This window comes from Phascolarctos cinereus, unplaced genomic scaffold, assembly GCF_003287225.1.
Source record: "Phascolarctos cinereus isolate Bilbo 61053 unplaced genomic scaffold, phaCin_HiC Scaffold_2;HRSCAF=192, whole genome shotgun sequence".
Taxonomy (NCBI): Eukaryota; Metazoa; Chordata; class Mammalia; order Diprotodontia; family Phascolarctidae; genus Phascolarctos; species Phascolarctos cinereus.
Window position 1 is genome coordinate 53947282 of NW_027555625.1, and position 101831 is coordinate 54049112.

The 101831-nt window shown below is 44.7% G+C and overlaps 1 protein-coding gene across 6 annotated transcripts; it reads left to right on the forward strand.

The window, feature by feature from the left end:
- The first annotated feature begins 2434 nt into the window (after positions 1-2434).
- On the forward strand, positions 2435-93011 carry KLHDC4 (kelch domain containing 4). 6 transcript variants are annotated; one of them, XM_020989204.2, is made up of 12 exons: positions 3517-3802; positions 9073-9164; positions 15091-15169; positions 18609-18707; positions 31226-31362; positions 57472-57564; positions 61405-61564; positions 77109-77187; positions 83956-84164; positions 88053-88455; positions 90882-91001; positions 92348-93011. In XM_020989204.2, exons 1-12 carry the CDS (start codon positions 3704-3706, stop codon positions 92518-92520), a joined length of 1743 nt encoding a protein of 580 aa, XP_020844863.1. In that variant the 5' UTR covers positions 3517-3703; the 3' UTR covers positions 92521-93011. The 6 variants fall into 6 exon arrangements, with proteins under 6 accessions (XP_078005523.1, XP_020844863.1, XP_020844864.1 ...); XM_020989205.2 differs by having other exon boundaries at positions 77109-77175; positions 92345-93011; XM_020989203.2 differs by having other exon boundaries at positions 3518-3802; positions 92345-93011.
- Positions 93012-101831: the final 8820 nt, after the last annotated feature.

Consider the following 101831-nt stretch of genomic DNA (forward strand, 5'->3'; position numbering starts at 1 on the left):
CATTTATATATCAATCTAAGGTTTGTTAAGCACTTTCCATATTAGGGTTATGAGCCTATTCAATTTTTACAAATCTGTAAAGTAGATGTTATTGTCTCCATCATGGGAGTGAGGAAACTGAGGCTGAGAGGAGTTAAATGCCTTGCCCATGGTCACCCAACTATTAGTGTGGGAAGCAGAATTTGAACTCAGGTCTCTCTTAGTCCAGCACTCAGTTGCCCAAGAATTTGTAAGAAAATGCTTTCCAGGGAGATTCCAAACAAACCCTGTGGTGCTCTAGTGTTCAGGCCAGCTCAGACTGATAAGCAGAAGAATTAACAAGCAGAGAGAGATTAAGAAACCAATGAGAATGGAGGAAATTGACTGACAAGGTGGCAGAGTGAAGAGAAACGATACAGAATAGCTTTCTTAGTAACCACTTCAGCCACGATGGTGGAAGAGCGCCGTGCTGATAGGAAAATCCATGAAGAAACTGCCCGGAAAGGTTGGTAAAGGGAGGTAGACGGGGGGCACTGGGTAGGGGGAGTCTATCCAGGCAGGTCGGTGCAGAAACCTTCCAGTTTAGAGACTGAGGCTTGGATTTGCAGCCCTACGTGCAGGGCAGGGATTTCTGACCAGAGGCAAGCCACCCAGACCAAGGTGGCAGAGCCTTCCTGGACTGATACCAAGTAAACAGCTGAGTACTGGGGAGCAAGCACAGACCAGGAACCAACCTAATGCTAATAGTACCTTCCTCCCAGGCTTGTTGGGAGATCACATGAGACAGGGCAGCCAGATAGCACAGTAGATAGAGTGCTGGGCCTGACCTCAGACACCTATTAGCCATGTCACCCTAGACAAGTCACTTAACCTTGTTTACCTCAGTTTCCTCATCTGTCAAATGAGCTAGAGAAACAAATGGCAAGCTACTCTAGTATCATTGCCAAGAAAACCCCAAAATGGGGTCGTGAAGAGTTAGTAATGATTGAACAACTACATGTTTGGTAAGGCTTTGCAAACGTTGAAGTGCTATGTTATTAATACTAGTTATCAGAGGTAGTGAGATGGTATGGTGGATAGAGTGTTGGACCTGGAGTCAGGAAGACCTGAGTTCAGATTCAGCTTCAGCACTAGATAAATGCTAGCCATCATTATTATTTACCTAGTCTCGCGATAGTCAGAAAACAGACAAGCGGCCATGCCTAGGATCCCTTTTAAAGATGTACCAACCTAAGGTCTCACAGAGTGATGAGGCATTGGAGTAGAGCATATTATATAGCCTCCATTTACTATAATATTATGAACAATACAGTGCTGATAAGACGAAAGAGTCTTACTTCTCTCCTCTTCATTTTATCCTGTTCATTTAGCCTCCACCTCTGACTTAAGACAGCTAGCTTTTATAGAATGCTTTAAGGTCTGTGAAGCACTTTACAAACCTTACCTCATTTGATCTTTACAACAACCCTGGGAGAGAGGCATTGTTGTTATCCCCATCATTATTATTAAATTTTCCCATTTTACAGTTGAGAAAACTGAGATAGACAGAGGTAAAGTGACTTCCCTCTGCTAATGATTTCTTATTTATCCTATATAGAGTTTGCTTTGTATATATCTATTTTCCTGTTGTCTCTCCCATTGGATTGTAAGCTCCTTGAGGGCAAGGATTGTTTTCTGCCTCTTTTTGTATCCCGAGCACTTAGAGCAGAGCCTGGCACACAGTAGGCACTTAATAAATGTTTCTTCATTGATTGACTTCCCTGGGCAAGTCACTTAACCTCAGTCTCCTTATCTGCAAAATGGGGATAATAATAGCACCTACCTCCATGGGTTTTTGTGATGATAAAAATGAGACAATATTTGTAAAGGGCTTTGTAAACTTGAAATTGCTATGTAAATGGTAGTTATTATTATTTGTTCCACATAATCCTGTGTGGCAGTTAGGAAAATATTGCTTAGCAATGGTTAGGTTGAACAGGAGCCGGGGGTAACTTCCTATTTATATAGCATATTTGCATGAGGTTAATACAGTTGCTGACAATCTACTTCCTTCCAATTCCAGTAATTAGCAACGGATTTCTCCCCCATCTCCTGGACTTTGGCTCAGATTCAGCAGATCTGACCACACAAATGTTCACAAACTTGGGCAATGATAGATTAGAGCTAAGATAATTCACCAGGTTTTAAAATGTGAGTTTCACCAAAGTAAGACTGGGTAGTTAATCTTTCTTCTATTTTTGGTCTCTGGTCTCATTGTTAATGTTCTATTCTCTCTCTTCCCGGTAATGAGAATCACACCCTGGCGTAAATCACTGTGACATACTTTATAGTCCAAAAGCCTTCCAATCGACTTCTGAGAGCCTCTGTCGGCAGAATCCTTCAGGAGTTTTGGTGTGGAATGAAATAAACTCCAAGGTTCCATATGGACATTCTGATGTTTTCCTATGTCACAGATTAAGATGGAAACACCAGCGAGAAGTGGCAATGAAGAGTAGTACAATGAAGAGCGTAGGTAGTTTTCTCAGAAAAATATAAAGTTCATCTCAGTGGTCTGAGTTGGACTAATTCAGATTGCCCTGCGGTAAGAGTGGGGGAGGATGAGTTGTTTTCTCCTCCTTTTTAAAAGGGCACAGTGAACGGAAGTGACAAATTAGAACTCTTTCCCCCCCATTCATTGAGTGATGAGGAGGTAAGTACCTCTGTAATTTCCCAATAATTCTAGGTAGGTTTTTTTTTTAAATTTTGGGCCTCATCTCACATTCTTTCTCCCTCTTTTTTTGGCAATGCCTGATGGAGGGAGAGTGGGGGAATGGTCAGCATTCCCATTTCCCCCTAATTTAAGTGATCATTTTAAGGTTTACAAAGTGCTTTTATTTTTTTTCACAAAAATTCTAGTTTAAGTTGCTTATCACTTTTTGCCATTTTACAGATGAAATTGAAAGTCAGCAAGGTGATGCAGTGGACCTGGAGTGGGGGAAGACCTGAGTTCAAATCCAGCCTCAGACACTTACTAGCTAGCTGGGTGATACTGGGTTTCACTCTTCAAAACCTCAGTTTCCCCACCTGTAAAATGGGGATAACAATAGCACCTATCTCTCAGGGTTGCGGTGAGGATCAAAGGAGATAACATTTGTAAAGCTCTCCACATATGAGGGCTGTTACTGAGCTCTTACTATGTGCTGGGAATTATACAGAGTGCTGAGAGATACAAAGAAAGGTGAATCAGTCCCTGCCCGCAAGGAGCTTCCAGTCTAATGGGGAAGACAAGTTTTTGAGAATTTTCATTCTGTATGTAACTTTGGGCAAATCTCCTAGCCTCTGTGGGCCTCCATTCTCTCCTCCGTAAAAATGAGGCTGTTAGGGCAGGCGGTCTTTCAGCTCTAAACCCTAGGATGCTATTGGGAAGGGGAGGAGGAGGATGTGACGACTGAGAGACCTCCCCGCCCTTAGGGGGCGCTCGTCCCAACTCTCCCCTCTCGAAGACTTTCCTCCGTAAGTTTCTCTCCTCAGCTCGCCTCTTCCAAGGCGGAAGTGACCTCACGGAGGGCCCGGTGACGGGAAGTGACGCAGGTCCTGTGAGTTGTTGCCATGTGAGTTTCAGGTCTCCCTTCCTGGTGTCCCGCGTGGAGCCCGCGAGGCTGCGGGAGCCGCTGCGAGGGGGCGTGGCGCCGGCTGTTCCCCCGCGCTTTCCCGGTCACGCGCAGCCGCCTGCGGGGCCGCCAAGATGGGCAAGAAGAACAAGAAAGAGAAGAAGGTGAAGGGGGCCGAGAAGACCGCCGCCAAGATGGAGAGGAAAGTGTCCAAGCGCTCCAGGAAGGAGGAGGTAACGGGGCCTGCCGGGATCCGGGATCCGGGCCTGCCCTGGGCCTTCGAGCCTCAGCCGTCCCGGGCCTGGGGCCACCCCCCGAGCGGCCGGCTGGAGTATGAGGATGGTGGTGGCGATAAAAAGCACGTGTGAGGGGCTCGCCACAGGCTTGTGGGGCGCCTTGTGCCCATTTTACAGAGGGAAAACCGAGGCCGAGAGCGTGAAGCCACACAGTTAGTGTCGGAGGCAGCATTTGAACCCCAGGCTTCCCGACTCCAAGTCACTCGTGTCGTCCAACTGCCTTAGCTTGGAGAGGGTGGTACTGGGAGCCAGAATCCTGGGTTCTAATCCTGCCCCAGCGTGGCCATCCCTTTCTCTGAAGGATCTTGGTTGCTTCACCTGAGAACTAGGGGGGAGTGCAATCCCCTTGCACTCTCTACGTTGCTGTCAACCTGAAAATTCTCTATACGTGGGAATTATTGTTATTGTTGGAGAAACAGCCTGGCCTGAGTTGGCTCTGGATCCGGGAAGGCCTGGGTTCAAGACCTGCCCCTGAGGCTTCGTGGTTGTGTGATCCTGGGCAAGTCATTTGACCTCTTAGTACCTTTTGGGTCTTGGTCCGTCTCCCCTAGACCATTTTAAATGTCTCCTAATTATTTTTCCAGGTTTTAGTCTTTTCCCTTTCTAATCTGTCCTCCCTCCAGCTTCAGTTCAATTAGTTCAGGAAACATTGGGGATACAAAAAGAGGCAAAAAACACTCTTTGCCCTCAAGGAGCTGACAGTCTAATTGGGTAGAGAACATGCAAACAAAGCACATTATATACAGGATTAATAGGAAATAATTACCTGTCACTTAACCTCTATTTGCCTCAGTTTCCTCAACTGTAAAAAGGGAATAACATCCCCCTCCATGGGTTGAGGGACACTGTTGAGTATACAAGGGAAAGCCAAATAAAAAATCCAAACGCAGTCTCAACAACATGCAAACAACTACGTGTAAACTCTGTACATACACACATGTATGTATACATACCTGGAAACCGATGCACGTCTAAACACATGTGCACATATACTTATATAGACATACACATACTTCCACATGTATATGTACATATGCATTTATACTTATATGTGTGTATGTACATATACACCCATATATACGTGTATGTGTGTATGTGTGTAAATGTACACACACATATATCAGAGTGTGTGGTAGGAGAGTAAGGTAGGAAGGGGCCAGGTTATGAAGGTCTTTGAATACCACATAGCAGTGATGTGAAACCACTAGAGTTTATTTCATGGGGCGGAGGGGGTTGGTAGGGTTAGACCTGCACTTTAGGAAGGAATTAATATGACAGCTAAGGGGAGATAGACTGCAGTGGGTGGGGATATGCAGGAGGCCAGCCAGCCACCATATTGGCATACTAGGGCCTGCACCAGGGTGGTGGCAGTGTCAGAGGAGAGATGTTAGGAAGGTGGCATTGGAAGGATTTGGCAGCTGATTGGGTATGGGTTGGGAGGAGTGAGGGATTGAGGATGACCTCAGGTGCCTGGGAGGGTGGTGGTGCCCTTGGCAGTAATAGGGAGGTTAGGAGGAGAGGAGGGTTTGGGACAGGAGGACAGCTGGAGATGGGAGGTCAGGAGAGTTTAGGACTAGATCAGCAGAAAAATGATGATTGAATGGGAGCTGATGGGATCAAGCAAAACAGAGTCTATCAAGAGAAGCGAAGGGGCTTGGAGCCCCCCAAGAGGCTTAGCAGGTGTGACGTGGAAGGTGATCCGTCCAAGGAGACTGAGGAGTCTGATTAGAGCCAGGAAAGAGCAGGGTCACAAAAGCCCAGGGAGAAGAGAGTCCTCCACAGTGTCAGGATGCCTAGAGGTTGAGAAGGATGGGGACTGAGGACGGGCCGTTGGATTTGGTGATTGAGTGGTCACTTTGAGGAGAGCAGTTTGGGTTGAATGATGAGGTGGGAAGCCAGAGGCAGAGTTAAGAGAGTAAGAGGGAAGAAAGTGGAGGCACTGATTATAGACAGGCTGTGAACGTTTATTAAGTGCCCACTGTGTGCCAGGCCCTGTGCTAAGAGCTTGAGAAAGCCTTCTTTAGGAGTTTAGTGATGAGAAGGAAGAGGGACAAAGATGACCACTAGCTGGGTGATGGGGGAGATATAGGCATTTGTGTAGGTGGACGGGAAGTGGCTGGTGGGAGTTAAGGAAGAGGAGGGGTCTGAGGTGGGGAGCCCTGGGCAGTGATTGCTGTAGTCTGGGAGAGTGGTGATGACACCTCCTCCTGGGGTGGTGGCAGTGGGCCTAGAGAGGAGGGGGAGCTAAGACAGGTGGGTGTGGGAGATGAGGGGAGAGAAGGGTCAAAGAGAACCACCCCAAGGTTTTGGTCCTGGGTGGCCATGAAGAGAGCAGGTTTAGGGCGAGAGCCAGGAGAGACCAGGAAGAGGGGGAACTTGGAGAGGTTGGGGGTGAACTCGTGGAATGTGGTGTCCGGAGCCAAAGGAGTGGACCCCCAATAGGAGAGGTGACCCTGGAGTGGATCCCTGTGGTGAGAGGCCTGAAAAGAGGCTGCTGATCTCTGAGAGGGGGGAATGGCAGCCAGATTCTAGGGTTTGTTGAGAGTGGAGTGGGCAGTGAGGAGGCAGAGGGAGGTGACAGGTAGGGACAGCTTTTTCAAGAAGGATAGCGGTGCAAAAGAGGAAGGGGGGAGTTCAGTGCAATGGGCATTAAGCAGGACCTAGACTGTGCAAGGCACTGCCAGGTGCCAGGCACTGGACAGAGTTTGGGCCTGTGATTTCACTGTTGTAGGGACCTCCCAGGTGAAGACACACCCTCTCCCAGCGCTGGCTGGTGCCTTCTCTGAAATCCCCCAGCCAGTCTGTGTCTGAGGCCTATCAGGCTCTGAGGCTAGCTTTCTCTCCACTCTGCTCTGCTGCTTGGAGCTGGTGAACAAATAGCCAGAGATACAGCACAGAGCGTGGGTGGAGTAGTGGGCCTGAGGGAAGGCCTGTAGGATGGGACTGAGGGATCAGTTTTTGGGAGTAGGTAGGGACTCAACTTGTGGGGCCAATGGGATGGAGGCGAGGAGAGGGATGGTGCTGAGAGGTGTGGAGAGAATGTGGGAAGGTGAGATCAGAGGAATCGTTGGGGTTTGCCATCCTTGTCTTTGGAAGAAGGCCAGCCCTTCTATGCTGGTCATCCCTGTTGTCTTAAGTGAAGCTCTGACCACAGTGCTTCCTGCCTTTGTCCGCTCCAGCATCTCCCTCTTTCCTCTAAGATAACACATAGACTTCTAGCTTTTAAAGCCCTTCACAGCCTACCTCCCTAGCTGCATCGATCAATTAATAATCAAACATTTATGAAACTCCTACTGTGTGCCAGGCACTGTGCTAAGCTCTGAGGTTACAGAAAGAGGCAGAAGACAGTCTCTGCCCTCCAGGAGCTCCCAGCCCACTGGATTATCCAGCACTTCCCTTCCTGCCTAGTGCAGTCCGGCCAGACTGGCCTTCTTTCCGCTCCTCTCACAGGACCCTCATCTGCCTGTCTCTGAGCCTTGATGCTGGCCATGCCCTCCCTCATCACCTGCGCCTCATGGCCAAAGCGCCATCTTCTGGACCCTGCCTCCCTTGTATTTGGCTTGGTTCTTCTTTCTTTTTCTTTTCTTTTCTTTTTTTTGTGGCCTGGCCACCTAGCTAAGAACCTAGCACTTAGCACTTAATAAATACTTTTTGTTAACTGATTGTTGATTGACCGGCAATGAAAGTCCAGTATAGGTTTTTTGTGCCATAAATTTGTAGGGGGTAAAATTCATTTGTTTTGGGGCAGAAGCAGAGAATTTAGGGTGGTGGATGACTCAGGCACGTGGTCTTATAGACAGGTAGCAGGTGATTCTAGGGCCAACCAGACGTGCTGGTAGCAAATCTACGGGTCAGGGCTGAGTCTGGAGCCAGGGAGATGGCCAGGCAAACAGAACGAGAAGGAGACTGGAGGTCATAGGAAGGGCTAAGAGCAGCTTTGGGATGAAGGCTAGAGTGCTGGAGAGGCTGAAGAAGAGGCGTCTGGGATCCAGGCTTGAAATTTTCAAATGGGGTGAGGAGTGGATAGCACAAATTTTGCTTCTAAAATCCACAGCCTGGAATGTAGGCTGCATCTGGTATTCTACTGATTGTGTACTGGAGGAGCCATAGTTCTTGACTGCCTGCCCTATGTGTAAGTGGGGAAGAACTCAGGAAATTCAAACATTTATGTTGCATAATCGAGGCATGCAGACAAACACGTGTCTGTATATTTACAAATAGGCAGCATTTTTTGAAGTAGCATTCAGACTTGGAGAAAAATCACTGTTCCACTTGCTTAAGGATTTTGATTAACTCAATTCGGCTATTTTATCTTTTGAGCAATTAAGTAGTTTTTTTTTCTTTTTTTCTTTTTCTTTTTGGTGAGGCAATGGGGTTAAGTGACTTGCCCAAGGTCACACAGCTAGTAAGTGTTAAGTATCTGAGGCTGGATTTGAACTCAGGTCCTTCTGACTCCAAGGCCAGAGCACTATTCACTGCGCCACCTAGCTGCCCCCAATTAAGTAGTTTTTTAAAAAATAAATTTTTGTTGATCTTTTGTTTGTACATTACTTAAATATCCCTCATCTGTCTCCTTTCTCCTCCCTGAGAGCCATCCCATATAACAAAGAATTTCTTTTAAAGATAGAGAAGAAAAAAAAAATCAACAAATCTGACATTCTACGCAGTATTCCCTACCCATGGACTCCCTCTCCCCAGCAGCTTAGCAGAATTTATTAAAGTACCTACTCTGTATCACTAAATAATAGGCCCATCAAGTGGTTATTCCTTCTTTTTTTCTGAAGATGTGTCCAAAATTTCAATATTTTAAATGGATAAAAAAAAATGTGATTATTTATCTGTGTGTTTACATGTTTCCCCTAGGCATGGGATAGGGACAGAGAGAGGCCCAGTGATTTCATTGGTATAGGGAACTTGAAAGTGAGGAAGCTCCCTCTCCTTGTGAGGTTAGTATCTGCTCTGCAGCTGATGGTCGGCCCCCAGGAGCTGCCCAGGGTCCCACAGCTGGGATGTGGTAGAGATGGGGATTCAGCCCCGGTCTCGTTGGCTTTAAGGCCAGCTGTGGCCAATGTACCTTGCTGCCTGTCACGCCTTTCTTAATAAAGTTACACTTTATTAAAATCAGAAAGGAGGATTAGGCAAAAGTGGAGAATACTCCCTTATGATTAAGGGGAAAAAATGCTTACCTTTGACTTCTTCCTTCTTAGGAGGACCTGGAAGCTCTAATAGCACAATTTCAGACCTTAGATGCCAAAAAGACCCAGATCATAGAGACACCATGCTCTCCACCTTCCCCGAGGTAAGAAAGCAGGGCAGCTTTTGTCTTTACGGGGCTCATCAGAGATTGCAACACTTTACTTCCATTGCAGGGATTGGAATCATATGTCGACTGTTGACATGAGGTTTTCCTGAATGACCAAGCAACTTAGATATTACAATCAAAGAAGCTGCTATGCAGAATCACCCACAGTGGGCTTACTTGCATTCCCTTCTGCACCACCAGAGAGTGAGGAGATTTAGCTACGTGGAAATACTGAACCTCCCAGTACAGATGCTCAACGGGAGGGAAATCGTGCCGATTCTTGAAAACACCTGTCTCATAACATTTGGAGGAAAGAATGATGGGGCTGCCAGGCCCTCCTCTCACCCCGTCAGAGGCATTTTAGAGACGTATAATAATGTGGAAAACTGAAAATCAAGGAGGGTTTTTTCCTGTGCTTGTTCCAAAATGCTTTAAACTTTAGGTGAAAGGGGCAATTATAATTAAAAAAATGCATTGTGTGTAAGCCGTCTTAAATGGATGTGTCTACTGGCTGGCAGTAATCCAAAGCCTTTTATAGAGTTTCCGAGTATTTTGTGGCAAAGTATGCAGTATTGAACAGACTGGGTCATAGCATCACTAATTTCTGAATCTTGGTTATTTTTTGTAATTTGAATCTTTGGGAGTTGAGGAAAATGGAAGACTTCTGTTTGCCACCAACAGATTAGAAAACAAGATGGCACACCTATGGTTGGCTGCAGCAAAACAGCGAAATTCACATTTCCACGAGATTTGACAGTTTATGGAATGTTTTCCTCCCACCACTTTTGTGTGGGTAGGAATGTGAGTGTTTTTATCCCTTTGTTGCGGATGAGGAAGTGGGGTGAAGGGAAAGGACTCGCCCACAGTCACTCCACTAGTGTTGGAGTCAGGCTTGGGAGGCTGTTTCTCTCCTGAGTTGTAGATCCTGTGTGCATTGAACTGCCCCCTCTACTCTCTCCCTCTGTTAGAGGCAGGTGAAACTGCTTGGTTTACTTCCCAGAACTGTTGTTTTCTTCTAAAAGACTTAGGAAGACCTAGGAGTCACTGGATGACACTGTCACAAATCTGAATGCAAAGCTGGGACCGAGGCCCTTGAGGCCTTCCCTGTGTGAGGAGTGAGAAGTGGTTCCCTCTTGTTTCTGTTCCACGAGTCTCAGGTCGAGTGGATTTAATTATCACCTAATCAGAGGCTCGGTGTGAAGTGACAGAGGGGCTGAGCTGAAGGCGGTAACGCCCCAAACAGGTTCCCTGGCAGTTTTCCTAAAGTTGTAGGCCTTCATTCTGCATTTCAGAATTTGGGTTAGGGTGCGAGGTGGCACCATGTGGATGCTTTCTCTTCCTCCTCCCTTAGCACACGCTCTCATGGGAAGAGCCCTGGGTTCTGAAACAGACCATTGGCTCCCCTGGGCAGAACTGGGAGGTCTGCATCGGCTGACCAGTGACCAGTGGAGAACAAGGAAGGGAAGGGACTTTGCCAAGGTCTCAGCGATGGTGTAGTGGAGGCGGCCTTGGAGTCTATGTCCTTTCCTTGCTTTTCCAGACCCCTTGACGGCGAACTCCCTTGCAGAGAGTGGAGTCCGGACTGATGTAGCTTTGTGACTGTGGGCAAGTCATTTCCATTGCATTCCAGGCACGTGAGACAGCCCCTGCCAAGGCACTGAAGGAGGAAGTCAAGTCAACAAGCATTTATTAAGGACTTATAATATGCTCTGCCAGGAACAGTGATAAGCACTTGGATATAAATCCAAGCAAAGAGGACAGTCCCTGCTCTCAAGGAGCTGACATTCCCTGGGGGGAGACAGCACATGAAAGGGACCGAGCAGTGTGAGGGGACAAGTGTACGGGCTGGAGGAGAGGCTCCAGGAGGAATGGCTGCCTGGGAGGGACTGACCGGCCAGAGGAAGGGGCTGCAGGGGCAGAGGCCTCTCCAGGGTGAGGAGGCCACGCCTTCAGTAACCCAAATTCTGAAATGCAGAATGAAGGCCTCCAGCTTTAAGAAAACTGCCAGGGAATCTGTTCTGGGGTCACGCCTTTAGCATCAGCACTGTCAGTCACTTCACTCCAGGTGTTTCAGTATTGGTTTCCTCTGTAATTTATACATTTTACTTAATCACTTACAAACATTGTGGAAGGGTGGGTAGGTACAGGATGGTCTGTGAGCTTCCCAGACTGTCAGGGAGATCCATGTAACAAGAAAAGGGAAACTCCTGCTTTCCAGGGTGGAGGCCGCTGCCTAAAGAGCCCCAGCTTGGCCAGCTGCTGCTGCTGCTGTTCTGTTTTTTAATAAAAGCTTTGAGCAGTCTTGCTTCGCTGAAGCAAAGCAAATGACTTTATTCCATGATATTCCATGTGCCAGTGCTGTGTGACATGCTGGGAACAGGGAGCCTGGTGGAGCTAAGACCACATCAGCACTGGGAAGGAAGAGTGGAGCCAGACCGGGAAGGACTTCCCATGCATGCCACGCAGTGCAGGGCTGTGGTCAGCCTTAGAGTGGGGAGCATGGGTTTGACAGGGGAGAGCCTGGAGACGGGAAGAGGCACTTAGGAGAGGTGATGAAGGCCTGGATGAGGTTGGGGCCTGTAAGAATGGGCAGAAGGAGGTTGGGGAGAGATTGTGGAGGAAGAACCAGCAGGACTTGGGGAGCTTTTGGGTGTGGAGGGTCAGGGAAATGGAAGGGTCGTGACCGAGTGGAGAAGTGAGGGAAAGGGGAAGGTGTGAGAAGAAAGACATGTGGAGTTGTAGAGGCCTGTGGGACATCTGGGTGGAAATAATCCAGTAGGTGGGAGATAATGTTGGGCTGGGATGTGTCAGAGAGTCTAGGGCTGTGTAGATTTGGGGATCATCTACATAGAGATTGCTGAACTTTTGGGAGTTGATGAAATCAATGAGGGAGAGTAGAGAGAGGAAAGGTCTAGGACAGCCTTGTGGTGTATTCTCGCAAAGGGGGTGGGATGTGGGTGAGAAATAGAAGAGAAGGGGCCCACCTTCCTCCTCATCGCCAGCAACAACTGTTGACCAGCTGCCGCCGAGGGAGGGAAAGCGAGGGGCCGTCTCCCCCCCCCCCCGCCCCAGACCACTGGTCCTGTTTCCAGCCCAGTGCTCATAGCTGTCATCCAGGGAAGCAGCTCTTGTGCCAGGCAGCCACCCATAGGGCAGGCAGGCCAGCCCAGCTAAAGCAGCAAGCAGGGAACCCCGAGGGAAAGACAGAAGGCAGCACGTGCCACTCGTTCTCCCCTGAGATCCTGAGGAAGGTGGCCAGGGACCTTGAGTCCGAGAGCCTAGGGAATAAGCCCTGGGCCGTCCTCCTGGGAAGCGTCTGGGGAGGGGCAGGGGCCACAGCCACCGGAGACCTGGAGAGAAGTCTTGTTGTTGCCAAAGCCCTTGGCACCATCCAGTGGTTCCGTATCAGAAGCTGATCTGATTTTATCAGTGGATATGACATGAAAGAAGCATGATTGCTGCTTTGCTAGGTCAAGGGGCTTTTCATCTGATTTGCAGCTGAAACCTCTTGGGTGTGCCACCTCCCCCGTTAGAATGGGCATTGCTTGAGACCAGACGCTGGCTTAATGGTCTTCCCAGCCCATAGCACAGTGCTCTGCACGTGGTTAGTTCTCAATACATGCTTTACTCAGGCATGGTCATCTGGCAGATGTTACTGAGCAGGGCCGAGATAGGTGGAGCCGAGCCAGGAAAGAGCACTGCCCTGCAAACCCAGGAGGAGAGCGGTAAAGGAGGTGGCGCTCATCATTTCCTGTGACTCACTGACAGAGAAGTGATTTTCTCTTCTTCAGTTATGACCACAGTTGTAAGCATGTTGAAATAGTGAACGAGAAGGGAACACAGCATTAGATCAAAGCAGACTGTAATTGATTAAACTCTCACGTACCGGAGAAGATGCCCGCTGTGATGAGAGTTTTTTCCGATGGTGGTGCAGTCAGTGCTCCTCAGATCCATTTCTGTTAATGTGGGCCATTTGGACCAGTCACTTCTCAGTCAACTTCAGTTTTTCTCTTGGTAGTAGTGAAATGAGATTCTTTTATTTCTTACTTTTTATTGACATTGTAAGAAGTAACTCTCTGCCTCGACAGCATCTGATCACTCATCCAATTTTATTCTTCAAACATTTGCTTGCTGGCTGCCTATGTACAAAGCCCAGTTCATGCTTACAGTTCATCGGGGGAAGCGAAAGGCACAAAACTGACCAAGGACAAGGCTGCCTTTGATGGGAGCCTCATGATGACGTTTGTTTGAGGCTAGGATCAGTGAGGGTATCAGAGCCAGGACCTGAGTCCACTTCCCGACTAGCTAGATAATTATGGGTAAGTCAGGTCACCATTACGGTCTCCAGTTTCCTCATCTGTCCAGTGAATAGGTAAGACTAGATGACCTCGAGAGCTATTTATAGACTGCAGAATATTTACTCTCACCCAGGCGGTGCTTTTCTTGCAATCCACTGGTCCTGGGCTCCAGCTAAAAGTATGACTCATTAAGCTCACTTGGCAGTTTGCAGACCACTCTCTTCCCAGCTCCCCTTCCAGGGAGACAATTCCAATATATATCCAGTATTAAAAATAATTAAGTTTTGTATGAGGGGAAGGAAGAAGTAGTGGCTTTCTCTTTTAGCCGCTGACCTGCCCATCTCCTTCCCTGCTCTTATCCTCTGCTGATCCCAGGAGCCCCGGGCCAGATGGTGCAGGGGGGCTTTTGAAGGCAGCCTTGGGAAGGGGTCAGGAAGGCTGCTGGGCCATTTGATGGTGGGGAGGAAATGGTGCCCACTGTGTCACTGGCCGAATTGTCCCCTGGTGATAGTGACGATGATGATGATGATGGTAATGATAACAATTGGTAGCATTTCTATTGTGCCTGCTGCGTGCCAGGCAGTGTGCTAAGCGCTTTCCAAATGTTGCCTCATTTGATCCCCATAACAACCTTGGGAGTTGGTTATATAATTATCCCCATTTTATCCCCAGTTGAGAAAACTGAAGCAAACAGAAGTTAAGTGACTTGTTCAGAGTCACAGTTATTTCGGTGTCTGAGGTTGGATTTGAACTTGGGTCTTACTGACTCCAGGTGTGGCGCTGCACCCGCTTTGCCACCGAGCTAGAGGAATAAGACCCCATTTTGCAGTGCACAGAACAGGACTTGATTACTCAGACCTAGGAAGAGCTGACCTGTTAACCTCTTTCAGTGGGCGTCTTGTTGTCTCCTACAGTTCTCTGCCCTTTTCATTCATGGATGCTTGCTTGTGTTCTTGGGATGAGCTTTTCCTTGTGACTTGTGTTCATTAAGAAGGTAGATGGAGCAGAGGACTCTGGTAGGAAATATCATTTTTGATCAAGTACCTTGGGATCTGTGGTAGATTTCATTCAATTGATTATCTTTAATTTATTTCTAATAATTGTTTACATGTTTTCTCTTCCGTTAGATTGTGAGCACTTTGAAGGCAGGGACCATCTTTTGTCTTGACATCCCCAGTGCTTGCTCAGTGCCTGCCTGGCATGTAGTAGCTACTTAATAAATGCTTACTGACTGACCAAGAGGAAGGACTTGAGTAATATGCATCCATTGAGCTACATTTTGGGAGGTGAGGGGAGATATATCCATAAAGACTTCATACGTCCTTAGCGCTGTCTGTGAGTCAAACTCAGACGCTTCCCAGTGGACTAGCTAAGCAGCTGGTGGGGACTTTCTGCTGTGGTGCTCAAGATGTTTTACATTCAGTCATTTTTTTTCTCTTATCTGAGTTTAAAAGTGATGGCGTTCATTGGTGGTGACGTCCAAGCTTGTGCTGAAGAAGGGGAGAAAGCGAAAGGGCGAGGGTGGGAGCCGGTGCTGGTCCTACACAGGAGTCATGTCTCCAGGATGAGGTGTCTTCGTCGGGGTCTTTCTGTGGAGGTGATGCTTATCTTTGTCTCTCTTACAGGTTGAATGCTTCCCTGTCTCCTCATCCTGAGAAAGATGAATTAATCCTTTTTGGAGGTGAATATTTCAATGGCCAAAAAGTAAAGTATACTTTTTTTCTCTTTTTTTCCCCCTCACTGTCATTTTCATGGGTCTCATTTTAGTAAAAATGAATCTCTGATACAGTGATCATGAAATATGCATTTGTCCTAGAATGAGAGAAAAATAATTTTAATTCCCTTCTCATATTGTCTTGCCATCTGAGCTGTCAGAAGAAATGTGAACCATTGTCCTTGACAAGTCGAACTGGGCTCCATGAAGGGAATGGAGTGACTGTGTTGGCATCAATATTGCAGGAGTTCATCATTTCTTTGGGCTGTCATAGACTCTGTCTGTCCTTTGTCTTCCGCTTGCCTGGCACCAGTTTTCTCCCTGCCCAGCTGCGTCACAACTTTTTGTTTCTGGGACTCAAAGGGACCAGTGCACATCTTCATCTGTAACTGATGGGTGTTCTCCCTGAAGGTGGAGAGTGGTTTGTTTTTAAGGAAAATGCGTTGTCAGTGCTGGCCCCCCAAATGCTGTGAATAAGGACATTTCTAATAAACCAACGTCCGCTTTTTGATTTTTCATCAGGCTAAGGTGTTTTGTGGGTGCTCCAGTGAAAGCAGTATGCCTCCCACTCAGTCTGCTCTCCTGGAATCTGACCCCAGTCCTCCTGGACACAGCAGTGCCCCACTGACTTTTCCTTTTCCTGGATGTCAGAACAAAGTGAGCCTGGAAAATCTAGCTCCCCCAGATCCTATTGGGAGGTTAAAGATAAAGAGTTTCCGAGCATGGTCATTAGCAAAGTCATGCTCTTTCCCCCAGTATCTCCATTCCTATTTCATTTGAAATCAAATTGAGTTCAAAAGAGATCTGTGTCTGACTCTTCTGCTCATCTTTCTTAGTGGAGGCAAATGTGGTGGTTTCTACTTTCAGTGTAATCCATGTCTAATCTCATGCTGTTTTTTTTTTTAGTAGTAGACCTAAAGATAAATTTTGTTTCACACTAGCACATTGTTGTTTGCCCTTGCACACTTTTATTTACTCTTTATTGAGTGGTTTTGACCCGTTAGACACACTCAGACCAGGAGCAGGCCCCTGAGGCTCTATTGAGCCTCCTAGAACCCTTGAGATGGAGGGGCATCAGCATCAGCACCGTGATTCCCACTTGTTACTGTTCTTTAGAGGCAGACCGTACAAAGTTATTTTCTCTCATCTCTCCTTTGGACTGTAGTTCCACTTCTTTGTGCCCGGTCCTCCGCTGTTAGAGCTCATGCATTTATAAATTTGATGCCTTTACTGCTGCTGCCAATTCTAGTGGCCTAGTGCAGAGAGCCAGATGGACCTGGGTTCAGTTTCTTCTCTGACACATAACTTGCTCATGTGTCTGGGCAAGCACTTCAATCCTCAATGCTCTAGGCAATTCCCTAAGAATATCAGGTACAGAAATGGTGCCTGTCTGCCCTGGGAGAGGGGCTTTCCTCACTGGAGAATTCCTTGTATCTTTGAAATCAACAGGTCCTTGACTTAACTGCTAGCCGAAATTCATACGCTGCTTTAAGGTTTGCCAAGTGCTATGTGTTCTCTCATCTGCTCGACTTAAATTGTTATTCCTTCAGTTTTATCTCTTAGTTTTTTGAAAGGCAACATGGTCTAGGACTTAGAGGCAGGAAGGGCATAGCTTAGGATCCTGCTTTTATATTCTCTGCCTCTTATTTTCTGCATTTGTAAAATGGTTTAGGAACCGTCTAGTACCTGTTTTTAGTCAATTCATAAGCATTTATCCAGCACTAGCTACATGGCAGGAGTGCTCAGGGGGATTTGGAAGGAGATCAACGTTTATACACGTAAGAAAGAACATAAGGAATTATTACAAGGTAACTTCTAGGGGGAGATTCTAGCCATTGTGGGGGTTAGGTAAGGCATCTTGTAGGAGCTGGCGTTTGACCTAGAAGAAATCACAGAGCTCCAAGAGGAAATGGGGAGGAGGTGCATGCCATGACCCAGAGGCAGGGGGTTGGGAGGGTGAAATGAAATGGGATTGGTAAAGCACTGTTCTCATTGTTGTTGTTGGCCTTTATAATGTTGCAGCATTCGTTTTTTATAGTTTTGTGGTTTTCTTTCCATTTACATTGTTGTAATCTTTATGTTTTCCTAACTGCTCACTCTGAAGGTTTAAATGCTGAAAGAGCTAAATGCTAAAAAAGAGAAATTTGCCACCTAGACGTAGCCTCTCAGTTTAGTGAGCCGGAGAGCGCTATGGTCAGACCTGTGCTTTTCGGGAGGCGGATTGGAGAGGTTGTGACTGGGCTCCCATGAATCAGTGTAGAGGCCTTGTAAATCTTAAAGTGCTCTATGAATACCAGCTGTTGCTGTTATTAGTATTTATAGTACAGTTATTTTGTCTTTAAGTGGAAAGGAAGCTTTGTGGCATCTTCTAGCAAGGTCAAGTGTAGATGCCCCTACATCTGTCTTCCATCTATTTCTGATGGCTTGGCTGTGGTTGCTTCCTCTTCCTGTGTGCTTACCTTTTTCATCTTTTATGATGGCCTTCACCATTGATAAAGCTGTCTACCAGGAGCCCTGATACATGAGAAAGTGAGCCATCATTTCCCTAAGTTCTGTGCCTGGCAGGCCCACCTTATTCCCATATTTGACTTTTGCTCTGAAATACCATGGAGCCTTTGGGGTGGGGTACACTGTGGAAAGAACATCTTTACCTTAGTTTTGGTGGGAAACATTTTCACATTCCTGTATGTTCAGAGCAGAATTTTAAACTGAAAGAGGTTGAATTTCTCCTGCGTAGGAAGGCTCTGGAGAATAGGGTTCTAGTATAATGGTTTTAGGGAAGCTGTCCTTGCTTCTGTCTGTGCTCTTCCTTTTTTAGAAGATAAAGAATATTTTAGTATTACAGCTTAGACAATATTTTGCTATATTCAGAATGGCACCTGTCACTTCTGCGGCCCTGAATGTAGATTCATTTAGACAACATAGTGCAATAGGGAGCAAGCCAGGCCAGATTTGGAGGCAGAGGACCCGAGTGGAAATCCCAGTTCCGCTGCTTGTTCAGTGGGCGACCAAGGGCAAGTGGCTGGACATTGAGGCTTTATTGTCCTTCCTTGTAAAAGGGGGCTTAGGATCCTTCTAAAGGATCTAAATCCTCTGACCCTGTGCTAGTAAAGGACATCACAGAGGGCCCTTGAGAGTGGATAGGAACAATCGGTTTACCCCGGGAGCAGCTGGATTGTAGTATTAACTGAATACAATTTCTGTTTTAGATTTGTGAAGTATGCCTTATGCTTTGTTAGGATTAAAAGTAGACTATGATTTTTGCTGGCTTACTCCAGTTCCTCCTTTTTGGGATATTTCCCTGTTGTTTGTTTTAGGAGAAAATTTGTTAAGTGTAATTTGATATTTGAAATTTTGTTTTTTCATTTAACTGTCGCTTGTCTCATGAAGAAAATTGTTTATAACAAATCATTTGCTTCCTTTCTGCAGACTTTTTTATACAATGAACTATATTTCTACAGTATTAGAAAGAATACCTGGACAAAAGTTGAAATCCCCAATCCACCTCCAAGGCGCTGTGCTCATCAGGTAATGTAATTCAGTATTTACCAAGTAATCCCACCTAGATTTCTAAAAATTGCCTCACACTGGGACCCTACATGTATGGATCCTGTACAGTAATTGGAATTTGTAATTAGGTAATACCCCTAGTAGCTTTGGGGATTGTACTGATTGGGAAGGGTGTTGCTGAAGCTCAAGATCGGATAGATTTTGAGGTTTTTATTAAACATCAGAAGCCCATTTAAACCAACATGAGAAAAGAGAATCAGCAAAGGCGTGGACCAGTAAGCAAATAGGGACTGGCACCAGGAGTCAACATCATGGCTGTGCTCCTGGGAGATAGAGAAGTGCAGGAGAGAGAAACAGGTGTGATGGTCCCACCAGCACTGGCCAGCAAGAATGTATTCTGTAAAAAAAAAAATTAATATAGTGTGACCCTTTATACATGCTGCTGGGAACATGCTTCCATTTTAGAAGGCAGGCTTCCAGGTGTTTTTATACATGTGCAGTTTGATGAAAACGTCCTTGGAGAATACACCACTTGTCTTTTGTTCCCCTGCTCACCAGGAGGCAGGCATCCTCATCTGTGACTTGACCTCCTGAGCAAGTAATAGCCAGCATTTGTGCTAGGCCCTGTGCCAAGCACTTTATAAATATTGTCTCATTTGATCCTCACAGAAAGCCTGGCAAGAAGGGGCTATTATTATCCCCACTTTACAGATGAGGAAACTGAGGCAAACAGAGGTTAAGTGACCTACCCAGGGTCACATAGTAAGTGTTGGAGGCTAGCTTTGGACTCAAGTCTGCAGGCCAAGCAGCTCCCTCCTCTTCTCTCTGCTCCCCTTTTTACCTGCCCTGCCAGGAACACTTGGGTTCGGGTGCTACCCCTGACACGTCCTGGCTGTGTGACCCTGGGTAAGTCACTGGGCCTCTCGGTGCTCCTGACAGCTCCTCCATGACATTCCAGGGAAGGTTCTGACCTGCTTTTGGGAGCAGGAGCTGCCTCACTGGGGAGTTCCCCAGGTCAATCCCTATCCCTTCCTTTAGCTAAAGGAATTCTTTTCATCTTTGCCACCTCTAAACAGGCCTAGTGTTCGCCCTCTAATTAAAAATGACTTAAAATGCCACGATTTCTCATAAAACACAAATACTTAGGTGGATCTGTGATCTCATTGCTCTGGGTACTATAACTTCCCTGCTGCAGATGTAAAACACACAAACCAGCACATTTTCTCTCTCTCTCTTTCTCTCTCCCTCTCTCATCCAACGTGTTCTGCCCATGTCTTTCTGTAAGATCTCCAAGCAATTTCTTGTGCTTAATTTGCAAGAAGGTTTCTTTGGCCCTTTCTATAGGCTTTCCACCAATGCCCTGCTTGGATTCTGTTTTGTGACTTGGAGGTGGGGCTTGGTGGCAGAGCCCTGCTTCTCCCACGCCCAGAAGGCTGGGGATGAGCCTCATCTGCTCTTAAAGCATCAGAGTAAATGGTGATGGGTTGGGGGCCACAGAGACCCACAGAACAGTCAGATTTCTGTATTCATCTTTGGAGTTGGATTTTCTGTGTAGTCTTGTGAAGATGAGTAACCTGTGACCTTTCACTGTCTTGACACTTCATATAAAGCTTAGGAAAACAAGAATCTGGACAGATCAGTTTGCTTCATTTCTCACTTTGGGAATCATGCTGACCAGGGTCTTAGAATTGTATGAAATTATTAGAATTGAAAAAGACTTTAGCAGCTGCCTTGTCCGAACAGCTCTTTTTGTAGATGCCTGTCGAGATGAAGTCTTAAGAGGATATGTCTGCCATCAGCCTCTTTATAGCTGTGGACCAAAAGACCTCAGGGTGAATTTCTTTACCAGCAAAAATTCACCTCTTCTCAAGCTACATTTGGAGTCAAGTGATGGGGAACATGTTTTGTCTTTGATTCTATTTTGTGTTTTTGCTCATTAAAAAAAAATTGTGACAGAGCAGTTTCTCCCAGCTTGCCCAGAGATGGGGCCTTGTGAAAGGAACAGTCTGACTTCAGATGTCTTGTGCTCTCTCTGTTGCACATTCTTGGGGGCACTTCTGTTGGTTTCACAACTGCCCAAACTTAACTGTGTACATCACTGCACAGTCTCTGTTTTAGTTAGTGTATAGACATACTTTTGTGTAATTACAATCAGTGTACATCCTATTTTCTGCTTTACTTTTTTCACTTAACATTGGTTCACACATTCATTTCTGTGATTCAGCAGCCACCTTCTTGATATTCAAAATAACTATAAAATTTTCCCTTATGCTAATATGTCTTAGTTGGCTATTTATTCTTGTGTTGTTGAACATTTGTGCTGTTTTCCTATTTTCTAAAATGTAAATATTTTGCTCTCGTTTTTGATAAATTTAGGAATTTACTTTCAGGAAAGAATGAATGTCAATTAAAAAACAGACCTGTTTTCTTCATTATTAGCTTGTTTATCTAACTGACGGTAGAATGAAAAGCTCTTTTCCTGACTGTCTTCTACTTTTCTTTTATCAGCTAGAAAAAATTACTGTGGTAAAGGTATTCAATACTTCTCCTTGTTCAATATCTATGCTATTACTGTTGATAACATATATTATCTAATATTTTATATATTTAAGCAACAGGTGAAAAGTTGGCCCAGTCATGTGCCAAACCTGAAGGGTTAGAGAAATACCAGATTGTGGCAACTGAACTCTATGATTTCGGAGGTGATATGTCACAGTAGCAGAGCCCTGGCTTTGCTGTTGGATCTGTGTGATCTTGGGAAAGTTATTTAACTTCTCTAGGCCTCAGTTTCCTCAGCTGTACAGTATTGTACAAAGAAGCTCGGACTAGGGCACCTTCTGTGGGTCTGTCTTCAGGGCTTGAGTGGGGTGACTGTCAGACCCAGAGTTCGTGTGTGTCTCAGGAGGCACCAGCACTGTGACCTCTAGCTAGCTCAGGACCTCATAAATCCCCACTGTTGATTAGCTTTGGGAAGCAGTGAACAATCTGACCTCATTTCCCCTGCCCCTAAAATTTGGAAAGATTGGAACATCTATTGTCTGCAGAAGTACATTTAAAGATGGAATCAGAAGCCCATGCGCCTGGTGATCTGGAAGCTTAGCGAGCAGATAAAAGCAGCAGTGCTTGCATTACAGTGAAGAGGATTTCACCCCAGAGTTTGGAGAATAGAAACCAGTAGGTTGTGATGGAAGGAAGGTCTGGGATTGGTTATTGCTTAGACACACGGCAGCTAAGCTCATTGCGCAGTCTGTATACGTGGGCTATGCCACAGGACCGAGTCGTGTTCAGTTCAGGGTCTCTGTGTAGTTTCAGTCTCATTCTGTGTACTTTGTACATTTTTTAGGAGGGGGAGCTAGTGTGTTTTGCAATTAGGTTTTTAAAAGTCACCCAGTCAATAAAGATTGAGTCCTTCCTTTATTTCTTAAGAAGTTTGCATAACAGTGATGTGTGGGAGTGGTGGACTGGGTTATGTTTTCAGTTCTTACAGGGAACTTGACCCAGGGTCAGGGAGTCCTGATCTGGCCACACTTCCCGGATGGGTGACTCTATCAAGTCACAACCTCTGTCTGCCTTAGTTTCCTCATCTGTAAAATGGGAGTAATAATAGCACCCACTTCTCAGGGTTGTCATGAAGATAAAATGAGGTTATAGTTGTATTATTGTTATTTTTACAAACCTTAAAGTGCTACATAAATACTACTTAAATAGCTACATAGCTGTTCATTGCCATTCTTTCTGGAAGCTGATTTCTTTTAAACAAAGAACTTGTTAGATTTACTGATTAATACGTCTTGTTAAAGAATCTGAGGAGGTCGTTTTGACCTTTATTAAACTTCCAGATTATTTTTAAATAATTTTAAAAGATTTTCTTTTTTTCCAAGTCAAAATTGGTGTTGAGACTCCCCACAGAAAAATTTACTTTTTGCACAAGTTTCAGACAAGTGTAAAGCAAGGGTTTAGAATGGAAAATGAGCTCGTAGCTTAACTGTCACACTGCTGTGGTGATCCTGTGATTAGCCCTAAGGAAAGGCAGTGTCTTCAGTGACCCAGTGGTGTGAGCTGAGCTTCATTGTGCCCTAAGCTTCTGCCCATGTTGGCCTCAGAGAGTGCCTAGGGCCAAGAGCTTTCAGACTACTGTCCCTCGCCTGGCCATCTCAGGGCTGCTCCTCGTGGCTCATTCAGAGTCATTCATTTCACAGACGTCTAAGCACCCTTTAAATTTGAGAGGTGCCTTTGTTCAGCTGAACTTGCCATTCGTGTCCTGAGCTAGAGAACATCATGGTTTTTATGGGTTTGAAAGCAGAAACATTCCCCTGAAACCACAAAGCTTCCTTGGGAGCTGATAGAGAAATGTGACCTATACAGGTGCCCTCAGTAGAAAAGCCATGATTTAAAGTGAGACCTCAGGGAGGGAAGTGAGCCCTGTTGGCCTCAGTTTTCCTCATCTGTAAAATGAAGAATTTGGACTACAGGACTTGAGTGGTGCTTTCCAACTTTGAATTCCTGTGGTCCGATGAGATAGGGGTGTTTGCTTTGTTTGGGACTGCCTACCTACCTTTATTGATGGGAAGTAGAGAAATGCTTCTTAGATGCACAGTCCTGGATGCAGTCCACTTGAATGGGGGGTTCTGTGGTTTGCAGTGTCTGGGTCAGAGCAGTCTGTGCCCTGCTGCTGGCCAGACGGCCCTGAGAGCTACTGATTTAGAAGTGCCTGGGTAGCCCATTAGTCAGTTAATTTATTATGGCCTAAGAGCTGCACTAGGCAGAATGAATTAAGAGCAAAATCAGACTTTTCATGAGTTGCTCATTGCAAAGTTAGTAAGAAGAGAGGAAGAAAAGTGAAGAAAAGAAGATGGAAGAGCCTTGGGTTTGGCATGGAAATATCTGGGTTAAAGTCTCAGCTCTGTGTTTACACTGGTGTGACTGTACTCGAACTGGGTCCAGTTTCCTCATCTTTTAAAATGAGGGAAATGCACCAGATGATCCCCCAGGTCCCTCTCAGCTTCCAATCTTATGAGAAAATAAGAACCGTGGATAAAAAGGTCTCCTGTAGAGGCTTGAGGCTTCAAATAGCAGCAGCACCCATCTTGGTTTTTAAATTTAAGAGGGAACAGAAAATTTTGCTTTACTAACACACAACCAGAAAAGTGCGGAACAAACAAACAAAAAACAACCCCACAAACTTCATGTGAGAACACTATCAGGATATTACCTGGTCAGTCTCTCATTGGAGTCAACTAAGTCTGGAGCTCATTGGAATCTCAGGAGAGGATCTTCATCACTAACCCTTCCCATTCCTGGAGGCCAGGGTAGTTCTTACCTGGGCCTTCTTCATCCCCATTCTGAAGAATCTTGGGGAGAAAAAAAAAGATCTAAGGCCTGTGGTTGTTGTTTGGTTCAGGACCCCTTCATACCGTCTTGCTATCTGGGTCTGCTTCCCAACAGTTAGGGGCTTAGAAGGCTGGACTATACGATTATCAGCAGGGGGAGGGAGATCTTTGCTTTTCATAATCTCTTCTTTGTAACCTAGCCCTACAAGAGTGAAATTACTGCACTATGCTGGGCCCTTGGATTTTCCAACAGTTATTCAGTCAGTAACACGAATATTTTGCAATGCTTTTCCGCAGTCTATATAGTAATATAGAAAATCATAACAGTAGTTGCATCTTCAGCCATCACCGTTTGGGAAATGTGCCATGCAAAGTTCAGAAAACCTACTGTTTTGTACATAGGGTGAATTGCTGTTGTCTTTGCAGATCGTAGCAGACCTGTTTGTTACTGACCTGGCAAGGGAGGTGCCGTCCTTGAAGTATCCAGACTTAGAACCACTTGTGATCTCAGAGAATCAGTCTCAAGTGTTTACTAGCCCTTATTGGCTGCTTGAATGTCTGAGATGGTGGTGGCCGACTCCCATTTATCTGGAATGTTTGGGAATGGGCCAGGGGATGCAGCAGTTAATGGAATATTCTTTTTAACAGAGAATTACAGAATAGGCCGTATGTGAATTAGCAGTTTTCAAAGAGTTGTTTGGATGGTAATGACGTCTACTTAATATTAATTCTGCCAGATTTAATTTTCTTAAGGTTCTTTTAAATTTAATGTTAGGATGCGTTATCTTAGTGTGGTAGGGTGTTTATTCTCATCTCTAAAATGAGGAGAACAGTAGCACCTCCTACCCAGGGTAATTGTGAGAATCTTTGTGAGGTTCTTCACAGACCTTGGAGAGCTCTACAGAGGCTGGTTGTTGTTGTCGTTGTTAGCTGGGCCCACAGTGAAAGAGGATGGCGAACTGGACTGTGTATGGAATCCTAGGGGTGCTTCCAGTGACCCCAGGCTGTTCTCTGCCCCCCTTTTTAACATTGCCTCCTTCTGGGGCTGTACTGTGGTCTTCAAAGACTCAGAATGATGGGTGAAAATGGAAAAATGCCTCAGGAGTGGGGTGGGGTGCGATGTAACCAAATAGCTCCATGTTCCAAGGATGTCTCACATGGAAGAAGTTCTGTAAAAGACAGTATTCATGGTGCATGTAAACTAAAAAGGAGCCCAGATGGTCATGTAGCAAGGACAAGGGATAACAGGCACTTAAGCCCAAGTATGAGACCAAATGTGTTTTTTTAATTAATTTTTTTTCAATTAACAAGCAATTATTTCTTCTCCCTGCATATAACATGTTAAGAGGTTCAGAGGAAAGCTTCCAGCACATCGAGTCAGACGCTGTAGAAGATGAGACAAGGATTGCACGGGAACAGAAGTCATAACATGGCGTGATTTTTCCTGGTTCTTGGTGTCAGTTTAATTAGCCCTCATTTCTCTTTGAGAGATTATGTACAACATGAAATAAGTTTGGATCATTTATTTGTCCTGCTTGTTAGAATTTGGTAAATGAAGGCGGTATTTAGGGGATATGTCCTAAAAGTGTCATTAAGAACCCCCCAAAAGAGTTAACTTTTCAAAGATTTTTGTGATAATTGTGTATAATTGTGAAAAAGAACTGGATGAAGTCTCCAGATGTCCAGCACTGGAGGAATGGTTGAATTGTGGCACATTAAAGGAATGGATCGTTGTTCAGGCAGAATCAGGGCATAACTCAGGGCTAGTCAGGAACATAAAATAACGCAGGATCGAGAGCCTAGGCTAGTGTACGGACAGCCTGGCCGACAGGAGGGTTAGACCTGAAGCGGGGAAAGTGAGGCCAGGTCACGGATGAGGGATTGGGAAAACAAGGAAGCCTGGATGCTTTCAGAAAGATAAAGAAGAGGTCAAGGGCAAAAGTGGGAGAAGGAGTTACTTATGATCAGAGGGAGGAATATCTGATTTTAATTTAATTTAATTTTTTAAAATTCATTTATTTTTAGTTTTCAACATTCACTTCCAAAGATTTTGAGTTCCAAAATTTTTTCTTATCTCTCCCCTCTCCCCACCCCAAGACAGTATGCATTCTGAATACCCCTTCCCCTAATCTGCCCTCCTTTATATCACAACCCTGTCCCCATTCTCTTATCCCCTTCCTCTTCTGTTTTCCTGTAGGGCAGGATAGATTTCTATACCCTATTGCCTGTATATCTTATTTCCCAGTTGCATGTAAAAACAGTTTTTCACATTTGTTTTTAAAACTTTGGGTTCCATATTCTCTCCCTTCCTCTCTGCTCACCCTCATTGAGAAGGCAAGCAGCTTGATACAGATTATACATGTGTAGTCATGCAAAACACTTCCTTAATAGCCATGTTGTGAAAAACTATATTTCCTTTCATTCTAATCCCCCCCACCCCCACCCCGGTTACTTCTCTTACTTGCTTTTCAGAATCCTATTTGAGCTCTTCAATGGCCTGGGACCAATTCATAGTTTTCTTGGAGGCTTTGAATGTAGGTACTTTGACTTTGTTGTCTTCTAGTTGTATGTTTTGATCTTCTTTGTCACCAAAGTAAGATTCTGTGGTCTGACTTTCTTTGTGCTGTTTGCTCATGTTCCCAGCCAATTACTTGGGTATTAAACTCTTTGTTAAGGTAGGGGTCTGCTTCCAATGTGGAGAATGTACTGTCCCACCCAAGTTTCTGGGGTTTTGTTCAGAGATACTTTTAGGGACCTGTAAATTTCCCATTCTTCTGAGGTGGTACGATCAAGGGTGAAGTGTTTACTCCCTGGCCTGTGCTTTGGTCTATGAGTGACCAGAAGCCCACTTTTCTGCCTTGGAACTGTGGGGAGGATTCTCTCTCCACTGCCACCACAAGCTCCGCCATGCCAGCACTCCTCCTTGCCCCAGGACCGCCAGCCAGGACTGTGACCCAGATCCAAGCATGGGCAAAGCAAGAGAATCCTGCCTCAGTACCAGCAAAGAGATCCCTGCAATCGCCCTCTGATCAGCCACTCGATCCCCACTCTGTCTGTGGGCTGAGTCCGGAAGTAGCCGCTGCCCCAGGGCTACTCCAGGGCTGGGGCTGGACTGAGCTTCTTTCTCACCACAGTCCAACAGACCTTTCCTACTGATCTTCTAAGCTGTCTTGTGGTGTTTGTGGGTTGAGAAGTCTGGAAACCGCCACAGTTGCCCGTGATTCAGTCCAGGTTTGCTGAGGCCTGGTCTCTGCCTATGTGGCCTACGCTGAACTGTGCTCCTCTCCCAGCCCAGCACAGTAGACCTTTCCATTCAACCATCCAAGTTGTCTTGGGCTGGAAATTTGTTTCACTCTGTCTTACTGGGGTTCTGCTGCTCTAGAATTTGTTTAGAGCCATTTTTTACAGGTATTTGGAGGGGTTTTTGGGATATCTGATTTAAGGTTAGGTGTGAACTTAGAACCCATCTAGTCTGCCTCATCCATTTAACCGATGAAGAAACTGAGGCCCAAAGTGATTCACTATCATGGAATTATTTTTGCTGTATCATATGGTTTGCTGTGGAGTTATCAGTTATTCATGAGGGTGAAATCTGAACTGTGAAGATCTAAGGTCAACTGCCCCAGAGCCATGATTGATCAAAAAGGAAAGTTTGCAGGGGCTGAGGTCGATGAACTGAGATGGATGTCAGTGCAGACATTCAAGGACATGAGTTCAGGCGAGGTTAGTGTTGGGAAGAGACTGTGAGCCAGACACCAAACCCCTGGCTGGTGGAGGGATGGTTGTGCTGAGCACCTGGACCAGGGGGTGTAAATGTCCTGAATGAACCTCAGAGGGAGTGGGATAGTGGTGCAGGATCGATCTGCCACGAAACGGAATGCCTCCTCTGTGTTCTGGCCCCATTGTGTGATGAGGCCTCTGGAGCCCTGGGTCTGGAGTCAGGAAGACGTGAGTTCAGATCCAGCCTCAGACACTTACAGACTGGTCACTTAACCACTGTCTGCCTCAGTTTCTTCAACTGTAAATTAGGGATCATTATAACACCTACCTTACAGGGTTGTTGTGAGGATAAATGATATAATGATTATAAAGAGCTTATCACAGTCCTGGCATATAGTAGGCACTGTATAAATGCTTATTCCCTTCTCTCATGAGAGGAGGATGCAGTACTGGAGAGGGTGGCCAGAGATAGTTTAAACTAAGCACTTCCTTGTCTTATATACTTGTCTTACTGTCGTCTTCTGCCTGAGTCCTTCTCTTCTTCCCCTTGCTCAGTTACTGCTTCTGTCTCTAACTGTCCTCCTCTGATCTCTTTCGCCTTCTGCTTGTGCCATACTTTTTACTAAACATCATACAGAGATAAACTTGAAGGTTTCCAGCCATGGTGGAACCTGTATGTTACTGCCTGACCCTCCAAGACTGAAGATTGATCCCCAGGCTATGGTGAGAGACTTCTAAGCATTGCCCTGCTCACCTAAGGTAGTAGGGACCACAGGTAGGAGTGAGGGCTGCTTGGAGGTTGTGCTGTCCAGCAGGTGGCATGCCGGCGATTCCATCTGAACAGACGAGCAGGTTGCTGCAACAGACCGGATCTTCCCTCTGCCCTTTAAAAATAATCACGACGATACAGAAAACTCAGATCTTGGTGAGGTCGCCTGTGTGTTGTCTTGAAATCTTATCATCAGAGGTGCTGCATCACGGGCTTCTCCCCGGCAATTCCCTCTCCTTAGTCAGAGCCAGCACGAATGTGCCAGACCACAGGTGAACACCTTGCTTCTGATGTATAGAAATTACTCTGACATTTCGAAGCTTCTTGGTGCCCTTGAAAGTTAAGGACTGTCTGTTGTTGGACACAGGAGTGAGCCTCAAGAGTAACAGCAGGCATTCCTCAGTCTCTATTCCTGGATTTGGGTCTCTTGTCCTTTTCCTGGTTAGTCGTGGTCAGGGAGTAGTTAGAATTTTTTCTTCTGCTAAGACTTTGTCATCCACCTCTGTCACCTGGAGAATTTGGGGATACCTGAATTGCAGGGTTTTTTTCCTCAGTCTCTCATGGTTGGTGACGTCCTCTGCAGTTACTTAATTCTGCCTCCTTGTAACTGGTTCTGCCACCACTGTCTGGTGCTTCTCTTTGGCCACAGAACCAGACCAGTTAACACTCGAGCTTGGTGTTTGCATCTGGAAAATGAAGGTGTTGATAGAGCAGGGGCTCTTAGCGTTTTGCATGTCATAGACTCCTTGGCAGCTGTCTGGGGAGTCTGTGGTGTTTATAAAATACATACAATAAAACATAGAGGTTTTTACAAGAACCCTGTTCTCTTGAGATGAAGAGGCAGATTTTTTTCCCACTTCAGCTTTCAGACGCCTTGATACCTATCTGCCTTCAGGCCCTTCTGGGTCCATGGACTCCAAGTGAAGAGCTCCCATACTGGAGATTTCTAATATTTTATCTAGGCCTAATAGTTTAAAAATGTATAAGATGGAAAGTCGTCATCAGGCTGGCTGTAGGAAAATGAATTTTTTAGTGACAACTCCTGAAATCCATCTGAGTGATGCAGTGGTTATCATCTGTGTCATTGAGATAACTCTGGCATTCGCCAAATGATAGGTTCTTGAAGCACCCACAGTGACAAAGGCTCCTCTACACATGCCTTTCTTCCTAGATTTGGGCTTAGAGAGTTTGTAGGAAGGACAGCTCACATTACATAGTACTCTACAGTCTGCGAAGTGCCCTCCTCTCACCATGAAATAAGTGGTGCATGTAGTCCCCTCGTCTTACAGCCACAGTTCGGAGAGGTCTTAGGATCATAGCTCTCCTGCTGGAAGGGACATTATAAGTCATCCATCCAGTTTCGTCCTTCATTTTTTAGTCATCGTAGCGCAGGAGCAACGCTAAAGCTGGAGGAAAGGGCCGTGTATTTGAATCCCAGCTCCACTCCTTCCTGCCTGTGGGACCTTGCAGAATTCCCTCCAACATTCTTGGCTTCAGTTTCCTCATCAGTAAAATGGGATATTTGGACCAGATGGCCTTTGAGGCCCAGAGATGTCAGGTCCCTTGTCCTAGGTCACCCAGGTCGGACACACTGGAGAGAGGCATTGAACCCAGGCCTTCTGACTTGAAATTCAGTTTTCTCTGGCCTTGCCAGAGAAATGGCTAGCGGGGATTTGAGCCCAGGCCTTCTTACTCCAAGTCTGTCATTGTTTTCACTGACTTGGGAGTCACTGTCCATGAGCAGAGCTGCCAGAGTGGGTTTTCTAGGGGAGCTGGTCCCTAGATTTCACTTCTGGCATTTGTGGGAGAAGGTTGTGTGAGAGGAGCCAGGAGAAAGACTTGAGCAGAGAATGATACGAGAAGGTCATTTGGAGGGTTTGGAATTGGAAAAGAAGGCCAGAGATTGGGCCTGGGGAGGGGAAACATGGAAGGACTTGAGAGTTGAAGGAGGACACAGAGAAGGAGAAGGATTTGAAGTGAAGGATGTGAAAAGCCAGAGGAGGAGAAAGACTTCTGTGAGGTGGAGAAGGGGAAAGGAGGTGGGGAGGAAGGAAAGAGGATGGCATGAAAAGGAGGAGCTGAGTACGAGCAGGGCAAGGAAGTGGGATGGGATGAGGCTGTTGAGGTTCTCTGAAGCGATGAGGTGAGGAGGAACTGAACCGGGGTTGACACTCGTATGCTCCTTTCTGGCAGCTCTCCAGGGATGACCCTGCAGGGATGGAGAATCTGCCTTCCAGCAGGTGTGCACAGCGGTCTGCAGGGACCCCATGGTCAGTGCTTGCATTACTGCTTCACTCTAGGCTGGAGAAGAGGCGTGAACGATGCTTCTCCTATGCCCCAGGAATGATTTGCTCCTCTTAGGCTGTTAATTCATGAGGGTTATTCATCAGACAATCCTGAAGCTGCCCTGGCCCTTGAGCTCATATCCTCATGTATCACAGAGGAGTCAGTATGAGGGAATCTGAAGAGGGAGTCTTTGCCACAGCTCTGGTTCAGTGCCCAGGTGCCAGAACGTGAGGGCCTGGGCAGGAGGACTGTGCCTGTTGGCGCTACGCTTTGGTCTGTCATGAAGAAGGAATGAATGCAGCAATGATCATTAATGACCCCGTGTATGGGGTCAGCGTGGGAGTCAGACGGGGAGTGGTCTTTTCTTCTGTTGTTGTACAGAATGGCGCAGATGGGTAACCCCAGCCTCTCTCTGTCTTCTCTCTCTGCAGGCAGCAGTGGTCCCTCAGGGAGGCGGACAGCTGTGGGTGTTTGGAGGAGAATTTGCTTCTCCTGATGGAGAGCAGTTCTACCACTATAAAGATCTCTGGGTCCTGCATTTGGCCACCAGGACTTGGGAACAAATCAAGTAAGATGCCTGAGGCCCTGCCCAAGTCTTTGCTGCTGGTTTCCCACCTGTGTTATTTCTTCCTAAATGGTTAGGTTTGCTCTCAGAAATGCCACAACTAGGCACGGTGGAGAGACACAGGACCCTCAAAAAGTTACTTCCATGTGTGACTGAAAGACAAACCTTTTATGTAATGGGTTTGGAGTACCTTTGTCTACAGATGTATGTGTCACCTCGATGGGACGCCTTCTGCCACATGGCTTTGTGTAACTGCGCTCCACTGTCTGCCTTGATCAGCGTTGGGCGTGGCTGTTCTCATCTTCCCCTACTCTCAACATCCACATCTGTCATATTTTAATGCATTTTTTTTTCCATTGGGCCATCTGTTTTTTCTTTAAAGGTGGATTCTGGTTCCTGAGATTGCCTGTAATGGAGCTACACCCTGCAGAGTTGTGGTATAAGGCTAACAGAAGCCTTCCTTCAATGTCTGGCTCACAGAGAGTTAGTAGAAGAGGCAAGGGCAGGGTAGGGAGAAGCCTTTAAGTTCCACTTAGATAGACCCGGATATTTAAGGCTAACAGAATGGCGTAGATGATAACCCTGGTCCTATCTTTGTCTTTTATCAGACTTTGGATTTACATACGTATTTATAATGTGATATTTATAATGTGATTTTTCTCTTGGAAAGTTGTCAAAGCCTGCCTCTGTGGGGGCCTGTGTGAGCCTACTAGGAGCCAATACTCATTCTCTTAGGATTTTTCCCTCCCAAATTCTGAGCCATTAAAAAAAAAAGCAGGGTAGCTAAGTGGCGCAGTGGATAGAGCACTGGCCCTGGATTCAGGAGAACCTGAGTTCGAATCCGGCCTCAGACACATAACACTTACTAGCCATGTGACCCTGGGCTTAACCCTCAGGGTTAACTTAACCCCCATTGCCCAACCCCCCCCCCAAAAAAAAACCAACAACAATAACAAATTCTTGAGACAAGGGAAGTACCAACATGGTGGAATCAGTCAGATTTAAAATCAGGAATTAAGGAGCACCATTACTTTCACCATAATTAAACAGAAAAGACCTTGAGCTTTGTGAAGTAATGAGGTATCCCAAAAGTCTTAATGCAATTTCAAGCCCGACAGTAAACTGCACTAAGACTTTTGGGACACCCTGTCTATCAGAAAGGTATCCTACTATCTGTGCTTTTTAGAACAGTGAACAGGAAGCTACCTTGGGATAGTGAAATGAGCAAGAAAGGTGACTGTTTTGTTAGGGAATTAGTGAAGTCTTTCATTTAATGGTCTGTTCAAATCCAGGTACCTGTCCTACCTTAGGGAGGATCATTGCAGGGTGAAAGGGAGATGCTTAATGCCTCTTTTTAGGAGCACTGGAAAGCAACGGTGTTGGGCTTGCTCTGATTAGCTCGAGACCTGGAGGTGTCAGACTAATGACATACAGAGGTTATCGTGCACGTGCAAGGTGAAAATGGCTTCAGACCGCAGTTAATTTGCTAGAGAAGAACTGGAGAGCGGCACTAATGTAATTTGTCTCTGAAAGAATAATTGGTTCCGTCGGTTATCTTTTGGGTGACTTCTCTGTCTCTCATTTTCGTGCTTATGGGAAGGGCTTGTCTGAAAAGAAAGCAGAATGTTTCAATCCACTGGTGGATTGGTTTGTAGGTGTAGTTAATTCTTTTCGTCTGTGAGTTGATAATGATTCTGTACAGTGAAACTTGAACTCTTTCTCCCCCCCCATTTTGAGAAAGTTAATCCACAAACACCAAGGTCAGTATCCCCCATCATTTCTTTATACTTTTATGCTTTATCATTCCCTCCTACCCTCTTCTCAGACAAGCCCTCGAGTCCATTTAGAAAGTCATAAAGAGGCTTTCCAAGGCTTAATGTTAACAGAATGTTTTTAAGATGCCATCGCCTTGTTTGAGATCATATTTGGAAGTCTTAAAAGTGCTGTATAAATGCGTGTGATTATTATTGATGAGATTATAGAGTTAGAACTGACAGGGTCCTCAGCAGCTCTCTGCTCCAACCCCATTGTTTTGCAGATAAAGAAACTGAGGCCCAGAGAAGCGAAATCACGTCGCACTCAGGCTCACATTTAGGAAGTAGACAGGAAGTAGCAGAACCCAAGTCTTTTTGAGTTCAGATCCTGCTCCTGAGCTCCTTATTCTGTCTTCATCTGTCATCATTGTCATAGAAAACACAAGAAGAGTGTCTTAAACCCATTGCTAGTCCACATTATTCTTTAGAACTTTTCCTAGCGTGTCATCTTGTCCAGTTACTTTACAGTAGTTTTTGTCATATTTTTTGTAGAGGACAGCTATGGTAATTTCTTGCCCCCATTTTACAAGTGAGGTACAGAAAAGCTGCTGTTCCTTAGCAAAAATATATTCATCCCAATAAAACACAGTGAAGGTTCTCATTTTACTGCCTTAAGAAAGAGCTTGAATTGGTTTTTGTTATAATGACACAGTGTTGAGTCATTGTCTAAAGCCGATAATCCCTGTTATTTCCTGTTTTAAAATATGTGGATGTTTAATTCTTGAGCAAGTGTTGATTATTTTTTCCTGTTTTGTGGAGAAAATGATGCATTAACACTTGACTACGTGGGAACACGTAGGGGATGAGGTGTAAGTAGGAGCCATTAGAGTACGTGGAGCTGCAGAAAGCCCTCTTTGTACTTTGCAAACAAGTGTACAACTTGGGGTGCTTTTTGGTGCAGTTATCATTTTAATTCGGCTTGTGTTGTGTTTAGGGTGTGTTAGCCAAAAACATAACCTCCTGTTGGGAAAAAGTCCCTTAAAAGAAGCTCTGCTTTGAAGCTGGCTGAGGCAGCTTGACGTTGTCATGTGGCTTTCAATGTTGAAGCCAAGTCTTAGTTGCCATTTTAATCTGGCCTCTCAGTCGCAGGCTGCAGATGAAAGAGGACAGAGAGAATCTTTGTAATCCCACCTTGGCTTTGCTCCATCCATATTGTTGTTCCTAGTGGCTGTCAGACAGTCATCTTCTTCTAGTGGCTCGGGCTAACCAGAAACCAGGAGAAGTTACTGGGGAAATGAATAATGGAAAGAAAGCCTCCTGAAAGCCATCGTTTTCCAGCGTTCCAATCTGCCACCGGGTTTTGAGGAATGCATTCCGTAAGTAACTATTGGTTTGTGTTTAGTATACAGAAGTACTCAAACGGGCTTTAAGGGGACAGTGTACATTGAGTCCAAAATTGGAAGACAAAGGACAAAGTAAAGGTCAGTCCCAAGCTTGGCTACCAGTTCTGTGTTTGCGTTTAAAGCAAACCAGCGCCTCTGGGATTCTTGTCCATGAAATGCAGTTAACTACTGTTCTGTAATGATGCCCTCCTGTACGAAGTCCAGTCTTCATAGTTGCCTGTAGGACCCAGAAATAACATATGCACCATCTTGGTGAAAGATAGCAGCTTCCCTTCCCTTTTTTGTCTCATCTTCTTTTACCTGCCTTCCTGTGTCCTTAATGTTATAAAGACCCCAGACTCAATTCAGAATTCAGCCTGAGATTGGTCTTGGTGAATTCCCCAAACAAGAGTTAGCTGGGTAATAATGAAATCACATTTGTGGAGTGAGAAGACATACCTTTATTGTCAATTCTCAAGAGAATTGGGTGTGTATGTTCCCTCATGGGACGCCGCACACATACATTACAGAAGCACAGCAAGTATGTAATATAGAGGGTTATTTGGCGTTAACCCCGCCTTGTCCCACCCTCCCTTTCATCCATTGGTTAGGGACGGACAGGATGTCCCTCTTCCTGGACTGCCCTTTACATGTTACTCTTAATGTGTCTCCCCTCCCTCGTCATGCGACGCATGTGTGAAAATGGCGGCTGTCTGCTCCCATGGGGTTTGTAAGTTAATATGCACGAAGCGAATTAAGCATGCGTGTTAGTGAAAAGTCAGTGACCAGCTGAGCCGGTTTCAGCCTGGGCCCCCTTCAAGAGGAGCTCACAGAATCCTTCCAGCTATATGATTGGGTGGGGTTGTTCTGCCCTCCCTTTCATCCTGTTTGCACGATTGTGTAAACCAGTAAACCAGGCTCCCTCATCTTGTTTGCACATCCCTGCACGTCCTGTGTTCCTGTCACGTCTGTGGGAACCAAACTGTTAGCATCTCTCACGTCAATAACATAGGTATCTTAAGTCTTTGTCTACACAAGGTGCTTACCTGATATACTCATCTTCCAGGGTCTGTGGTCCTTTGGGTAGACACTCAACTTCCTGAAATGTCTGTCCATGCAATCACTTATTAAGTAAAAGCCCATTATGTAAAAAAACAGGTGAAATCTTTTGTCCCTGAATTCTTCTTGCCCAGATACCTGTTGCACAAAGGCTAGAAGAAAGTCCCTGCTTTCTTATTTCATTGGTGTGGGGAGCTACCAGGTGTGGGGGCTCCTGCTGTTGATGCAGATTGGCCAGTCACTTGTGGCCCACAATGGCTTAGAGAGATGCTTGAGAGGTTAAGCTGCCTTTTGGGTAGAACAGCTTTTCAGGGGGAGCAAGATTTGGCCCCAAGTCTTGCAAATGTCGGGTCTGGTGCTGCGTTTTGTCCTGCACCAAGGTGGTAAAGGGAATAAAGTGCCTGCTGGAGAAGAATCATTGTACCTGGGGATGCACAATGGCTGCCCTCAGGTCTCTGAAGGCTGGGTCCTGTGGAAGGGAGAGTAGCCTCATTCTGCTTGGCCCCAGGGGCCCGAGTGGGCAGGACAGATGGAAGGTGTGGAGGAGCAAATCGAGGCTTGTCTGAGGAGCGCTTCCTAACTATTAGGGTACACCAGAGTGGAAGGGGATTCATTGGTGCAAAGTGGGCTTCCCCCTCACAGGAGACCGTCAAGCAGAACTCCGTGACCTCTTGCGGGCGGCACGGTGATACAGTGGGTAGAGCATTGGACTGAGTCAGGAAGACATGAATTCAAATCTAGCCTTAGACATTTGCTAGCCTTGGTGATGCCAGGCAAGTCATTTAACCTCTTTTATTGTCTGTCAAATGGGGACAAGCAGCTGACACCTACTTCATACTACATACGGGGACAGCAGCTGCTTCACAGGGCTATTGTAAGGATCAAAGAATATAATGCACGTCAAACACTTTGTGAACTTTAACACGCTTTACGAGTGCTGGCTGTCATTGGTATCGTTATGTTGTTGTAAAGGGGTGGGCCAGCTGGCTTTTAAGACCTGCCTTCCAGCCCTGATTTTGTCCTGAATAACGTGTTTTCTTCTCTGATTCCATAAGACATTCTCCAGGTCTGGCGCACAGGCTGGCTGAGTCCTGAGCTAGGGGGGAGTTGTTTGAGAAGCTGTCAGGAATGGGAAAGACGCTTAAGAGGCAGGAGAGGACCAGGGTAACAACAATCACAGTAAAGCACCTACTGTGTGCCAGGCACGGGGCTAAGCGCTTTTACAAACACCATCTCGTCGGATCCTCAGAACAACCCTGTGTGGTAGGTGCTGTCATTATCCCATTTTACGGATGAGGAAACTGAGTGAGAGAGAGGTGAAGCGCTCTGCTGAGGGTCACACAGCTGGTACGTGTCTGCGATGGATTTGAGCTCCAGGGCCTCCAGCCTAGCCGCCTCACTCCACAGAGGAGGGACCAGAGGCCCCGGGGTAAGCAGCCGGTGTGGTGTTCCACAGCTAGTGACTCCGAGGCAGGACACACCCTGCGGCTTTCCTGGCTCCGAGTCTAGCTCTCTGGGCACTGTTCTGTAGGACCTTGTCGGTTTTTCAGTTACTCAGAGTGTGGTTTTCTTTTACTGATTTTTTTTCACTGCCATTATTGTGGTCACTGTGTATATTGTTTTTTGTTTCTGTTCATCTCTCCCTGCGAGTTTTTATAAATTGTTCCATGCTCCTCTGAATTCCTCATCTTCCCTCTTTCTTACTGTGCAGTAATGTTCTAGCCATTCCCCAGTTTACTGGGCATACATTTTGTTTACGGTTCTTTGCTACTACAAAGAATGATACCCTAAATACTTTGTTATTTATTGGACCTTTGTTTTTTCCCTCTTTCTTTCTTGGGTATAGGTCCCATTGTGGGATTGGTGGGTATTAGGGAATGAAAAGCTTAGTCACTATTCTTGCGTAATTCTTGGACCAATTCTTTGGACCAGTTATCACCAATGATGAATTAGTGTGGCTGTTTTCCCACAGCCCCTCCAATACCCCCCTTTTTGGGGGTCATCTTGGTTATTTTTGAAGGGGTGATCTTATAGGTTCCTGGGTTACTGAGAGATTGAATAACACGCTTTTGGTCCAGCAATTAGTATGAGTCCGAGGAAAGACTTCATTCAGGTCTTCCTGATTCTGAGATTGGCCCTCTGTCTGCTACACACCTTGTCTCTGACTACAAGTTGCAGAAGAATTAATTGCTGAATTGTGTTAGTGGAAGGAGTTTACACAGTAGGAGTTTCCCTACGCTGACCAAATCATAGCCCTGGATAATTAAAAAGAAAATCTTAAAGAGTGTTGGTAAAAATTCCAATTATATAAAAATTGTGCACAGCAGATTCTTGCATAAGCCAAAAAGAAGAGAGGAAGTCTTTAGGAAAGCCATTTTAATTTAATGGTAGTGACAAGCTAGACATGCTCTGGAATTTCAGTACTGGCTGTTTAATGTCTTTGAAGGTTAGGGCCGGACTGGTGGCAATGAATTTTCCTATTCCTGATGATACCTTAAAACCTACAAAGGGATGTTGGGGGGAGCACAGTCACTCAAAGGCATCTTTTCCATTCATTGTTGTGACAGCCCGCAGCGGATGGCCTGTCCTGGGGTTGGCGTGTTGTCCCTCCTACAGTTATCTTGGCAGTCAGTTTGGCCACTTGGTGATGCTTCTTTCCATTCATGCTTCATGCACGCCCATGGCTCGTTTTGGTAGTGGAAGCTTTTAATTGACACTATCTTAATGGTTTGGAAAGGAGAGAAAAAATGTAGTCCAGTTAGAGTCAGGAAAACTAAATTCCAAGTGAAACTGTTATCATCAGTTTCATCACATCTCCATTTTGTTTTATGGGAAAAAGTGAACAGCTCCCACCAAGTATTAGCTGCTATTTTACCGATTTTCTCTCTAGCTTTTTTTTTTTAAGTAATGAGTACCTGCAAAACTTTCCCGAGTTGTGCACATAGCCATATACAAACATGCATTTTTATGTGTACATGTACCCATAACATTTCGGGAGGGAGGCCAGAAATGAGACAGGACTGCCTGTATCGGGCCACCTGCTCAGTTGGTCTTTACCACATTGATCTGAAGGTGGGGGTTTAACTTTCCTCCTCTTTTCCTTGACACGAAGGGAGGAGCAGAGCACGGGAGGTGCATCTTTGATTGTGCACAGTCAGAACAGAAGGAAGATGGTCTCACCTGGACACACACGTGTTTTGTTTTTTTTTAAATCCAGTCACACAAGAGACAAGACTTTGACCCAGGAAACTAAGTCGAGTAAAGTTAAGGTATCGGTCCTGCCATAGCTGGAACAGGGGCTCTCCCTTGTCCCATTGGGCTGCCGGGCACCTCAATGTTTTGTTAGGTCAAACAAACCAGTGTGTTCCGTCAGCCCGAATTTAACCCTTGCAGTACTGAATTAGTCATCTTCCTTCTACCACACTGCCTCCTGGTTTTCTAATTTCCCTCTTTCATTCTCCTAGGCACCCCAATTATAATTCTTGAAGTTATCTTTGACTCCTCCCTCTCCACCCTTATCCAGCTCATCATCAATTTTTAGTCTGTTCTATATTCAGAGCAGCTCTCCCATCTCATGCGTGTACTATTTCAGTAACTCCTAACCAGGATCTCTGCCTAGAATAACTTCCTCTTCCAATCCAGTCTGAAAATGTTCACGAGGATAATCCTGAATGATTCCTGCCATCATGGTGTCAGGCTCCTGTTCAGAACTGTTACTGACTCCCCACTACCAACCAATGCCCAGATTCCAGCGTGGTAATATTAATATTAATAATAATAATATTATCTACTGTGATAATTTTATTCAGAACTTTGACCAGTGTAAGTTAACTGCCACAGCAAGGAGACCCTGAGAGCCCACAACATCTGCCTCCTAGCCAGAAGGGGAGCGGTGGCCAGAAGTCAGTCACTGGCCATGGTTTGTGGACCTCCTCTTCCCTCGTTTGCACTTAGGGCCACATCCGTCCCTCTCGGCGCCTGGGAGGTCTCTCCCGTCACAGTCTTTCAGAACACGCCCTGCCAGTGTGAGCTGTTAGATTCTGGGTTTGTCACTGGTGGCTGTTAGCAGCCTCGCACCACTTCCTTCAGCAGTAGCTTCAAGCTCAGTTCCCCAGTGGGCTGTTTTCTCCTTTCTTCCCAGCTATATCCCTGGCACCCAGCATAGAGGAGGGTCAGGTTGGCTGTTGATGCTGTGTTGGAACAATGACCAGCATTTGATTTTTAACCAGAACTAATGGCGAGAATGTGCCTTACGCCCTGCATACATACAGGCGAACTTGGCAGTGGAACGTTGTACGTACTGCCAGACTCCACTGAGGCGTTGATTAGTATTGCCGATTGGCTCCCCCCCCCCCCCGTTTCAAGAGATGGCTTTCTGGGTAAGGGAGGGGGAGGGATATATTCCAAAATAAAGGTGATATAAAAACAAAAGATACTGAAATTTAAAATAAAAATAAAAAAATAAGACACTAGCAAGTTAAGAAGGTACAGCCATTTGCAGATTTGGGAATAAATTTATTTTACGGTTCTATCTGGAACCCAAAAACTGGGGGAGAGGGGGAGGTGATTGAGAAGACATCAGTTACTATCTTCTCTTTTTTTAAAAAAAAATGCATTGATTTATTTTTAGTTTTCAGCAATCACTTCTATAAGCTTTTGAGTTTTAATTTTTTCTCTCCCTTCCTCCCTGCCTCTCTCCCAAGACAGCGTTCAATCTGATATAGGCTCTACATATACATTCCTATTAAACATATTTTCACATTAGTCGTGTTGTAAGGAGCAATTAGAACCAATAGGAGGAACCTCAAGAAAGAAGAAACAAAAGACAGAAGGAAAGAAAAAGAGCAAACAATATTCTTCGCTCTGCATTCCGACTCCATAGTTCTTTCTTTGGATGGGGAGAGCATTTTCCATCATGAGACTTTTGGAGTTGTCTTAGATCCTTGCATTGCTGAGAAAAGTTGAGTCTGTCAATGTTAGTTATCGCACAACGTGGCTGTTACTGTGTACAATGTTTTCCTGGGTCTGCTCACTTCGCTCAGCATCAGACCATACAAGTCTTTCAAGGTTTTTCTGAAGTCAGCCTGTTCATCATTTCTTATAGCACAATAGTATTCCATTACATTCATAGACCACAACTTGTTCAGCCATTCCCCAATGGATGGGCATCCTCTCCATTTCCAGTTCTTTGCCTCCACAAAAAGAGCTGCTATGAATATATTTGTACATGTGGGTCCTTTTCCCATTTTTATGATCTCTTTGAGATACAGCCCTAGAAGTGCTATTGCTGGGTCCAAGGGTATGCACATTTTTGTAGCCCTTTGGGCATAGTTCCAAATTGCTCTCCAGAATGGTTGGATCATTTCACAACTCTACCAACAATGCATTAGTGTTCCAATTTTCCCACATCTTTTCCAGTATTTATCATTTCCTATTTTGTCACGTTGGCCAATCTGATAGGTGTGATGTGGCACCTCAGAGTTGTTTTGATTTGCATTTCTCTAATCAATAGTGATTTAGAGCATTTTTTAAAAAGAATTAATATCTTTTGTTTTTGCATCACTTTCATTTATATATATATATACACACACACACACACACACACTATATCCCTTTTATTATACCTAGAGAGGAGTCCTCCCTTGTAACAAATATTTAAAAAGAGAGAGAGAGAAAACAAGGAGTTCTTAAAAAAAAAAAGCCTAAACTGTAGAATGCATATTCCCCCACTTTTGCTAACAAGGAAGAAGGAAGTATATTTTCTCCATGTTTTTCCAGGACTATACTTTTTGGTCATAATTACCCTGCGTTCCATTTTGGTTTTTGTCTTTTCCATTTCCGTTTGTATAGTCATTCATTTTCTTTGTTCTGCTTATTTCTTTCTAGTAGTTGTAATAGTGTGGTGGGTATGGTGGTGGTAGTAGCAGTACTAGTAGTGGTAGTAGTAGTACTGGTGGTAGTAGTAGTAATAACAGCAAGCAGTAGTAGCGGTGTCAGTGGTGATGGTGGTAGTAGTAGTAGCATAATAATACTAGTACTAGTAGTATTAGTACTACTGTAACTAATAGTAATAATGATATTAGTAGAGACTACTTCTCAGAATTCTTCATTTTCACCATTTTTCATGGCACAATAATTCTCTATCACACTCCTGTGCCACTGTTTGGCTAGGTACATTGCTAAATCTAATACATCTTATTTTATTTCCAGTTCTTTGCCATCATCTTTGCTTCCTTTCTCCTAAATATTTGAGGGACCTGTGATTTAATTGCTCTGTTTCCTTCACCGACGCTTTGGTGACGCCTCTTTTATTTGGTAGAATGTTTCTGAGACTTGTAGCTTTTAAAATCATGAACTGATGAACTTCCAGTTACATGTGGCTTTTTACAAAAGTGTACATTGGGTTCCACTGCCCCGTTGGCTCGTGTTGCCTTCTGGACTTTTTGGTTGCTCTGCGTGCCTCAGCCTGCCTTTTTCTTTCCTGCACTCAGCTCTGACCAAACCAGCCTGGCCTTGGTGTTGCTCACGAATGGTGCTCCCTTTCCCATCTTCTCCCCTTTGAACTAACTGGCTGTTCCCCCATGCCTAGAATTCACTCCTGAGTCATTTCTGCCTTTCATCATCTTGTTTCTTCAGAAGTTTGCTCAGATAACACTCCTTCTTGAAGCTTTTCTTGATTCTCCCCCAATGTTAATCTTTTATTTATTTTCCATGTATTTTGTATACACTTATTTATGTATATGTTCTCTCCTTGATAGAATGCAAGCTCCTTGAAGGCAAGGACATTTTCCTTTTTTTTTTTTTTACCTGGCATGTACTTGGTGCTTAAGAAATGCCTGTTGACTGTTTTACATTGTATTTTAAATTATGTTGATTTTATTTATATCTTTTGTTTTTACCTTGCCTGGATTTCTCCCTTTATCCAATTTTCCCTTTCCTAGAGAGCTGTCCTTTCCAACAAAGAATGTTTTCTTAAAAAAGAAAGAAAGATAGGAAGCGGGGGAGGAGGGGGGTGGGGAAGAAGCCCGTCAGGCACGTTGAAGAGAACCTCATGTCACGCAGATGTGTGGGCTTTTTTTATCCCCACACACCTCTGCGAAGGAGAGGGAGGAGATAATCTCCTCACATCTCTTCTTTGGGGTTAGGCTTGTTCTTTATTTAAAAATATCCCTTTAAAATTTTGAACATAAACACCTCCACCCCAAAAATGTTTCTATACACACAACAGAATACAAAAAAGATGATTGTACATGAAACTGTAAATCCCCGTTTCATGTCATTTGCTTTAAAAAAAAATGATATAGGGGCAGCTAGGTGGCACAGTGGATAGAGCACCGGCCCTGAAGTCAGGAGGACCTGAGTTCAAATCCAGCCTCAGACCAAACACTTGACACTTACTAGTTGTGTGACCCTGGGCAAGTCACTTAACCCCAATTGCCTAAAAACAAACAAACAAACAAAAAAATGGTATAGTACCTTCCACATATTACTTTCAAAACTGTCCTGCTTATATATATGTGCTCCTTTCTGAGTGTCTTCTCTGCATTAAAAAAAAAAATTTCCCCTCGGCGTCAGTGTTACTAAGCCCTCACCTCTATAACCCTCTCAAGTCACCCAGAAATTTAAAAGATTGAGAGAAAGAAACAGCAACCTTTGTTTTAAAAAAAATGTGAAAAAAGGAAAGGAGGTCAGTTTGATGTGACCCATTATTGAGGAAAGCCTGCTGCCTGTCTATGATCACCTTTCCTGGTGCTCATCAACCTTTAAACGTTGTAGAATTTTGCTGAGATTCAGAGTTCAGCTCCCTGGCTTGTAGTTTCCAGACTCTGTTTTTGTGAAAATTAGGATTATTTTTTTTGTGTGTGAAAATGAGGAAAACATTTGTCCTTCAGTGCTGCAGCATCTCTCCTCAACTCCATGATTTTCTCTATCATATCTGCCAGTTGTTTTGGTCCCCAGGATTTTCAGGCCTCATCAGGGGTGACCAGGTGCTCTCTTACCTTGGGATTCAACTTCCCATTAGCCACTTTGGTTTCTCTAGTCTTAGGATTGTCCTGCTTGGCATATCCATCTTCTCTTCATCATCTGCTATTATGCTGTTGAGCCTACCTCAAGCAGGGCTCCTCTCACTTCTTTATAGACCTATTTCCCCCAGTTATAGCTTTTTGTTGTTTGAGGGCCAGCTGGGGATTTCACTTTCTTACAGAGAAAACTGAGGCCATTTGATAGGTGGCACAGTGGATAGAGTACTGGGCTTGGAATCAGGAAGACTCATTTTCATGAGTTCAGATCTGACCTCAGGACACTTAATAGCTGTGTTACCCTGGGCAAATACCTTAACCCTGTTTGCCTCACTTTCTTCATCTGTAAAGTGAGCTGGAGAAGGAAATGGGAAACCACTCCAGTTTCTTTGCCAAGAAAACCCCAGATGGGGTCATGAAGAGTTGGACGTGACTGAAAAATGACCAAACAACAATGATCTAAGTGCCCTCTTCTCTTCATCATTCCCTGTTATCTTCTCCTTTTCCTAGTCTCCAGTGAGGTGACCCTTCTCTTCGCCAAGACTAATGCCTCCGATGTACCTTGGTCTTATAGACATGTGTTACAAATGTCACCATTGAGGCCTGCTGGGAGGAGGAGCAGGTGCCTCCCCATTGCCTTGGGGAGCATTCTCTGAGTGGTGGCTTTCCCTGTTGGAATGCCGTGGCTCTAATGCTCCTGAAAGCTCCAACTCCCACAGTATCACACATGCATTTTTGTGCTGCGCATAGAGACTTCTTGCTGAGTGGGGTGCATTAATTTTTAACGACTCTGCATTTAGGAGTGATGGCAGTTGAAAAGCCTCTTGGAATTTCAAATACAAACTGACTTTTTGGTGGTTTTGTTTTTTTCTGGAGGGGGAGTACAGGGAGATGTAATCTTTTTATAGCAAAATTTTCCCTTTTTTTAGTTACAAAACACAATAGAACTTGGCTGCTGCCACAGGAGTTTAAGTGTGTGGTTGTAGCTGACTCAGCCGGAGAGTCAAAACAAGCAGCAGAATTGTCGATGTGCTGGAGCCCTGTGTGGAGAAGCCGATGAAGGCCCTTAACCTTGAACAGTGGAGGGTCACGCAAGGATCAGATCTCCTGCGGACTTTTATCTGCTGCACTCAGGCTGTGGTCCTCCAAACTCCCACAAGAAAAGGCAGTTGTGGCATCAAGTGGGTCTTTTCTGGAAGTGTTTTCTCTTCTGTCCTCAGTTCATGTGTTTGATGAAAAGTCTGTTCCACAGAGCACACACACCTCAGAATTGACATTCCTCTGGGATAACACATTAATAATAACAATAGCTGTTATTTACATGGTGCTTTAAGTTTTGCAGAGTGCTTCACAATTATTATTTCATTTGATCCTCACAACAACCCTGTGATGTAGGTGCTATTATTATCCCCATTTTATAGATGAGGAAACTGGGGCAGGCAGGGGTTAAGTGACTTGCTTAGGGTCACACAGCTAGCAAGTGTCCAAGGCTGGATTTGAACTTGGGTTCCTCTGACTCCAGGCTTTAAATCCCCATTTCATGTCATTTGCTTTTAAAAAAATTATATAGTACATTTTCACTAAGTCTTAAGAGGGTTTTGACCTTTCTAAGTCAGACAGACCCCATTTTGGTAGTCTAGTGCAGTGCTTCTTAAACTGTGGGTCACAACCCCTTTGGGGTTGTGAAAAATTTTGGCAACAGTAAAAGTTTCTGAAAGTACAAAGACCAAAAATTAATTCAAAATCAGATGTGTAATGAATCCAAGGCATTTGTGGCAGCACGGTTGCCACTTCACTGCAGCCTTGCTTCTGAGCACAAAGCATGTGCCCTTTGCCCTGCACGTGCCCTGGGGCCACATAATAGCAATGGAAATGCGAAAGCTATGGAAATACAAAAAGGGGTCTCTGGTGGAAAAAGTGTAAGAAGCCCTGATCGAGTGGGCTCCTTCTTAGAAGAATGTTTCCAAATGCGTAGAACAAAACACACAGGATTACAATGAAAACCAATTAGGTTGAAATACAGTTATTAAAAAGACAAGCTCCTGGGCCTTAGGTTATGCCCCTGGTCTAGGTGGAGGGAGTATCCACAGCCTGAAGCTTCTTGATGTTGAAGTATCAGAATCATGAGACAGGCTGGCCAGGACCCGCTGCCCTGGTGCCTGGTCCCTTGCCTTCGCCGCCTGCTGCCTGGTTCCTCTCACTGGTGATCATAAGTACCTTGGTGAGCTCATGCATCTCCCGTGACACAGACTGCCGTCCTTCATGTCTCAAACCTCTTTTCCTAGAATCACATCTTTTGCTCAGTGTGTTTTGCAAGATGTAGTTACCCTCCTGTGAAATCTCCTTTATCCTGGCCCACCGTCTCTACTGAGAACGTGCCTGCCCGACATTCTGCCATCCTGTGTCTGGTGAGCGGTGACTCCAGCAGGACTAGCCTCTGCTTAGCATTTCTGGCTTCCTGACTCCCCAAGCTGTTTTCTTGGCTTATCCCCAGACACCTGCAGTCTGAGTGAGGGCCATCCCAAGAGCCTTGAATGAGAGCTGCTATCTGAGCGCATGTTTGTTGTTTTTAAAATGCTGTTGTCTTGGGGTAGAAAAGTGTTTTGTGTTGTTTTTTTTTTTTTTGGATTACATAATTAAAAGAGCTCTTAGTTACCAAACCCTGAAATCTATTCAGGGACCAATTTATCTGTAAGTCTCTGGGCAGTTCTCTGCTTGTCTCTTATGGGAGTTGCTTCTGTTTTAGCTGCTTAAAGTGATGATAGTTTTTCTTCCTTATGCCTGACTGCCAACTAAAAATCATGCTTTGGGACTGGGGGAAAGAATAGAAAGGATGAAGTACCTTAATTTGAAGTTCTCTGAGTGTGCTCTTCTGGTATCCTCCTGGGAAGCAAAAGGGATTGGGGAATTAAATGGAACCAAATGTGACTTTGCCTTTGACCATCCGCACCCCCTAGCTATCCAGTAGGAGGCCAGTTTTTCCAGGAGCGGATCAAGATGACAAATCAACAAAATGAGTCTCTCTTGGAAGTCTGGAACCAAAATGTTTGTAGTCATTCAGGCCAAAGGCCATCACTATTCTTCTGGTGGCAGCTAACTCTTAAGTTCAAGAAAAATAATTGAGAAAAAAGAAAGTCTCTTGAATACAGTAAACATGGTGTCATAGTCATATAAAACATGTTAGTGATGTGGTCAGAACAAATTGTATTTTAAGCAACCACCAAAATACCAACTCTTGTGAACTGTGGACCCCACCCATGAGGTAATTTGGATTTGGTAATTTTGGATACGAGTGATGTGGGCTTTCTTCTATAGTATTTAAAACAGTAGTAAAACACAATCATTTAGCATTTTACAGGTAGCGTATTAAAGATACATTAGGTAGCACAATTCAGGAAGAAGAAATGAGGCTAAAATCTTGTAGATTACACTGAAGCACTTTACACGTTTGTGTAATAAATACTTCATTTGAGAAAATGCTGGAGGCGCTGGACATAGAAGGTGCCCAGTACTAACTTTACCAAAAAAAAAAAAGTGATTATAATTTGACATTAAAAAAGACTTATTATTGATGTGGAAGTTAACCCTGAACGAGCTGTGCCTTGTTAGATCAAATGTCATATAGCATGCAATGAAAACTACACAGTCCTAAATTAAGGAATTGATAAGGAAAGGAGGATAAATGCTCATAACGAAGACACCAAAAGAACCTAAAAAACACCTTAGTCAAGCATACCTTGGCCTGTTTGCAAGAAGATAAGCCATTTGGGAAAATTTTACCAAGACAGATGATTATGAAAAGCATCATTTCATAAAGGGGTGAGAAACAGGGAAGGATAAAACCAATTTAAAGAAAACTTGTCAAGAGTCCACTGAACAAAATCATTCTGAAGGCATTTGAGATAAAATTAGAAGGAAGACGACTAACAGGAGAAAAATGGAAAAAAATTGTTAAATTAAAAAAAATATATATTATTGATGTCTTTTTTTAAATGACTGTCATTTTCCCTAGTATCTTTCTCCCTCCCCCACCAGAGAGCCATCCCACATAGCAGATAGTTAAAAAAAACAAAACCAAAACAACAACAAAACCCAACCATAACCAGTCAATACATTGAAAAAGTCTGAAAATATGTGCAACCTTTGTGGACATCCGCCAAAAGACAGAATGGGCATGGCTTCTTATGGCCCTTTCTTTGAGCCATGCTTCTCCTTTACAATTTTGAAATGTTCATTTTTTACTTTTTTGGGTGATGATTCTTTCCATTTATTGTTGTAGTAACTGTATATTTCTTGTTTTTTTTTACTTCACTCTGAGTTCATTCATGTAGATTTCCCCATGCTTCTCTGTATTCATCACCTTTGTCATTTTTTACAGCACAGTTAATATTCAGTTACATTTATGTATCAAAATTTGTTTAGTCATTCCCCAGTCGATGGGCATGTAGTTGGTTTCTGAGTTTTTGCTATTGCAAAAAGTGCTTCTGTGTAAGTATTTTGGTGTATGTGGGGACTTTCTTCCTATAAATGGCCTCCTTGGAGTGTAAGCTTAGTAATGGAATCTCAAAGTGTATGGACTTATTAGTCACTTTCCAAATTTATTTCCAAAATGGTCATACTCGTTCTTAGCTCCACCAAAAATGAACATTTTGATGTGCCCATCTTCCCACAACCCTTCCAACAGAGATTATTCCCATGTTTTGTCATCTTTGCAAATGCAGAATATGAGATGAAACCTCAGGGTTGTTTTGATTTGTGTTTTTCTTAGTATAAATCATTTGGAACTTTCTTCCAAATAGTTTGATAGTTTTCAATTCTAAGAACTGTTCATGTCCTTTGCCTATCCATTGGTATGTGTATGTATATGTTATATACGTATATATTATATCTGTGTAAAGGTAAATATATTTTATATGTATACACACATATATATATTCACATACACACATACCACATATATCTGCTAGTTGTTTCTATATCTTGCATACCAAACCCTTATCGGAGAAATTTGTTACAAAGATTATTTTTTTCTCCTATCTGACCCTAATCTTTTCTTCTCAATCTTTGCCTTCCTTTTGAACCTGTTCTTCATCCTCACTGTGACTCTCTCCTTTCTGTTCTTTTCTATAATTTCGGGCTTTGGCTTATTTTTCTCCCTTTATAGTTAGGATCCTACAGTTGAGATTAAGCCGTATAAATATGAACCTTTGCTGTAATTAACCTGTTTGACTGCATACTGTATTTCAGCCTTGAATCCCTTGCCGCCTTTTCCTAGTCAGTCAATAATGATTTATTAAGTGCCTTACCTTGAGGGTGACTGATGGCTCACAAACCCATCGGTGCATTAGAGGGTTGTCTCTCTCAACAGTGTCAAGACTTCCGCTGGTGGAATGGGCGGATGAGAACAGTTTGTTCCCGTGGCCACGAAGACAGCTGAAGTAGGCACTGTGGAGTGCCCAGAGCTTGGTCAGACACTGAAGATGCCAAGGTTATCCCGGCTGTCAAAAGTCATCTTGACTTTTGTCCTGCCACTAGACCTCCATGACTCTGGAAGAGAGTGAGGCTGAGGACTTTGTGCAGCTCTGCCTCACTTACATCCAATTTACGTGAGTCAAGACATCATCTGTGATGTCATCGGTCCTAAAAACAAGACAACAACCATTAAGTGTCTGCTGTGCTCCAGGAACCCTGCTAAGCCCTGGGGATACCAAAAGAGGCCAAAGATAGTCCCTGCCCTCAAGAAACTCACAATCTAATAGAGGAGGCTACAAGTAAACAGATAGGTGCAAAAAAAGCTATATGCTGGGTAGATAGGAAATAATTAACAGAGGGATGGGATAGAATTAAGGGCAGTTAGGAAAGACCTCCTGTGGAAGGTGTGATTTTGGGTAGGACTTGAAGAGAGTCAGGGAAGCCAAGAGGCAAAGCTGAGGGGGCAAAGCATTCCAGGTATGGGAGGACAGCCAAAGAAAAAGCCCAGAGCCAGGATGGGGTGTCTTGTTTGTGGAACAGCCAGGAGGCTAGTGGCGTTGGATTAAAGAGTAGGGGTTGTGGAAGTAAGGTGTAAGAAAACTAGAAAAGAAGGGGCAGGGCTAAGTTATGAAAAGCTTTGAATGCCAAATGAAAGATTTTAAAAATTGATCCTGGAGGCAATAGGAAGCTGCTCTGGTTTATTGAGTAGAGGAAAGTAAAACGGTCAGCCACTTTGGTGGCTGAATGTGGCAGGATGGACTGCAGTGGGAAGAGTTTCGAGGCAAATGGACCCACCAGCAACTGTTGTAATACTAAGCATGAGGTGACCAGGGCTTGAGATGGTGGTACTCACATCAGTGATGAGAAGAGATTATTATAGAAGTACTCACAGATTTAGTCCATTCCACGTCTGTTTACCGTACTTATATTTTTATACGTAGATAGAAGATGAGCCATGAGATGTACTCTCATCTGACAGGGCCTTATGCCAAGGTTTTTGAAGATTCATTTTCCCCATTTCTTTTTGATGTTTTTTTTTTCTTTTTTGAGAGGGGAGGATTATGGTGATACTGCTTGTGTTGTCCATCTCCCCGATTTTTTTTTTCTCCCTAATGTTTTGCAAATGATCTTGTATTCAAAACCAGTGTAGCTTTTCACTGTCTTGTCTACCCACTTAGGAGATCAAATATTTGTTGTTAATTTTAAGTTTTTGGCTTTCTCATAGTGATTGTTTTACTTTTCTAAGAAATAATCAGTAATCAGAGTCAGCGTCTTTACTTTCATCCATTTTCAGTTTTTCAGAGTTAATAGCTTGTTTAATTCGACTTGTTATAATTCCTCTATAACAGTCTCTATGACAAAATGCCATCTATCCTTCACGACACTTTTTGCTTCTTTGGTGCAGCTTTAATCATTGGGAAGGGTTGGGTTTTTTTGTTTTGTTTTGTTTTGTTTTAAAACATTGAGCCTCAATCTGTCCCTCTGTTCTGTCTGCTTACTGCACTTAGCTCTTTTCTCCCTGGGGCCATCCAGGCCAAGTCTAATCCTCTTCCAGTTGTATAGCTGAGGGTGTGTGGGGGAGGTAAATGTGTGTACAGGGCTTTTTTTTTTTTAAACATGTTTTATGGTTGCCATGGTCATGGAATTCTTCACCTAGTGGCCTGCCATCAGTGGGTAGTCTCCATCACCTGGAATGTAAAAATAAATATGGGATTGTATTGAGGGAATTGAAAGGATAAATTTCCAGACTTACAAGTGGTGTCAGACATAATAAATTAATAGTGATAGAAAAGTTTACTCTGTACAGGTTGGATAATTCTTTCAATTAATGGAACTAAATTTTATGTAGGGACTTTGTTTTGTTTTGATGCATTTCTGATCCCCTATCTGAATCTGTACCTGAATCATTTATGTTGAGTGATGTCTGATCATTTAAGTGGAAAATGAGGAACAGTGAACCAAAAATACCCTAACAGTTTTGAAAAACTAGACAATGCTAATTGAAGAAAGAGAGCTTTTCAAGACTCCTTTGAGTTTTGTTTTTCAGCATAGAAAATATAAGGTGTGAGGTATAACTAACAATTATTAATAGTGTAAATAACCACCATATCCCTTCAGTACTTTATTCTTTTAAATTTTCAATTTCAGCTTCTCAAAAATCTTCCCTGAAGACTAGATGATTGAAAAGGACTTTAAATCTACTGCCAAGCTTCCTTGTTGCTGCACCACTGAGATATAAGTGGTGACATAGAATATATGACAATTTCATAAGCTACAGTAGTCTACTGAATCCTGGACTTATGCCACTTCACAACCTGAAAAAGGAATTAAGTAGCCCAGATGTGGTCTGCTGCCTCTATAAAGCAGAAAAGTAACCCTATAGAAGTGTCCATGAGAGTTTTGTCTCCTCCTGATTCTCTGAACATGAGAGTGAGCCACACTATGGCATTAACCTTTTCTCAGTAGATAAATACATTGAATTAAATAAAATGTGAAATGATCAAGAGCTAAAACTGAAAAATACAGGAGAATTTTATTGACTTCTCTTGTTTGAATAAGCTTTCTCATTTCTCCTCTGTGCGAACTTAGCCAGCATGTGATGGCTTAGCGTTCCCCAGACCCTGGTCTTCTCCAGGCACTCTTATCATAAGCCAGCTGTACTAGCTAAGTAAAATATTTTTTAAAAAACCCCAACGAACCAAAAAAGACAGTTTATAATTTTTTCATAGTCTTATAAACTTTTTTAGGTTAACTTAAAAGACAACAAAGAATGTGATTATTCTTTACTATTTTTTACTATTAACCATAGTAGTTTATTACTGTTCATTGATTGCTCACTAAGTAGATGACATTCATTCTTCCTGAGATTTCTGGTTCAGCACACTTTAATGTCTAGGCATTTTTGTACTTTGTCAGGCTCATGGATTCCTAGTCAATTCTAGGGTATCGATATCTGTAAAAATGGTACAGTAACTTCTTTCCCCTCCCCACCCCTCTTTATATATGCATCCTTATCAATTACAGTATCTTTTGAGCATCTAATGAATGTAAAGCAAATTATTAAAATTTTCTTCAGTATGTCTTTGAAAAAAAAATGCATGTAGGAAGTATTGGTTTGCACACCTTTGCTTATTCAGCTGGAAGAGGATTAAGATTGTCTTTGGAAGAAAAAGCTAGAAGACTTGGAAAACATTGGAGCCTGAACTTGGAGGAATTTGATATGAAAACATGATTTTGTTGATGAGAAGCTGAGGAAGGAAGAGCTGAATATAAAATATAGCCATTGCTGTAAAGGCTTAAGGCAGCTAGTGGAGCTTATTAGGAAAAAGCATTAATAATAGTAATTTCTTGGGGGTTGTCACCTAATCTGAGTTTTTCACATGGTTCACTTGCAGAAGAGTAAATTATTAATGTTATTTGCTCCAAATTTCGTGCTATAATGAGGCACATTTTAAAAATCTTACGTCCTGAAAAAAAAAATCATTAATTTTTAAGTATAATTTGAAATTCCATGTCATTCTCTTAACCAGAATCCTATAAGACACATCAAATTTATCTGTTGTCATTATTAAATATGTGATAAATAGAAATATAAATCTGAAAATTTGCTACCGGCTCTATTATTACCAAGTCTAGAGCTTAAGTAGCTAAGCAAAACAAATCACTTTTCCATTCAGAAATAATATTAATGTGAAATTCTTTCATAATACTAGTGCTGGGGAGCAGACCTAGTACCCACCTTAGGGAGAATGTTGGAGTAGCTCTTTAAATAGTATTTAGTTGTCTTAGAGGGACATGATACTTGTGTTGGGAGTTAGTCAACTTAAGTAAGGAGATAGTAAAAGAACACCAGGGTGTCCTTGATTAATTCAAGTCACCTTCCCTAGATGAACTACAATCTGGAGTCCTGAAAGAACTGGCAGATGTCATTGCTGAACTATTTTAAAGATAATGGAAAACAGGAGAGGGACCACAAGATTTAGAAAAGGCAAATGCCCCAATTTTCAAAAAAGGGAAGAGAACAAAATCTGTAAACTGTGGGCTTTACTTTACTTCTTGGGAGGAGTTGAGAATGGATCATTTGGCCACCATGCGGGCCACCATGCAGAGGGTTGCCAAACATCTAGAAAAGAAAGTATCGATAACAGAGAGCCTGCATAGATAGCTTCATCAAGAACAGACCATGCCAAACTTTTTGGGTAGGGTCGCTCAACTAGTAGATGAGGGGAATGCTGGAAAAGAGAGAGATGGCTCGAGGCCACGGGTTCCCCGCCCCTGGCTTAGGTGATAATGCTCTCAGGTGGGTGTTCTGACAGGTGCATGTTCTGACTGGAAGGCTCGTTGTTAATGGATTGGTTTCAACCTGGCAGCAGGTCCTCAGTGGAATGCCCCAGGGGTATGTGCTTGATCCCATGCTATTTTTTATCACGGACTTATTTAAAAGCATCAATGGGATGACAAGGCTAGAGGATTGGGCTGAATTTAATAGATTAAATACAGTAGCAATAAATGTAAAGTCTTGCACTTGGGCACATAAAGAATCAGCTTCGTATACCTACAATGAGGAAGTCATGGATAGACAGCAGGAATTCAGGACGTCTGGGAGTTAGAGGACCGTAGGCTCAATAGGAGTCACCTGTGTGATGTGGTATTCAAAAAAAGTTGATGGGACCTTGGGCTACAAAGAAAGGGGCTTAGCTTCCGGGAGTAGAAATGTGATCATCCTTCCCCCTGTTTTCTGCCCTCATTAGACCAGCCTCCTGGAACGTATTAATTATGCTTAGTTCTGGGTGTCATAATTTAAGAAGGACCTTGGCAGACTGGAAAGTGCAAAGGAGCAGAAAGGATGGTGAAAAGTCTTGAGTCAGTGGTAGATGAGGATCATTTGTAGCAGCTAGGCATGTTAGTTTAGAGAACAAAAGATTCAAGGGGGAAGGCTGTAGCTCTCTTTAAATATTGGAAGGATTGTTGCACTTCTTCTGTTTTGGCCCCATGAGACAGAACCAGCAGCAACAGTGGGGGAAGTTGCAAAGAGTAGTCTTTAGTCTTAATGTCAGGAAAAAAACCCTAACAGTTGGAGCCACCCAGAAGGGGAATGAGCTTCCTTCGGCGGTGGTGGCTTCCTCCTCCTTGGAGATGTTGGAGCACAGGCTGGATGTCACTTGTGGGGCATGTCATGTTGGGCACTCCCTCTTAGGGGTTGGGCGCAATGGGCACTAAGGTCTCTTCAGGCTCTCAAACTCCCTTATTTTTTCCTTGCCCAAACTTGAGTAGTAATGAGCCAGTGTAGGGCTTGTAGCCAGATGACCAAGTCAGAAGACATTCTTCTAATGTCAGTTCCATCCCCTCAGAATATCAAGAAAAGAGTCCAGTGGAGTAAGAATAGGAAAGAGATTACCACCAGAAAGACTGAGAAAAAAGAACAAAGAAGCCTCAAAAAGAGGCCCTGATACGATTAAATCAAGTGCTAGGGAGTAAGAAGAAAAGGTCTTAAATCCACCAAGGAGAGGTGAAGTGCAGTTCTAACTGCTGCAGAATGCTCAGGAGTTATAATGGAAAACTTCAGTAACCTCCAAAATGCTTCAGAGGAACAGTAAGATAAAGGAAAAATGACAGAAATTAGAGCCCTGAAAGAAGAAATCGGGAGGAAAAACGAGAGAATAGTTAACTAGAGCTGAGGAAAATGGAGACTCCCTCCTGCGGCAAATTTTCTGAAAGATAATGGCTGCTTTGGAACTACAGATGCGGAGAGTGAAACAGTTGATTGTCGGAACAAATCAGAAGACAAGATCAGGAGATCATAGGGACTGTGTTGAAGTTAGACTACACAGAGCTTATGTAGGAGTGAGTCATTGGTCTTCAGGAAGAATGTGAAATAAAAAAAGCCTGATTGCTGTACTTCAGGAACTCTTGTGAGAAAATTGTCGAGAACTATTGGAAGCCAGGCAAAGTACAGCTTGGTAGAGTTCATTGTATTTAAAAAACTAGAAACCCAAGTTTAACCCACCCAGTTATGTTGTGATTAAGCACCAGAACTTCATCGTTAAATGAAGCCCTTAAGATTTCAAGGGAAAACAGTCCCAGTAATCTATTTTTCTTTCTTAAGAACTGAAAGGAAAAGTGATAATATGGTATTCCAGAAAGCAAATTAAATACTTTTTGAACCCCAAAATAATATCCTACAAATCTGAGCATCAGTAGAAGTCTTTCAATGAAAAAAGACAGAACTTTCCGCTAATAGTGAATAAGAAAATAAATTCCAACAGATTGCTGCAGCACTAGACAAGAAACACTAAAACATAAAGACACATACAAAATTAATATGTGGGACTGGAACAAAATGTATTGTGCTTCATGTGATTTTTAAAAATGGAATTAAAAAATTATGATTTTGAATAAAGCAACAGCAGAAAATTGATGTCAAAGAGAGATAAGCAAGAAAACCACATTATGCTAAAGGTGCCATAGAAATGAAACAATATCAAGATTAAATATATTTACCAAATTAAACCTGTGCACCTCTGACATATGCTGGCTGTGTGAACGTGAGCATAGTATTAAATAACATATATAAATGGCATCTAAGTATTTACTAGAAAAGCTCATGAAAATGTGAAAAAGAAAGAGTAAGATAATATTGGTAGATGACCTTAATGCTTGCCTTTCAGAACTGGATAAACCAGAGAGAAAGATCATGAAGAAGAGAATGAAAAGATCTCAACAAATTTAAGGGAAAATTAGATTTGAAAAACATGAGATTTATTGATAACTTTTGTTTTGTACCACAATCATTTCCTGATATACAGCTTCCTCCCCCCCTCTAATAGAATCCTCTCTCGTAACAAAAAGAATTAAGTGAAACTCACAGGCATAAGCATTTATTAAGGACTTACTGTATACCTGGTGCTATGCTGAGCACTGGTGGTACAAATACAAGCAAAAACACACTTCCCCGTCCCTAGGAGCCTACATTGTAATAGAGATGGACAACACATAACAAGGAGTTGGAAAGTGGTTGGGGGTTGGAGGGAGCATGGTGTCCCAGTCTGGAATGTCAGGAAGCACAACTGGGAAGGGAAGGGAGGCCGGCCAGTCTGGACTCTTCCTGACTCCAGACCGAGTCTCTATCTGTTGGGGTGCTTGGGTGCTTATGTTGGGGTGCTTGTCCTTGGGCCCCAATTTCTCCCTAGCCTCAGAAACACTGTCCCTTGATAATCATTTAAGATCAGTTGAGCCCCAATAAGGACCAAAAAACCTAAATTAATCTTTCTCTCTGAGTGAACTAAAAACACCCCTTCGTGTGTCAGCAAATTCCAGGACCAGACAGAGCTGATCGTTGTTCTTGCTGTTTGTTGTCACTAGGCCCAGGATGTCTAGGACTTTTCTTATCTTGAGTTTCAATTGAGAACTGACCACTCCTTAACCACTCCCTGATCCCACCCTGAATCCCCTAGTTAGCATATTTGACATATGTTTTATTGTATTTTATCCTATATAAACTTTACCTGTACCTCTCTAAGGTTGCAGGACCCTTTAAGAATCCTTGCCTGCTGAAAAGCGTAATAATAAATCTTTGCCACCTTGAATTAAAGAATACTTGAGTCTGTGAATTCATTCCAGACGGCCGGCCCTGTACTCCGGTCTTTGAGGAGTCATAATCTCTCAGCCTCTCAGCCCGCAACATATCCGTGACACCATTCCTTAAAGTAGAAGTAGTATTCCCATTTTACAGATAGGAAAGCTGAGACTCAGGCTGGACCTGTGATTCCACAGGTTTAGGGAACTTGCTGAGAGGGAGTCTCTCTGTCAATGCAGGTGGTACCTTGTCTGCAGAATTGGAGAATCTGAAAAGGGTCTGCAAACTAAGGTGGTGGGTCATCTCTGGCCCTTGGTAACCTGCCCCACCCCACCTCAAGTGGTTTTTACACTTTAAATTTTAAATAAAGTTTTATTGCATTTAAAAGCCATTCTTAGTTCTGGGCAGTACAAATCTGGGCGGTACAAAAGCTGACAGCAGCTGGATTTTGCCCTTGGGCTTTCCTGACCTTTTACAGCTCAGAGAGGTTAAAAGGTCCTGTCACTTGTCTGGGTGATACCGCTAGCGTCTGAGACTTCTTGATTTGAACTCAGGTCTTTCTGACACCAGGCCCAGCACTCTGGCCACTGCACCATCCAGCCGCCCGAGGTGAAGTGGCTTGTTCCAGATCCCACAGCCGGTGTGTGTCAGAAGCAGCACCTGAACCTAGGTCTGCCCGGCTTTGAGGCTGGCTTTCTTTCCTCTATGCCATGCTGAGTGTCAGAGCTCAAGGAATTACTGAGAAAATGGGAAATCGTATAAAAATATGACATCACTATAGTAATTTACACTAAACACTTATCAAACATTCCTAGATGGGCTCACCCTTCCTGGTGATTGCATTTCAGGGCAACAGGGGGACCTTCAGGCAGGAGTGGACATCGAATGGTGCGTTGGAAGAGACAGTTGGTCATCTTTGGTGGGTTCCACGAGAGTACAAGGTTGGTATTAATGGTTGAGAACTAATTCTATGAAATACTGTTTTCTCCTGGTTTCACTCTATGGTGAACCAATATTATTTGCTGGCCCTTTCCTCCCAAACTCTCTGTTCTGTTCTTTATTTTGAAGGAAGATAGTCTCTTTTTTTTTTTTAAAGGCAGTTGGGGTTAAGTGACTTGCCCAGGGTCACACAGCTAGTAAGTGTTATGTATTTGGTTTGAGGCTGTATTTGAACTCAGGTCCTCCTGACTCCAGGGCCGGTGCTCTATCCACTTGCGCCACCTAGCTGCCCCGAACATGGTTTCTTTTGATGGAGCAGTGAGGGCCTCACTAGACATTATGGGAAGAAGCATTTTGAGCTAGCAGAGCAAACCTCAGAGGTAGCAGGGACCCCAGAGGTCAGCTAGCTCAGGTCCTCCCAGGAGAAAGTCCTTTTGTAGCATCCTAACAGGTTGTTGTCTGAATGCCACTGGAAGACTTCCCACAGGGGGGATCTCCTGTTGAGTGAGACATCAAGATTCTCACAGGAATCTTTTTTTCTAGTGATGCCTTAAGGGAAACATATCAAGCTTAATTTTCATTATCGACATTGAGCATGCTAAAGACAGGGATTTAGAAGACATCTGTAAGTCACATGGTTCAGTGATTCACTGTAGTCTGAGATCGGCACATGGTTTAGCCCCGTGGGTAGAGAGGAATTCTGGGGCGGCTCTTCTGTCTGCCGGAGCATTGCCTCCATTTTTGTCAGTCAGTCAGCAAGCACTGATGGGCTTCTTGTATTCTGGGTGCCGTGGCACCCAAGAGGTTGTGTCATTTAGAAATCCTTGAATTTCTTTGTTTGGCCTTTTAGATATCTATCCACTTGATGTGAGAATGTAGATGTGGCAATTAAGTAATTAAATAGTTAGGAAGTTAAAGAAATCTCTTGAAAATTTTAATTCAAAGGTGTTAACGGTCAACTTTTAACTTCCACGTGTTAAAAATGGTTAACTTTTTAGCATACGCTTGGAAAAAAGTGATAGAATCTGAAAGTTTTTGAAAATGGTCTTTTTTTTTTTAATGGTCTTTTCTTGAGTGGCCTCTCATAGAGTGCCCTTCTGGCATTCCATATGAAGTGTGTCTTCTTTATTGAGACAAGGAGGATGGCGCAGGAAGAAGCACCGTGGATTTGGAGCTCCAAGGCTGGCTCGTGGCTCACTAGCCATGGGACTTGAGGCAGGTTACTTCACTTAGGTCTCAGTTTTCTTGTCTCCAGAAGTCAAACAGCAAATCGGCAAGCATTTATTAAGCACTTGCTGTGTGCCAGGCACTGTGCTAAGTGCTAGGGATAGAAAGGCAGAACTAGTCCCTGCTTTCAGGAGCTCACAGTCTACTGGGGGAAACACATGCAAACAATTATATAAAATCTATACAGAAGATGTTCAGGGTAAGTGGGGGACAGTCTCAGAGGGAAAGCATAGCCTGGGTGGAGGGGCCTGGGGCAGGCCTCTAGAAGAGCTGGGATCTGAGCTGAATTGTGAAGGAATTGGGAATCCATGAGGCTGAGATGAGCAGAGAGAGCGTGGCACACCAGGGGGATGGCCAGAGAGCAGGCATGGGGTCAGGAGAGGCAGCGCTGAAGACCAGGAGCGTCGAGGAAGCCGGGTCACCAGATCACGGGTCATGCCTAGGGTAGAAAAGGTAAGGAGCTTGGAAGGGGAGGCAGGGGCCTTCGGTGAAGGCTTACCTCCCAGGAGAGGAGGGCAGGGCTTCAGGGTCCACAAGGGTGAGCTCTCCTCTTCACTATGTGGGAGGGACGGTTCTTTACCAAGAGGTTGTGGAGCTCCCGGCGTGTGGGGCTGTGGTTCACATCATGCCTGACACCTTTTCTCAGAGAGACAGAATTCAAAGATCACTGCAGAAATACCCCTCAGTTGTTTATGAAGCACCTCCTGTGTGCCAGGCTCTGTGCTTGGTGCTGGGGCACAGATACAAAGCATGAAACTACCATTCTGTCGGGGGACACAATATATATGTATAGAAATCTGTAGGAGGGAAACAAGCATTTATTAGGCACCTAAAGTGCTAAGCACTGGCCAATGGTTATCTCATCAGATCCTCCCAGCAACGCTGGGAGGTAGATGCTGGTGTGATCCCCATTTTTTATATGTTATTTCCCTCCATCAGCGGGGGGCTCCTTGAGGGAAGGGACTGTCTTTAGCCTTTGTATCCCAGCTCTTAGCCCAGGGCCTGGCACATACTAGGTGCTTAATAAATGTTTATTACTGACCAAAAATAAATCCAGGCTAGTTTGGGAGGGCACTAGTAGTAGGGGCAGGGGGGATAAGGAAGAGTTTTATGTAGAAGATGATGTCCCAGCTGAGTCTTGAAGAAACTCTGTAAGGTAAAGAGGGGTGTGTTCCATCTCTCGGGCCCAGCCAAGGATGACAGAGCACCACATCTAAGACACCGCAAGGAGGGCAGGAAGGGGAAGTGTGTGAGGCTGGAAAGGTGGGTTGGGGCCAGACTGCGAAGAGCCATCACCGTCAAACAGATGAGCTTCCGTTTAGCCATAGGGTCCAGAAGGAGTTGCTCCAGCTAATTGAGGAGTAGGGTCCCCATCTGCACTTGGGGAAAAGCTCTTTGTCAGGTGTGTGCAGGAGGGACGGGAGTGGGAAGAGACTTAAGGTGGGGAGATAAATCAGAAGGCCTCAGCAGTAGTCGAAGCATGAGGCCAGATGGCAGCCTTTCTCCTGCTCCCCCGTGGGGGCCCTGCTTACTGCTCAGCCAAACGTGTTCTGGAAAAAACCAGGGCTTCCCGTGTTCCCCGGTGCATTCTTGGAACTGGCCCTTCTTCTTTAGCTCCCGATGGCCTGCTCCTTTCCTTCAGGTTGAGTTCTTTCTTTCTATTTCTTTCCTTCTTTCCTTCTTTCTTTCTTTCTTTCTTTCTTTCTTTCTTTCTTTCTTTCTTTCTTTCTTTCTTTCTTTCTTTCTTTCTTTCTTTCTTTCTCTCTCTCTCTCTCTCTCTCTCTTTCTCTCCCTCCCTCTCTTTCTCCCTCTCCCTCTCTTTCTCTCTCTTTCTCTTTCTCTCTCTCTCTTTCTCTCTTTCTCTCTCTTTCTCTTTATCTCTCTCTCTCTCTCTTTCTCATTTTTGTTAGCCAGTGGGGTTAAGTGAGTTGCCCAGGGTCACACAGCTAGTCAGTGTCAAGCATCCAAGACTGGATTTGAACTCAGGTCCTCCTGACTCCAGGGCTGGTGCTCTATCCACTGTGCCACCTAGCTGCCCCCTGTTGGGTTCTTTCTTTAACTCTTGCCATGTGGGAGCTTGTTCAGAGGCTCTGCTCCTAAGGGAGGCCGGCGGCTTCTTCAGTGGCTTCATCTGACAGTCGAACTCAGCCGTTGAATTCTTTAGTGAAAGGCTACTCGAGCCTTAGCCTTTGCTTCTTCCCTCATCCCTCTAGCACAAGGAGTGCCGTCATCACCTAGTTGCAAAAAGCTTTTTTCTGGATGATACTGACAACACATGTGACTTGTGTGACACTGCACGTGCTGGTCTAATGTAGTTATTGGTAAGTTACTGTTCTGAAAACCGTGGGAGAAACAGGACATTGTTGTGAGGGAAAGCAGAGTGAGTACTTTAGTGTTAAACCTGTTATGCATTGATGCATTTTCCCCCCACAGTCACTCCATGTGTTTCGTGTATCAAGAGTACAATTAAGGCTTTCAGCTTGACTCTTTGAAAATGAAACTAGACCATTCTTAAGTTTGTTTTAAAGATAGCTAATTCTTGACCTTAACTGGTTACTTTTCTGCTATCTCTTTGTAAATTGTTTAGTGGCTTGTGTTTCCTTTATTTTAACCAGGGATTACATCTATTACAATGATGTGTATGCCTTTAGTCTGGACACGTATACATGGAGCAAGCTCTGTCCGTCAGGGACGGGTCCCACTCCGAGATCTGGCTTTCAGATGTCTGTCTCCTCCGAGGGCACCATCATCATCTACGGTGGCTACTCCAAACAGGTAGGAGGTCTCGTGCAGAAGAGCCGACACCATTGTTTTCACTGTCCTCACTGTAAGGAAAGGCATCTTGAAGGACTTGGCAAATAGTTTTTTTTTTTTAAGTATTTCTTGTTTACTTCTGAGATCGGTACTAGACATGGATAAAAGCAGATTCGCTGTATGGCCCTCTATGGCAGGATGAGTTCTTGTGGGAGAAAAGCCGCATGCAGGCACACTGCTGTTCCGAGCCTCCCTGTGACCACCAGAATGCACAGCCAGAGATCGAGAGTGGAAGGGACTTCTGAGGGCTTCTAGTCTAACCTCTCAGCTTACAGATGGGGAAACTGAGGCATAGGGAGTTTAGGGGACTTCTGGTAACCCAGCGAGCAGCGCGGGCCGGGGCTGAAGCCAGGTCATCTGCCCCCAGAGTTCTTTCCATGGTTTCTTCTCCTTCCAGTAATGAAGAAGGGGATTCTACTCTTGAAAACTTCTTATTTCTGAAGATCAGCCTCAGTACTGATGACATCAAATAGTTATTTGTAGTGTAGTAGAAATAAACTACCCTGTGGGTCCGGGATACTTGGATCTGAAACCCTGGTGTTTTAAAGCAGCCCATGGCGCAGTGGACAGAGCACTGCTGGACTTGGAGGCAGGAAGATCTGAATTCAAATCCTGCCCCAGACAATGACTGGCTGTCTGACCCTGGGCGAGTGGCTCCACCTCTGTTTGTCTCTGTTTTGTCCTCTGCAGAATGAGATGGTGATAGCACCTCCCCTTGGGGTTGTCTTGAGAATAAATTTGAAAAACACTTTGCAAACCTTGGAGGGCCGTGATTGTGATTATCATTAAGAGTACAAGCTGATGTTCTGAAGTTATCAAGTCTTCTGTCTTTGGAGGCTTTTTAATTGAAGGGCAGACATCTTTCTGGCATTGTCAGGGTTGGGTTGGGGTGGAAATAAACCTCCAGAGACTTTTAATTGTAGGGGCTTGTCATATATAATCCCACAGTTACAGAACCTCCTAAGGTGAAAAGGACCTCTGAGGTTAATTAATCTGCCCCACACCTGAACACCATCACTTCTCTGCATCCTCAGCCAGGGCTCGTCCACTCTACATTTGAAAACCTCCAGGGAAGGGGAGCCCATCCCCTTTTTAGTAGCTCTCATTGTGGGAAAGCTTTTGCTTTTGCTACACTGAAATCTGCCTGTCGGCAGCTTCTGGCCTCGCTCCTCTAGGACTGAGCAAAACGGGGCTTGTTTCTTTTCTCCAGAGCAGTCCTGAAAATACTTGAAGACATTGCCTCCTAAATCTTGTCTTCTCTACTTCCCCAGTTCCTTAAACTGATGGTGCTGGTGACCCATTGTATGTTGTCCTCTTCCCTTCCTTTTTCTGAACCAGGTCTTGCCCATGTATTTGTCTCCTTCCTCACCTTTCTCCACCTTTGCATTGAAATTAAATCTGTGTCACAGTGCAGAGTGATTTAATGTGGAGGACCTCGAGTTCTTTGTAGAATTTCTCTGCTTTATCTTCGGCGGCATCCTCAGTGTTGGTACTAAGCTGCAGTTATTTTCATGGTGGTCTTTTCGCAAATACGTATCATTAAGACTGCAGTATGTGATGACCAGATATCTCATGAACAAAGGTCTCCTTTCCCTTGTGAGCGTGTTCTCAAACCCGCCCAGCCAGCTCCACTCTTTATCAGGACCCCTGCCTGGGGTCCCTGTGAGCCGGCCCTTTAGCTGCAGTGTTCTTCTTTCTTCTGCTTTGGTTATTTAGCAAGAAAGCCCAAACTGACATAGGTCCCCCCTTCCAGCAGCTACGTCCCTTGGGTGGCAGCTGTACAGTGATCTCACATTTAGAGTACTAGTATTCAAATGAAAGTTTATTAGGTTTCTAAAAATTTGTGTTAATGATGCAGCTGGGCTGGTCCTCAGAGAGCAGAATTGGTCTGTTACTGGGATCTTATTGAGTAGGTGGTCCTAGGGAGGTGCACCCTTAACACTTGTCTAGCATATTTCAGTATATAAAAAAACAGTTAAAATAAATTTCTGTCACGTTTTGGAAATCTGCACTAAAAAGGCTGTACCTGAATCATAAATGTATTGCTCTTTATTTTCCAATTCTGTTCCGATAACCAGACACAGAACGTAAACAGACGGTGCTCACAACATATGTTCACTGAGCACAACAAAGAAAACACACCAGAAAAGTTCTCTCTCTGTCTTCCAGGAGACATAGGGAAGCAGTTGGCTTTTCTGCTGGGGTTGAAGGGGTTAAACTTACGTCAGAGGGTTCTCTCTTGCTTGCAGACCTTGCCTGTCCTCCTTCCCCACCCAGGGCCTCGCTCTGATGTTGCTCAGGGTTACCTTGTCTTCCGCCATGGGCGGCACTTTCTCTAGGACCACCCACAGTTTTTGTGTCACTTGATGACATTAGCTAGCATCTCCCCAGTTGAAGAGCTAGAAGAGAACATTCTCTTCCCTGATGTCTTTGGCATCATCATGACATAAATGATTTTAAAGAAGCTGTCTCTGCAGCCTGAGAGCCATTGAACTTTTCCGTCTGACTTGCAGCTGAAACCTCTTCTCCGCTGGCTTCCCCTGTTAGAGTATGTGCTCCTTGAGGGCAGGCACTGTCTCGCTCTTCTGTTCATGTCCCCAGCTTTCAGCACATGCTTTGCACGCGCCTAATAAATGCTTTTTCATTCGGTCTCTGGAAGGCCAAGGGTCAAATCCTTGCCCTCCCCTTCTGCTTGCTTGAATGAATGAATAAAAAGCGTTTGTTAAGCACTTACTATGTGTCAAGCACTTTGCTGAGCACTGGAGATCCAAATAGAAAAGATAAGATCATTCTCCTTCTCAACAGCTGCCACATCCTAACTGGGGGACCCACAGAGAGTTGTGCTGCAGGATGGATAGGAAGGCTCAGGAAGCGTAAGGTAGAAGAAATAGGGCCAATGGCAAGGCGCTGGTGTTCCCAGTTTACATTAGCAGGTCAGACCTGTGGGGATAGATATCTGCAGGGCAGGGAAGGCCTAGGGGCACTCCATCCCCCTTGAAAGAACAGTCAGTGTCTCCCTTCTCAGTCAGGGTGGGCAGCCTCTGGGCAGCCTAGGCAGGAGAAGGGGCCAGTATGTGCCAGTGGTGAGGGAAAGACGCAGGGCGCAAGGGGAGAAGAGCTCCCAGGGTGTCTTTAGCTTGAGCCAAGGAGTCATTCTCACTATCTTTTTTTTTTTTTTGGCAGTTGGGGTTAAGTGACTTGCCCAGGGTCACACAGCTAGTGTCAAGTGTTTGGTCTGAGGCTGGATTTGAACTCAGGTCCTCCTGACTTCAGAGCCAGTGCTCTATCCACTGCGCCACCTAGCTGCCCCTTTCATTTTCATTGTCTTAGTAATTATGCGCAGTTATCACAGCTAATAGCTGTCCTAAGCCACTGGGGTGGTGTCAGTGATGATGTGGCACAAGGAAGGGGGTAATGATAATAATAGCTAGCATTTATGTAGCGCTTGCTGTGTGCTAGCTGCTGAGCTAAGCTCTTTACAAATATTATCTCATTTGATCCCCACAACAACCCTTAGAGATAGGTGCTGTTATTATCCCTATTTTACAGATGAGAAAATTGAGGCCAGCAGAGGTTAAGTGACTTGCCCGGGATTACTCAGTTAGTAAGTGACTGAGGCTAGACTTGTCAGGTCTTCTTGACTCTGGGTCTAGTGCAGTGTCCACTGTGATACCAGCTGCCCCGAGGCAACCTAGCAGACTAAGTTGACTTAGCTTGTTATAATTCAGTTGTCCAGCAGGACACAAATGTGTGTCCTTTCACCAAGGTCTTTCCTTATTACCTTTGTTCTCTGTGGAGATGATGCTGAGAGGGTCTCCAAAGCGGCTGACACAAAATGAAGCATTGACCGAGTTTGAGCTGCCTCATTGAAGGATGCCAAGGACCTCATTACCTCTTTAGCGTCCTCTTTTGTACATGAAACCAGAAACCTGGACACTCCAGTGGTCCACGTGGCAAGAACTCTTCGCCGTTGGCATCTCCCAACTCCCCATGGCTTGTCATCCTGTATGCTAAGGGACTTCCATTTTGAAATCCTGATAGCTCTCCACAACCTGCAGCTTCCGCGTGGAATGTGTTTGCATAGGCCCACATAGCCCACCACTCAGTGCCACACTTAAAGCCATTCCAGTTCAGTAGAACCTATCAGAGCTTGCACTCTGTGGGCAGAGCCTTGGAGAAGCCACCATCACGGCCACAGCGTGCCCTGCCGAGGCCTTGGAGAGGGGCTCCTTGGAGATCTAAGGGCTGTTGCGGCTATGATCCTATGGGTTCTATGTGCAGTGGGGGCTGCGAGGATGTAAGATTCTTGCCCTCCAGGAAATGAGCAGATGCTCATGGGCAGACAAGACTCGTGCACATGGCAGCATGTCATAAGTGCCCAAGAAGAGAACAGACGGGAACCGTCCAGAGGAAGGAGAAATCGTCATGGGCTGCCATTGTAAGAGAAGGTGGGGCTTAAACCTGGGCCTTAAAGCATCGCTGGCATCCCAGGAAGGGGGGTGGCATGAGCCAAGGCGAGGAGGCAGAAATGCATCAGGAACATTCCAGGAGTACACAGTGAGTGCGTGTTGCTCTGAGATGCTTTATCACATCATGGTCCATCGAAAGGCAGTTTTCTAGATGTTGAGTGAGCTCTTTTTCTCTCCAGAAGAAGCAAGCATTAGAACTGCAGATGGACCTGTTTGACATTTGTATGTAATTATAATCTTGAATTAATGAGGATAAATATGTAGCAAAATATACGCTAATTCTGCAGGTGGTGTAAGAAGTTAAAGCAAGAGCCGTAATAATAATAGAGCTCAGGAATACCTTTGGTGGGTGCCAGGCTTCCTTGCTTTCCCTCACTTTGTGCTGGGCAGCCCTTTGGGCCAAATGGTGGGTGGCCCCAGTTTCCCTGTCTCCCGTCGGCGTCATGTGCTCAGCAGCATTAGGCTGATGGCCCCTGGGAGGGCTTCCAATGTTCACAATGGGGCTGGTGCTGGTGCCGGCAGCAGCGGCAGCAGGACTGTGGTATTTGTCCCAGTAGAGATGCCTTACTTCAGCTGCAGCACCGGAAGAGAATTGGCAAGCAGGGGGATGAGATGGGTGATGAGGAGTTGCATCTTCTGTTCACTGTGGATTGTGCTCATGGCTGCACATTTCTTTAAACTATTCAGATGGCATGAAATTGTTTCCACCCATGTCCTGCATTTTCATTCCTTCCCATGCCCATTTGCCCCATTCTGGCTGAGCAGCTGGGTCACCAGTGCAGCAGATAGAGCTCAGCACCTGGGGTCAGGTCAGAAAGACCTGAGTTCAGATCCTGCCCCAGATACTTAGTTGCTATATAACTAACCCTGGGCAAGTCACTTATTTAACTGCTCTTAGCCTCCTTCCACCCATGTGTGAATTGGGGTAATAACGCCTACTTCTGATCTGAGAGTCAAAGCAGTTCTTCTATGAAAAGCATTTTGCAAACCTTAAAGCATCATATAAATGCCAACTATTATTATTGTTAGCTACTATTTCCTTCAGAGATTGGAGAACAGTCAAAACTGTGAAGCAGATGTGAATCTGTGGGCAGGGAGAGCAGCTGAGGCCCTTTTGTTAGGCTCAGTAGAATCTGGGCTTTTCTGGGTTGGTTTATCAGAAATTGAGTTTCCTCTAGAGAGTTTCTGAATTCTAACCCTCCCCTTCCCCTCCCAGAAAATGAAAGATCATCTTATTTTCTAGAGCCAATTTGCCAGTGCCTTAAAGCTAATAAACCCTTTCTGACTGTTTTGGCACAAAGAAAAAACAATATTTTTAATCTGATTTGTAATTTGATTGGAAGCTATTGCAGAATGTACTGTATATAATGGTTTGTAATACTAGGTTCAGAGGTGTCTACTGACAGATATGGTAAACACTTAGTTACGGTGATACACTATGCATCTTTAATTAAAATAGTCTATCATTCAGTGTAATGGCTATCCCCCAGATACTCTAGCATCCAGGGACACTGGCCTCCTTGCTGCTCTTGGCATGGGACGTCCCATCTTTTGACTCTGTGTTGGTATGGTGGCCATCCCCCCATACCCGGAATGCTCTCCCCCTTCCCCTCTGCCTTCTAATAAAAGCTTCTGGCTTCCTTCAAAACTCAGCCCACATCCCCCTTCTGCAGAAGACCTTTCCCCGTCTCTGTGGCTGACAATGCCTTCTGCCTACTCAATATACATTTCATGTGTATGTAGGTATTTAAGGTTGCCTTTCCCTTACACTCTGAGCTCCGTGAGCTTGGGGCGTGTTTTTGCCTTCCTTTGTATCCCTAGCCCTTCACACAGTGCCTCACTATAGGAAGCATTAATAAATGTTTTTTGACAGTTGAACTGATTGCTCATCCTCTTTGCCTCCTGCCTTTCCACTTCTCCCCCGACGTCAGCTTTGGGGCTGTTTCCCCCCTGCTATAGCCATCGTGATGGAGAGCAGAGAAGATGCTGATGTGCATGGGGAGCATTGCCACAACTGCGCCACCCTCTAAAATCTAGCACAGAGCCATGCCGAGTGCCAGCAGGCACCAAAACATCATTTCAGTGGTGCTGTTGGTTCAGCAGAAAATTGGGCTCCCCAAAGCCCGTGAGGTGACAGACGTGTGGCTGCTTGAGAACGCAGAGAGTGAGGGGGCTCGGAAGAGTCAGCATCGAGGACCCCCGGGGTTGTTCCCTGATGCCACATCCTTGGTGTGAGCCTCACGGGAGGGGTTCCCTTTCTGAGAGACCCTCTCCAAGGTGCCGTCCTTGTTAAATGATTTGATTCTGAATCAGAGCAGGGCCTTGGAATCTCTGCTCCTCACAGCAGGGACTCATGTCCTGTGACTGACTTAATTTTTTCCAGTTCCCAGGAAACAGAAAGACTTTCTCTTCGGTCCCAGTCTTTAGGTCCCATACACGATAGATTCTGAATTCCCACGGGTGTGGGTGTTCCTGCCACTAGTGCAGACCTTGGCCTATCCACGTCTTCTCATATTGTGTGGTCTTTATTCACGTCCTCCCTTAGAGCCCAGGTAGTACTATACATGACATCAGCCTGCAGCCTTTTTGCATCACATATCTCCAGGATTCCCTCGTTATAACGCTTCTTGCATGCATGCCATCTTTGGTAGTGTGCTACAGCCTTCTCACACCTGCTGATGGGAAGTCCTTTCACTATAGCCTATTTGGGTGAAACTATAACGCTTTGAGTTTAAGAATTTCTGGTAGGAAATGCGGCCATGTCAAGTGGCCATGCCCCAAGGAGAGGATTTTATTAGGAAGAGCTAGGCACAGAGAGTGACTGGAAGAGAAAGTAGGGGGTTGGATTCCTCCCTGTGGAAACTAGTTATTTTCATCCATTAAGGTGAAAATTAGTTGAGACTGTCAGATTGGATATTCCCTCACTTTATCAAAATGGGCATAGAATAGAGATTATACTCATGCAACAAAGAGTGTGAACTAGCTGGTGTATGTGGTTATGTCAGCTGAAACCCTTATAGAAATTAACAGAAGAACACAAAAAATAAATCTGTGTTGTGAATGCTTCCCACTTGAATAGCTGGGAGTAGATGGTTCTGTAGGCTTGGCAGTGTAATCTACAAATGCCTGTTTTGTGCTCCTGTGGGGCAGCCGCCTGTGACGGGTGCGCTCTGGTTGGGTAAATGAAGTCACCTGCTCAGAGTTTTCTGACCTTCTAGCAAGTTTTCCCTTGGTGCTGTCTTCCCCCATCTTTTTAGAAGATGGGGCCACAGCAGCTGCATCCTTAGCTGTGGAAAGTAATGAGGGCTTAGTATTGCTAGGCAACCTGAGCAGTATGCCTGACTAGGCCACTAAATGAAGCTGCGAAGATGTCAGGAGACTCATTGCCTTGCACCTCGCCAGGAGAAGTTATCTAGGACTCATAGCCAGGCCGCGTGGACAGAGCACAGAGCAAGGTTTGGAATACAGAGCGGTAGCACCCTGCTGCCTCTCACTGACATGACAGCAGCGTGTTTGCAGCAGTAGACATCTTCATGGGAACACGCAGGGCACACGCATGCATGCCCACACGTCCTGCTTTACATTTGAGTCGGAAGTCACTTGGGTGGTCATGTAGTCCAGAGCTTCCTCATTTTCTGCATGGAGAAACAGGTGCCTAGTGAGTTGAGTGACTTAGCAAAGATCATATAGGTATTAGGTAGCTGTGTCAGCATTTGAACCCAAATCCAGATCCATTGTTCAAAAGAATGGAGTGTAATGAAAATGTTACACCATGCTGCTCTGCCTTAGGAAAACTCAGTCTGCATGGAGAGTATAAAAATGAAATAACTACTCTTGGAAATACAGAACAATAAAGAAAGAGAACTTTGTTCAATTCTAGTCAACAGGAATCTTGCTGGAGGAAGATCAATAGCATTGACAGGTTAGGAAGAAAGCAGTAAGGTTCCTCTGAAACGGGGCTGTGTCTCCTGACAGCCACAGGGATGTTGTAATGGAGAGGTGCTTTTGAATTTTTTAAAGTAGTTTCTCCTTGGATTCCTAAAAAGACAACTCGAGGCCCTCAGTCTGGATTGGAATTGCCTTTGTATCAGTTGGTAAAGCAGAGTGGGATGGGAGCCTCTCGTGCCAGCTTCATGGGGTTGTGTGTTCTCGGTGTGAATGATAGCGGTTTTTGGACAAACCCCACATGACATGAGAGCTGACAGCACTCAGCTAGGCACTTTGTGCTCAGTGTGGTTTTCCCCACCCCACCGTGTGGAGTTCTCTGTGGCAAACAGCTGTGCTGCCAACAGATCTGTCTCTCTTGTCCTCTGCCACCCCCACCCTGCCTCATATCTGCACCCACACATTCATCTCCCATTCACAGTTCCAATTTAAAGCAACCAGAGCAGTTTTCCCCCTTCACATTGTAGAACAAACAATTAGCATACAGTATTTTCCTAGGAATTGCTTTAATTTTTTATGTAGAATAACTTAATTTAATGGGCGCTCAGAAAGCTGAATCCAGAAGGGCAACATTTGTTATTTTTTTTTTTTCAGCTTTATTTTCCATCTGGGCAGAGAATTGCCATTGTAGATAGGATTAGTCACTATCTATTGAATAGTATTTTCACCAAAGTCCTGTGGCATGGAGGGACCCCAGGATTCTTAGAGGCTGGGCAGGCCCAACCAAGCCAGCAAAGCTTCTAGGAAGGGCCTAGTGACAGTATGGCTGTCACCTGAGGACCAGCCTAACCAAGGGGAGAATGCCACGTGTGAAGATTCTTCTAGGTGTACTTCATCTCTTACTATCTTGAAATGAGTACATGGACCTGGGACCTTGGGGTCCCCATGACCAAAATTGTCATCTTCAGCCCCCAGGGCCCAGAACCATGGGTACCCCAGTCCTCAGAGATCCAGAAGGGTACTATATGCTCCAGATGTTGGCCATCTCCCGGTTGTTTCTCGTCCTCCATCAGTTTGGGATGAGGCTCCATCGCTGGCACTAAGCCCAGTCGTCAGGACCCAGTCGCCAAGCTTTCATTGGCATTTTTGCCTGGACAAAACTTCGTGCTTCCTCTGGTCCCAGCTCCCCGGCGTTTGACAGCGTGTGGACTTTCTGCTCATTGCTTCAGTGTCAAACTGACTCAGGAAAGAGCTCTGAAAGGCGAAGGCCTTAGGCACTCAGTCCTGGCTGTGGCTGGCAGATTCTCATCTCTTGATGCCCTCAGCCAGTGTCTGAGGTCTGGTGAGGTTAGGATATTTTTCTTTTGCTCGCATCCCTTTCCACCCGGGTCCCCCCATTGGGCTCTTTGGCGCTACCACTCACTTGTTCAGAGATTCTGTTTCACCCATCTCTTCATCCCACACTCTGCTCATCTGGCACTTGGAGGAAACCTGCGCCCTCTCCAGTTCAGGCTGCTCTTCCTTTCATGTTCCCCAACACACTGGACCAAGAGAAGGTGTTGGTCCACTCACGCCCACCTCTTGTGGACCTTTCCTCGGCTGCCATCACTGCAGTAGCAGCTGAGAAGAGAAGGGTTCCCTTGAGCAAAAAGAAGTCTTTTCTCCAGCATTCTCTGAATTTCTCCATCCATCCCACCCTTTCCTTGGGCACTTTCATCTCTCCTGGCTTCCCTAACGCTGTTTTTGTTGCCACTAATTGCTTTGCATTTAACTATTCCTTTTCAGTCTTTTGCTAGTTCATCATCTGTCTCCTATTCAAAGGATGCCCTAGAGTGCTGTCCTGGGTCTTCTCTTGAGGATCTTCGCTCCCATGGATTTAATTTTCTTCATGCATGTAACTCCCAGATCTATCTATCTAGCCTTAATCTTAATCTCCACTTTCATACTGGTCACAACCTGCTAGGCACAGCCACCTCAATGCCCCATTGGCATCTCCAAGTCACCATCCTTCCCTTTAAGACTGACCCACTTCCTTATTTCATTTAAGAACACTACCATCCTCCTCATCGTTCAGGCTCATAACTGGACTACATACCTGACTCTTTACCCTTCCTCATCCTCCGTAGTCAGTCGGTTGCCCAGTCTCAGGGATGGTTACCTGCACAGCATCCATCCCATCTGATGATGCCTCATCTTCATTCACATGGCTGCCACCCATCACTCCTTGCTTTGATTATTGCAGCAGCCTCCTCATCAGCCTCTCCACTTTGTGGTCACTTCGATGGTTGATGCTGCCTCCAGACATCTGTCAGAATCATCTTCCTGAGGTACTGATCTGACCCTGACATTCTTCTCCTTTGGCCTACAGTGAGTCCAAACTATTAATAGGAATATGAAAAAAAATGTTCCAAATCACCAATAATTAGAGAAATGCAAATTCAGGTTCCATGTTATACCCATCAGTTAGGTGGTATAGCTGATAGAGTACTAGACCTGGAGTCAGGAAGACCTGAGTTCAAATCCAGCCTCAGGCACTTACTAGCTGTGTGACCCTGGGCAAGTCACTTTGCCCTAGTTTCTTCTTCTGTAAAATGGGGATAATAACAGTACCTACCTCCTGGAGTTCTTGTGAGGCTAAAATGAGATAATATTTGTAAAGCACTTTGGAAACCTTAAAACACAATATAAGTGCTAGCTACTATATTACTATTGATTGAACTTAGGCTGAGTGCAATGAGCATTCAAGAGAACAATTTATGCAATAACAACAACATTGTTTTAATTTTTTTTCAGTTAACAAAAATCTGTTCTCTCTCCCCAACCTCTGCCCCTCCTCAATTGAAAACACACACACACACACACACAGATAGATAGATAGATAGATAGATAGATAGATAGATAGATAGATAGATAGATAGATAGATAGTCAGGCAAAAACCCCAAACAAACCCTGCGATGTTTCCGCGTTGGCCGTGCCCATCTCCTTCTGGCCCATGAGTCCCTCGCCTCTGTCATCCTTGCTCCTCTGGAGCTGGAGTAAATCATCGGGTTTTTCAGAGTTCTTAAGTCTTTTGAAGAGTAACAGCAGCATTGTAAAGACAGTCAGCTTTGACGGCCAAGCCTTACCTCAGGTCCAGACAGAGGACTAGTGATGGAATATGCTGCCCACCTTCCACCAGAGAGGTACAGAATGGGCAAGGATTCATTTAGCTGGACTGGCCCCATTTGTTACAAGGATTTTGTTTTTCTTTTTCTTCCCAAGGAGGGAAGGGGAGAAAACAACTGCTTGTTAATTGGGGGAAAATATTTAATTTTTAAAGAAGCCTTCAGTAGAATAAATTGCAGCCTCCTTTGCCGAAGACCTTCCCCGTCTGGCTCCGGCCTCCTTTTCTGGCCTGCTCTCACATGGTTCTGTGGGTGCCCTCTGAGTTGTAGCCCCCCTGCCCTGTCTGCTGCACCTGGAACTCCACAATCCCTGGCCTGGAAAGGTGGTACTTGTTTTCACCTCTGCGCCTCCAGGTCCTCATCCTTCAAGGCTTCTTAGCCCAGGCTCATCGTTCTTGGAAGCCTGTTTGGAAAAGTCAGGCAGATTCTGGCCGTGTGATTATTTTCACCAAGCCAGGATCTGATCCACTCTGGGAGAAATACACTTAAGTGACCCTCTGCACTGCACTAATAGCCCTGACCATCTAAAATGGTAGATAATTAAAACGAAAACAGAAAACAGGTCTGACATGTGTTTTTCTGATACCTTGACTGTGGATGTGGCCAATTCGGAACTTTGGGTACTTCTACATAGCGCTCTGACAGTTGTGAGGGAATTAGCTACTTGTTTTTTGTGTCTTCTTCGTCATTCCTTCAGTATTCTTCTGACGCCACTCTTTGGTCTTTCAGACTGAAGCAGAGCACTAGGTTAACCAAACCTTATTCCTGTCTAGTTGACAACTTCCTAGGAAAAGAGGGGGTATAATTTACTGTTCTGGTTTAGAAGGAGGGAACTTTTTAAAAAGATTTTTATTGGTATCTTTAGTTTTCACATTGCCCAAATTTCTCCCTGTGTCTTTCCCTTCCCCCTCCCAGATAACTATACCTTGTAACAAAGAATTTTATTTTAAAATGACTGTTTTACATTTTATTTAATACATTTAATAAATGTTTTACATTTAAAAATGTAAAAAAGAAGTGAAGGGGGAATTAGCAAAACCAGTCAAAAACTCAAAAGATTGACACTATATACAGCATTGTACACTCACGGACAATTCTTCCCTCTCCCCAGCCCTACGTACCCACACCTACAAAGGAGTAGGGGGAAGTATCTATGTCAGGGCTGGGGAACCTGCGGCCTAGAGGCCACACGTGGCCTTCTAGGTCCTCAACTGCGGCCCTTTGACTGAATCCAAACTTCACGGAACAAATCCTTCCTAAAAGGATTTATTCTGTAAAACTTGGACTCCACCCAAAGGCTGCCCCCCAGGACCTAGAAGGCCACATGTGGCCTTGAGGCCGCAGGTTCTCCACCCTCATCTGTCCAGGTGTCATCTGTGGGACCAAGATTATTCTTTTACATTTGGCAACATTCAGTTAGATTGTTTCTTTACATCGATGTCGCTGAGGTCATTGTCACTTACTTCAGTTTGCATCCATCATGGAAGAATTTCAGTGCTCCTCCGTGTTCATCGTAGTAGTCATTTCTTACAGCACAGGACTGTCCCATGACTTTCGCGTATCATGATGTTGGCTGTTCCCCAGTCGACGGGCATCTACTTTGTTTCCAGTTCTTTGCTGTCACAAAAAGTGCCGCCTTAAATATTTTGGTGTGTGTGGGGATGTCCTCTTTGGGATGTAAGCCTAGGGAATGAAGAGTATGGTTGGTTTAGTGGCTTCATTTGCATAATTCCAAATTGCCTTTCAGAGTGGTTGGACTGATCAGAAGGTCCACCAACAATGCATTGTTATGCCTAACTTCTCACGAGCCCTCCAAATAGACTGTTCCTATCTTTTGTCATCTTTGCTAATTTAACATATGTAAAGTGCGTTGTGAGCCATGGAGTACTATATAAATTCTAGCTATCATCATTATTGAAAAGGAGGCATTTCTAAAAATTACACTGCTGATGCGCTATTAAATTCCTTCTAATGTTGAGCATTTGTAATCTGTCTGACATTGGTACAAATGGAAATGAAGAATCCCTAAAACTTACTGAAAGTTGCTAGGGAGAGGGAAAGGAAGGGAATAAGCATTTATTAAGTGCCTACTGTGTGCTAACATTTTACAAATGTCATCTCCTTTGTTTTTCCACAACAACACTGGGAGGTAGGTGCTATTATTATCTTCATTTACAGATGGGGAAATTGAGGCAGACAGAGGCTAATAAGTAACTTGCCCAGACAGCTAGTAAGTGTTTGAGGCTAGATTTGAACCCAGGTCTTCCTGACTCCAGGACCAGTGGTGTGCTCCATAGCTGCCTCTATCATCATCATCATCATCACCACTACCACTGTTGTGGTGATGATTTGTGATGTTTGCAAAGATAGGAGGTGAAAGGCTGTCTATGCTGGGGTGAGTAATGATGCCAAACCTAGTTAGGATGGTAACACTAGTTAGAGATGGAGACAAGAAGACTTAAGATACATCTGGGCTTAGTTATTACCTAAAATTCTAGAGTAATTCAGTCATTGGAAAGTGAGATTATTTTTAAAAATAATTTAATTAATTTCATTTGGGCGGCCAGTTGTTTGATGAAGTATTAGTTTGATACTTTGCCCACTAGGCTGCATCTCCATTTGTAATGAATGTTCTTAACTTTTTTTTTGTGTTGTGGATGCATGGGGCATCTAGTGAAGACTGTAGACCCCAAAGGCATAAAATAAAATACATAGGATTACAGAGAAGCCAAGTATATTGAAATATGATTATCAAAGCGTTAAAAAAAAAAAAGTTCACAGACCCAGGTTAAGAACCCCTTCTTCATAAGATGGTGGCAATTACAGATAAGCAGGAACTGGAGCTGGTGGGAAGGGAGGGAACATAGGTTGTGAGATCCACGTGCCCTTTATCCACAGTAGAGAACCAAAAGTATGGGTTTGCGGTGATTTTTTGATACTTTGCTTCATTGTTTGCAGTTTTTGATATTGGTTTTGGTTTTGCTCTGATTGGCTTTATTTGGGTGTTTGTTTCCTGTTTTGCTTTTACTATCTTTCTTTGGTTCTCATGTATCTGAGTGCATACAATATCAGTGGGAGTTAAAACAGTTTTTTGAAAAGAAAAAAAATCACCCGTGGTGGTATTGAATGGTGCCACCTTATAATAGAGCAAGTCGGGTGAAAGCCATTGTGGGGAGCTCCAGGGAGAAGGAGGACGGGAGGAAGATATTTTAAGCTTGAACATATGGTAATCGGAGCTGTCGGGTTTTTCCTCTTCACTTTTTCCCCCTTCTCCATTCTTAATTAGAGAATGAGTTGTCAGTCATATACTTAATTTTGAGGTAATGAGTTCAAAGTCAAGGATACAGAAGTGATGATCACTTACTAAAATGAATCCTTTTTCATCTACTCACCCGGCATGGAAGGAAAAGAACAGGAAAACCAGGAGCTCCAGAGGAGAAGACCACGCATTTAGGGGAGCTTCTCCTTGGTATCGGGAACCTGACTGCTTGGTAGTTAACGTATTCACAGCAGGAGTGCTGGATTGGGAGTCGGAAGACATTGGTTCAAATTCTGGCTCTGCCACTTAAGACCTAAAAGAACTTAATACAAGTCACTTAACTTTTCTGGGACTCAGTTTCCCTTTCTGCAAAACGAGGAGGGGAGGCTGCACTGAGGTCCCTTCCAGCTCTAAATCTCCCTTTCAGTCTAAGGTTTTTAACCAGGGGGCTATGGAGAAGGGGCATGAACCCTTGGATAGGGAAAAAAAAATCACACTTATTTTCACTAGCCTCTAACATAAATTTAGCATTTCCTTAATTATGAATTGAAAAAGAAAATAAGCACCATGATTTTGAGAAGAGGTTCATTGTTTCTACCAACTGTCAAGGGGTCTGTGACACACAACAAAAGCTGTAAGAACTCTGTATCTTATGAGGAGGCACTAACTGGGATGCTGGGTGTACATGCCGGTGCTAATTACCTGCATCTCCCTTTTCCTTTTGCAGAGAGTGAAGAAGGATGTTGACAGGGGCACTCTGCATTCGGACATGTTCCTGCTCAAGTGTGAGGAAGGCAAGGAAGAAGGTGCAGTAGCTGGCGGGCCCCTGGTGCCTGCTCGGACCAGCCCTGGCTTGGAGGCAGTTGTTAAAAGCCTGGCCATCTTTCTGCCCATGGCCCGTGAAAACCATTAGAGAAATAAGATAATAATGAGGGATTGTCAGAGGTTGCACAAGAGTGGGCTGAGTAGGAAGCCCAAGACAAGGCAGCACGTCGGGGATCAGAGTTCACCATTTCATCAGTGCACATGGCCTAAATGCCAGAAAACTCTGCTCTCCTTGGCACGTGCAGACGCCTTTATTTTGTGGCCCGTCCTATGTGACTCCATCGCCTCTGGGAGGAGGAGGAGGAGGAGGAGGAGGAGGACAGTGTGCCGCTTTGGGGGTGGTCATCACGTCAATCAGAATCCTTACCACTTTCAGAATTGTTTGTTTTAAGTGTCGTAACTGTAAATTGTTTTCCTGATTCTGTTTGTTTCATCTTTGACCAATTTGTACAGAATTGTGCATTTTTTATAGCATTGATGCTCAAGTATAGAACCCTTTTCTGTTTCTTTCTTCCTGGCTTTGAGGCTAGCCCTCTGTCCCCACTGCATCCCTGTGTAATCGTGGGCATCAGGGGGCCTCCTTTTCAAATCAGGGAGGAAATGGAGCCCCAGAGACCTTCCTGGGATGGTTAAAAGCTGAGCCAGGATTTAGACCCACACTCTGAGCATCTGGATCTTTTTTCCAGTTCCAGCACCATCACTGACTGACTAGCTGTGTGATCTTGGGTCAGTCATTGAACCTCTCTGGGCCTCCAGTTTTTTCATCTGTAAAATGAGAGGGTTGGCTCATTAGATGATCTCACGGGTCTCAGCAGTGTCAGCATCCCCTGGAAACAACCCTTAATATGGATCTGTTGTAATGCCAACAACAACAACAACAACAAAATGAACCATCATTTACTTTTTTCTTCTTTCTCCAAGATCAGGTTCAAGCACTTCCATGACGTTTCACCCATTTGAGTGATAGGGAAAGCTGGGATGAATAGATGAATCTTCCTGTCCTCCCTTGGTTCTAAATGTGCCGTGGAGGAACTTCACCCCATGACGAGGAAAGCTGTCCAAGCCCCCTGAGGACACGGCCTGATGGAGTGGCCCCAGACGTGGCAGTGGGCACTTTCTCACGCATGGCCGCCTCCTCTCCCAGGATTTCCCCTGTATATAGCCAGGCACCCACCAGGCCTCCTGCCTTCAGGACAGGATCCTGTCTCTGAGCTATTAAAGGCAGTGAAGTGTGTATATAGAGTGGTGTACTTGAAGGCAGGAAAGACTTGGGTTCAGACCGCACCTCTGACCTTTCCTAGTCGTGGGGTCATGGCCAAGTCACATGGGCTCACCAAGAGTGAGTTTCTTCTCCTGCCAGGTGGGTCTGTGGCTCCTGCACCACAGGGTTATCAGAGTGTAGGTGAAGTTCTTGACCACAGGGGTGTGTCTGTGCCTGTCTGTCTGTTGCATTGTGATTAACTTAAAAGATGTATTTTGGAGGATAGAACGTTAACACGTATGGACTTGTTGTCTGGACTTTTAATTCGAATTAGTCCGACAAGCATTTATTGACACTGCCGGGGGTGGAGATAGAAGGGCCACAAGACAGCAGCGTCTTTCCTCAGGGCAGCTTGCTTTCTGTAGAAGGGACGGGACGTGTCCACATGTGGAGGAGTGCCCACACCTGGGCCTCAGGGCGCGCGTCCTGCTGGCTGCGGCCCCTGAGTTGAGTTCTGTGGGGGGGGGGTGGAGGTAGAAGAGGGGGGAGGGTGTCCATGCCAGCAGAGCTTGTTCAGATTCACAGAGTCGGGGGCAGTGGATGGTGGGGTTCAGGGAATAGCCGATGTTCCAGTTAGACTAGAAAAGAGGCTTGGTAAAGGGTTGCAATTGGGGAAAATCTCGGAAAGGTTGGCAGGCGCCCACTTCCTTTGCACTGATTTGTGTTGGGCCTGCTTGTCCCCTTCTGACATTGGTAGGTCCGTGGGGGTCAACTCAGGCTCCTTTTTGTGCCCCCTTCACATATCCATGTGTGCACACACGCACACACACCAAACTTGCCGAATTGAATGCATTTCAGAGAGACACACGTAGTAATGATCATCCCGGTGCTGCTGCTGGAAAAACTCTGTGGTGCTTTTCTCCTTCCTTTTAAAAGGCGTGAATAATTTTTACGATTGCCCAGTCCACAGTGGCATTTCAGAGAAGTAAACATTAGAGAGAATGTCATCAGGGCCTTGAAGATAATGGGCCCATAGTCAGGAAGGATTTGCTCACTAGATAATCCCAGCAGAGGTAATTGCTTTCTGCTTGGTGGCTTCATAAATAGTCTATACATTTAGTATTTGGGTGAGCAAGAATTTTTTTCTTCCATCTTTCTTGAAGTATTTGGTACTATGCAACTTTTAGACTTCTCAGAACAAATGAAGCCTTGAGGATGGTGTCTGATAAGATACGATAGCCCCTAATAGTAATAATAGCGCTAGCATTTATAGAGCGCTTTAAGATTTTCAAAATATTTTTACAAGTGTTAACTCATTAGATCCTGACAGCAACTCTGGGAGGTAGGTGCTGTGGTCAGTCTCATATCACAGATGAGGAAACTGAGACAAAGTGGTTAGGTGACTTGCCCAGGGTCACACAGCTAGTAAGTGTCTAAGGTTGGGTTTGAACCTGGGTCTTGCTAACTCCAGGTCCGGTGCTTGAACATACACTGTGCCACCTCACTCCGTTGGGCTGAGGGTGATACTGGAGGGCTGTTTCCTTGTAGAGTCAGGTGCTTTGTAAACTGCACGGTGCTGTACTATTGTCAGTGATTCTTACTAGGATTTACTCCAGGACCAGTTTGGTATGTGAATCAGCGGAAAGCTGTACATTTATTTGTGTATGCTTATTTTCATTTTTTGATTTTTCATACATTATTTGAGGACATTCCTATGTTGCTTTGTCAGAATATGAGGTCCTTATTTTCTGCAGTATGAAAGACAAAATGTCTGCTATAATTTTTTTTCAAAGACAGCATTTTGAATTTTTTCTCATTGATTATTACATGGAATGATTATCCTTCCTTGGTAATTTTCTCTTTTCTGTTCCTTCCTGTGGAGAGAGGGGAGGTGATTGTGACATAGTGTTCTGAGGTGCTAGATAATCAGATTGGATATGTGAGTGTGCCGGACTTTTAAAAATCTGGGTAAGGAAATTCAACCTCTTTACATCAAATGTTTGTATTTTGCTTGGACCGCTGGGCCATGTCACACACAAGGTGGCTGGATAAAGTTTCCCAAAATGGCAGTACTCCAGAAATGTTCATATAAGTGCAGTAGAATCAGTGACATTTGCCTTTTTCACTGGATGAATGGAAGAAATGAGAATACAAAACATCCTTTTTTTCTTTCATCAGCTCCATTGTTCAAACTTCCAATTAAATGGGATGCCCTATTAAATTGAAGTATTTTCCTGTGTAAGAGAGATATGATTTGTTCATTTGGCCCTAGAATATGGCACTAGGAGAAGAGTGTGGAAGTGGTAGAGGCTGATTTTGGCTCTAGGTGAGGAAAAGAAGCCAAATCATTTGACCATCTGAAATTGGAATGGGCTTCCCAGGGAGAGGTCTTCAAGGCCCTGGGACCACTTGTTTGAAATGCCATGAAGGGAGTTTGGTGGTCCCTTCCAAGTCTGTGATTTTGTGATGAAAGCATACATATATCAACTTAAAGTTAAAGATAGCTTACTGGTTATCCTTGGAATATATATTTTTTAAAAAGTTTCCACGTGCTGAATGCCATGGTCTTCGAAGGACCCAGAATAAAATTTGCCTGGGCCAAGAGGGACCACAGGGCACACTCGAGAGCAGCCCAGCAGGCAGTTGTGATGTGCCATCTGTGGGCATCCGGAGAAGAGGGCTGTTTGGGACTTCAGGTTAAGATGCACAGCTCCTGGCACAGAGAGGGGCTTAATAGACACATGTTGATTGATTGACAGTTATCATGCTAACAAGTCTGTGGATCAAATCTCAGTTTCCTGCTATTAGAGCTTCAGTTGCAAAAGGGTCTTTGACTCTGTGAACATCATCTCTCCTGGCGTTCCTTTAAATAGTGAGTCCTTGGGTGCCCTTAAATCCCTGCTTTTGAAAAAGCTCATTAGTGTAGAACTTGACGGAAGCTGCACTGATGTATGAAGTGGGCTGCGTTTGGATGCCAGGCCTGTTATTTCTGTGGTACTTGTCAACGGGCAGATCAGTTATCTAAGCTCGTTGGGTCTCAGCTCTCTCATGTCTGATACGGGCCATGATAATCCTTGTGTTCCCGCCCAGTTCCCTCCTGGGCTCTTTGGGAGGAAAGCACTTTGTAGAACTTACTTTGCTCTGGATGGCTGAGTGAGTGGCTGTGGCCCAAAGAGTTATTAAACTGCCTATATCCTTTGAGCCAGAAATACCACGACTCGGTCAGTTTTTGAAGATGATTTTAGGAAAAAACAAAAAGCATCTATGTTCTAAAATGTTTGTAGCAGCTCCCTTTGGGGTGGCAAAGAACTGGAAATTGCAGGGATGCCCATCAGTTGGGGAATGGCTGAACAAGTTGTGGTATGTGATTGTGATGAAATACTACTGGGCTATAAGAAATGATGAGCTCGGTGATCTTAGAAAAACGTGGAAAGACTTGCACGAAATAATGAAGAGCAAAAGGAGCAGAACCAAGAGAACATTGTGTACAGTAAGAGCAATATCGTTTTAAGAAAGACTGAGCAACGAAGTTATTTTGACTATTATAAATACCCCAATTAACTACAAAAGACATATGAAGGAAGGTGCTATGTGCATCCAGAGAAAGAACTTATGAATAGAAGTATGTTAAAATAATTTTACACATACATACCTGTTTGTGTCTAATGGTAGCCATCTCTAGGGCAGGGAGGGAGGGAAGAAAAAAAGGGAAAAAAAGAAATTTACATGATAACTGATATATTTAAAAGGAATAGCAAGTTGTACATGGTCGATTTGCAGTCATCTTTCTTATACTATGTTATGGAAATGTTAGTTTTAGTCCATTAATTAAAATAAATTTTTAAAAAATAAACATCACCAAATGTGGATCTCCTATCATGTACCACATGTGGCTAGACAGGCCTTCTCCCCACCACCCCCCTCCCCGGGTGAATCAAGTCTGGCTTTTCATGATTACTGCTGAGACCGTTGTCCACTCATTCAGCTGCAGGGCCTCCCTGTCGCCTCCACATCAAATACACAGTGCTCCACTTGGCATTCACAGCCCTTCGTCGCCTTGTCCCCTCCCACCTTATTCCCCAGCACATGCAGTGATGCTGGCCTCTGGCCGTGCCTGGTGGCTGCACCGCTCTCCCTCCTCTGCTCTGACTCTTGACCTCCTGGCCTCTTTCACGTCCCAGCTAAAATCCCATCTTCTGCAGGACGCCACCCTAACCCTTCTTAATTCTAGGACTGGCGCCTGTGAAGTAGTCCCATTTGTCCCTCATTTGTATGTATTTAGAGGGCAGGGATGCTCTTTTGTCAATTTTTGTCTCCCGGTACACACAGCCTTTAGCCCAGTGCCTGGCACTTAGTAGGTGCTTAATACGTGTCTGTTGACTGTGTGACTGCATCTTGAAGTGTTCAGGTTGAGGGGGCGGTATAAATCCTGTTTGCTTACATAATTGAAGCTTTGTGGGGAAGCTAGGAAAAAGAAACACATGGATTTACAGGACGCTTTAACTGGCAAGTGTAAATAACCATGAATAACATTTTTAAAAACCACTGAGACACTGAAATATTTAAAGCAATTGAATTGGGCCGGTGATCTGCCCTACCGGATATCCCTCATCCAGGAGGTCTGGACTTTTAAGTTGACTCTAAGATCCGTGGTTTATTGTGGCCTAATGGTTAGAGAGCAGGGTCCAGCGCTTTCCTCAGGCTCTCACTATCTCTGTGATGTTGGGCAAGTCACTTACCTCATTTTCTGCATCTGTAAAATAGGGATTAATTATAACGCTTGTCCCGCAGAGTTATTGTGAGGATTAAATGACATAACGTATGTGAAGCACTTTGTACGTCTTAAAGATATACACACATTTAACATATTTGTGTACATACATGTATGCATGCACACGTGACATGTGTGTTAACTAGCACGGTTATTTCCCTGATTCCATGCCTCCTGTCTATAGACCTCTGGGGCCATTAATAGTATCACCTTTCTTTTTATTTAGCTGTAATTTGTGTTGTCTTCTCAGCATGTATCTTGTGTATACCTGTTCAGGTTCCCATTTTCTCCCCCATTAGAGTGTAAGCTCTTTGAGGGCAGGGACTGCTTTTGCTTTTCTTTGTATCCCCAGTGTTTAGTACATAGTAAGCATTTAATAAATTCTTGTTGACTCATTGTCTTACACTAAAATATTAATGAAAAAATAAATTGGGGCAGTGATCGTTGTCTTCTGGTCCCATTGATAGGCCTGAGGGGTCCTTTTGGTTCCTTGAGAGGTTTGTGAATATTTTGATATTTTATTGTAATGTATTGAAGTTTCAGAATTTATAAATCAGTACAAGAATGTGCTGACCTTGGCCTACTTTCTTAGCCAGCCTCCCCGGGGAAGGTTACTGCAGGGAGCAAAAGGATTGAGCTCTCTCATGCTTGAGCTTCTCCTCATGTGAATTCTGCTGTGCTTGGGGCGAGCGGGCTGAGTGACTGTGACTGGATAGAAAAAGGCCCATTTTTCTCTCTTCCCATAATGCCTGTGCTTCTCCGCTCTCCCCTTAACAGGCAAGTGGACGTGGACCCGGGTCAGCCCCTCCGGAGTAAAGCCTACTCCCAGGTCTGGTTTCTCTGTGGCCATGGCTCCCAATGGGCGGACGCTGCTCTTCGGGGGCGTTTGTGACGAAGAAGAGGAGGAAAGCATCAAGGGGGACTTCTTCAATGACCTGTACTTCTATGACATTGCCAAGAACCGCTGGTTTGCAGGACAGCTGAAGGTACCTCTGTGAACCCTTCCCCCCACGCCAAGATATATTGTTACTACAGTGTCCTTTGTCAGAAAACTGCTTTAAAGAGTCACAAAGATACGTTCTCGTATGTGTTTCCTCCTCTCATGTCTTGGCAAGGGATTCCTTCTCGTCTTTGCCTCTTGACCTGTTTGGGGGGGCAGTAGGGTTTACTGGCTCACACTTTACCTCATTTGATCTTACAACAACCCCGTGAGGGAGATGCTTTTATTATCTCCATTTTACAGATGAAGAAACTGAGGCAGGCAGTTTAACCCTTGCCCCGGGTTATACAGCTGGAAACTATCTGAGACAAGATTTGAACTCTTGGTCCTCCTGCTTACCAGTCCAGCCCTGTATCCACTGTGCCACCTAGCTGCCTCATGGAATGAGGCTGCCCTGGATTGTTAGACGTTGTTAATAGAGGAAGCGTGGTTTCCCCTGAGTGAGGCCCGGCCCTCATGCTTCAGACACCCATCAGGCCTGCCCTGAGGAAAATGGAACTTCTCCCAGTCCTGGGCTCATTTGTTTAGACGGGTTTTTGTTCTCAGAGGATTTGTTCGTAGAAACACGTGTTTTTTTTAAAGAGAAGCGTTTATTGATGTTTTCTGTTCCTTACACCATCATAGTTGTTCCCAGTAGCTCTCCCTCTCCCCCTCCCCAAGAGCTGCACATAGAACAAATAGTATTTTTGTAGAGAGGAAATGAAAGTCTGCACAGCTGATCGATGCATTGATGAAGCTGAAACCTTGTGCAGTGCCTACTCCCAGTGGGCCTCCCCACTCCACAGAAAGCATCCTCTCCTGTCTTCCTGGAGTCCTTCTTGACCTTAATAATTTTGTTACATTTACTTTAGATTTTTCAGTGTACATTTCTTTCCATCGATGTCATAGTCACCGTGTGTTGTATTCTTGGCTCTGCTGACTCCCTGCTGCATCAGTTCATGTCAGTCTCTCTAGGCTTCTCTGTATTCCTTACACGCATCATTTCTTGTAATGCAAGAATATTCCACTTCATTCCTGTACTGAGATTTGTTTAGCCAATTCCCAGTTGATGGACATCTACTTTATTTCCAATTCTTTGCTATCATGAAAAGTGTTGCTATAAATATTTTGGAGTTGATAGGAACTTTCTTCCTCTCGGTGGTTTTCTTGGGGGATAAGCCCAGTGATGGAGTCTCTGGTTGAAAGGACACAGACATTTTATATATCCACATTGCTTTCCAAAATGGTTGTACATTTCACAGCTCCACCAACAATGTATGAGTGTGCAGCTTCTACAGCCCCTCCAGCATTAGCTGTTGCCACTTCTTGTCATCTGTGTAGGGTGCTGCGAGGTGAAACCTTAAGGTTGTTTTGATTTGCATTTCTCTGGTCATTAGTGCTTTGGAGCATCCTTTCATGTGGTTATGAATACTTTGCAGTACATGTACTCTTTTAAAATCATTGTTAACAGCCAGAATTGACACCTGGCTTGTTGTTAACTTAGGGCAGGAATGAGAAGATGGTCAGCTTTGGCCTCTGGTTTTAGGACAGAGCTCTAGGCACGGTTGGCATTTTAAGAGCAATAAGAGGTTTTTTGCCCACAAACATTTCCCTCGTTGAGCTGCCTTAGGGCCTGACGTACTCAACTAGAGTCATTCCTTTGGTTTAAGGTATGGAGTATCCTGGAAACTTTCTCTGAAATGCAGGTATGTGGCTGGGGAGGGAGAACACGTTACTGACTGATCACTGCCCATGAACTCTTTGGATTAGTGTATCACATTCACAGCTTCTGTGAACCAAGCCCTGAGAGAGAACAGGAGACAAGACAAGTTAGATTTAGGGGCAGGGGGAAAGAGCAGTAAGGGCCCGACCCTGGAGGAGAGGGGGAGACAGTGGCCCAGAGGGGCAGGGCCCAGACGAGTAGTGGGGGGCTGAGCCTGGAGGGGGGGCCCAGACGAGTAGTGGGGGGCTGAGCCTGGAGGGGAGGGCCCAGATGAGTAGTGGGGGGCTGAGCCTGGAGGGGGGGGCCCAGATGAGTAGTGGGGGGCTGAGCCTGGAGGGGGGGCCCAGACGAGTAGTGGGGGGCTGAGCCTGGAGGGGGGGCCCAGATGAGTAGTGGGGGGCTGAGCCTGGAGGGGGGGCCCAGATGAGTAGTGGGGGGCCAAGACTGGAGTGGAGGCAGTGGCCCAGAGGGGCAGGGGGCTGAGGCGAGGAGAAGAGAAAATCTGCTTGGACCAGACCTTTCTTGGTGCTTGAGATGGAGGGAAATTTGAAAACCTAGACAATGCTGTATTCTTTCCATTGAAAGCAGTCACCCGGGAAATGCTTTATAGCATTTTTAGATTTAGAACTCTTTGGTTGTGCTTCCTGACTTTTCTCCTCTTTTAATTAAAGAGTTTATTAGAAAGCTGTCACCATATGGGGAATTCAGAGCTTTTTATGAATGGTCCCCTCTGCCCCACTCAGCTGTTGTAGTGACCTCAGTTTCCCTTTTCTCCCTTCTCCAGGTGTTCTCTCTTTCTCATCTTTTTGTGTATTTCTGCACTTTAAGGGCTGTACCCCCAGGTGAGCCATAGTCAGTAGAATGGGGTCTTCAGCTGGACTGTTTTAAATGAGGCTTTTTCCACTTCAGCTAATATGAAGATTTGTAGAAGATATTTATTGTGGCCTGGTCAGAGGTCCCGATGAGAGACTGGCGTCCAGTCTCTGAAGAAGCCTAGTTTTCTCCAGACAGTCCTAGGAATACTTCACATTGAGAGAGTCCTTTTCAAAGTCCTCTCCTAGGGGGCAGCTAAGTGGTACAGTAGATAGAGCACCGGCCCTGGAATCAGGAGGACCTGAGTTCAAATCTGGCCTCAGACACTTGACACTAGCTGTGTGACCCTGGGTAAGTCACTTAACCCCACTGCTTAGCCAAAAAAAGAAAAGAAAAGACAAAGTCCTCTCCTATCCTTTCTTAGGAGATTCTTAAACCCCTACAGTACAAGGAAGAGGCAGTTCCTTTCCCATTGAGGGGTAAGGAAACAGGCTCAGAGGCTTTAACGACTTGTCCAAAGTCACACTAATTACAGGTGGAGGAAATGAAATAACCCAGATTCAATCCACATTTGACACAAAGTTAGAGAAAGCAGCAAATTTATCATGTAAAGTTACCAGGGCAACACTAGTCATCATGTGGGAGGAGAAGAGAGGATTGAATACATGGGATAATTTTTAGATGCTTTCTTTCTTTAGGAAAACAACCTAAAAATAGTTTTTCATGTGGAAAACCCTTGGAAGTGAGGGCTTTGACTCCTTTGGCAGACCATTCATCGCCAGTCCATGGGCTCTCTGATGGGCATTGCTCAATCAGCCTTGTGGCGGTAGGGATGAGACGCACAAGTGGGAGGGATTCAGCGTGGGCTCTCCCCTGTCGTCTGAGTTGGCCCCCAGGAGCAAATTTGATTTTTACTCAAGACAGGCTTTCTTGGAGAGCCAGTGACTTTGCTTCTGAATTGGTGGTATTCCTTTTCCAGCCTCGGAAGGTATGGAAGGTTTCCCAGTGAGGGCCTGAAGTTCCCATTCACTGCTCGAGTTTCAATTTTGTGGTGAAGCAGGCTCGTTTCTCCTGCCTCCAGTTCCCCAACATGGAAGCAGGCAGCTGAAGAGAGAGGGTCAGTTCTTCTTTGTCCAGTGCCATCTGCCCGCTGTCGCTCACCAGCATGCAGGCGTTGGGGCTCTCCTGCCACAGATTTCATGGAGGTTTTCAGCCAGGCTGTGCAAGTGTGTCCTGAGTGGAGGAGCCTGGAGGTGTGACGTGACTCTGACCTTTGTATCTCTCATTTAGGTTGTGCGCTTCACATACAATTATTAAAGCTTGTTGCGTCCCAGTCGTGTGCTTTCCTCTCATTAACAGGGCCCTAAGACAGAGAAGAGGAAATGCAGGCGAGGCAAGAAGCCACAGCCCGACAGTGTCGAGAGTCAGGAGAGGGTAGAGACCCACCCCCAGCAGCTGCAGGAGGAGATCAAAGAGGTCGTGGCCGAGGATGGAACGGTCGTGACCATTAAGCAAGTGATCCCTGTCGCTGGGACATCAGCAGTGTCTCAGTCTGAAGAGGAGGATGCTTCTGATGAGGCCGGCAGCCCTTTGGTGGAGCCCTGTGCTCGCTCGAATGCCATGCTGGCGTTGAAGCAAGGGGTGCTCTACGTCTATGGGGGCATGTTTGAAGCTGGGGACCGCCAGTTCACGCTGAATGACTTCTACTGCATTGATCTGCACAAGATGGAGGAATGGAAGGTCTTGGTAGACATGGATCCCAGTAAGCTTGGGTTGGGGTTGACAGGAGACAGAGAAACAGAGTTCCCAAAGGCCTTGGAGGTGCTCTTAGCCAAATCCTTCTCACTTTCTTCTTACTCATTCCCCAACATAACTTAGCTTGGCTGGTTTCATCATTATTCAGTTTTCCTTCATCCATCAACAGTCTGAGCTTGAGGGACAGACAGGCCGATAGAACAAAACATATATTTTAAAAGTGCAGTTCCCACATCATGGTGTCTTCAGACAGCTGTGGTTAGTTATATCACAGGACTGTTGTGAGCCACGGATCAGACTTGTTGACTTGGCTACATATCTTTGAGTGCTGGCCTTTTGGGGTGCTGCTGACAGGTGAGTCATTGCCTCATTCCTCAGGTTGTCAGACTTGCTGTGTTCATGCACAAGAACCAGACTTGGCATAGATTAGTCTCCTCTTGCAATCTTTTTGTACCTCTGACTTTGAATTCTTTAGCCTTATTTATTGTCAGTTCTGAAATGTTTCCTCTGATCCTTCATTCATCAGTGTTCATTTCCATTTGACCTTTTTCTAAAGGAAAGAAAATTGTTCAGGACTGAGATAGCTCACTATTTCTATTTGAGACTCAGGATTAAAGAATGAAGAAAAATCAATAGGGTTGGTGCTAGGGAGGGCATCTCCTGCGTTATAGAATGAGAAAAGTTGACAGGCAGCAGGATAGGAAATACCTTCCTTGCCCTACAGGAGCAGCAAGCAATGGTGAGATCTTGGGAAACTGATGGATTTTGAGAAAATAATGATATTGTCTATAAAATGGAATGTGATGCTAAGAGGGGACCCTTAAAGCACAGCATTTTTTTAATGAAAATTTTAAAAAGTCATTGCACTTGAACATAGCAAATGATGAGAAGGCAGACTTGGGGAAGCAGTGAGTCCTCAAAGCTTGGAGTAGGCAAATCCAGTTAGAGAGGGCGAGATGAGAGTGCGTGAGTGGGAGGCCCTGGAGGGGGAAGGAAAATTGTCTCTCTGGGAGGTTGAAAGGGAAAGAATGGGAAGAGAGAGCCCAGCAGCTACTGTGGTCAGCTGTGTTGTAAATAAGGAGCTCAGCTCACATGGCCCCCCCGGGCCCACCTGCTCTCCCTCACTGAGAGTTGATGAGAGGAAAGTACTTGGAGTGGAGGATCCCAGTTTGAGCATTGCCCCAAGCTCTAGTGACTCTTCCCCTACACAGGTGTGTTTTGGCTTGGGTTAGGCTGAGCAGAAGTTCTCCACCTTGTCGTGGCAGGCACATCTCAGTCAGCAGCAGAGCCCCCAACAGACAGTGGGCCAGGATATCCCTTCCTCCTCCTTGCATGGACGGATGGGAAGACTGGGCAGGTGGCTAAAGCACTCATTGCTCACGAATTTGGGAGGTGTATCCAGCCGTGGAGTAGACATTGTGCTAGTGTGCATTTAAAAAAAAATCTTAAGGGGGCAGCTGGGTGGCGCAGTGGATAGAACACCGGTCCTGAAGTCAGAAGGACCTGAGTTCAAATGTGGCCTCAGACCAAACACTTGATACTTACTAGCTGTGTGACTCTGGGTAAGTCACTTAACCCCAATTGCCTAAAAAAAAAAAAAATCTTAAGCTGCTTTAATTTTGACCAGCCAAGTCAGCTTTTTCAGACTTCATTTCCCTGGAGTTAGTGCTATTAAAAGATTCTTAAAGTCTATATAAATTAATGAGAGATCATTAAAGGGGGGAAAAAACCTTAAAATTAAATTAAACCAAGTTCCCATCCCCATCGAATGTTAGCATCATTATTCCCCATAGGGAGAATCTGGGGAAGGGTAGAAAGATTGGCTCTGGGTGATTCACACTTTCTGTTCTTGGGTGCCAGGCGGCTTTTTTGCCACCTCTTGAGGGATCATCACACTGTCTTCTCTACCAGTCTAGAGCCCTGCCCATGGACTGTGTCCTCAGAATTTGTTATTCAGAAAATGTTGCCTTTTTTCCCTTCTTCTGTGGAGCCGAGTGCTTTCTTGTCTCCCTTCTCCCTCATTGTTCCCTCACCAGTAGCTGAAAGCAGAGTTCTCTGTGGCGCGTCAGAGGAAGCAGGCAGGCTTGGGGTTCTGGCGGAGAAGCGCCACTTGTCAGATTCAGCATCTTCTTCTCCCATCCAAGCTGTGAATTTGCTCTTTGAAACCTGCTTGTTTCTGACCTTTGCATGTTGTCTTGGGCATTTTTCATCGTTCAGCTGTCTTCCCACGCTTCCCTGGCCTGTTCTCTTTTTGGTAGCTCCTCTCCTTTCATCAGACCCTGAATGTCTCCTTTCAGCGTTGGGGGGAGGGGAGGGTTATATGTCAAATCATTTGGTTCCTTAATGATGGATTGTTGAGACAGTATGTATTGCAGTTCTCTCCTGACATACCTGGGCCTTAGTTTTACTGATTGATTGATTTTACTGTTGAAGAAACTCAAGAATGGTTGGAAGAAAGTGACTCAGAAGATGAAGATGAAGTAGGAGGAGCAGAAGGGGGAGAGGAGGAAGAGGAAGATGAGGAAACAGAGGAAGAAAGTGAAGAGGATGAAGGTAATGGGCTCATGCTCGTTCATCTTTTAAGCCTCTGGTGTTGAGGGGGCAGGGTTTGATGGGGCCTCCTAGAGATGGGCCAAGATGAAGGTTTGTTGGCAGGGTGAGAGTCATTCTTGGAAACACTGCAGAGCAAGGTGTGGAGGCTTATTAATCGAACCAGCAGATCAGGGCTTTGTGTGGCCAGCACTTGTAGACCAGGGGTCTTATAGAACCAGGGCCTTAAAGCTGCAATTCCCCACTCCTGTTCTAGACTTTCCTAAGCAGAAAGTTCAAAGCAAGAGAAATTTGTGTACAACCTGGAACAGGTGTATCACTGACTTGCCCCCCCCTCAAAAAAAAGATGGGGATGGAAGACAGTCTTTTGGTTTTAATCGTTACCTTATTTTTAACCAGAAGTGTAGCTTTTGCGCAATAAATATTTTCCTCGTAGATGGGGGTTTAAAAACTTAGAATCATTTAAAGTGCACTAGGGGAGAACTTGCTATTTACAAACTCCTCTTATGTCTTCTTTTGTTAAGTGGTAGCTCGGAGCGTAGCAGGGACTTTTGAAGTTGGTCTAGCTCGACCCTTACAGAAACAAGACTTACTCAACGAGTAGTCACTCTGCTTCTGCTTGAGATCCCCAGAGGGAAGAAGCCTCTTTGGGTGGCTCTGCCGTCCTTTGTTGCTGTTCAGTCATCTTAGTTGTGTCCAACTCTTTGTGGCCCCATTTAGCGAAGATCCTGGAGTGGTCTGCCATTTCCTTCTGCAACTCATTTGACAGTGAGGAAACTGAGGCAAACACTTAACTGAGGATTAAGTGACTTGCTCAGGGTCACACAACTAACAAGTGTCTGAAGTCGGATTTGAACTCAGTGTACAGGGCCTGCAGTGAGGAAGATACCTGTTAGCTGCCCCTAAGTTTTTCCTTAGATGAATTCTAAATTTGCCTCTGCAATTTTCCCCCTCTGTGCATAGGTCAGCCCCCTCGTGCCAAATAGAACACTTTTGACCCCTCTTCGTGCCACCGTCCTTCAGTTAGCTGGAGGCAGGGGTCATGTTCCCCCCGGACTTCCATAGTTTAAAAGTGCCCACTGACCTCCACTGATGTCCACCATTGTGATGGGTGCCTTCCTGTGGACAGTCTGCAGATGACTGAAATCATTCCTGACGTAGGGTTTTTGCAGGGATGGTGTGGCCAGAGCAGAGGAGCACAGCAGAGACCATCCCCTCTGTGCTCCTGAACACCCCCTCTCCCTGCAGCCCGGTGCGCTCCTCGACTTGTTTTTGCCACAGTGCCTTCTCCATGCTCTTCATAAGCTCAGCCCTCTTTCTTCTTCCTCCCTCTCTTTTGTTGTCAGAAGGCAGTCAGCACCCAGCGGTCAAGCCTAATGAAAAATACAGCGACTATTTGCCTCGGACTGAAGAGTATTGGGTGAAGGTCGCTCGGAACAACATGGGGCCTGATGCAAAGGACAAGAAGGTGATCAGAGTAGCCCATGCCATGGCCAAGACTTTTTATGGTGATTCGGTTTAAGGACAAATCTGGTGTTTGCTTCTCAGAATGGGCAAAGTCGTTGAAATCATTAACGTTATTGAAAAGGTTGCTTCTGAATAAATTGAGCCCGCTGCTAAGAGGCTTACAAGGTCTTTAAAACCCTGGGAAGAGCAGCGCCTCTGGGTCACTCGGCTGCTCTTGTCCTCTCCTCCTGGGGCATTGGGATCAGGGCAGCGCATGGAGCGGACCTCCCATTGGCCAGGAGTGTATGCAGAAACAGTCTGGCTGGGCATGAGGGCCAGCCCTCGTACGTGAAGGAGGGGGGAATGAAGAGGTCCTCATGAGCTATCAGGAGGCTGGGAGGCCTTTGGGAGCGCTCTTCCTCCAGAAACTGTGCTGGGAAACCCCTTCACTCTTTGGTTCGCTAGAAGCCTGGAGGTTTCAGCACATGTAACCTCTGAACCCTCAGGGAGCAGCCCCAGGACGCTAGTGATTGTTCCAAAATAAAGTGTTGTGTTAGGTTCACGTGACTGTGTTTCAGTGCCCCATTCGTGACTATGCTTTGTGTCATGCTTTGGCTGTTACCGCAGTTCCAGTCTTCATTTCAGCTGCTTCTTGTTCCTGGTTGCTCTTTTAGGGGTCCTTTCCTGTTGGTTGTCCCTTTTCCTGAATGATAATGAGAGTGTATAATCCCCCAAAAGGACAAGACAGACGAAGTGGCATTGGTCGTTACTTGTATCCATTTCTTGGCACAGGGCCTGGTAAACAGTGGGTGCTTCCTAAATACTAGCTGACTGATTCTCAGAAGAAGAGAACATTCCTTCACAACCTGTTGTAAGAGCTTGTGTAATCTTTTGGTACTGGGTGGTGCCATTAGGTCAGTGACAGCAGTGCCATTTGGATTTACATAATTAACGTGAAAGCATTAGAAATGAAATCATAGAACTTTTTTTTTTGAGCATCCCATGTAAGAATTCGCAGTCTTTAATAGTAAGTCAAGTTTGTTAGCCAGCAATCATCCTGCTTGTTGCAGAAAACCATTTAAAAAAATACTAGGGCTAAGGCAGAGGTGAAAGAAAATGTGAATTCTTTTGTAACTGCAGTCATGCTTGGGATTGTGCAGAGTTTCTGGGCAGTGTTTCATAGGACAAAGCTGGAAGAGGATTTAATGTAGAGGCCATCCCACATCCTGAAATAATGTTGGGTAGGCCCAAGGATTGCCCACACTGTCCAGCTATAGCTTCAGACCACGTAGACTGAGTACAGGTGGGCTACAGGGGTACTCACCTCGGCTGACCTGTTGTGTCCAGTGCCCTTGGACGAGGCGGCCAATGCCATGTGCTTGGATCAGGACTGCATGTTGCCTGCTTTCTTTGGGACCTTGGACAATTCACTTCATTTCTTTTAGCCTCAGTCTACTCATCTGTAAAATGGGTAGGTGGGCTAGATCCCTAGGGTCCTTTCCAGGTCTGAAATCCTATAATGAGGTCTGTTTTCCAGGTATGAACACTTAGTAATAGTGACGTGATGCTTTAAAGTTTGCAAAGTGCTGCACACACATGTGTGTGTGCATACACACACACGTATATACATACGTATGTACATACATACATACCTCATTTGGTCCTCACAGCCACCTTGGGAGATGAGTGTTCTTTTTATCCCCATCTTACAGTTAAGTAAACTGAGGTAAAGAGGTTAAGTTACTTACCCAAGATTATACAGCAAGTGCCTAGGCTGGATTTGAACCCAGGTCTTCCTAATTCCAGGTCTTTACCTCCTAGCTGCCCGATAATAAGACCACCACCCACCAGCCTTTATGTCAGTGCTTTGCCGCTCCCAGGGCTCTGGTGCTAACAATAGTCCTGCAGAGGAGGCAGGCCAGGGATGATCCTAGCATGACCTTTTGTTGTGATGAGGCTGGGGCTCGGGCTGGGGCTGGAGGGCCCCTGTTACTAGGATGTCTTCCTAGGCTTTGATCACCCTCTGTCAATCAGAGGCATGTTTTCTTCCAGCAGAGTGGTTCTTCAGCCACAAGAACCAGAGAAGGAGGAAGGGCTTTTTTGGAGTCAGCTAAATCAAACACAGGCAAGAACCACACACCAAAAGCCACATTGATTGTACTAATGGTACCAGCAGCGTCTTCTTTATCCCTTCTGTGAGGTTATCAGTGGAGAGTCAGTCCCTTTGACTGAAAGAGGCTAATTAGAACCCAATGAAGATTAAATAAACAAGCTTCAATAAAATGAGCTGCCTGTACTATTTAATTGCCATGATTAAAACAGCCCTGATAAAGAAGCACCTTAAATGCAAACAGCAGGGGAGAGGTAAAAATACTATACAGGGTTGTGAGATGCCCAAGAATAGAATCCATAGTGTTCAGTTAGGGAGCAGCAGAAAATGTGCCATCTTTTATTTTGTCTCATCAGTGGGTTGGTTTGCCAAGCAGAATATACTTAATGCTCAGTCAGTGGTTCATGGTAATGAATAACCAGCAAAAAAGCCAAAAACTCCTTCGTTTTATGCCATTACTGAAAAGCTAATTTGGCTTTTTAAGTGGCCATGCCCAGTGCCGGCAGGGAGACGCAGCCTGAACTCGCGTCCCTGTCCAGCTGGGTTTGTTCATCTTGGTAATTATTAGCATTTTTGCACCGTACCCTCCTCCCTCAAACCCCATTCAGTGGTTAATTACCCCGTTTGCGCACCTTGGATTCTTTCCTTTCCCTGTTACCACCTTTGGGGCACCATCCATGGATCTGGGGACAGAGAGAAGTCAAATGCAGCGCAGCCCATGGGGCACCCGTTAGCCCGTCCCTGGGAAGGTTCAGTGAAGAGACTGCAAAGAATAATTCGTGAAGTGTGTGGACACCTGAAGGATGTCATTTCTGTCCCTGGCTCACAATAGCAGACATAGTGAGTTGGCTATGTGGAACAGATGCTGTTAAAATAAATTCCAGGGGCAGCTAGGTGGCGCAGCGGAGAGAGCACCTGCCCTGAAGTCAGGAGGACCTGAGTTGAAATCTGGCCTCAGACCAAGCACTAGACACTTAACTAGCTGTGTGACCCTGGGCAAGTCACTTAACACCAATTGCCAAAAAACAAACAAACAGACCTAAAATAAATTCCAAATGATCATCCAAATTATTTGGTTGGGCTGAAATTACAATGTAACTTTTTTGAAATAAATCAACTGGACTGTTTGGCTGAGACTTAGAAATATCTTTTATTCAGAGGTCTTTATTTTAGTGGGATTGATTGTGGCAGGTTCTAACCTCTCCAGAATTTTCAGTGAAATTTTTTTTTTTAGGCAATTGAGGTTAAGTGACTTGCCCAGGGTCACACAGCTAGTAAGTGTCAAGTGTTTGGTCTGAGGCCAGATTTGAACTCAGGTCGTCCTGACTTCAGGGCTGGTGTTCTATCCACTGCGCCACCCCGCTGCCCCTCAGTGAATTCTTCAAAGGAGGAAGTCGGCAGATAAAAGTAAATGGGTTCTTGGTCCCCAAATGTAGGAGGCGAGTTAAAGAAAGGTTTGAGGATATCCATGTTGGAGAAAGGACACCTTATATTTAGTAGGTCACACCTTGGGGATGAGTGTTTCCAGAAGGTTTTTCAGGGGAGGTCAGGAGACAGCCAGCCTGAAATATAATTAGCGTGAAATAAAATCTGAACTTGGTTATTGTTGTATGAGTTAATGTTATAAGAATGGCCTGAGGGTAAAAGGAAGGGCCCTGATGGTCAGCCCGGATGTTCAAGGAGAAGGGGAGTTTGGAGGAGAAGCTTGATCCGCATCAACTGAGTGGAGCCTAGAATCTCAGAATCAGGGCTCTCAGAGGTCATCCGGCTGACCCTGTATCTGGACAGAAGTCTCTCTAAACCACCCCCGACAAATGGTCATCCAGCAGTCTGTTCCGCTTTGGGACACCTTTAAAGTGTTAGGAAGCTTTTCAATAATTAATAATAGCTAGCATTTCACTTTATGGTTTGCAAAGCACTGTTCTGATACCTCACTTATCCTCACAGCAATCCTAGGAGGTGGCCATTATTAATTATCCACCTCTTACAGTTCAGGAAATGGAGGTAGATAGAGGTTAAGTGACTGTCTGGGGTCATCATACAGCTAGTAAGTGTCTGAGGCTGGATTTGAACTCAGGTCTTCTTGACTCTATGTCCAGCATCTATCCACTGTGACACCATGGAGCCAAAATTTGCTTCTTAGCCTAGTTGAGGCAATAAAGATATGCTGGATGGACTGTTAAGTTTTCAGTGTGAGCCTATATATACCTTGGAAATCAGCAAATGCTACAGATCAGGGTTTGTTTTATTGTTTTGTTGATTTCTAGACTTAGGAAAGTGATGGAGACAGCATAGTGCAGAATAAACTTGAAGGCATGCCATAAATACATCTCTCTCTTTTTTTTTTTTGGTTGAGAGCTGGTTATTAAACATTTACCAGCAATACCCCTAAATAACTTTGGGCAAGACACTTTCCCTCCCTGAGTTTATTTCATTGTCTGTTAAATAAGGAGATTAGACTAGGTGATCCCCAAGGTGTCTTCTAGCTCTAGAAAAATAATCCTAGTACTAACATCTTCAACTCCAAAGAATCCTCACTACTAGTAAACTATTAGCTGGTGGAAGAAGATGAATCTGATGGTTAAGACTAGGGAATATTTAGCCTGGAGACTTCAATGAGAAAAGACTTCAGCTATTTTGAGGGTTCTGGATATCTATTGAAATAATCGGTCCATGTCCTAATGATTACTAGACTAAATGTATTTCCCCTAGGTGTCTTAAAACCAGGAAGTCAATCTTATATATAGGGGGACCTGTCTTATTTTTACTAGGATGATAGGTACCAGCTCTAAACTCTTCTAATATGAAGTAATTAGCTTTTTGTTGGACCAAATTCATAATAAATGAAATAACGTAAATGGCCATTTATAATGACCTGGTCATTCATAAATGAAATAACCTTTCATCACCTGAACCTGCCAGAGACCAGATCTTGGAGCAGGTAAACCACTATTGAAACATTCTCTCTCCCCCTTCCTATAAAATGACACTGTTGTGTCCTCCGACCTTGCTGCTCTTCATTGTGGTGAGATACTTCATTGAAGAATGAATCTTTGGGTAAAGAACTCTGATCAAAGTGCAGCCTGGTAGACAGCTGGAAAGGGCTTCAGAGATAGAATTTTTTTATGTGTCAGCTAGATGATGCAGGGATAACGTATAGACTTTGGAGTTAGGAAGACCTGAGCTCAAATCCTGCCTCAGATATGTACTAGCTTTAAGTATCCTCAGATACTTAAGATGGGGCACCTAGGTAATGCAGTGGATAGAGTTCTGAGCCTCAGTCAGGAAGACTCATCTGGCCTCAGACACTTACTAGCTCTGTGACCCTGGGCAAGTCCTATTTGCCTTCAGTTTTCTCATCTGTAAAACCTAACTCTATTTGCCTTCGTTTCCTTATCTGTAAAATGGGCTGGAGAAGGAAATAGCAAACCACTTCAGTATTTTTGCCAAGAAAACTCTAAATAGGGTCATGAAGAGTTGGACACAACTGAACAAGGAATCTTCAGATACTTACTAGCTGTAAGTTTCCCCAGATACTTAGTAGCTTTAAGCCATCCCCAGATACTTACTAGCTTTAAGTATCTGGCAAGTCATTTAACCTCATTCTCATCTGTAAAATGGTACTACTAATAGCATCTACTTCACAGAGTCGTTGTGAGGATAAAATGAGATAACATGTCAGAGCATTTTGCAAACCCTAAAGTGCTATATAAATGCTAGCTACTATTAGAACAAGAAGAAAACTGAGGCCAGGGGAGGTGTCTTGCCTAGGACATTGCTCATAAATAGCAGGAGTGGGGCTCCAAACCTGTATCCTCCGCATCCAAATCCAGTGTTCTTTCCATCCTGTATCAACCACTCTGCTTCTCCCAGTTGCCCCTCTTTCCCTCAGATCGAACAGGCCTTCTCTACCCTGACCGTCCCTCTTCCCCCTTCCTGGTAAAGATCAGAAAGTAGTCCAGCCTCTCAGCAGGAGCAGCTGAGCCATTCTGGCCTGGCGTTGGCACCTCCACTTATTCAGTAGTGAGTACTGCCTGTTAGTAATAATAGTGTTTCAGGCCCTGTTAGCTGGGGTGCAGTGGACAGAGCTGGGCCTGGAGTCAGGGACATGTGAATTCAAACCAGTCTCAGACACCAGCTGTGTGACCCTGAGCAAGTCACTTAACCCCTGCCTACCTCAGATTCTCAGGTGTAAAAATGGAGCTCATAATAGCACCTGCCTGGCAGGGTTGTGGTGAGGCTGAAAGGAGTTGTTTGTGAGAAGCAGCACAGAGTAAGTGCTAAGTAAATTCTTATTCCCCCTCCCTTCTCCTCTCCCTTCCCCCACCCGCTGTAGTGTGGCTTGTAAAACCTCCATGAGCCCTAGCACTATGTCCTTATGCCTGTTTGATAACTGCCCAGAAATGTGGTGTTTTGGTTTTTTTTAAATTACCATCATGAGGAGGATGATGAGGATGATTTTCATAGCATGAGGCTTTTCTTTGCATGGCTTATCAGATGAAGTTCTTGGCTGACAGATAAACCAAGGGTATAGGGGAGGGGGAATTGATCAAGATAGTAATTTTCTGCAAAGAGAGGACTTTGAAACCCTGTGCAGTACGCCCTAAGAAAGAATTACTCTGGGGGGGGGGGCAAAATTGGAGGCCTATTTAGGCCTGGGTTGGAGGGGGACAGGAGGGGAGTCAGAATCTACATCCTGTGAGGAAGATGTCTTCTCTTAATTAGGAATCACTTAAAATGAAAGATGAGATTCACTGATGATGAAAATGGGTGCAGTACCAGATAACTAAGCTCTTTGAGGGCAAGGGGTCACATGGGATATATGCTGTGCCTCAGTTTCCTTCTCTGATCTTCTTTGGTGAGATCATTGAACCTGAAGTTTCCAATTCTGTCTCAGACACTTAAGTACCTGTGTGACCCTGGACAATTCGCTTAACCCCAGTCTGCCTCAGTTTCCTCATCTGTAAAATAGAGATAATAATAGCACCTACCTCCTGGGGCATTGTTAAGGACCAAATGGGAATATTTGTAAAGCACTTTGCAAACATTGAAGCACTACGTAAATGCCAGAGCTGTTATTAATAACCTCTCCCTCCAACTTGAACACTACTGAAGCTTTGTTTCGCTTGCATCGTTCACCATCTTTTATTATATTTGTGTTCGTGTTGAATCCCCTCCAATTGTAAGCTCCTGGAGCAGGAAGGATGAGGTCACTTTTGTTTTAATCTTTGCAGACTCAGAACCTAGAATAAAGCCTTGCTGGCGGTATGTGTTTAATGTTGCTAAATGAATAAATCTGTAAAATGGGTTTCCTAATACCTTTCCTCGCTTTCAGATGCTAAATAACCCTATCTTCTACTTTGGTAGCATTTTAAAGTTTCCAAGATGCTTTCCTCACAATCATCTGTTCAGCGAGGTGGTATAAATGTTACCTCCATTTTTATAAATAAGAAAACCGAGGCACAGAGAAGTAACCTGTCTGTGATCATAAAAACGTTAGGAAGGAAAGAAACAGGTATTTATTAAGCACCTCCTATGTGCCAGGCACTGTTTTAATACGTTAGCTATTATTAATATCAGCTATGATTAGTATTCATGTGTAGCACAGTATCTCAAACGCAGTAAATTCTACATCAATGTTTGTTGGGTGACGAATGCAAATGGTCACTATCGGATGTGAGGGTGGCACCTAGTTTTTCTTAGCTAAATGTTTGTTGCAGTATTCCTTCAGGAAATCGAGACATTTTTTCAAAAGACCTTTTTAAAGGGACACTGTCAATCCAGATTTAATCCTTTGAAGACAAATTTATGCCACCTTTTTGGTGTTGGCCACTGACTGAACTCCCCACCAAGAAAGCTCACACGGGGAGTTTACGGCAGTGAGGAAGAAACTTTTTGCTCATCAGAAAAAGATCACATTTCTCAAAGTCCTGTGTAATTTCTGATATTTATTACCAAAACAGGCGAAAGATTGCTTTTCATCTTGACAGTGTCCCTTTACCGTCTTCCTTTAGGTGGTTAAATGCAGAATAAGGGGATGATTTAAGCAATTACATTCATTAAAGAAAATTATTTTATTATCATTTTTTTAAGTAACCAAGCTATTTTCTTTCAGCTAAAAGAAAAGAAAAAAGGCCGAGGTAACTTTTTTTAGCCACTTCATCAATGAGAAAAAAATCAGAATATATTCAACATTCCCTTTTTTTTTTGTCAATGCACAAAATAATTGCACTGTATTCAGCAAACAGTTTACATGCACCAGGAAAAAAAAAAAGAACAGAACCAGAAAAAAGAAAAATGCAGATTTAGACTGTTTACTTAAGGAGTCACAAAAAGGCATCCATGTAAGGGTTAGTGGTTTCATGTCTAGTGTATGATCAAGTTTTCATATGCAGCTCTCCAAAAGGACGACTGGGTTTTTCTTTTTAGATCGGGCTACTTTGGGTGGGCACAGGATGCAAAGACGCAGAGTCCAGCTAAATGAATTGTGTCCAGTAGGGTGCTAGTCAGAACCTCAGAAGTCATGGAGGCACCAGAAATAAGGAAATGTCACCATGGGCATTAAGAGAAAGCTCAGGACTGCTCTTCGCTGAATTGCAGTTGGGGAATAGGAACTGGCAGATGTGCATGAGGCGTAGAACTAGGCAAAGTGTTGACTTGAATCTGCAGCATTGGGCCCTGCCCTCCTACTCTTCCTCCTGGGGGACCCAGCAGTAGGTGAAAGTGCAGGTCACGGCTATTCTGATTTCGGCAGTCACAGTGCTAAAGTGGGCAGGTCTTACTTTTTTTTTTGGAGAGTCTCAAGTGAGAAAGTTGATAGTCCAGAGCTGGAGAGAGAAACAGGGATAAGCTGAGCAGGGTTTGCTAACACAGTAGAAGCTCTGGCTTTTGGAGAAGGTCTTTTTGCAGCAAAAACGTAGGAAAAGATGATGTCTGTCTGCTTGCCTTTTGGCAGCAATGACACCTTCATCCTTTCTAAAGAAATGATAAACGGATGTTTCTCTGTCAGACATTTCTGTCACTTCATATGGGTTATGAACTGTCCAGTCCCCTGAGGCTGACCCTACTGTTGAGAAAAGCCATCCTGGCTGGTTAGAGAATTTACCTTCCAGCCACAAAATATGGGCTCTGTCATGGGGCATTTATTGAAGTTAGAAATAGTCTGAATAACATCTCCTTACGTTAGGAATCATCCTTATGAATTCCAGAAGGAAAAATTGCTTTCCCTCAGACTCCAATGAATGCTGGACATGACTGCCTAAAAGGAATCTTTAGTT

Coding starts and splice junctions, on each gene's coding strand:
- KLHDC4 (XM_020989203.2), top strand. CDS start 3,704: ATGGGCAAGAAGAACAAGAAAGAGAAGAAGGTGAAGGGGGCCGAGAAG. Junction 3,803..9,072: donor AGCGCTCCAGGAAGGAGGAG/GTAACGGGGCCT, acceptor CTTCCTTCTTAG/GAGGACCTGGAAGCTCTAAT. Junction 15,170..18,608: donor AATATTTCAATGGCCAAAAA/GTAAAGTATACT, acceptor TCCTTTCTGCAG/ACTTTTTTATACAATGAACT.